Source organism: Cryptomeria japonica, chromosome 2 (genome assembly GCF_030272615.1).
Source record: "Cryptomeria japonica chromosome 2, Sugi_1.0, whole genome shotgun sequence".
Taxonomy (NCBI): Eukaryota; Viridiplantae; Streptophyta; class Pinopsida; order Cupressales; family Cupressaceae; genus Cryptomeria; species Cryptomeria japonica.
In genome coordinates, this window is record NC_081406.1 from 156,349,940 (window position 1) to 156,494,118 (window position 144,179).

Consider the following 144,179-nt stretch of genomic DNA (forward strand, 5'->3'; position numbering starts at 1 on the left):
CCACATCAAGGGATTTGTTATGGACCTCAATAGGTAATATAATAGAACCAATTGTAGGAGAGGAAAATGCATCAAATAGTTTCACAACCACATTTGTTTCGTCATAGATCACTTGATTCAATTGCAAAGTAAAAAGAAATTCTTCAGTAATGATATTAACCATACAAGAAGGATCAATAAGCACTCCACGGCAAGGTGTATTCTTGACTTTTGCAACTATATATAAAGGACCATCAGGTGCCCTGATAGTTTCACTAGAATCAAAGGTGATGGAAGGTTCTTTAGGGATTTTCTGCTGCTCTACAAAGTTAATCACATTCGGAGTCATAGACACAAGATCATCAGGTGAGACAGAGGAATCAGTAGTATCAATCGCATTAGAGGTATGAGAAGGTAATGGATCAGTAAAAATCTGAAGATTTTGGTGAGGAGCTACAGATGTATTGCCTTTATCATTCACTCCAGAAACAGAGATAGTATTATTATCAATCAAATCTTGAATTTTACCCTTTAAAGAAAAACATTTTTCAGTATCATGCCCAGGATGACGATGAAATTGACAAAAAGATTTGTTATCAAAATAGGGTGAATTAATCTTTGCAGGATCTATTTGCCTTATAGGAGGAAGAGTAAGCACATTTTGTTCCAATAACTTATTCATAATACTATGCAATGATTCATTCAAAGGAGTGAACTTTCTTTCTTTCTTGGAAAATTTAGAAATAGGGGGCACATCTGATGCCGCATTCACATTGTTGTTGATGATGTTTTCATTGAATTTAATGGACTCTCTGTTCGGTTTAAACTTCCCAAATGGTTGTTGACTACTATCACCCTTATCACTCGGAGCCATAGGATGTGATTGTTCCATTTGACTCACAGTCAGTTGATAATTGTGAAGAGTTGTGCACAACTGTTGGAAAGAAGTAAACTCAAAAAATAGGAGTTTTTCTCTAATATCTTTTTGTAAATTAGAAATAAAGATTCATTGAATATCATTGTCAGGCACTGGAAAAGAAATTTGAGCATACAGATGCTTATATCTACCAATGAAATCAGTCACTTTTTCTTTAACACCTTGTTTACAATGCATTAAATCAAAGTAAGTAACTTTAGGACTTATATTGTTTTGAAATTGTTGAATAAAAGCATTTGCAAGTTGTTCAAAAGAAGAAATAGAATAAGAAGGCAACGAGCAATACCATTGTAGGACTTTATCTCTTAATGTTCTAGTAAACAGTTTTGCAAGCAACCTTTGGTCATAAGCAAAATCGGTACATATTGTTTGAAAGGTCTTAACATGTGTTAGAGGATCACCCTTACCATTATAAAGCTCCAAATGCAGAATTTCAACATGTTTAGGGGGGATAGCTCAAACAATGTCAAGAGAAAGTGGGCTCGCAACATCAAATGTGGGCACACTAAACTTAGATTGATTCATAGAGGCAATTTGTTGCTGTAAAGAAGAGACAGTTTGTGCAAGATTGTTAATGGTCGCTTCAGTCGAAGAGTTCATATTAGACGTGTTAGATTGTGATGGAGGTGTTATGTTATTGAAAGAAGGTAGAGAGTAAGGTGGTGGGACACTATGATAGTTAGTCATAGGAGATGATTGGAAAGGAGGAACACTACAAGGAGGAATGGAATTATTAAATGAATTGCCCCCTTGCGTCATGTTCATTTGTGGTGATATAATAGGGACACTCATTGAAGGAATGAATGAAGAAGTCGGATTGAATGAAGGAAGAGGGTTGATTGAAGAAGAAGGATTGCCCCCATGACTAGTGATCATAGGTGGAATGTCTTGTATTGAAGTAGTCATTATGTTTGATATAAAAGTAGGTATACTAGCAATAGGAGTTGTCAAAGGAATAGAATGATTAACTTGAGTAGGAGGTTTTGTATAACCTAAAGTTTCGGCACAACTCTTCATAGGCATCACATTTGAATCCACAATGTGTGCAATACCACGCAAAATATCAATTCCATTCTTATCACTTTGAAGCATACGTTTTAGACCCTCAATTAATGAAAGAGCTTCACTATCAGGGTATTCTTGAGACATCCATTGTCGAAAATCATCAAATTGGTTATCCAATTTTGAAAGTTGTTCTACAGAAACCTCATGGAGAGCTTCTTCATCATTAAGAGGATTAGAGGAATTACCCATGTCTTCGTTAAAAAGGCCATTCAAATTAGGTTCCATCTCCTCAGTAATTACACCTTGGAAAGACTTAATTCTAAGGCTTCGTCTAACGGGAATAGTGTAAGTAGGACTTATTGTTGTAAAACTCATGCACTAAAGAAAGAGAGAAGATTTTGAATTTTAGAGGTAGCAAATTTCAATAAAACCAGCCAATCTCCTAGATTTAAGCTGTTAAATGCAATCAGGACAATCTCCCAAAATTTCGGAAAAAATGTCCGGGACCGTGGCAAACGGAGTGCACACGGTCCTTGCAACTTTTTTCGAAATTTTCAGGGATGAAAGTTATGATGATTTTAAAGCTAATCTGAAAAAATTGAGTGATTTTACAATCTGTCGATAGGCCAAATTAAAGTTGCAATCTCAAAATTGAACCCTACCAAGATTGTTGAAAAATGTAAAATTTGAATTTTGAAAAAGAGAGGGAAACTGAAATTTTGAATTTTATGATTTTAGAGGGAATGCTAAAAGCAATGCAAGTTTTGAAATTCAAAAATTGACTCGATTTCATGCAAAATTCGAATTTGAAAGTGGAAATCAAGGTTGTTGCAATTAAACACTTAATTTCAAAAGTCACAAATTGCAAAAATTTGAATAAAGCACTGAAATTTCGAATGAATGCTAACACACTTTTCAGATTTAGGACAGTAAGAAACACAATTTTGATACAAATTTCAATTTCAACAATTTTTGAATGATTAGAAGCCTCAATCCAAGCAATCGCTAGACCAACTTTGACTTTAATTTTGAAAGTGTTAGAATTGATAAAATCAACCAAAATTCTGGATTTTAGTAGAAAAATACAGTAAGATCTAGCTCCCAAAATTTTGGAAAAAATGTCGGGGATGATGGCGCTCGGGGTGCACACGGTCCTCGCAACTTTTTTCCAAATTTTCGGGGATGAAAGATATTGTGATTTTGTTGTGGACTCCAAAGTTACAGCCGATTTGGAGGTGTTTTGATTAGTGAAATTATCAGTCAAAGGTTGAATCAAGAAGGTCTTAAAAATTAGGGTTTTGACATTTAACCACTTAATTTTTAGAATTAAAGCACAAATATGAATTGACAATTTGCAATAGAAGGGTCGATCTGAAACAAGCATTAACAATTAAACATTTCACAAGTTTAATTACTAAAAAGAAAATTTTAGGGTTTTTATGCAATCAACCTCTAAAATTTGCAAAAGATCAAACATGGAGATGTAGTTAGGAAAGCAAAAATTTCAGATCTAACCATGAAAAATCAGAATGAGGATGTTCACATCGGGTTCACCAAAATGTAAAGCGGAAAAATTGAACCCTAGTTGTTCTCCCGTCCCCAACTCCAAGGAGAGAGAAAGGGAGAGTCACTAGGGTTGATGGTTTTCACTTGGGAGAGACTTTACATTCAAAAGAGGGGTTTGAAACCCATAAGATCCAATCCCACGCAATGCAAGATTGGATTCTAAATGAGTTTCAAGGGTTAAGACATCAAGGATACCCTCTTTCGTAAAGAAATGTGGAAAGAAAGATTGAACTAGGAATGCATGTAAAGCAAGAAAGATTCGCTTATAAACAGAGATAGGGATATGGGATGAAGCTGCGGACCTGGAATTAGTAGTAAAATGTCGAGACGGTGCTATTCTGCAAATTTGAGTGAAAGTTGACGGGACGATGGCACCCGGCGTGCACACGGTCCTTCGAAAAATCCGTGAAACGAAGGGGGATCTATTCGTCTCTGCACAAGGATTCTAGATCTTCAATTACAGCCGCGTACCTATAACCTACACATAGAAAAGAGAGGATGATTGGGGGATTAGGGATGAGGGGTTTGCCTTTAGGTCAAACCCCGGTTTTGGAATTAACCAAGAAATGAGAATGCTGTAAATGTAAATGTTTGTAATGTAAACAAGTGCTGATACCTTGTTGTAAGAATGTTTGTATTCTTACATGCAAAGGTGTAATGTATGTAGTATGTTGTATGTTGTATGTGATCTCCTCTTCAATGGTTGAATCCTTGTCTTGAATGCAACACTTAGCCTTGAATGGAGACTTAGAATGATTAATTGCTTGAAGGAATGCTTGAATGCTTGAATGCTTGAATGTCGTTTCCACGTCTTGTACACATATGTCCTTCCTCCTCAAATGGGAGAGAAAATGCAGTTTATATACTTGTCAATTAGGGTTGAAAGACTGATTTTCCTGACCTTAGGCTGACCAGGAAATATTATTTTCCAATTTGCAAACTTAAAGACCCGAAGCCCCAAAAGAGACCGGGCCCAAAATAGGGCCAGGGACCAGGGCGTTGGGTGCCATGGTCCTAGGGGACCAGGGCGTTGGATGCCCTAGTCCTGAAGGACCAAGGCACTGGGTGCCATGGTCCCACCTCCAGGGACAATAGGGTGCAAGGAGGATCAGGCCAGGGTGCTGAAAAATGCAGTTTTTGGTGTCATGAACAAGTTTTAGGGTCTCCATTCAGGTTCAGTGTTGCATCGCCATCGTGGAGACCCAAATGCGGTCGAAATTGCAAGTGTCACAATTTTAGGACGCTACAGTAATAAATATGGTCATAGGGCAAATGAATGTAGATCTAGGAATTATCAAAATATCAATCCTCCCACCGGTCAATGCTCCAAATGCAACAAAATTGGTCATAACTCTGAAAATTGCAGAATGAATGTAAGATGTTATGTTTGTGGAAGATTTGGACATTTATCAAATCAATGCAACATACAAACTGGCATAGGTTATGGTTAAGCTATTCAGAAAAATAATGTAACTTGTTATGCATGTAACAAGATTGGTCATATTGCTAAATTTTGTAGAAGTAAAGGTACACCGATAGACAACAAAAGTACTAGCTTGAAAGGTAAAGAAAAGGTTGAAGAGGTTAAGCAATAATTCTCAAAGCAATGGATTAGAAAAGGTGATCTAAATATTGGGAATACTCCTCCACCGGTAGAACCAACAAATGCTCCATCGGTAGGACAATGTGATGCTCCATCGACAAGACTGAGCAGTGCTCCACCGGCAGGAAGTTCTTCATCAAATTGAAGAAAATTATCTTGAAGGTTTGGCAATCTAATGACACATGTGCTATTATTCCCTCGGTTAGAGAAAAGAAGTTGAAAATCACTCATTACTGGCAAATAAAGATAAGCTAATTCATTATCAACAAGCAATTAATGTGGTAGGTAGTAGAAAAGACTTTATAAAATAAGGTTTTGGCTCCATTTCATTTCACCGTGATTTCAAACTTTTAGAGAGCACGCAAATTTCCGAGCTAAGGCATTTCGAGCAAAGAGGCAAAGCACTTCAGCAATCAATCCATCCAAAGGCAAAAAAAGGTATTTATCATCATGGCATCCTCCTTTGCACCTGAATTCATAGCAAACCCTACAGTAGTCGAGGTTATAAAATGCCCTAGGCCTATATTTCAGCTAGTTCCCGAGTTAGCTAAGAAAGATGACAATACAGGTGCTTTTTCCCAAATTGCAAAATGTGTTGTTTATGCAGAAGATCCTAGAATGTATATTCATTGCAACATAGAGGAATTAGCTGATGAAGAAATTAAAAACATGTATAGGACTATTATATGTGACAATTGCGGAAATGTGAAACCTGAACATAAAGTTGTTGAAACCCTAGGATTCACTGAAATCCTCTGCATTCCTGAATTTCCCAAGGAAGTGGCTAGGATAGGTTTAAGCAGGGTACATGGCTCATTCTTTTGGCTTGATTCAGTTCACAAAATCACTAAGGAAGCTGTGAAAGCAGTAACAGGGTTACCTTCCACCGGTAACAGACCCGACAAGACTAAGAAGGTCTCCAATGACCTAGTAATGAACTTAATTGGTGCAACATCAGACAGAAGGTCTCTAAGGGTTAATGGTGTGACCGATATAAATGTTAGATTTGTTAGCATGATTTTAGGGTATAAAGAAACTCATGCAAACAGACTTAACTCAGTTTCCAGTTTATGCATTAAGAGTGCTCATGATATGGTAAAAGAAAATGTGAAAATTGATGCATGTGAATGGTTAAAAGATGAGTTGATTGATAACTTAGCCAAAATCAAGAAGGATAAGAAAGGAACTTTTAGATTTGGAAATTTACTTGTATGCCTAATGCTACATATAACCAAACAGGTTCCTGGTATAGGCAACAAAGACTTTGGATTTGACATATCGGTAGGAAAACAATTATCAGACTTATTCAACAACATGGGTGAAAACAAAGAAAAGAATATCAATGAGTATTTTCAAGCACTAAAGGTCAAAATGAACAAAAGAATCAGACTATCATAGGAAATTGTTAACAAATACAAGGATATGATATATGTTTTGTAATAAAAAAGGATGAAATATGGATGGAAGTAGTCATCCCTAGGACAATCTGGGTAACAGAGATGGGGTATGAAATAGATGACCACATAGTGGAAACTTATGCCAAAGCAATTCTGGAAGCCCCCAATGAACCTAAAGAAGAAGTATTTGGTAGTGTTGAGACCATAGAAAGTCAAATTCAGTCAAAGAAAAGAGTGAAAAAGGTTGAGGCATTTGTGAGAAAAGGATCTAGACAAGCAAAAGCCATAAAGGAAGATGTATTAAAGAAAACCGACATAACTGAAGATGAGTTGGCAGCCCAACAACCTGAAGCTCATCTATCACCGGTAGGTACTTCCTTAGAAGGAGATATGCTAACAAATTTCAAAAGAGTTGTTAGGAAAAGAGACCCCTCACCGGCCACTCCTTCACCTAGAAGGACAAGGCAGAAGCAACAAGCTATGAGATCTCCGATCAGAAAAGTCACACCTAAAAAGAAGCTGACACCCAAAAAGAAGAAAAAGACAAACACAGACTTGGCCCCTCTTGACATACTACTGATGAGATCACAGAGGAAGGTAAATTGAAAAACACAAGGAAAATTTATGACACCCTATCAAATGATGAGAAAGGGCAAGTTGAGGAGAGTGTAATATTACACATGGACATGCATAAAAAGTTTTTGATGCAAGTCTTAAATGAAATTCCTGATGAACTATACAAAAGACTTGAGGCTAGAAGGCAAGGAATAATTGAATTGGATAAGAAAATTAAAATAGAAAAACTGCTTGCAGTATATCCAGTAAACTCACCTAAAGAAATTGATGATTTGATAGCTCAGGCCAACCGGACAATTTTTTCCACTACACATCGGCAAATTTCACTAATGGCAGGTAGAGTTACGGAGGTTTCAGAGGAAACAGAAAATGGTTGGGACATATTTTTGGTTGAAAAAGAAAAACAAGAAGAATATAGGAATCCTAAGCCCATTAAGGTATATTAGAAGGACAAAGGGAAAGGTAAAGTTGGTGGACCACCAAGTATCAAGATTAGAGACAACTTACCCCCACCTCCTTTAAATACTCCACTGATAAAAACAACAACTACTGAAGATCAATTGACAACTGAGAGTATGGATACAGAGGATAATAATCCTAATCCTGAAGTCCTATATACTGTGAATGTTAATACTCAGAAGATCAACATAGTGGTAGATAAGGATACAATAGATAAATCAGGTATACCCAAAGAGCCTCCGGTAACAAGGAATATAGAGCAATCGACAGCAAATACAGAGAAAAAGATGGAATCTGGAACACAAACAGAGGAACCAACAGAGCTAAAGTCTCTAGAACAGATGCCACCGATAAGAAATGAAGCAGGAAAACCAGTGCTTAAAGAAATGCAGACACAAACAGACCTACCGGAGGTCAATACAAGCTTGGTCACTTCCACCAGTACTCAATTTGTTGGGTCACCATCAAAGTCACCATCAAATGTGACTGAGGTATTACTTGAATCTATCAAGAAAATAACTGACTATAGCTCACAAGCTTACAAAGCAATAGATGATTCAATCCCATTTTTGAAATCAATAGCTCCTAATTGTAATATAGACAATAAAGATTCTTTAGGACAGTTGGATACACTTTGTAAATATATTTCTGGAAATTTTGAGCAAACAAGGGTAGAATCTGTAAAGGAAATTGTAGAAAAAGAAAAATAAAAATTCTTTGAGGAAGGAATAAAGAAGTGTAACAGGGAGTTCAACACACTTCTACCGGAACTGTGTAATTTGTTAAAAGAGTACACAAACCTATATAAAGATACATGTAAAACAAACTTTTTGACTGTAGATATTGACAAAAAGATAAGCAAGGCATAGGATGAGATAAACAAACTTGCAGACAATTTTGTCAACTCACCTGATTCATTATCAGTTTTTGAAGAGAAGATAGAAAATTTTGAGAAAGAGTTGCTCAAATTGGAAAGAGAGAAAGAGGCAATAATAAACAAGGCAAAACTTTTGAGATCTAAACTAAGTCCAAGATTGGACTATTTAGCATCTCTGCGGAAGGAAATCTCAGAGGCATTAACATAGGGAAGCAAAACACTGACAGAGCACTTACAGTATCTCACCGATACAGTAAACAGAACTGAGACAGCAATAAAAGATAGTAAGAAGTTTATGGATGATATAAACTTAATTTTGGGAGATCTTCTTCAGATAATAACTACCCAACTACAAGGTTGAGGTTATGGATTGTTACAACTACAAAATCTACTAACCTTTGTCATTGATGCCAAAGGGGGAGTAGTAGGATGAGAAAATTCAAAACACAGGCATCATATGCTCAAGGGGAGTTCTCACATTTTTTTGGTAACATTTTTGGCCTACACATTTTTGGATATCTTTTTGAAATTTCTCATGAGACCGGCAAGACATTATACTGACAAAGCATTACACAGACAACCTTGCAATCCTATGGCATCGACATGACACTATACCGACAAAGCATTACATAGGCACCCTTGCAATCCTATGGCACCGACAAGACATTCTACTGGCAAAGCATTATTCAAACAAGACAGTGCACTAGCATCAGCAAGATCACTCTACACCGGCATAGAAGAAAAAATGTATACCGACACAGAGGCCGACATGATTTTTGATATGTAATATTTTGTTTATTATTGTAAGCCAACTTGGCAAATTGTAAAATGACTCTTGTATATAAAAGAGATCATTGTAGACATTTGTAGGATATGGATAGGAAGCATAAAGAAAATTATTAGGTAGACCTAATGTGCGAATTATAGGTCAAGGTTAAATGTAAACAACAGAGCAAGAACCGGTACTAAATCTGGCATTGAAGATGCTATTGTAAAGTAGTATAGATCATTGGATTTGCATAATCCTCATTGTAAGTGAGTGTGACTTCTTATTGAGCAGTGTGCTCTAGGCAGTTGGCCTTCCTGCATGTGCAGGCCCCTATTGTAAGTAATATTCTCTTATTGGCCAGTGAGTGAATATTGTGGGGCACAAATCCCACCAAGGTTTTTCCCACATTAGGTTTCCTCGTTAAACATCTTGTGTTATGGTGTTCTTTTCATGTGGATGTTTTTGGTTCTGTTAATCACATTAATTCTTGCATACCGGTATACTGTTACTTTATGTTCTGCATGTTCTGTTTTAAGAAAATCACATTATCGGTCAGATACTGATTCACCCCCCCCTCTCAATATCTGTGGGAACCCTAATAGTCTGCAAGTCTTCACTGGTTGTATTTAGGTCAACCTTCTTCTGGGGAGCATTTCTCACTATAAAGTTTTGGCCTTTGTTTTCTCCATTTGAGGAGACAAATAGAATGTCATTGTGGGGGACATTCTTGCTGGTGGAACATTCACTGGCACCGCTACCCAAACCTTAAGTGTCCTTGGCATGCTTTTGCTTCTTCAAAATTTTGTTCAAGGTATCACTGTTGCCATCAAACTAGATTCTTACCTTGAGTTCATCCTGACATTTCTCAAGGTCATTTCAAAGAGTCTCCATTTCTCCAACCAACTACAGCTATTCTTTATGCTTACCTTCTAGCAAAAATGCTAGATCATTACACCGACACTTGTTGGTGCCTTCTTCTTGAGTACTTAACTCTAAGATGCATTTCTCAGATTCTTCAAGGCATTTTGTCAACTAGTTCTGCTGCACTATAGCAGCATTCTTGAATAGCTTGTATTCCTTTCTTACTCTATTGAGTTCTTCAAGTGCATTTACAATCTCTCCTTCAAGATCAAGTTTTGCTTCATCTTCTTCTTCACCTTAACTATCAAATAGATCTTGATGGCTACATCTATCTACCTTGTCTCCTTCTCCTTCATCATCACTGCCAAACACACCATATCAGTGGGATCCCTTTGTCTTATCACTTTCAGATGTGCACACCTCATATTCAAATTCTTATGCCATGAAGAGATGAGTTCCTTCTTCATCATTTCTATTGAAACAATCTGATCTACCTCAGTCATCAGTGTATGTGTATGCTGCATTGATCTTCTCACTCTCACAAATTGATCGAGTGGTGTAGGGCTCATCTCCATAAAGATTCTTTAGTCTATGCCATAGAATCTTTGCCGATCTGCACTTATCCACTTGTGAGGAGACATCACCGACGAGCCCACCAAATATAGCCTTCATGGATTCTTCATTACTCATGCATCTTCTTTCTTCTTCAGAACTGGTGGGAGGGCAACCATTCCTAGGGAGACCATTAACAATCAACATCCATACATCAAACCCTAGAGAGGATAAGTAGACTTCCATTCTACAACTCCAAATAGAATATTTTGATCTATCAAACACTGGAGCATGGATTGACACTAGGCAGACCATTGTGTCCTTAAGCCAAAATCTACCCAAGTGAGAGAAAGCTTGATAAACAAGGTACCTAGGCTCTGATACCAATTGTTAGACACAATGCACCACTGAGAGGGGTGAATTAGTGGTTCTCAAAATTTTTCCTTAAGCTATCCTAACTAAGCAGACCGGTTATCAAATCTAACTTAATGCAGACTTGCCGGTTAGTGGGGAGACCAACACAAATACAATCACACACAAAGGGACATCTCATAACACCATCATATATGAGGAAAATGCAAGATGGGAAATACCTCAGTGAGCAATGTTGCTGGAGTCTATTGATCCAATCCAGCCTCACAATGAATCTTTATTACAATGTTTAGAGTATGAACCCAAGGATCTACAACCCCTGACTTGTTTATGGTCTACAACCTAAAGGAGCTACAACCCCTGATTTAGGGCACCAACCCAAGGAGAACCAACACCTGACTGATTTATGGGCTATAGCCCCTGCACCGAGCTACAACTCAATTATCACAAAGATAACTTCAAATACAAAATTTGTCATACTGTTACAAGTGAATCTTGTAACCATTTCATATACCTCCCTCTATTGGTGACACACCTTCCTTGCTACACTGACTCACTCTTATGCTGCTTCCTTGTCGGTAAACTCTATCGGTTCACCTCTACTGAGTTATGCTCTAATGGATCTCCTCCTCACTTCTCTTCTCTTTACCGGTACTGTACTCTGCCGGTTCTATGTCTGCCTTCTCTGTAACTTCCTTCACTTTTGCTCTGCCGGTATGGGCACTACCGATTCTACACTACTACTAGTTGAACACTTCAACCTGGTTCTCCCTCACTCTTAGTCTCTTCTTATATACTTATTGAGCACTTGATTGATTTTCTCACATGTAGAAATAACACTCAATCACTTCATAGTAGCACTATCTTCTTCTATTGAGAAGCACTTAACAATCTTCGGCTTGTATATTTATAGCCTGGATTTCTTGCCAAAAGCCAATTCAAAATCATGAGTGGTTAGGTTTTCCTCATAATCCTTGAGGTAAACTAAATCCAATTAGATCTTGTCTGATCTAATCACCAAGACAACTATTTCCTCATCACTACCATTGTCTTGCCTTCTTGATAGCACCTTCTATCTTTGGCAATCTGCTTTTTACCTTGTCAGCTGATTTCTTGGTCAAACACCAAGATTGATCTTGTTGTTTCCTTCATCTGCGTTGATATGCTCAATCACTCTGATCTGGCTCTCAGTTGTCCTCCAGACCTCAAGCCGCAAACCTCTGCCATGACCTGCAACACATCCCATGATTTACGGGATCCAACATTAATGTCGACCAACTTTGCACCTACCTCATCGGTGTACATTCCATCTACCGCTGCATATAAGTTTGCCACCTTGAATTCCACATGGCATCGATGTCAACTATTGGTATTATGGATGTGCTACATTAGTTTTGTCATTGATGTAAACACTTGTTAACACTTGAGAACACTTTTCAACACCTGGAGATCTTTGGTTATGTTCATCGGTATGTTCAGTGACTTATACACAATCACCGATATCTGGTTCACCGATAGGTTATATTGTTCACTGACACTGAGGATGATCTATTATCATCTGGAGATTACTTGGTTATGTTGAAGACATTGTTTTTGGTGATTTGATTATTGGTACAATCGAGTTTGCATATTTGCTGTTACCAGAAAAAAGGTCTAGGTTATGGGCCGACAAACATTATCTATTCTAGCTCAGAATGACATATTATAGAGATGATTTGTTATTATTGTAAATGCATTGAGATGACATCATGCATCACATATTGATTCATTTTTAATTGATTTAATTGTAATATCTTAGTAAGCCAACCTACACATTTGGTCTTAGGTTTTTGTATATATGTAAGATCTCATTTATGAGCTTATGTAGAAGTAGAGGATTGTGAAAAGGATTGCAATAAGGTATATGTGAAGATAAGTAGAGCTATACATGCATACATCATTTGAAGATTCAAGGAAGCTATGAGGAAGACAATCAGAGCTTAACCGGTACTAAATCTAGCATATGAAGATGCTATTTTGAGCAGTACATTATCATTGGATTTAACCATCCAATTGTAGTCAGTGTGACTCCCATTTTGTGATTGAGCAGTGAGCTCTAGGTAGTTGGCCTTTCTGCATGTGCAGACCCCATTTGTACACACATACTATCTGTAGTAGTATCATCTGATTATGGGTAAGGTTTCCCACCATGGTTTTTCCCCTTACAAGGTTCCACGTACAAATAACTGTGTTATGTGTTGTGCATGTTATTTGTCTTTCTGTCTCACACATTAAACTTTACCGGTATTGTTATTAATTGCTAAACTATCTACTGACATTAAAGTTTGGTTTATCGGTATTATGCACTAAGTTTGGTTAAGTTATAATTGGGTTGAAATTAATTGACAACTGATTCACCCCCCCCTCTCAGTTACCTCTGGGTCCTAACAATTGGTATTAGAGCTAAGTCCTCTTTTTGTAGAAGTTTAACAACTTGAAGAGATCCTATGTCTACTAACTATTTCAGGAAGGACAGTCCGAAGCTTGATGGAACCAACTATGGTACATGGAAGATCAGAATGGAGACACATTTGAATTGCATTGGAAAGGACATATGGGATGTTACAAAGAATGGCTATGTTGCTCCTACTCAAGGTCAACCTAATCCACCAACCTTGGCTAAAGATGAAGAAAATGATTGCAAAGCAAGGGAAGCACTTTTGAGCACATTGTCAGATCAACAAATCATGGGATTATTAGACTGATCTACTGCTAAAGCTATTTGGGATAAATTGGAGACATTTAATGAAGGTGATACCACTATCAAAATTGCAAAACTAGAATGCTTCCGGGTCAAGTATGAAAATCTGAAAATGGAAGAAGATGAAAGGATTTCTGCTTTTATGGAAAGAGTTAATGAAATTGTTTTGGGTATACAATGTTGTGGAGGATCCTTAAGTGAAGATGAAATTGTTTCTAAAGTTTTAAGAGCTTTGTCACTAGCATACAAAATGAAAATAACTGCTATTAATGAATTGAGAACAATGCCTAATGCATCAATATCTAGAGATACTTTGGTTGGAAAACTTTTAGCTTTTGAACTTGAGGAATTTGGTCCTATTGCTACAATTAAGACAGATTTGTCTTTCAAAGCTTCATCATTTGCAACATCATCATCATCATCTAAAAAGTCTGACTGGAAAGTACTCTATGCTAGAGAACTTGAAGAAATCGGAAGAGAGAATGAAGAACTTGAAGAGCTTGAAGCATTATTTGCAAGGAAAATGCCTAAAGGTCCAGTTGGAAGTAAGTATGAAGGTAAAGCACCATTTAAATGTTTTAACTGCAATAAAATTGGTCATATGGCATCTAGGTGTCCTGATAGACATGCAAGATTGAAAGAAGAAGCTAAAAGAACATATAAGCCTAACCCTGAATATCAAAGGTACAAGTTTAAGAAGAATAGAGACAAATCATGTTACTATGCTGATGAAGGAGTTACTGATGATTCTGATGAGAAACCGACACACAATGGATGGGCTTTTGTTGCAATAACAGAAGATCATTTGACACCTACTGTTCAACCGATAGAGCAGGCCCTGGCAGCTAAAATTGAAGAAAAGGATGAATGGATCATTGATTCTGGATGTTCACATTATATGACTAGTGATAAGAGTAAATTCTTAACCTTTCAGGAATATAATGGAGGTCTAGTAATATTTGGAGATGACAAAGCTTGTTTGATCAGAGGAAAAGGCACTATATCTTTTGATGGTAAGCACAATACTGATAATGTTTACTATGTTGAAGGTTTGAAGCATAGTCTTTTGAGTGTTGATCAATTAGTTGAAAAGGGATTTCAATTACAATTCAAGAATGGTAAATGAAAAATCATGAATAGAACTGGCTTGGAAATTGCAACTAGTAATCAGACTAGAGGTAATATCTTTTATTTGATAACAATGAGAAGACATGCTTGATTGCACATATTGATGAAAGTTGGTTATGGAATAAAATACCGTGTCATGTAAATTTTGATTGCATTGTGAAAATCAGTACAACCAAGGGAGTAAGAGATTTACCTAAGATTGTTAAACCTCACAATCTGGTATGTAAGGAATGTGAATTTGGAAAGCAAGTTAGAGCAACTTTCAAGAGTATTCCAGAAAAATCCAATAATGTTCTTGACTGAATTCATACTGATTTATGTGGTCCAACAAGAACTAGAAGTTTACAAGGAGATAGATATTTTATGCTAATCATTGATGATTATTCTAGAATGTGTTGGGTTACTTTTCTCAGGGAGAAATCAAAAGATTTTGGGAAATTCAAACTATTCAAAGTAATGGTAGAGAATGAAATTGGTAAGAAAATCAAACGTTTGAGATCAGATCAAGGAGGTGAATTCACATCTAAGGAATTTAATACATTGTGTGTAGTGAATGGAATCAAAAGACAATTATCAGTACCTCGGACACCCCAGCAAAATGGAGTTGTGGAAAGGAAGAACAAAACTATTTTGGATGTAGCTAGAAGCATGATATCATAAGCAAACCTACCTCATGTGTATTGGAGAGAAGCAGTCAATACAACTGTTTACACATTCAACAAAGTTCACATCAAGGGTGAAATTGGTAAGACCCCTCATGAACTATTGTTTGGTAATACTCCTACTCTTAAATATTTCAGAATATTTGGAAGAAAATTTTATATTAGGAGAGATGATTATATTGGAAAATTTGATCCTAGAAGTGATGAAGGAATATTTATTGGTTATTCATCTAAGAGCAAGGCCTATAGATGTTTTAATAAGAGATTGTAGAAAATCATTGAAAGTGCAAATGTGAAGATTGACGAATAGTTTAGAAGGTCTATAGACTCTGAACTGACAGTTGAGATATTCACAAATGAACCTACTATGAGTACACCGGTACAAAATGTTGATCCACTCACATCGGCATCATTTGAGAATTCCACAGTGACTGAAGAACAAGAACAAGTGAATACACCTAGGTATGTAAGATTGAATCACTCTGAAAGTTAGATAATTGGGAACAAGTATCAAGGTGTTATGACTAGAGGAAGAATGACAAATAAAGAGGTATGTCTAATTTCTCAATTTGAACCAGCAACTATTAATGAGGCATGTGAAGATAAACATTGGATTAAAGCTATGGAAGATGAATTGGAACAAATTGAAAATAATAACACATGGACATTGGTTCCCTGGCCTAAAGACAAAAATGTAATTGGAACTAAATGGGTATTCAGAAATAAACTTAATGAAGATGGTAAGGTAATCAGAAACAAAGCAAGATTAGTGTGTAAGGGATATTCACAGAAAGAAGGAATTGATTATAATGAAACCTTTGCACCGGTAACTAGAATTGAGGCAGTCAGATTATTCTTAGCTTTTGCAACACACAAGAACTATAAAGTATATCAAATGGATGTTAAATGTGCATTTCTAAATGATCATCTAGAAGAGGAAGTTTACATTGACCAACTTGATGTTTTTTCTTTGATAGATGACAAATATATGGTTTGCAGGTTAAGGAAATCTTTATATGGATTGAAGCAAGCTCCTAGAGCTTGGTATGCTAGATTGGACAAATATATTTTGAAGCTTGGTTACACTAAAGGTAATGCTGACAACAACTTATATTACAAAGTGACTAATGATGACATCTTGGTTATTGAAGTTTTTGTTGATGATATCATTTTTGGAGGAGAAGATGGATTGTGTAAAGACTTTTCTAATAAGATGCAGGAAGAATTTGAAATGTCTATGATTGGAGAGATAAAATTCTTTTTAGGATTGTAAATTTCATAGACTGATAAAGGTATATTCATAAGTCAATCAAAGTACTTGAAGGAATTACTTAAGAAATTTGGCATGGAAAACTCTAAACTAGTAAGTACACCTATGACTACAACTGATAAACAATCATTGAAGGATGAATCAATACTTGTTAATCTGACAAGATACAAGTCTATGATAGGAGGTTTAGTGTATTTGACACAAAAAAGACCTGATATTATGAATGCAGTATGTACTGTTTCAAGATTTTAGAGTAATCCTAAGGAAAATCATGAATCAGCTATAAAAAGGATTTTCCGGTATCTACAAGGCACAACAAATCTTGGCTTATGGTATCCTAAAGATGAAAATTTTGATTTATGTGCATACATAGATGCCAATTGGATAGGAGATGTAGATGACAGAAAAAGCACCACCGACAGAGCATTTTTTCTTGGTAGTAGACTAATTTCATGGTTGAGCAAAAACAAAGTTGTACATCATTATCAACAACAGAATCAGAATATGTTGCAGCAACAACTAATTTTACACAAGTATTATGGATTAAGCAAATGTTGAAGGACATAAAGGTAAAATGCAAAGAACTTATAATCATTAACTATGCTAACATGGCAGCAATTGATATATCAAAGAATCGGGTATTTCACTCTAAAACTAAACATGTTTCTATCAAATTCAATTTTCTAAAAGAGAATGTTGAAGAAAAAGAAGTGAAATTGGTTTATGTGAATACTAAAGAGAAGATTGCAGATATCTTTACCAAGCCTTTACCTAAGGAAACTTTTGAATATCTAAGAGAACAACTTGGAGTTATACCCTCACCGGTACAAACTTAGACAGTTGGAGCATGGCATCAAACTGGCAAAATTAACAGAGAAATCTTTTTTCCAGATTTGATGAAGGAGACCTACTTCTCAGGGGGAGTAGATTGAATAAATGTGGTTATAACAATTGGTATTTGTAACAAGTTCTATGAACTGATTGTATTTGGTTTTGTATTGCTTTGGCATTTGATGTCAAATGGGGAGAGATGTTTATGGAAAAACACATTATCTTTTGGGGAGCGATTATTCATTGGGGGAGAGGTTGTTACTCTCTGTATCTGTATTTTAATGATCTCTTTGGGAGATTGTTGGTTTTTAGTTTTTGGCATTTGCTTTGGCACTTAGATGGTTTTTCCATCTTGTGTTTCCATCAATGCCAAAGGGAGAGATTGTTGGTATTATGGATGTGATGCATTGGTTTTGTCATTGATGTCAAAACTTGTCAACACTTGAGAACACTTGTCAACACTTGGAGATCTTTGGTTATGTTCACCGACATGTTCAGTGACATGCACAGTCACCGGTATTTGGTTCACTGATAGGTTATATTGTTCACCGGCACTAAGGATGATCTGTTATCATCTAGAGATTACTTGGTTATGTTGAATACATTGTTTTTGGTGATTTGATTATTGGTACAATTGAGTTTGCATATTTGTTGTTACCAACAAATAGGTCTAGGTTATGGACCGACAAGCATGATCTATTTCAGATCAGCATGACACATTATAGAGATGATTTGTTATTGTTGTAAATGCATTGAGCTGACATCATGCATCACATATTGATTCATTTGTAATTGATTTAATTGTAATATCTTAGTGATCCGACCTACACATTTGGTCTTAGGTTTTTGTATATATGTAAGATCTCATTTATGAGATTATGTAGAAGTAGAGGAGTGTGAAAAGGATTGTAATAAGGTATATGCAAATATAAAAAGAGCTATACACGTAAACATCATTTGAAGATTCAAGGAAGGTATGAGGAAGACAATCAGAGCTTAACCGGTACTGAATCCAACATATGAAGATGCTATTTTGAGCAGTACATTATCATTGGATTTAACCATCCAATTGTAGTTAGTGTGACTCCCATTTTGTGATTGAGCAGTGAGCTCTAGGCAGTTGGCCTTTCTGCATGTGCAGACCCCATTTGTACACACATACTATCTGCAGTAGTATACTCTAATAGTGGGTAAGATTTCCCACCATGGTTTTTCCCCTTACAGGGTTTCCACATACAAATAATTGTGTTATGTGTTGTGTATGTTATTTGTCTTTCTATCTCATGCATTAAACTTTACCAGTAGTTTTATTAACTGCAAAAATGTCTACTGGCATTAAAGTTTGGTTTACCGGTATTATGCACTAAGTTTGGTTAAGTTATAATTGGGTTGAAATTAATTGACAACTGATTCACCCCCCCCCCTCTCAGTTGTCTTCGGGTCCTAACATTGACCAACTACCATCTTGGATTGGTGTGTTGGTTTAGGGATCAGCGACCAAACACTCAACCGATTCCTCTTTTCTTTTAGTTTACTAACCCTGTCGATATCTCACACTGTACTGTTAACTCCTCATTATCTATAATATGTTGAAATGCCAGTGGAACTCCTTAACTGGATATCAAACATGTCTATCCAAAGCATTCTCATTTTCATCAGGTAGGGAGTCTTCTACATCCTGCAATGCACTTATGTGACTTCCCTATTTGTGCAGCAAACCTTCAAACAAGCACATGTGATCCGGTGTGGGCATATTTATTGTCAGTCATCTCTTCACATGGTGATTGCATCTTCATCCGGTGGGAGTCTTGCTATTCTGCAACCCCACATTAAACTGATGACCTATTCATCCTTCTCCTCCTATGTTGATGTGATTTAGGTAGCATTCCACCTCTTCATCACAAAAAACTACTCAAGCACCTTGCTCATCCTATTTGTTCACTGGTCATAATCTTGCCGGTTGACAACCACTAACTTGGTTGATCTCACTTCTCTTTGTCAACACATCACTTACCAATTGACATCCTTTCCTTACCTGTGATACACTATACCGATAATCTATCAGTCTCATCCTCACAAGAAGGCACTAACTTGTGTACCGGTGACCTTAGTGATCATTCCTTTGAATGACACTCTCTCCCTTACCTTACCAGTGTTCTACAACACAAGGTGATATAAGGGATATCTCATCTTGAACTCCTTCATGACAGTGTTGCACATACATCTCTCATACCGGTTGACATCAATCACAACACATTGCCAAGAATCTCCCCCTTTGGCATTGATGTCAACACATGTGGTATTCAACATACTATATAATCTCTCTCCCCCTTTGTGTGATCTATCACACATATGTAGTATGTGGTATACTACAAAATCTTTCTCCCCCTTTGTGTGATCTATCACACATATGTAGTATGTGGTATACTACAAAATCTTTCTCCCCCTTTGACAACAATGGAAAGGGCACTGTCAAAGTATCATTCATCCTTATATATACCGATCACTGACATAATTATTTCTCCTCCTTTGTCTTCATTGGATACATATCCTCATTTGATACCACTTGTTATAAATTGTTACATCTTCTCAAGTCACAACACTTGAGTATGCAAATCGGATACCATTTGTCAAAGCACTCAATTGCAAAAGAATGTGTCAGTGAATACTCCTCACTTGCCGGTAAAACTGCATCACCTCCTGTTTGATCCCAAAATTTCTTTAGAATTAAATGTGATTGTACTATGAATACAACCAACCAAATGGCAAGTGGATACAATCATGAAATTATCCTTTGTATTCCTACAACAATTCCATCATCTGCAGTTTGGGTAGTCAATATACTTACAAGTTCAAGCATGAAGGCTCAACATCATAACCACTTGAACTCCCCCTGAGTCATACATCTCAGGTCCTTAATGCCTGTCAGGTCCAATACCAAGGCTCCAATAATCTTCATATACTAGTTGAGCTATGCAACTATGATCATCTGATGATCTTTTAGCTCCATTACATCCACCACAACCTATGACATGATCCTGGATCTTCACAATGCCACACAATGACATCATCATGCCATAAATTAAACCGGTTAGCCCAAAGACATGCATGCCTGCTTGATCAATAAATGGACCATCAAATGTCATTCAGGTCTTTTCCAATACCACCTGATACATAAACACCTCATTCCATCTTCCTGGGGTTAATGCAATGATCTTCAACCTCATTGTCTTACATAGCCTGTAAGTACCTGTTAGACTTCATGTCGGTAACACCCTACACATACCAGTTTCCTGTATCGGTCCACTATCACTACCGCAACATCTTCCTATAACTCCTGATCTTTTGTGTCATTTTGTATCTGATTCCAATTTCTATCTCGACATACATTGACATAGAAGTAATGATCCAATATTAATCTATAGGTGTGTAGTCAAGGAAGCTTCTACACACACTGATCTTCTCAATTTATTCCTTTATACCGGTAGCAGTTTGTCCTTCCATGTCTCCTTCTTCACTGAGGGTGTGAATGATAAATTCAATGTATTACTCCCCCTGAGGTCCTTCATCTACTCTAAAACTCAGGAGATATCACTTGTGCATTGAATGCATAGTGCTGGTCCATGGTCTTCTTCCTTCATACCTGCTTTGTCTCATTCTTCTTCCCATTTTCAGTCTTGGGAGCAGGTCTTTCCTTTTTTTTTTTTTTTTTTTTTTTTTTTTGCTGATGGGACCTTCCTTTCTCAGACTCTACATCACACACAAAAGCAGTTCTATAATAGCACACAACATTCAACCCAACTTCATGATTGGGGAATCTCTTAACATACCGGTTTGACCATCTTCTCTTGGTCATCTTGCTGTGTCTAGCAACCCAAACCGGTGGACCTCTTGATCCTACAAGGACATTTCTCCTTTGGTTCCATGTAGGTATCTAACTTCCATATACTCTATATCAACCTTTTTGTAGAGCATAGTTGTTATATCAACCTCCATATGACTACAAGTTCCTCTTCCTACAATCAAACACTCTATGGCCAATTCCTTTGTAGTTATGGCAAACAATATTTGCATAACCAGGAGAGGGACATGCATGTATCTACTCCTGGATACATTTTTCTTATATGCATTATGTTACTTCTTCTAGATCTCTTTCTATAGTCTTCTACCCTATGGCCATAATTATTACATGCAAAGCAATAACCGGTAAAAGATGACATATGACTAAAAAATTTATTTTGTCATGCTTGGGAAGATCTTACTGGTCTAGCATCTCCATTTGTTCTACCTTGAGGATAGATCCTTGGTTGTCCATTCTAAGCAGCTCTTCCATCTGGTCTCTTCTTCTACCACACTTGCTTTGCCTTGTGTGTAGTAGCATTTCTTTGTCCTTTGCCAGTAGGAGGTCCTCTTTGTTGTCTTCTCATTTTCCTTCTTTCGGTGAAGCTGTCTTCTCCCATCTTCCCTTTTCCTATGGGATCACCATTGTTCCTTCTTCTTGCAGCATCGGTATTCATTCTTGTCTACAAGTCTTCACTGGTTGTATTTAGGTCAACCTTATTTCGGGGAGCATTTCCATTAGAACATTAATTGGCACTGCTACCTAAACCTTCAGTGTCCTTGGCATGCTTTTTCTTCTTCAACATTTTGTCAAAGGAATCGCTATTGCCATCAAACCAGATTCTTACCTTTAGTTCATCCTAACATTTCTCAAGGTCACTTCGAAGAGCCTCCATTTCTCTAACCAGCTGCAGATATTCTTTATCCTTAACTTCTAGCACAAATGCTAGATCATTACACAGGAACTCCTTGGTGCCTTCTTCTTGAGTCCTCAACTCTGAGATGCATTTCTCAAATTCCTCAAGGCATTTTGTCAGCCAGTTTCGCTACACTATAGCAACATTCTTGAATATCTTGTATTCCTTTCTTACTTTGATGAGTTCTTCAAGTGCATTTACAAGCTCTTCTTCAAGATCAACTTCTTCTTCATCTTCTTCTTCACCTTCAATATCAAATAGATCTTGATGGCTAGATCTATCTGCCTTGTCTCCTTCTTCTCTTCATCACTGTGAAATACATCATATCGGTGGGATCCCTTTGTCTTATCACTTTTAAATGTGTACACCTCATATTCAAATTCTTGTGCCATGAAGAGATGAGTTCCTTCTTCATCATTTCTATTGAAACAATCTAATCTACCTCAGTCATCAGTGTATGTGTATGCTGCATTGATCTTCTCACTCTCACAAATTGACCCAGTGGTGTAGGGCTCATCTCCATAAAGATTCTTTAGTCTATTCCATAGAATCTTTGCCGATCTGCACTTATCCACTTGTGAGGAGACATCACCGACGAGCCCACCAAATATAGCCTTCATGGATTCTTCATTACTCATGCATCTTCTTTCTTCTTCAGAACTGGTGGGAGGACAACCATTCCTAGGGAGACCATTAACAATCAACATCCATACATCAAACCCTAGAGAGGATAAGTAGACTTCCATTCTACAACTCCAAATAGAATATTTTGATCCATCAAACACTGGAGCATGGATTGACACTAGGCAGACCATTGTATCCTTAAGCCAAAATCTACCCAAGTGAGAGAAAGCTTGATAAATAGGGTACCTAGGCTCTGATACCAATTGTTAGACACAATGCACCACTGAGAGGGGTGAATTAGTGGTTCTCAAACTTTTTCCTTAAGCTATCGTAACTAAGCAAACCGGTTATCAAATCTAACTTAATGTAGACTTGCCGGTTAGTGGGGAGACCAACACAAATACAATCACACACAAAGGGACATCTCATAATGCCATCATATATGAGGAAAACCCAAGATGGGAAATACCTCGATGAGTAATGTTGTTGGATTCTACTGCTCCAATCTAGCCTCACAATGAATCTCTGTTACAATGTTTAGGGCACCAACCCAAGGAGATACAACCCCTGACTTGTTTATGGGCTACAACCCAAAGGAGCTACAACCCTCGATTTAGGGCACCAACCCAAGGAGCACCAACCCTTGACTGATTTATGGGCTACAACCCCTGCACCGAGCTACAAATAAATGATCACAAAGAAAACTTCAAATACAAAATTTTTCATACTATTACAAGTGAATCTTGTAACCATTTCATATACGTCATCCTATTGATGAGACACCTTCCCTGCTGCACCAGCTCACTCTTCTATTGCTTCCTTGCTGATAAACTCTATTGGTTCACCTCTACTTCATTCTTCTCTACTGGATCTCCTCCTTACTACTCTTCTCTTTACCGATACTATACTTTTCTGGTTCTATGTTTGCCTTCTCTATAGCTTCCTTCACTTCTGCTCTGCCGGTATGGGCACTACCAGTTCTGCACTGCTACTGGTTGAACACCTCAACCTGGTTCTCCCTCACTATCAATCTCTTCTCAAATACTCATTGAGAACTTGACTGATTTTCTCTCACATGCAAAAGTAACACTCAATCTCTACACAGTAGCACTATCTTCTTCTATTGAGCAACACTTAACAATAACTTTTGCTTGTATATTTATAGCCTAGTTTTCCCACCAAAAGCCAATTCAAAATCATCTATGGTTAGGGTTTCCTCATCATCCTTGAGGTAAACCAAATCTAGTTAGATATTATCTGATCTGATCACCCAGACAACGATTTCCTCATCATTGCCATTGTCTTGCCTTCTTGATCATGCCTTCTATATTTGGCAATCTCTTTTTTACCCTATCAGCTGATTTCTTGGTCAAACATCGAGATTGATCTTACGGTTTCCTTCATCTACCTCAATCTCCTCAATCACTCTAAGCTGGCTCTCAGTTGTCTTCCAGACCTTGAGTTGCAAACCTCTACCATGGTCTGCAACACATCCCATAATTTACAGGATCCAACATTAATGTCGACCAACTTTGCACCTACCTCGTCGGTGTACATTCTGTCTACCACTGCATGCAAGTTTGCCACCTTGACTTCCACATGGAATCTATGTTGAACAATTGCTAGCTTGGATTGGTGTATTGGTTCAGGGATCACTGACCAAACACTCAACCAGTTCCTCTTTTCTATCAGTTTACTAACCCTATCGGTATCTCACACTGTACTGGTTAACTCCTCATGTCTATACTATGCTAAACTGCCAGTGGAACTCCTTAACTAGACATCAGATATATCTATCCAAAGCATGCTCATCTTCATCAGGTAGGGAGTCTTTTGCATCTTGCAATGTACTTGTGTGACTTCCCTGTTTGTGCAACAAACCTTCAAACAAGCACATGTGATCCGGTGTGGGCACATTCACTATTAGTCATCTCTTCACATGGTGACTGCATCTTCATCTGGTGGGAGTCCTGCTATTATGCAACCCCATAATAAACCGATGAGTTGTTCATCCTTCTCCTCCTATGTTGATGTGATTTAGGTAGCATTCCACCTCTTCATCACAAACAATAGCTCAAGCACCTTGCTCATCTTGTTTGTTCACTGGTCATAATCTTGCCGGTTGACAACTACTCACTTGGTTGATTTGACTTCTCTTTGTCAACACATCACTTACCAGTTGACATCCTTTCCTTATCGGTGATACACTATACCGGTAATCTATCAGTCTCATCCACAAAATAAGGCACTAACTTATGTACCAGTGACCTTAGTGTTCATTCCTTTGGATGACACTCTCTCCCTTACCTTACCATTGTTCTGCAACACAAGGTGATATCAGGGATATCTCATCTTGAACTCCTTCATGACAGTGTTGCACATATATTTCTCATATTGGTAATCATCCCATATCTATTGACATCAATGACAACACAATGCCAACAAATTGTTGGTAGTTGAATGATTTCTTTGTATTGATTGTTTTTCACATTCATATGTTGCCATTAATGCCAAAGGGGGAGATTATTGAATAATGTTGAGAAATTTTCTATAATTATGTGTTGTCATTGATATCAACATATTCCTCTATGTGTTTGAGTGTTGCAGTCAGATTATGTGAGCTGGTTTGGCTAGTGTATTAAAGATGAGTTGTTGCAGATTAAAGGGTTTTGAGATAAGTATCTCTAGTTGATTCTGTTGGATATTGCTGCAACTAGGATATGTTGTTGTCATTGATGTCAATATATTCCTATGTTTTGGTGTTTCAGAGAATTGGTTTCAGTTATCTGGAAGTCTTCTTGATCACATCACTTAATCCGGTGATTGCATTTGAGGTTTCTGCCTCTTTGTTCAGTGGCTGGCAAAGTCTATTTTTTTATCTGGTGAGCTCTGGTATGATCATATCTTGTGTTATAGATTTGGGAAAATATTTTTGACATTCGTATGTATCTTAATTTAAAGTAGTTCATAATTGGGTGCTTTGGAAGCTATCTTTCTTATGTGAGTTTTTATTGTTGAGTGTTCTTGGATGTTAACGTCTTGATCGATGAAGATTTGCATAAGTGGTGTTGGTGTAGCTATTGCAGATGGTTCTAATGTTCTTTTTGGTGTTTCCTAATCATTTTCTATTTGTCTTGGTGGTCTGCATCAATTATTGTGCGAGTTTTTGATGATTTTCATTGTCTAGTGATATTCTTTGTATTATGCGGTATTCTGGTGGTGTAACATGTTGCGGTTGGTCTCGGTGTGATTTCCAGTGGTGATGACTATTTGGAGATTTGATTTAGGTCCATGTTATGCTATCTATAGCATTGTATTGGTCTAGTGGTTGATTTATGTATTGTGTGATTTAATTTTGTAATTAGGTGTTATGGGTCTGGCCGACCTTGTAGTCAAGGTTTATGATCTTTATAAATGGGTGTAATATTTATGTAATTAGGTATCATGGTGTTGAGTTTGTATTATCAGATAATGGTGTATGTGTTAATAAGCAAAATAATCCTTTTGTGTGGTGTGTTGAGCAAAGATTGGTGAAGGGCAGACATCTGAGCTTAACTCGAACTATTATTAGGCATTAGAAAATGCTCTTTTTGCAGTTCATTCTTTCCAGATTGAAGTCCAAATATTTTTGTAAGGTAGTGAAACTTCCCCGAGGGTTGGAGCCTTCTAAGTCATTATAATTCAAGCAGTGAGCTCTAAGCAATGTGTCTAAATGCATGTGCATTCCCCATTGTAATATTTTCACATACTACTGTAGAGTATCATCTTATTGTGGGTAGGTTCCCATTATGGTTTTTCCCTTAACCAGGTTTTCCACATAAAAAATATTGGTGTGATGTGTGTTGTTGTTATTGTTGTTATTCTTCTTTTTGTAGTAGTTGATTAGATCTGAGATTGTGCTTAATTGTCTTAATCCGCTGAAAACTGATTCACCCTGTCCCTCTCAGTTTTCCTTCTTGTTGCCAACAAGTGGTATCATAGATAGATCCTCCAGAAGAAGCTTAACTTCTTGAGGAGATTCGGGATGGAAACCTATGTGTTTAAGAAGGAGAGTCCTATATTTCATGGAAGTAATTATACTATCTGTAAAGACCAGATGGAAGTGCATTTGAAGAGTCTTAGGGAATATTATTGGAAGATTTGAATGGACTGGTTACTATAAGGAAGAATTGTTGAGTGCTTTGACTGATTTAGAGATGACTAATGTGATGGGACTTCAGACAACACATGAGATATGGAAGAAGCTTGAGGTCTTTTATGAAGGAGATGCACAAGTAAAAGTTGCTAAGCTGTAGAGTTTGAAGGGAAAATATGAAGCATTAAAAAGATGGGAGAAGATGAGAATGTAGCTACCTTTATGGCTAAGGTGAATGAGCTAGTTATGAACATTAGATGTGCAGGTGGAACTCCTGAGAAAGATGAGTTTGTTACTAAGGTATAGAGATATTTTCCTTCTTCTTAAGAAGCTAAAGTTGGTGCTATTAATGAGATCCAGAGTGCAACTACTTTGATAAGAGATATGTTGGTTGGTAAGTTGGCTGCATTTGATTTGAGCAAGTTTGGAGAATCACATGGTAAGACTAAGACTATATTTAAAGCCTCTGAATCCGGGAAGCAATTGTATGATCCGAGAGAGAGTTCATCTAGTGTTTCAAGATATGAAAGAGAGTTAAGAGATATGGAAGATTAGGAGAGAGAGTTGGATGAGATTGAAGCACTTATTGCTCAGAGATTACCCAAGGGAGCTGATAAGTATGATGGAAAGTTACCTTTGAAATGTTTCTCTTGTAATAAGATAGGACATTTTGCTTCTAGGTGTCCTGAAAGAATTTCTAGGTATGATAAGCATGAAAGACATGATAGATTTGATAAGCATGATAAGCCCTACAAGCCCTACCGAAAGTACAAAAATCAGAAGAGATGCTATCATGCTACTGATGAAGGTGTGATAGACAAAGAGTCAGATAATGGTAACTCAGGAGACAAGTTTGTGTTTATTGCTATCAAAGAAGATGATACGATACTAGTGAATCCTAAAAGCTGCATTGTTGAGGAGAAAGCTTTGGCTGCTAAGATTGAAGGGAGAGATGAATGGGTAATAGACACTAGTTGTTCACATCATATGACATGTGATAAAAGTAAATTTTTGAGTATGGAAAAGTATGATGGTGGCATAGTAATATTTGGAGATGATAAAGCTTGTGGGATTTTTGGTAGAGGTTCTATATCTTTTGATGGTAAGAATAACACTGATGATGTCTTATATGTTAAATAATTAATGCACAATCTTCTAAGTATTGGATAGATGGTTGAGAAAGGATATGATTTGAAATTCAAGAATGGTAAATGTAGGATTCTGATTGCCTCCAGTGTAGAGATTGCAATAGGGACTAAAACTAAAGGTAATATCTTTCACTTGATTACCAATGAGAAAAGTTGTTTGATTGCTCAGATAGCTAAAAGTTGGTTGTGGTCTAGGAGGATGTGTCATGTTAACTTTGACTGTATGATAAGGATAAGTATAAGTTCCACTCAAGCTGTTAGAGATCTACCTAAGATTGTGAATCCCTCTAATCTGGTATGTAAAGAATGTCAGTTGGGGAAGCAAAAAAGAACAACATTTAATAGGAAATTGTATACATTGAATGGACTATTAGATCTTGTGCATACTGACTTGTGTGGTCCTACTAGAGTAGGAAGCATGTAGGGTGATAGGTATTTCATGTTGCTGATTGATGATTTCTCTAGAATGATGTGTGTTTTTGGAATCAGGGATCACTAAGAGGGGGGGTGAATCAATGATCTACTGATTACTAGATTTTCAAACTTAACTTTAAACCACTGGAAGCATACAAATGAAACTGAAATACAAAAAGATAGAACAAACAACCATAAAATCATAACACTAAATTTTTACGTGGAAACCCAAATGGGAAAAGCCATAGTGGGAATTGAACCCACAATACTATTCCATTATGGCCGGTAGCAAAACAATATTACAATATGGGGAATGCACAAGCATTCAGGCACACTTCCTAGAGATCACTAGTCAAATACAATAAGGGATACAACCCTGGAAGGATCACTATCTTATTGATTAATTACAATGATGAATTATAGATAAATGAACTCTGAAATAGCATCTACAATGTTTGGATGAGTTTCGGTTGAGTGCCAAATATACTGACTAGGTCACCTCTACTAATCTACTCTGTTCTGCCTTGTTCACTATCTTAGTTAGCTACCAAATCAATAATGTGCACATGAAAGTATGCCAAAATTGATTCTCGATCACCCCTCACTCACATACAATCATACCGTCCACCAAAATTATTATCTACACCAAACTTATATACTAACAATCACAAAATAGATCATTTAGTATGTCAGCCTACTAGTGTAATGTGTAGTCTCATGTTGGCTTTACCGAATCACAAAAGATAAATGCGGATCACCAAAACAATAATAAAATGATGTTTCTATGTCAGCCCAATCTTCCCAAACATGATACAATGCACCACAATCACCAGAAAGCTTTCAGACCCAAAACTACATTGTTCTTCCTAAAACATCGGTTGACATCCACTTCCGGTTAAGAAGAATTATGGCTACCAGATTGAATCTACAATAAGATTTTTCATTAATGACAACCCTAAACCAATAATGAACCATTAGAAGCTACCAGATGAGTGTCAATTGCCAACAATCTCCACCTTTGGCATTGATGGAAACACTCGTGAAAAATGGCTAAGTGTTGAGCACTGTACACCAGATTAAAATAATATCTAAGGATCCCCCTTAGAGAAAGAATTCCACTCTTCTGTACCATACATTTTTCACCTTTTCTCTCCCCCTTTGACAACAATTCCAAAGATGGGGTGTTGTCCAAAAGTTATATATAGTGATACTTGTCGGATATATTATAAATACTTGAAGATGTCAGCAAAAATGGTCTTCAAAGATCCTAGGTGAGTATCCCACTCGCTCTTCAAGTTATCCATAATAGTAATAAATGCACTAAATACAATGGCATGAATCTCTACTTCCTTCAGATTAGGTGACACGCATTGTGCCATAGCCTTCATGCAATCTACCTTATTGCTTAACATGGTGTCCAACTGGAGGGCAATAAAGTTCTTGAGTTCACCAACTCTCCTCAAAATTATGTCCTCCTCATTAAGCCTTGAGATCTGAACATTTAGAACCAAAATTTGTCCTTCGACACTGCTGGTTGGAGCTACATTGGGATCAAAGGATTGAGAGATACTAGCAAGTTTTCCTTGGAAAACACTTATTTGTTTGTCTATATCTACAATGAATTTAGGAAAAATTAGACAAGACATACAATTTTCCACCTTCTATCAAGGCATCTGAAATAACTTGCAAACCTTTATTTAATCTCACTCTATCATCCTCAATCAACTTCCAGAATGTCGGCAACCTAACATCCTTAAATCTATCTAAAAATCTCTTAGTAGCAAACTTCTCTAAAGAATCAAAACTGGTATTTACACTTTTAATTATTTGCAACAATTTACCAAAGGGGCTGGCATTGAATTCTAATTGTACATTCAGAGCCACCTTCTGCAAAACATCAACTGACATCAAAATGAGCTTCTTATCTTCAGATTCAGACTTCACTATATCTTGGCTAGCTTGAGCTTGAACAACAACTACGAGCATGAGTTTTTCAACATGAGACATCTGTCCAAGGTTGATAGGACCATCAAGATTGATAGGGATCTGAGGTGGGGTCATAATAAATAGAGTAGTGACAATTGCTAGATCAACTACTCCTTTGCCCTTGTTTGACTCTACAACCTTTTCCTCTACACTCTCAACATCCTTTCTCTCTGCTCCACCCCCTTCATCTTTTGCACTAGTGTTGCCACTTGATGCAGTATCATCCTTTTGGATCTCGGGGGATATTGAACTATCCATCACCAGAGGGGTTTCATTGGTCTCAACCTCAAGTGTTGTGTTACCTTGATCTTCCAGATGTCCATCAGTTTGAGTTTCACCCTTTTGACCACCAAAAACACCTTGATTTTCTTTCGACTGAGAAGACTTGAATGCATCTTTATACAAAGGATCATTTACAATTATTTTTCTCCATATGACCTTTGTCTCCTTCCTTACCTCTTCCACCTTTCCAATAATTAACTTGTTTACCCTATTCTTGCTTCTAAATTCTTTCTTGTTAGCTTCTTCAATAAGTCTTTTGACTTCCTCTCGAGTGATATAGGTGCAAACATTTTCCAGTTCTCTTTCTTTCATTTCCTTATCAGTTCTGCTAGCAGTTAGTCTCCTTGCATTAATAAGATTGTATAGGTATTTAGGAATGCTCTTTTCTAGATCAATCAATGTTTTGCTAAAATTGTGAAAGTATGATACAACTTCTTCTTCCAGTTTTCTCTGATCAAATTCTTCTAGATTCTCATTATAAGCTCCAAGATTATTTAAGTTCCCATCAGCTATTATTTCATCTATTAGTTGGTCTGTTGACAATGGAGGAAAAATTGTGTACTTACCTTCCAGGTCACCAGACTCAAGGTCTTTGTCAAGTTGACTCTGACCTGTCTACCTCTTTTGGGTCTTTCGGTAGGAGCAAGATCAGATTTGGCTTTCTTTCTTTGTTGGGCTCCACCAAACTGCGACTTCCTCACCACTCTAGAAAATTCATCTTTCTTCTTTGCCTTACCTACTTCCTCCTCAGACTCTATCTCAGAGGCCATAAGAGACACAACATAAGTCATCTTGGGCTTCTCCTTTTGCTTCAATACACCTTTCCTGGATAAGCTAGGTCATGAAGATGACACCACTAGAGCAGGGGAAGACTTGGTTTCTTTTGGTTTGACCTTGGAGGGAACCGGATCAACCTTAGGCTTCTTAATTTCCTCTTTGGCCTCCTTTAGAGCATGTTTTTCTCTTGCCTGCTTTACTTCCTCTCGAGTAAACCCCATCTACACTACTACTTCCTCAACCATCTTTGTAACTTTCCTTTTCCTAGCAGGTTCAGTGAATTGTCTATGCAATTCAAGCTCTTTCTCCTTGAATGTTCCAAATCTCCCTTCTTTAGGATCAACCAGTTGATTCAATAAGTGCTGAGCATATGCTTCGAGAGTGATAGAGTCAAACTCATATCCCATGGGTATGATCCAAACTATTATGGGCTCTATGACTTCTATTTGACATTGATCTTTGTCAACCATGAAGCAAATGGTTTGCTCATACTTCTCAACAATCCCTTTAGGGATTCTCTCTCTGGTTTTCATTGCAGCTTAGAAGGATTTGAAGTATCCCCAAAGAGTAGATATTCTCATTATAGTATCACATATTCCCCTTAATCCCTCTTTGATTTTCATAGCCACTGGTCTATCATAGGCCCATTGGACCTCTCCTTTCACACTGGGTATCTCATTCAAGAAATATAAGGCCAAGCAAATAAGAAGAGTTCCATATTTGAAAGTGTGCTTCTTATCATCCTTGATCTTCTTCGAATTTATTATGAATTCATTTAGGAGGATTATGCATAGATCATACCTCATGTCATTCTTCAACATCTGATATGCAGAGTAAATGACAGTTCTAGAGATGGAGTTATGTCTACTAGACTAGTACACTTTGTATCTAACCACCATTGAAGCAAATTGCACATCATGCTTAGAATGTCATTTATGGTCATTTCCCTACTGTCAAACTTGGAACTAGTAGTAGATATTGTCGTGTTATTCAACACCTTCCTCAAACTAGGTACTTCACTGGTTTCATTGAGGCATGTCACGACTTGGATTGCCTGTTTGGTGATATTGTGGGGCCTATCAAGCCATATAAACTCATCATGAACTCGACTGAGAATGCACCGGATCCACTCCGCTTCATTGAACAACGAAAAATGGATGAACTATGAAAAACCCTTGTCCTGAAAAAACTTATATTTTGGTTTGAGATTTCCCAAATTATCTGCTAGGTGTTTGTTATACAAGTTCAACATATCTGCATTACCAAGCTCCTTGAGATCATAATGGATGTATTCCCTAATACCATCATTGTGAAGGATGTTGTAAGGTACCAGAGAAAATGCACCTTTTAGATCATCTTCAATCGACTTGAAAGGGTGTTTCTTGAATATAGGTCTGGCCCTATCCTTAATCTCAATGACCAATGGGGTAGAAATATCAAAAGCTGAAGCCATTTTGAATTTAGGGTTTGTAGAAACAGATAGTATGAACAGATAAATATCTTGATTTGTAACTGGGTGTTGGAATTCACTTTAGAGTCACTGAAATCACTATTGAAATTGCCAAACTGCTTCGCTCTCTTCTTTGCACAATTCTCTTGATCACATTGTGACAAATAAAGCTTTGAAATTCCTTTTTATCCTTCAAAAACCTAATTTTCCTTTGCAATAAATGTTGCAACTAGTTACCATGATTTGCATAGTCTCTTACCGAAGCACCAAATCTTCTCTGAAACTTACGGATAACATCTGCATATATGAACTAAGCCTTCTAAAACCTTCTAGAATCGATTGAAGATCATCGAAGAGGGGGTTCGTAGAATCTGCATGAAAAGTTCCCCCTAAGGCACAAAGCCCTAGTTACTAGATGAAGATCTGCACCAAATTCGGGTGTAGATCCATTTTTTTCTTTAGATTCATCTTTCCTGACCCACATCTTGTCATGTTTATCTCTGATCTCTTCTACCTTTGCTTTTCCCTTCTCATCTCATTTGTTCTTATCTATCAGAGCACTATTCTTTCTTTTGTAGTACTTAGCAATATGACCGGTTTTGTTGCATGCACAACAAACAACATTCCTCTACATAGGTTTGAAGTTCATCTAATTTGGCCTCATCCTGCACTAGTTAGAGATATGTCCAAACATCCCACAGGCATAGAACCTATTATTTTGGAAGTTATGAACATTACTACTCTACACATATTTGACTTGTGACCAAAATTATTACATATGAAACACTAACCGATCAAGGTAGAAACATTATTCATGTTGTTCATTCCATTTTTCATCCTACTTCTGCATTGATTTGCCATATGACCAAATTTATTGCAAATAAAGAATCTACCATTGAATTTATGAGCATAAGGTTGTCTTACCGGAGGATTCTTTTTCTTCTTCTGATCAGGTTTTGCATTGCCTTGTCTAGATACAGAGGATTCACCTTTCTCAAATCCAAGTCCTCACATGTCCTTTCTGTGTCTTTGTGTTTCTAGTATCTCATCAAACCTTGCTAAGATAGCTTTGAATTTGTCTTTGTAGTCATTGGGAGTATCAAGTTCATCCCTTGAGGCAACAATCTGTCTTTTAAGTTCTTGACCATTATTCCTTGATTGTGTCAACTCAATCTTCAACTAATCATTCTCATAGGTAAGACTGAAGCATTCATCAACTCTTTCCTTCAATGATTGTGCCATATTTTCTTCATTTTTCTTCCGGTCCTCAATCTCCTTAGTCAACCTCATCATAATGGATTGCATCTCATTCTTCAATGCAACATTGTCTCTTTCAAGTTTGTCAACTTCATCAGCTTTACCCTAATTTTCCATGATCTAAGCTTCTTTCTCCTTTAGCTTGTCCAACAATTGTTTCGTCTTGTCTCTTGATGTGCTCACTTGATCCTTCAAGTCATTAATGAAATCATCAACAACATTCAGTTTTCTCTTCAAGGAACTGATCTCATTTCTTGTTGCATCAAGATCCTCAAGTGCCACACTAAGCTGTCTCTGAAAAATAGAATCCTTTGAGACAATCTCTCGGACCTTCCTCAAGCGGTTAAGCTTCCTCAGAGGAACTAGGATCTGATACCTATTGTTGGAATCAGGGATCACTGAGAGAGGGGGGGGGGTCAATCAGTGATCTACCGTACTATATTTTTAAACTTAACTTTAAACCACCAGAAGCATACAAATGTAATTGAAATGTAGAAACATAGAACAAACAACCACAAAATCATAACACTGAGTTTTTACGTGGAAACCCAAATTCTAAAAAACCATGGTGGGATTTGAACCCACAATATAATTCCACTATGGTTAGTAGAAAAATAATATTATAATATGGGAAATACACGAGCGTTCAGGCTCACTGCTCAAATACAATAAGGGATACAACCCTGAAAGGCTCACTGCCTTATTGATTGATTGCAATGATGAATTCTAGAAAAATAAACTCTGAAATAGTATCTACAATGCTTGGATGAGTTCCGGTTGAGTGCCAAAGATACTGACTGAGTGACCTTTTCTTATCTGCTCTTGATGAATACTAAGAGAGGGGGGTGAATTAGAATGCCAAAAATTACTGTACTTAAACAATTTACTAGACTACCAGTAAACCGGTAAAACAATTTAGCAAACAAACCGGTTAGCACACATGCAAACCAAATAGAAAATAATGCATTCACCCACAGAAGCACAAACACCATAACACAAAATATTTTGACATGGAAACCCAAATGGGAAAAACCACGGTGAGATGAAACTCACAAGTAACTATCTGCAGAATAGGAACCAGACCGGTTAAGGTCATACAATGTTCTTTACCAGAACAGATCCTGTTAGGAATCTCAGTCTCTATTAGGAGATAAGTCCGATTAAAGACTACCTTGTTAGAGGATTTTAGATCCACAGATGTGAACCACCTTGTTAGAGGATTTACAAAAGGCTTTATGGGCCTACTAGGTTAAGGGCTTCAGACTTGTCAAAGATGTGAGTAATCAACAAGTGAGTGATCTAGCAAATAGCACAAATTGCTTGGTTAGATCCTTGATAGCTCATTCCTAATGCATTCCAGCATTACTTCAGTCTTCAACACATTCACACTCTTCCTCTTCTCGCAAACCTAAACTTCTCTTCTATATTCACACTCACAAAAACTCATCAACCACCTTAAACCCTAGCAACAACCTAAAACCCTAGACATGATGTCCTTATAAAGGAATCCAATTTCATGTTGGTCCAATAGGATTACAATACGATTTCCTACATTCAATGCATCTAGACATATTTGGTAACATGACACAAAAAGCATCACCAGAGTGTCGGCACCACCAAACAATCGGTGGATGGTAACTCATCACAAAGTATTACTGGTTCAAACAGAATACTGGTTTAAGAAAAATACCAATTGCCGGTTTGACAAAATGAAGACTAGGAAATATGAATTGTGCTACTTCGTTCCTTCGTACTGCTTGAGATCCTCAAACTGCTTGGGGTCTTCATGCCGCTTCAGATTGGTAAACACTTTCTGCAAAACACCAATAGTCTAAAGACTATAATACAACATATTGGTTGGAACAAATATCAGTTGAGCTTTAACTCATACATACAAAAAGTGATCTCAAATCAAGTGTGTGTCCATCAATGACAATCACAACATCAATCATCAAAAATGCCAACAATCTCCCCCTTTGGCGTTGATGGCAACACTTAGGGAAAATTTTTGACTTCTAAGTGTTTTACAACAAAAATATGCCATAATCAAAATTGCTCCCCCTAAGCATATACACTATCCCTTTTGCAGAAAATACAATATATACTACTCCTTAATAGAAATAACATGAAAGTATACATCAAAACATTCAAAATTTATATCAAATTTATACTTCTGCCCCTTTGCCAACAATGACAAAAGTATTGTAGACTAACCCTTATTTCATTAGTATTAAAATAATAAGTGTTTATGACTATAAAGAGTAAAACCTGTCAAAAACTGATTTAAATTCTTGCAAAAATTGCTTCATGGATAAGGACCATGAGTCAAGTAGGGAGGTAGCCACCTCTTTATCTGTCTGCATCTGGGACACATGTTCTTCCATGGCATCTATTGTGCTCATCTCTTGAGTGACCATTAGGGCATCAAGATTTATATAGCATTTCTAGAGAATTTGCAGTCTTGGTAGCAGGACCAGTTGAAGTTCCTACAAATTTTGTGTCCAGTTGCTTATCTCTGCCACTAGTCTTGTAGACTGAAGTTGAAGCCGATGAACAATTTGTCCATATGTGGAAAAGCAATCATATGGCATCTTGAAGGTGCTAATAAATGACTGCATATCAGATTGTAGTTTGTCCTTCTAAGTGAGTACATCATCACATAATAAATGAGGTTGGAAAATATCGTTGAGTAGTAGATTTCCCTCATTCATTGCATCTCTAATGTCTTTTTGTGCCTTTTGGAGATCAGACCGGAGCTCTATTAACTTTCTCACCAAGGCAGTGTCCAGAGCCTTTTGATGTTCCTTCTTGGCATTTGCTTCTGCAACCTCTTCCAGGCTTTGTACCTGGTCTTCTACAACTATGCACAGGAGCTTCAATTGTGCAAGTGAGGAATTGGTACTAGGAAGGTTCGTACCGGGTATCAAACTGGTAAGTGTTTCCACCGCAGTTTGGATAACATCTTCCTCCTTAGAGCATCCAATCACTCTTGAGAAAGCTTAATGCTCTGCAGCAGCTCCAATTCATTTGCAGACTGGAGGTTAATAGGAATGGTAATGTCAGTTGGTTTAGCCTAACTACCGGTTGCCATTGGGGTCTCCACCTATGTGCACTTTTCCGCTGCTTCCTTGTCCTTGGCTTTTTGCTGGTCTTCTTGAGCCTTCCTCTGCTCCTCTTCTTCTTTCTTTCTTTTCTCTTCTTCTTGTCTCTTATCTTCATCTTTTCTCTTCTTCTCTTCTTCATCCTTCTTCTTCTCCTCTTCCTTCTTCCTCTTTTCCTCTTCCTGTTTCTTCTCTTCCTCTTTTTGCTTCTCCTCTTCTTTCTTTTCCTCTTCCTTCTTCCTCTCTTCCTCTTGTTACTTATATTCATCTTCTTTTCTCTTCTTCTCCTCTTCTTTTCTTTTATCCTCTTCCTCTTTCTTCTTTTTCTCCTCTTTTCTCTTATCCTCTTCCTCTTTCTTCTTTTTCTCCTCTTTTCTCTTATCTGCTTCCTCTTTCCTCTTTTCCTCTTCTTTTCTCTTATCCTCTTCATCTGCCTATTTCTTCTTTTCTGCTTCCTGTTGCTTCTTTTCTTCTTCTGCCTTCTTTTCCTGTCCTGTTCCTTCTGATGGTGTATCCTGAGTAACATTTTCACCATCTATGGTGTCAACATCAATGGGGTCCATTTGTTCTGTACTGGTTCTTCTTCACTGTTATACACCTCATCCTGTTTGCCAGTTTCCGGTTCTTGCTCAGATTTTCTGTTGGCTTCAGCCACTTGATGCATCTTAAGAGCTTCTTGAGCATGAGTATGTGTATCTTTGATCACTTCATGAACCTTTCCTTCTACTAACAAGAGTCTTCTTCATCTCATGAAGAAGAGGCCTTTGTATTTATTCATAACTTCAAAATTTTTTGAATTTGATACATCAGGAAAATGTTGAGCAAATATTTCCTCCCTCATTTCTTGTTCCTTTTCTATGGCAATGCGCCATTTATTGTCTAGAGAATTATACAAAGAATCTGGTGTCTCAGATCTAATTTCTGAAGGCGATCGGTCATTAACACACAAATACTTAATGATTTCCTATTCAACTTCTTCCTTTTCATCATCATTGAAGTCATCAAAACAATCAATTAAATCATTCAGCACTTTTCACCTAATATTCTTTATAGTTCTTTGACAATGTGTCAAAGGTTTGTAAGAAGAAATATCAATATTTACCAATGCAGATGATGCCAGTTCATTCTTTGTCTTTTTCTTTGTTTGCCTGATCTTCTTAGGCAGTTCTTCTGACACATTTTATTTTGAGTCTGGTGTATTGCTTTTTGTCTTCCGCTTCCTCTCAAAGACTTTGGAAGGTGCAACTTCCGGTTTCTTCTTAGCTGGTGACTGCTTGGTGACTTTGGGACTGGCTACAGTAATCAGTACCGATGTTGAAGACACCGCCTTTCCTTTCTTTTTAGAGGGTTCTGCAATCGGTTTAACCCTTTCCAAATAGGTTCTAGTTCTCTTTGCCTTAGGATCAAGGGCTGAGGTGATTAGGGTAGAAGCATACCCATCCAACATATCATTCATTACCTCATAGCTCATAGGCTCTACTTCTTCATGCCTAGGCTCAATGGCCTTCATTATGCATTCATCCACTTTGATGGTGAAGCAGATGTCTTCCTCATACTTTTTGACTAAATCACTAGATATTCTTATCCTTTGGCTCATCTTGCATCTGAACTCATCAAAGTATTTGTTCAGTGCTTCTGGATAGCCGACTCCAACCGCTTGTAGGCTCTCCTTGATTTTTTTTGTTACCAATTGGTCGACAGACCACTAAATGTCACCTACTCCTGGAAAGTAGCCTTGGAAGTAAAAGAACAACCTAACTAGTAGTTGTCTGAACTTGAATCTTAGTGCATTGCCCTGTTTCATCGACTTAAGATTCAACAAAAGTTGTCTTTGCATACAAGTGCATAGATCAAATGATGCATCTTCCTTGATCATCCTGTAAGCAGTATTTACCATTGCAGAAGAGAGAATTAATTATGCTAGCAGAGAACATCTGGTAACCTATCACCATGCAGGCATACTTGACCAGATCATCCTTGATTGAGTTGATGGTCATACCACGTGAGTTTCTCACTAAACTGGTGAGCTTGGACATTACAGTCTTGCTGACCTTCCTTAGGGCTGGCACTTCTCTTGTGTTATAGAAACTAGTGACAACATGAATCACTTCAAGTGTGATATCATGCGTCCACTCTAGGTACATCTTATCACCATGTACCCTACTTAGAATAATGTGAATGTGATCATCCAAAAATTCTTCAAGAAAGTAAACTGCATTTTGAAGTTTGTTCTTTTCTAGAATGCTGAATTCTGGTTTAATCTTCTTATCCTTTCCACAGAACAGGCTCAGCTGGGAATGGATTACAAGAGACCCTAGGTCTTCAATTTTGTAGCCTATGTAGTTGGAAATGCCTTCTTCTACTATTACACCAAGAGGTACTTGAGACAGGGCATTGTATTTCAACTTTCATTGAATGAAGTCCATAGAATCAATAGTTGCACTAGAGCTATCATGAGATGCGGAAGCCATGATAAATGAAGAAATATGAAAAATACCTTTGCAGATTAAAATTTAGGGCTTCACAATTTGAACTTTGCTTCACACTCCTTTAGTTGCAGAGATATCACTTTGCATTCTACACTCCTCCAATAGATGTTTTCTTTAGGTTCTTCTTTAGGAATTTGATAAATTCTTTGATTCGCAGTGTAAATCGCTTTCTTTCGCTCTGCTCTTGAAAAACTTCTTCACTCGAAAAAATGATAAGTGAGAAATGATTTGAAAATTCCTTTTAAATAGGTTCTCCACCTACCATAATAAATGCTCCAATATTAGGGTGTAAACCCTAATTTGCCTTTTACCGTTTCCAATCTTTTGTCAACTGACAGGTATCTCATACCGGTTAAGGTCTTTTACCAGTGTAAACCGGGGGTTCGAAGTATTTCACCGTTTTCTCCCCCTAAGCTTTTCTGATGCTTAGTTTGTCGGTTCCATGATTTCCACACTAGGTGCAGAAATCGATTCTTCTTGCAACACCAATGGTTTCTTTTTCCAGGTTTTGTTCATATCCGCTTGAACCATTTCAATATCAATCTTTCCTTTTGGAGTGACCGGTATGTCATCCGACATGTTCTTTCTTGTTCTGTAGAATCTGGCAATGTGACCCAGTTTGTTGCAATAATAGCAGACCATTCCAGGTGCTCTCCAAGGTCCATTATTCATGTTACCATTCTTCCTCCTGCATGTTACAGTAGTGTGACCATGACAATGATAGATCAAATAGTTTTCTCTCCATCCGGTTGCTGCTTGATAGCCACTGCTTTCTGACTGATGATTAAAGGTATTAAACCGGTTGTGATTCCAGTTCACAAAAGGTTCCAGACCAACTCCTTGAGTCCTCTGAGGATATCTTCTAGTATTGTTCATAATAGACTTGCATTCAAATGCTCTATGCCCAAACTTGTTGCATGCATAACAATTACCATTGAACTTATTGGATCTAGGTACATTGTTTATAAAGTAGGGAAAATTATTGTAGGCTTTGCTCCTACACACATTGGTAGTATGTCCTTCATTAAGATAGTTAAAGCAAATAGGTTTAAACTTTTGCTTTCCTTTATCCTTTGATGCTGGTTGTTTCTTCGATGCTTGAGCATTTGCACCAGAGGTCTCACCTTCCTCATGACTGAAGTAACCAAGTCCATCAGTATTCTTGACAGGTTTGGCCAATTCAAGCTTTTGCTCTAGCTTAACAGTACTCTTGTTGAACTTAGAAAGTATTTCCTTTGACCCAGAGAGTTCTTTGGAAATAGCAACATTTTTTTTATCAAGTTTGCATTCTTGGAGATGGCTATGTTCAGTTCTCCTTGCATGTCTTCCTTTTCCACTTTGCTCACATGGAGTTGAGGAGTTAGGGCACTGATCTCTTGCTTCAGCTTGGATATTTCATGATGTTTGTCTTTTACCATATCTTTAGCTTTCCTCCAGTTCTCAAGCTCTTGGCACATTTGAATAGTCAGTCCTTCCAACTCTTTTCTCAGGTTGGAATTGGATTCATTAAGCTTTTCTACTTCTTGAATTAGGGCTTCCATGTCTGCTTCATTAGAAGAACTATTTTCAGATAGCTCCATCAGTTTTTTAGCATGCTCTCTCCTTTTTGCCCGAGAGGCCTTATATTTGACCATAAGATCATCATAGGCTTGCTCAAACTGAGTGAGTCGATGAGTAAGTTCCCTCACAATGTATTCCCCCATATCTCTTTCCAAGTGGCTAGACTTATAGAAAGGTTGGCTCTGATACCAATTGATGAATACTAAGAGGGGGGGTGAATTAGTATGCCAAAAATTACTATACTTAAACACTTTACTAGACTACCAGTAAACCGGTAAAACAATTTAGCAAACAAACCGGTTAGCACACATTCAAACCAAATAGAAAATAATGCATTCACCCTCAAGAACAAACACCATAACACAAGAGATTTTGACGTGGAAACCCAAATGGGAAAAACCACACTGAGATGAAACTCACAAGTAACTATCTGTAGAATAGGAACCAAACCGGTTAAGGTTAGACCAATTAAGGTCATACAATATTTTTTACCTGAACAGATCCTGTTAGGAATCTCAATCTCTGTTAGGAGATAAGTCCAATTAAAGACTACCTTTCTAGAGGATTTTAGATCCACAAATGTGAACCACCTTGTTAGAGGATTTACAAAAGTCTATTTGGGCCTACCCAGTTAAGGGCTTCAGACTTGTTGAAGATGTGAGTAATCAACAAGTGAGTGATCTAGCAAATAGAATAGATTGCTTGGTTAGATCCTTGATAGCTCGTTCCTAATGCATTCCAACATTACTTCAGTCTTCAACACATTCACACTCTTCCTCTTCTCGCAAACCTGAACTTCTCTTCTATATTCACACTCACAAAAACTCATCAACCACCTTAAACCCTTGACATGATGTCCTTATAAAGGAATCTGATTTCATGTCGGTCCAATAGGATTACAATACGATTTCCTAGGTTCAATGCATCTAGACATATTTGGTAACACGACACAAAAAGCACCGCCAGAGTGTCGGCACCGCCAAACAATCGGTGGATGGTAACTCATCACAAAGTATTACCGGTTCAAACAGAATACTGGTTTAAGCAAAATACCATTTGCCGGTTTGACAAAATGAAGACTGGGAAATATTAGTTGTGCCGCTTCATTCCTTCGTAACGCTTGGGGTCTTCATATCGCTTCAGATCGATAAACACTTTCTACAAAACACCGATAGTCTAAAGACTATAATACATCATACCGATTGGAATAAATACCGGTTGAGCTTTAACTCATACATACAAATAGTGATCTTAAATCAAGCGTGTGTCCATCAATGACAATCACAACATCAATCATAAAAAATGCCAACAACTCTATTATGCCATGTTCATTATCTCAGTTAGCTACCAAATCAAGAATACGCACGTGAAATTGCACCAAAATTGATTCTCGATCACCACTCACTCACATACAATCATGACATTCACTAAAAAGATCATCTACACCAAACTTATATATTGACAATCATAAAATAGATCATTTACCATGTCGGACTGCTAGTGTAATGTGTAGTCTCACGTCGGCTTGACCGGATCACAAAAGATAAATGCGCATCACCAAAACAATAAAAAAATGATGTTTCTATGTCAGCCCAATCTTCCCAAACATGATACAATGCACCGCAATCACCAAAAAGCTTTTAAACCCAAAACTACTCCGTTCTTCCTAAAACACCGATTGGCATCCGATTCTAGTTAAGAAGAATTATGGCTACCAGATCGAATCTCCAAGAAGAGTTTCCATCAATGACAACCCTAATCCAATAATGAACCATCAGAAGCCACCAGATGAGTGTCAATTGCCAACAATGGTTGAGTTTTCTAAGGGAGAAATTAGAAGCATTGGAGAAATTCAAGATATTCAAAGCAAAGGTGGAGACTGAGATAGGATTGAAGCTGAAGTATCTAAGATCTCAGATAGGATGAGAATTAATGTCTGATGAGTTTGATACATTCTATGAGAAGAATGGAATTAGAAGACAATTTTTTGCTCCTAGAACCCCTTAGCAGAATGGAGTTGTTGAAAGGAAGAACAAAGCAATCTTGGATGCTGCTAGAATGATGCCGATTGAAGGAAATGTTGCACAAACCTTTTGGAAGGAAGTTTTTAGCACTGTTGTTTACACATTCAACCAAGTGAATATAAAAGGTGATTCCAGTAAGACTCCTTATGAGAAATTCTTTGGTCATGTTCCTATAGTTAAATAATGTTATGTAAAAAGAGATGAAGATATTGGAAAGTTTGATGCAAGATGTGATGAAAGAATTTTCTTGGGATATTATAGTAAGAGAAAGGCCTGCTGGTGTTTCAATAAGAGGTTGAAAAAGGTAGTGGAAAGTGCAAATGTAAAAGTTGATGAATGTTTTGGCAAGAAGATCAGAGCATGCAGATATGAAATTGATAAACATGATATTGTTTCTAAGCCTGCACAGACTAAGATCTTGAAGAAGATTAATTTGATAGAGACAATTCATCTGGATATTGCCGCAGCTGGTGAAGGACTTCAAGAGCCTGTGAATCAGAATAGTTTAAAGACTTTGAGGTATGTAAAATTGAATCTCTGAGAATTAGATTATTTTTGATAAGAACAAAGGTGTAATGACTAGGAGAAGACTTGTTGCTGAAGGGATATGTCTAATTTCTAAGATTGAGCCTAAAGATGTTGTTGAAGCATGTAAGGATGAGAATTGGATAAAAGATATGGAGGAGGAGTTGAATCAGATTGAAAAGAATAACACTTGGGAGCTTGTTCTGAGACCTAAAGACAAAAATGTGATTGGCACTAAATGGGTGTTCCAAAATAAAATGAATGAAGCTGGTGAAGTGGTAAGAAACAAAGCAATATTGGTATGTAAGGGATGCTCTTAGATGGAAGGTATTTATTATGAAGAAACTTTTACTCCTGTAGCTAGAATTGAAGCTGTTAGATTGTTGCTTGCATATACTACTTATAAAAATTTAAAAGTTTATTAGATGGATGTCAAGTCACTCTTTTTGAATGGTGATCTTGAGGAGGAAGTCTACATTGAGAAACGAGAAGGATTTGCTTTATCAGATGAAGGAGACATGGTATGCAGATTGAAGAAAGCATTGTATGGACTAAAGCAAGCCTCTAGAGCCTGGTATGAAAGATTAGATAAGTATTTGATGAAGTTGGGATTTTTTAAAGGTACTGCTGATAGTAACTTATAATTTAAGGTTGAGAATGATAACATTTTCATTGTTAAAGTATTCGTGGATGATATTATTTTTGGAGGAGATGATGACTTGAGCATAAAGTTTGCTGATGATATGCAAAAGGAATTTGAGATGTTTATGATAGGTGAGATGAAATTCTTCTTAGGATTGCAAATTACTCAGACCTATAAATGTATTTTCATTTCTCAACCTAAGTATGTGAAGGAATTGTTGAAGAAATTTGTGTTAGATGATTCTAAACCTATTGGAACTCCTATGGTGATTGGATGCAAATTGTCTAAGAAAGATAAATCTAAGAAAGTGAATCAGACCTTGTATAGATCTATGGTTGGTGGACTATTGTACCTAACTCAGACTAGACCAGATATTATGCATGGTATGTGTCTTTGTGCCAAATTTCAAGCTGATCCTAAAGAAACTCATGTTACTATTGTTAAAAGAAATTCTAGATACTTGAAGGGAATTGTTGACTATAGGCTATGGTATCCAAAGAATGATGATTTTATGTTGCATGCCTATACTAATGCTAATTGGGAAGGTGTTGTAGATGATCGAAAGAACACTACCAATGGAGATTTCTTTTTGGGGAAGAAGCTGGTGTCATGGGCAAGCAAGCAACAAGATGCTATATCTCTATCTACCGCTGAAGCTAAATATATTGTCGTTGTTACAAATTGTACTCAGGTAGTTTGGATGAAACATATGCTAAAAGACATTAGAGTTGTGTATGAAAAACCTATAGTTATTTATTGTGAAAATTCAAGTGCTATTAATATTTCCAAGAATCTGATACTACATTCTAAAATTAAGCATATATCAATCAAGTATCATTTCTTGAGGGAGAAAGTTAGTGATGAAGAAGTAAAGTTGGAGTATGTATCTACAAAAGATCAGATTGCAGATATTTTCACTAAGTCTTTGAATGAAGATACATTTTTGTATTTGAGGGACAAATTAGGGGTCTTTGCCCCTCCTGATGAGAACTAGGTGCATTGAGATGCATCAATCCAGTGGACTTCATAGTCTTATCTCTTTATTTGGGTTGATGAGTTGTTGTTGCTACTCTACTAGAGTAGTTAGTGAGTTGTTTCAGAGCTGTGAAATTATTCTAAGAGGGAGATATTGTTCCTTCTTGTGGGGAGAGAAATTGATCAGTGTATTTCTTTGGCATTGTTGTCAAAGGGGGAGAGAAGCATGTGAAAAACTGCTTTGTCTTTGGAGCTTTGTGTGCATGATCTTAGGGGGAGCCTATTGGATTTTGTTGATGTTGATTCATTCCTTTACAATGATTATTTTTCACATTTATATGTTTCCATCAATGTCAAAGGGGGAGATTGTTGGATATTACTATTGCTAGGATATGTTGGTGTCATTGATGTCAACATATTCTTGTGTTTTGGTTTTTAAAGGAATTTGTTTTAGTTATCTAGAAGTCTTCTTGATTGCATCACTTGATTCGGTGATTGTATTTGAGCTTTCCATCTCTTTGTTTAATGGCTGGAAGAGTTTGGTTTTTGATCCGATGAGATTCGGTAGATCATATCTTGTGTTGTGGATTTGGGAGAATGGTTTTGACATTCGTATGTATCTTCATTTCAAGTGGTTCATGAGTTGGTGCTTCGGAAGCTATCTTTCTTATTCGAGTTGTTGTTGTTGAGTGTTCTTAGATGTTAACGTGTTGATCGATAAAGTTTTGCATGTGGTGCTGGTGCAACTATTATGGATGGTTTTAGTGTTCTTTTTGGTGTTTCCTAATCATGTTCTATTTGTCTTGGTGGTCTGCATCGATTATTGTGTGAGTTTTTGATGATTTTCATGTTCCGGTGATATTCTTCATGTTATGCAGTATTTTAGTGGTGTAATGTGTTGTGGTTGGTCTTGGCATGATTTCTGGTGGTGATGAGTGTTTCGAGATTTGATTTAGGTACATTATCTGCTATCTATGTTAATGTATTGGCCAATGGCTAATTTATTTTATCATTTGATGTAATTTTATAATTAGGAGCTATGGGTTTGGCCAACCTTGTAGTCAAGGTTGATGATCTGTATAAATGGGTGTAATATTCATGTAATTAGGTATCATGGTGTTGATTCTACATTATTAGAGAGTGGTGTATGTGTGAACAAGTGAAATCATCCTTTGATGTGGTGTGTTGAGTAGAGATTGGTGAAGGGCAGACATTTGAGCTTAACTAGAACTGTTATCAGGCATTAACAAATGCTATTTTTGCAGTTCATTCTTTTTGGATTGAAATCAAATGTTTTTATAAGGTAGTGAAACTTCCTTGAGGGTTGGAGCTTTCTGGGTCATTATAATTTGAGCAGTGAGCTCTAGGCACCGTGCCTGAATGCATGTGCATTCCCCATTGTTATATTTTTACATACTATTGCAAAGTATCATCTTATTGTGTGTAGGTTGCCATCGTGGTTTTTCCCTTAACTAGGTTTTCCATGTCAAAAATGTTGGTGTTATGTGTGTTGTTGTTATTGTTGTTATCTTTCTTTTTGCTGCAATTGATCAAATCTAAGATTGTGCTTAATTGTCTTAATCTAGTGAAAACTGATTCGCACCCCCTCTTAGTTTTCCTTCTTGTTGTTGCCAACAGATTCAACTAAAGTTTTAGTAGTCCGCATGGTGATTTGATCAAGTTATGAGATCCAGTATTGCGTTTGGTTTTTTAGTTGTTTGTGTTGAACAATGTTCTAGATTTTTCTCCACATTGCAATATCTTGGGTTGCGGATTTGGAAGATTGTTTGGGATGTTTATGTTAAAATAACTGGTGGACAACTGAGAGGGGGGGGGGAATCAGTTGTCAACAGATTATATTAATCAAACCACTTTACAACCTTTAACCCAAGCACATAAACATTGAATACCGAAATAGCAGAAACAAATATCAGTAAGCAATAAAACTTAAGACTGAAACAAAGAATTAGGGTATGTGCACAAAGATGGTGGTCAGAAAAGTCGACACCACCCAAAAAAAACATGAAAAAACAAGCAGCATGTACGCAATTATAAAATTTGAAATCATCGCGTACATGCTCAAGTCCATTGTTCCTGAGCCTAGAAAAGGTAGCACGTACGTGCTGCTTTTAGGAAAAGCGGCGAGTACATGGTACCTTTAGGAAAATGAGCATGTACGCACTACTAATAGGAAAATGAGCATGTACGCGCTAATAAACCCTAAAGAACCGCGTACGCGCTGCCTATTAAAAAAAGTTTTTAAAAAAAACTGGGTCTTATTTTCCCGTGACAGTCACATTTTTTCCCCATTTTCTCTGTCAAACTACAAACGGGGTGCCTCATTTCTCCTCCAGACAATATGGATCAAGGTTAGTTTTTGTTAATTTTTGTATTTCTTTCCTGTTTGTTCAATTTGTTTTACGTTTTGAATTTAATTTCATTAATTTTGATTGTGTTTTTACATTTTTGGTTTCAAAAACTAGATTTTGATAACCCACAACCAGAACAACCAAATGCACCTCTTGAAAACCCACAAGATACACCCCCAATTCCTCCTTTTGACTACACACCTAAAACACAAGAGCAATTAATTAATCAATTAGGGCAAAATACATCTAAAATCAATAGACCGATTGATAAATTGAAAACATCTGAACTTGAGCATCATAAATCCCTCACCACTAGCCTAGAAACATTAGCTAGTGGTGCCATAGCTGTTTCCACACAAATTACAAAATGGGGAAACTTTAGGGATAGGTGTCGTCAATACTATGCTGATGGGTTATCATACGAGGGAGTCAAAAACAAAAATATTAGTAAACAACAAATATGCGCCCTTTTTGTTGATCCTAAAACTGGTTTGTCATTACCTCTTAATGCAAAGAGGTTTCCCAAACATTGGTTTACCAATGTGCACATGAAGAATCTTTTTTGGCAGAGGTGGTGGATGGTTTTTGATGATCCACCTTGTAATAATTATGAGGTGCCATTGTATTTTTTTGAGAAAAGTATACTATGAGTTTGTGCTCAATGTGCAGCCAAACTATTTTGACATGAGAGAGTTCCATGGTAGAGGTGGCAGCTCTACCCAAGATAGACCTGGAGCCCATAGGCAAGTAACCCTGGAGAGTCATCACCCCCTAGCAACCAAACCCAAGGTGCATCAGGTTGTCCCAGTAGAGGTGAAAGAGTCGATGGAGCTACAGACTCTTCAAGTGGCCACAACATTGACTGGTGCCATCATCCAACATGGGACATCATTAGCACACCCTATTGTACTAGATGATGAGCCATTAGTTGCTCCAGGTGGCGACAGAGAGCCCATTTAGCATATGTGTGTTAGTTACTCAGGGATAGATGATGCGACTGGTGCAGATGGATCCACATTTCATCTGTGCATGATTTGCAGGAGTAGATGTCATGGCCGCACGACTGAGGATTTTGCGCTGACAGATGAGTTGATGGACATGGTGTTTTCCCATCAGCGATAGACACAGGCATGTTGATTTGAATTCATGGCATTTTATTTATCAGTCACTTTAAATTTGTAATTAAATAAATGAATTTTCATTTATACATCGATTTAAATTGAGACAAATAATATGCATTTCAGGATACAACAATGATATCCCATACTCCTCCCCCAGTTACTACAGCTGCAACTTCGATGCCTGAGGTATTAATTTTGTAATTTGTTAAAATAGAATAATACACTTTGAATTCAAAAATATTACAAGATATACTAACTATCTTTAATGCTTGGTCCAATTTTTGGTTTGTAGGTTTTGAGAGGGGACCAAATGTCCTAGATTGATGACATCATGCTCTCAACAATCAATTTTGGCCTACAAGGCTATACGATATCATATTTTGTACAACCCTTTTTATGTATTGTTTTGATGGAATATGCAAGTCATTTCATTTTAGATTTTTTAAATTATGTTTAATATATTATCTGTACTAATATCTCATGTTAATTTTGTTTTTTTATGGTACCCCCTCTGCGTCTAGGCCTCGTCCTAAGAAAAAGAATTCCTCGAAGACGCCAAAATGTGGGAAGAAGGTAATTGAACAAATTTTTAGTTGTTCAATTGTTCAAGTATTAGTTGGGGTTTGTAGATTGATTAGTGTTTTTTTGTCTATTTTACATGTACATCAGTCTTTGAGCTATGTGGATTTGTTGAATGCACCTGATTCACTTATGGATCAAGAGAGGGCGGAGGTATGTATCTCTACTTTATTTTCTTGATTTCATGATTATATGCATGCGTACATGTGAACTTGTGATATATTATAATCTTATAATTTTTTCATACAGGAAATATCCATAGTTGTTTCATCAATGGCGAGCCCTCCTCTGTGCAATGGAGAAGCATCTCAGGATCCGGTACACTTTTGTTTGATATATTACATTAATTGTTTTTAACCTACAATACTTATCATTATATTAATTGTATTTAATCTTTGATCATTTTTTGTATAGGTAATAGCGATAGTTTCTCCATCGATGGTGAGCCATCCTTAGTCCATTGGAGTAGCATCTTAGGCACGAGTATGTCATTGTTCTCTATATTATAGGTTTTAAGTGTTTTTGATATATTTATGTTAGCACATTGTATTAATTGTACATTTAATCTACAATAGACCTCTTCGCGGTACGACCATAACGTGGATCCTTTTAAGTATGTCTTCAAAAAAACTCCTAAGAGTCACAAGGAGAGGAGAGCGAAGACATTAGCTCCTAGATCAGCTGATGAGGTAATCTACATTTCAATTGCAAAGGAATTATAGTTAAATGCAAAGTTATGTTGTTAATTGTGAACTATTCTCTACAAAAGAATTCTAACTTGGCTTTTGAATCGTGGTTTTGCAACCATCTACAAAGCCACGTACTTCATCGAAGAGGCTTGATTTTGATGATCCACCACAAGTTTAGGATCATATATGATAGTTTTGATACTTAATGTAAAGTACAGATACCAATAGCTAACAAGATGAGAGGGGGGGAGTGAATCATACAAACTTAATCTTCCATAAAAACAACAGATTCAACCTCGGTAACTTATACTTCAACAATATAACCAAAATTGCTAAACATGCAAACTCAAAAACACATAATCATTATAACACAGACTATGCGACACATCTTTTTTTATTGCATTTTTGCCAGAGAGGTCTGGCTGATGTTTGGAATTTCCATTACTGAACATGTTTGTACTCTTGATATTATTGTTGGATTCGTTCATGGCCTCAAGAAGGATGCTAACCTATTTTGGCAAATTCTCTCTTCTTTCATACTTTGGTTTATTTGGAAGCTTAGAAATGAGGAAAAATTCCAAGGTACTGATAGGACTCTTATTGGGTTTTTTAAGAAACTCACAAGTTATAAAATTGCTATGCAGGTATGTTTTTTGATGAATGTTGAGAGGGAGAAGCTGTTGCATTTCCTCAGGGATGGTCAGGCAACCATGTTCATATATGAGATGAAGGATGGCTTTGAATGAGCTACAATTGCGGAGAACCAGACTGCATTCGATGAGGCTCTAAAGAAACTGATCAAGGAACTCAGGGACAATAGAGGTCACTGCTTTGATAAGTTCAAAATGTTTACCCAGGTCCTGGAGCAGAAGAAGGTGTGGATGGAAGGGCCACAAGGATGGACAACATGGATGGAAAACCAGGATGAGATTCTGCAATAGGTGTCCAGTAGCCTCTAGTTGATGTATATGGTTCACTATATATACTCTCTCTCATAACTCTTTTTTTTTTTTTGCAGCAGGTTGTCTTTGTTCAGTGGGATAATCCCACTGCCTAATGGCTGAGGCTTTGCCTCCCATCCTCATTTTTGTATAAACTCTCCTTATTTTGGTCTCTCGATATTTAATATAAAAAAAAAATGATATGGATTTATAAAATAGTTTGTAAGGATAGGGTAAAGGATGAATCCATCTAAAATATGTTTGGAATCCATATTTTTGGGTCTTATAGTTCTATCTATCCAAATTAATTGTAGAAATATGACATTTGATACTCATTATTAACTCTTCTAATTTAGACACATAATAGATCAATTGAGATACTCAATCTAATAAAACATAAGATTTTCCCCCAACTCGTATTAGAAAAATCACGATACCCCCTAACAATATATGATATTGACACTTTATACTTTTTTATTATATTTTCCACTTTCTAGTTAGTGAAGTACTCTTGATCTTAATAAATATAGATATTTATTTTTTTCATAGAATTAAAGTATAATTGCACTAAAATTTTTTATCATACAATCCTAAATTGTGCCCAAAAGTTTTCAAAATGAGAACCACTCAACAACACTTGTGCAAATTTTCTATTTTTACAAAATACAATAAATAAAATTAAAAATCATACACATAATTGTAAATCTCTTAAATTTTCATTCCATATAAAAAAATGATTACAAAACTTAGCATGTATGACTAAGAAAATGACTCACAAAGTTTAGCTACCAATCATAGGATGCAAATAGACATGGCATAAGATTGGGGCAAAAGATTGTTGATTGCAATAGAAAATAGATGTAAAATTCTTTGAATGGAAAAAATATTTTTTCCAATGAAAAAAAACTTTAATTGAAAAATCAAAAGCATTATATATCGTGTAGAACAACCTATATTTTAGAGAAAATAGTTTAGTAGACATTACAGGTGGTTTCATGACCTTGAGGGCAGCTTCTAGTTGTTGCCAATAGTTTTTGGTGTACTAGATAGGGTTGTAGGGCCCATGGACGGTCTAAGTTGGTACTATTGGTTTATACTATATGGTAGTTTCAAGTGATGTCACATGACTCCACCATAGTAGTCTAATAGTACCTTATGAATGATCTACATGTGTTGTACCTACACAATTTTTAATTAGACTCTAAAGAATTACAAATCTAGAATGGTCTAGCTTTGGTAATTTGACAATTGATCTTTAGTTTCTTGGGCCTTCAGGTATAAAAAAATGATCATATTTGATCCAAAATATTTTAATAAAATGTTTCTAATGGATATGTCATGCACCTTCCAATTTTAAATCCTTGAAAACATGTCATCTAATATGTAATTTGGATAATTAAAAGACTAAATTTCATTTTTTCAACACTTTGTATTTGATGGTGAGTTAATATTTACTCAAATGAGTTTGATGTTTTCATCAAACATATTTTTTTTCAAAAGTTGTTTTTTAGAAAATATAAAATCTACAACCTTAACTTCTCAAAAATAGTAAAAAAGAAGTCTTACTTGAGCTTTGATAACATGTAAGATTCAATGTAGAATAATCTATGTCATACAACATTTGGTTATGGGAGTAGTCAAATATGATCTAGGAGCTTCGATGAAAGAACAAGAGAGAATAATTATATTATTTTAAATAATAAAACTATACAATATGTTTACATTATTAACCTACAATGAAAAATTCTAACCTGTATATTAATCTTATGACTTCAAACAAAGTAAAAACGACCTAAGAATATCCTTAATAAATTTAAATAAATTAGCGTGAGTGGGATCTAATAAGAAAATTGATTATGTAATATATCCTATTCGCACATATAATTGCAAATAGAATTGTTTCTCTTTATTAAATTTTATATCAAATAATCAATTATATACTATATTTTTTTATAACCAAAATTTTAATTTATCTCCACTACTATAAACATGAACAATATAAATTTCCTACATGGTGCTATTGACTAAAAAATTCAATATTTTATTACAAATTTGATAAAAAAAAAAAAAAAAAAATTTTATGAAACTCCTATTGTGGCAAATATTATCATACTATGAATTAAACTATGTTTATTTTCCTAAGCATAGTAATATTATGAATTTGAGACCAATGTGGTGACATTGAACTCAAGTCACTTTCACTTTACAGACATTTAGATGCAAAATAAATAATGACAATATTTATAAAAAAACTACTAAACAACCCCAACTTTTTATTCCATATAAGTTAAATTTAATCCTCTCCAATAGACATGCTCTAATCTTGGAGTGAATGTAGTCATCATGCATACAACTATATGTCTGCTACTATATTTATAGAGTATCTTGAAATCTTATATTTGAAAGCAACTTAACGACCAATTTGAAAGTAACTAAGTAGCATCAATTGTAAACAATTTAAGTTAATGCATAGGATTTTTCCTATGTTAAATCATGGAAAATTTGAATTATCATGTAGTAAGATGAGAACATTTTATTTTATTTAAATTATTTATATAGTTTTATTTAGATAGTTAATCTTATTTATTTAAAAATTATTTTATTCTATTTTAATAGAATTATTTATTTTTTAAATTTTATTTACTTACAAACTATTTTATATAAATAACATGTTTTTTGAATTATTTTGTCTTACTTGTATTGTTTGTTGTGTTTATATTTAATTAAGAGTTTTTAATTATATTTTTAAATATATAATATAGTAAATTTTTATTTCACATTTAAAAAAAATATAAATAGTTATTTTTTTTTATTTTGTAAAAATAATAAATCATATATAATTATATTTATCAAATTATATTAATTTAAAATGGATATAATATTTTAAATATTCTATCAATTAATTTTAATCTTCATTGATATGATAAGATTATCATTTGATTTTAACACATTCAAATAACATAGATCTATTTTGAGATAGCTTAAACAATGCCATGTGAATATTTGAATTCATTTAAAGAATAAAACTTGATGCTTACATCTATTCATCAATGATTTGGATATTATGAATTAACCTTATCCGCTCTAGTTAATTAACTTGCATACAATTTATGCATTTTGCACACTTATCCCATAGCACAATACATCAAGACATGTTATTAAAGCCTAAATTTATGCATATAAGATAGTTTAACTCAACATTATTACTATTGGTATGAAACAACTAGAAGAGTTACTTTCAATAGATCCTAGTTACTCTAATCATTGTTTTAGTATTTGAAATGTTATAACTTATAGGGAGTAACTTCTATTTTTTTTGGCTAAACATATTGTAGTGTTGTAAATTGTATCTTTGTTCAATTTCACATTCATTTTTTACTCACTTTGGTGGTTTACCCTCTTTCCCTTGTTTCATGATTGACTATGTTTAATCCATGGCCAAATTCGGTAGCCTATCATAATCAAGAGCTCACTAACCTTAATTGTAGCTCAAAATTCTAGGACTATGGTTCCTAGTTCCTTAGTTCTCCTAGTCTGTAGTGCCATAATATAGTCAAAATGATCCCAAATTTTAAGCCTTAATGGCCAAGAAATTTTAGAATGGGAAAGTATTTTTCAATGGTAGCCTTGTCTGAAATTTCACCACAAAACATGCTAAGTTGGATTTTAAGTCAAGCATTCAAGAATTAAAGTCAGAAACCATGATCAAGTTTATATGTTCCTCCATGAATGAATGCATGCATTAACTCCTATTAAAAGACAACAACCTTTCATAAGGCTTCATGGGAAGAATATTTAGGAAAACGATATCATTTGTCAATTCAAAAATTTCTTAAGGTTTTTACCCTTTGTCCTACCATGGGTAAGAGCTCTCTTTTCTAATCATCATAGTTATAGTGGAGGTTCATTCCTACCCGAGGTTTGACTTAGGAAAGCCCCTATATAAACAACACTTTTCTCCTCTTTTCTATCTATAGGTTATAGATCTAACAACCAAGAGTTGTAGAGTTGGAGAGTGTAGACTAAGACATATAGTTCTAGACTTTGAATAGGTGAAAAAGTTTGGTCTATATCTATTTACATATGTGACCAACACTTTGTTGGCATTTGATGAACCGGTATGACGATATGATGATAATGTATGTTGTCATTGATGTCAATAATTGCAAGTGAACCGGTATGAAGAGTTGTAGTAAACCAGTGTCTGGGTTTCATTAAGCGTGACTACCGGTTGGTAGTCTCAGCTCTAGGGTTTCTTGTTTGGCAATCTAGCTTGTGCGATGCAACCAGTGACATTCTATGATGAGTTAGCTAAGAGATGAAGATGAGATCGAGATGCCACGTCAGTTTTGTACACGTGAAGGATTTCCTTGAGGATCTTGCATGTGAAGATCCACTGTATTAAATGTCTACCTCAGGAATGAACATTCTTCTTAGCGGTATGAGAAGAAAGCGTGATGAGTTACTGATTTCTATGTGCGGTAAAGAATGGATGATGCATAATAACTTGTGATTTCTTTGAGATTGCTTCGCTTTATGGAAAGTGTTTGGATGGTCAGGATTTGACCACCTCTAATGGTAAACCTAAATGCTTAGGGTTTAGGGTTTATGCTACCGACCTAATTGTACCGACCTAATTGTTGTCTATAAGGTCGATGATGTTTGTTATTGTAAGTTGTTGGCAAAAGTGTTGTGTGTATCTGAGTGATGAGATACTTTCTAGACTAATGAGAGAAAATTGTAGAGTATAGGAACTGAAAAGGATCTATCTTAGCATATAGTATTGTTATCAGATAAGAGTTTTACCTATTGTCTTCTAACCATTTCAACAAAAGGAAAATCCCTTTGTCGGGTAGCTTTAACAGGCTTACTGTAAATCCTCTAACTAGGTGACTCAAGTTCATTGAGTTCTTTAAATCCTCTAGCAAGGTAGCCTTTGACAGGGTTTCAACCTTTAACAGGGTATATAGCCATCCCTTAACTAGGTGATTTTTAACAGGATTGGTTCCTAGCAGAACCTTATTGTAAAGTCTTTAACCGGACTAGGCTCCTAACAGAGCGAGCTTCAAAAGAGTTCAAAACAAGCTTGTGGGTACTCATCCCCACTATGGTTTTGCCCATTTGGGTTTCCACGTGAAAAATCTATGTCATGAGTTGTGCATTTTTCATGTGATGATAAAGTAATCTTTGTTTGAGTAATTATGCATGCAGAGCTAATGGTTATGGTATTGCTGATATACCACATCCATATGTTTATGGGTGAAGTAGTTATCAAGTATTGAATGTATTTGAAGGGTTCAATTTTATTGGTTTATGTTGTCTGAAGTCTTACTATTTTTAACCGGTATTGCCATGGTTAAGTTCAATAATGGAGACAACCGGTTAGTATTGTTTTAACTTGATAAGTTGAAAAGAAGTTTTTGTATGTACTAATTCACCTCTGCCCCCTCTTAGTACCAGTTAAGGTGTCTATTGTTCATCATTATTCATCAATTGGTATCAGAGAAACTCCAGGTCCTTGATGATATAAGCTTAACCGCTTGAGGAAAAAGATCCTTCCTTAATGATGAAGAGGGAAGGTCCTAAGTTCAATAGAGATAACTTTAAAATATGGAAGGATGAAATGAAGATATATGTCAAGAGTTTGGGTGCTCAACACTGGAGCTATGTTGAGAATGTCTATGTAATCCGCATTGGCACTCTAACCAATAACCAGAAAAGAGAGATTCAAGAAAATGGGCAAGTCATGGAAGCCCTTATTAGCAGTTTGTTTGATATTGAGTTCATTGATGTACAAGATAAGGACACTGCTAAAGATGTATGGGACACATTGGAAACTATTTATGGTGGTGATGAGCATGTAAAGAAAGCTAATGAAGAGAGCCTTAGAGGAAAATTAGAAGACATGAGGATGGTTGAAGGTGAGACCATTCAACAATATGGCATAAGAATTAAGACTATTGCTAGAGATATCAAGAGCATTGGTGGAACAATTAGTGATGCCACCATTGTCAGTAAAGTCTTGAGATCATTGTTACCGGTCTATGTAATCAGAGTTGCTACTATTCAGGAACTAAGGTCTATTGACAAAACCAAGGTATCCTTAGACTCTATATCATTGCAAATTTAACTGCATATGAGTTGAATAGCTATGATGGCAATGTTCAAAAGACTAAGTCAGCTTTTAGAGCATCTGTTGCACCATCCAGAAAAGGAAAAGAAGTAAGTACCAGTTATGAATCCATGCAAAGTAGAGGTATGGATGATGAAAAGATTATGATGGAGTTTGAAGCTCTTCTTGCCAAGAGACTTCCAAAAGCTACTCGAAAATACAGAGGTAAGCTTCCTTTAAAATGTTTTTCTTGTAATAAGATAGGACATATAGCTGTTAACTATCCTAACAATGACAATAAGAATAAACCGAAGAGGTTTAGAAAGTATAAAGGAGGAAATAGAAGAAATTGTCTTGTTGCAGTGGATGAAGGTGTTACTGATGAAGAATCTGAGGATGAAGAGAATGAGGACATAGTGTTTGTAGTTGTAAAGGAAGAAGTGTCTGACAAGAAAGTACTTGTCTCTCACATTGACAACTCTAATGAGTGGATTATTGATAGTGGTTGTTCTCACCACATGACTGGTGATCAGAGAAAGTTTTTGTCTCTAGAAGAATATGATGGAGGTGTTGTTAGAATTGGGAATGATGCACCATGCTTGGTAAAAGGAAAAGGATCCATCTCACTGAATGGAAAGAGCAGTGCGGATGATGTCTACTAGGTAGAAGGTCTTAAGCATAACTTATTGAGTGTTGCCTAGATAAATGATAAAGTACTTGTTCTAGAGTTCAAAGGTGGAATCTGTAGTATATTTGGAAAAAGTGGTGAACTTATTGCCACTGGTAAGCAGACTAGAGGTAACTTGTTTCATTTGAATGTTGAGATAAGTCAGTGTTTGATTGCGAAGTTTGATGATAGTTGGATATGGCATAGGAGACTTTGAAATATGGACTTTGATAATATTGTAAAGGCTAGTAAGATCAAGGCAGTAAGAGGATTGTCTTTGTTGAACAAACAGGAGAATTCTTTGTGCAGAGAATGTCAACTTGGGAAGATGTCTTCCTCAACTTTCAAAGGCAAGTCTTTTTCAGTAGAAAATTTACTTGATCTTGTGCATACTGATTTGTGTGGTCCTATGAAAACTAAAAGTATTCAGGGAGATAGGTATTTCATGATTCTTACTGATTACTACTCAAGAATGTTGTGGGTCACATTCTTGAAAGACAAATCTGAGGCGTTTGGAAAGTTCAAAGCCTTTAGAGCATTAGTAGAGAAGGAAAGTGGTCAAAAGATAAAATTCCTAAGAACTAATCAAGGAGGTGAATTCACTTCTAATGAATTCAACAAGTACTATGAAGATAACGGTGTCAAGAGGCAGTTGTCTGCCCCAAGGACACCACAACAGAATGGCATAGCAGAAAGGAATAACAGGACTGTAGTTGAAGCAGCCAGAACAATGCTGATCCAAGGAAAGGTTGCTCACACTTTTTGGAGAGAAGAGGTGAGCACTGCAGTCTATACTATGAACCAGGTACTCATCAAGAAAGGTAGAGTTAAAACCCCTTATGAGTATTGGACTGGGAAAACTCCCACTGTGAGTTATTTTAAAGTATTTGGTAGTAAGTGTTACATTAAGAGAGGTGAGTATTTGAGAAAGTTTGATGCTAAATGTGATGAAGGAATATTTCTGGGATAGTCTACTAAGAGAAAAGATCTCAAGTGCCACAACAATAGAACACAAAAAAATGTTGAGAGTATCAATGTCAGGGTTGATGAATCCTCTGAGGAACCTAAGGAAACCTGTAGTGAGGAAGTGGAAGATGAACCGGGTATAGCCTTTTGGGAACTAGTTAAGAAATAAACAAGTAAAGATCTTGATGTTCCAGTACCAGTAGTAGCTGCAGTAGGTGAAGAAGAAGAATTAAGTGAAGAAGAAGAGGAAAAGCTAGTAGAACTAGCTAGAGTCATTCCTAGGTATGGGAAATTACATCATGATCCAAAGCAGATCATAGGAGATAAAGATGTAGGGATACTCACAAGAAAAAAGGTGAAAGAAAACTCTTGCATGATTTCTAAATTGGAGCCCAAGACTTCCAAAGAAGCACTTACAAATGAAGATTGGATTAAGGCAATGGAAGAGGAGCTAGACCAGATAGAAAAGAATGCAACATGGTCCCTGGTACCCAGACTAGAACATAAGAATGTTATAGGTACAAAATGGGTTTTTAGGAATAAGCTAAATGAAGAAGGCACAATTGTGAGGAATAAGGCAAGACTTGTATGCAAAGGATATGCTAAAGAAGAGGGAGAATACTATGGAGAAACCTTTGCTCCTATATCTAGACTAGAAGGTGTCTGAATGCTACTTGCATTTGCATCATTCAAAGGATTTAAGGTTTATCATATGGATGTGAAGTCTGCATTCTTGAATGGAATCCTAGAAGAGGAAGTGTATATTGAGCAATCAGATGGGTTTGCCTTAACAGAAGATAGTAACATGGTGTGTAGATTACACAAAGCCTTGTATGGATTGAAATAAGCACCTAGGGAATGGTATGAATGGTTACACTCTCATCTTGTGAAGATAGGATTTTAGAGAACATGTGAGGATAGAAAAATCTACCTAAAATTTGAAGGTGATCAGATTCTAATCTGTGAAGTATTTGTAGATGACATAATCTCTGGAGGAGATGATGAAATGAGTCATGCTTTTGTAGATGAAATGAAGAAAGAGTTTGAGATGTCGCTGATTGGAGAGAAGTTCTTCATTGCTTTACAGATTAAACAAATGAAAGAGGGTATCTTTATTACCCAGTCTAAGTATGTTAAAGAGGTATTGAAGACCTTTGGCATGGAGGAGAGCAAACTGGTTGGTACATCGATGGTGACTAGCTGTAAACTGACTAAGGAAGATGATTCATCGTTGGTGAATGAGAAGGAGTACCGGTCAATGATTGGTAAGCTACACTATGTGGTGTACAAAAGACCTGATATTGCTCATGCAGTGGGCATAGTAGCTCATTTTCAGAAAAGTCCAAGAGAATCCCGCTTGGTAGTAGTCAAGAGGATTCTTAGCTACCTGAAAGGAACTGTTGACTATGGATTGTGGTATCCATACAATGGTGATTTTAATCTCAAGATATTTACCAATGCAGATTGGGGAGGTAATGTGGATGACCGAAAGAGCACAACCAGTGGAGCGTTATTTCTTGGTGGAAGATTAGTCTCCTAGACAAGGAAGAAGCAGAGCTGTACTTCTTAGTCTACAGCTGAAGTAGAGTATGTGATAGCATTTATGAATTGCACTCAGGCAATCTAGATGAAACATGTATTGGACGGTTTCAAAGTACCTATATCAAAACTAGTGAGTATATTTTGTGACAATACTGGTGCAATCAATATTTCCAAGAATTCAGTATTGCATGCTAGAACTAAGAACATTGAGCTCAAGTATCATTTATTGAGAGAGAAGGTTCAAAACATAGAAGTTATATTACAACATGTTTCTAGTAAGGAGTAGCTAGTAGACATATTCACTAAGACCTTACTGAAGACTACATTTACCTATTTGACAGGTGAATTACGGGTTTTGCCCCTTCATGAAGTAAACTAATGATGTGTGCTCCACATCAGTCAGGTATTATAGTGTCAAATCTTTCAGGATTGATGTGTTGAAGGATGCTACTCCATAGGGGGAGCAACATAGTGGACTATGAAAGATTGTGCCTCCACTTTGGCATTGTTGTCAAAGGGGGAGAAGATATTTTAGATGCATTGGTCTATGATGTTTTTAGTTGCAATGCTACACTGAGTATTGCCATCAATTCCAAAGGGGGAGATTATTGGCATTTGATGAACCGGTATGATGATAATGTATGTTTTCATTGATGTCAATAAGTGAAAGTGAACTAGCATGAAGAGTTGTAGTTAACCGGTATCTAGGTTTCACTAAGCGTGACTACAGGTTGGTAGTCTTAGCTCTAGGGTTTCTGGTTTGGCAATCCAGCTTGTGCGATGCAACCAGTGACATTTTGTGATGAGCTAGCTAAGAGATGAAGATGAGACCGAGATGTCATGTCAGTTTTGTGCACGTGAAGCATTTCCTTGAGGATCTTGCATGTGAAGATTGACTGCATTAAATGTCTACCTCAGGAATGAGCATTCTTCTTAGTGGTATGAGAAGAAAGCGTGATGAGTTACTGATTTCTATGTGCAGTAAAGAATGGATGATGTAGATTGACGTGTGATCTATTTGAGATTGCCTTTCTCTATGGAAAGTGTTTAGACTATCAGGATTTGACCGCTTGTAATGGTAAACCTAAATGCTTATGGTTTAGGGTTTATGCTACTGACCTAATTCTTGTCTATAAGGTTGACGATGTTTGTTATTGTAAGTTTTTGGAAAAAGTTGTGTGTGTATCCGAGTGATGAGATACTTGCTAGACCACTGAGAGAAAACTACAGAGTGTGATTGTAGAGTAGAGGAAATGAAAAGGATTTGCTTTAGCATATAGTGTTGTTATCAGATCAAAGTTTTACCTGTTGTCTTCTAAACATTTCAACAAAAGGAAAATCCCTTTGTCGGGTCGCTTTAACATGCTTATTGTAAATCCTCTAACAAGGTGACTCAAGTTCATTGAGTTCTTTAAATCCTCTAGCAAGGTAACCTTTGACAGGGTATATAGCCATCCCTTAACTGGGTGATCTTTAACAGGATCGATTCCTAGCATAACCTTATTGTAAAGTCTTTAAACAAACTAGGCTCCTAACAGAGCAAGCTTCAAAATATTTCAAAACAATCTTGTCGGTATTCATCCCCATCGTAGTTTTTCCCATTTGGGTTTCCACATGAAATTTTTTTGTCATGATTTGTGCATTTTTTATGTGATGATTAAGTATTATTTGTTTGAGTAATTATGCATGCAGAGCTTATGGTTATGATATTACTGATATACCACATGCATATGTTTATGGGTAAAGTAATTATCAAGTATTGAAGGGTTTAGTTTTACTAGTTTATGTTGTCTGAAGTCTTACTATGTTTAACCGGTATTGCCATGGTTAAGTTGAGTAATGGAGACAATCAGTTAGTATTGTTTTAACTTGATAAGTTGAAAAGAAGTTTTTGTATGTACTAATTCACCCCCCCCCTCTCAGTACCAATTAGGGTATCTGTTATTCATCATTATTCATCACACTTTTGGTTAAATTTTTGAGGGAGTTGGGCATCTTGATCCATAATCCAAAGTTTTAATTTGTAGAAACACTGTCAAGTATAAGGCACCTAGCACAGTTGACCAACACTTTCATCTCTAGATTTCAGTGATAGTTTCACCTTTATATCTCATTTCCAAATCTATTCTTCTGAGTTTTCTTTTTATTCTATATATTTATGTTTATGTTAAATCTTGGTAATTTCCTTGCATTTGACCTAGTTCTTGAATCATTTCACATCTAATCATATCAATCGAAAAGATAAAAATTAATCAGATGTACTCAACTCTCCTAATGGATTAAATTTCAACCTAGTTGATTGTTCTCCAATGAATGTGAGAATTGGGAATGATTCTTAGTTTGTATTTTTAAGCTAGTGAATCTATTTCCCCATATGCTTATGTTCCAACCTCAACCAATATTCCTTTTTTTTCAAAACATGCATCAACCATCTCCTTCACCCACCCACCATAATGTTCTACCTACTTATCACACTATACCTTCAAATCCTCTATCATAATCCAACCTTTCTCAATCCAATTCATCCATCAAAGCTACCATATACTACTTGTTGCAAAATGTCTCATCCCTACAACACCAAATGTCCCATATAACCCATTTAAATCCACCATACCTATATACACCATGTGTATCCCACTTTTCATAGATATAATTCACACTCCAATTCTAGAATATGGCGAGGTCTCTCATTTGGAAAAGTATTATCCAAAAGGTGACCCCCACACTCATGTGAAAGTTTTATTCTTTTTATGTAGTGATTTATTTTATGACGAAAACCTCCTTGCAAAAATATTCCCTCCTTCCTTAAAAAATAGTACATTGGAATGTTTTTTCTCCTTTTCCTAGTTATTAAATTATTAAATTTTAACAATTTGTAGATAAATTAATTCAATTTTTTCAAAACAATATTGGTCTGTAAATCACACTGACTGATTTCTTGCATTACAAACAAGGTGCTAGGGAAAAAATGACTGATTTAATTGGAAGATATCAACATTTGTATTGTAAATTTTCTTATCATATTTGTGATGCTAATATTCAAAGTATTTTTATTGATAATTGATAAAATTATATTAGAGAAAATATTTTATTTTGTCAATATTCATCTTTCACACAATTGTGCACAACACCTTTCAATGGTCAACTTTAGATAAAGTCAATATGAAGCCTCTTCATCTTTGAATCCAGTTAATAAGAATGAATATGCTCATAAAACATTTAGAAACTTTATAATTTTTTTTTATTATGATCAATAGAAACAATTCTTCCAACCATATTGATACTCAAGTTGTAGCCACAACTCTTCTTGTTGTAGCTCACTATTCTTCTAAACCATTCAAATATCATAAATTCACACCTCTTTCTAAGAACTTGCATAACATTATGCTTAAATTGATTAACAATAATTTGATGTAGCTTCCCCCTATCGATTCCATAGAACAATCCAAACCTTTACCTATTTACTATAATTGAAAAGCATTTTATTAATATCGTCGTCAACTCGAGCATGACAATAAGAAATTTATACATCTGAAGCATGAAATTAAAGACCTCATTGGTTCTAATGCTACAATTGTGAATGGTGTGAGTAATAAAAGGAATAAATTTTTATTGCCACCTAATCAAAACTTGCAAATATTTAACAATCATTTTCCTTCCCATTCTACCAGTATTCTTGATCATAAAGATAATGGCTATATAGTTATTGATGGTATATCTAATGAAGTCAACAATGTTGTAAACTTGATAGACCAAGAGAAACCTAAGCTTACACAAGAACTTAACATTAGGGTATGTGCAACAAGATGGTGAACAAAAAGTGGCCACTAGCCTAAAAAAACAAAATATGTAGCTAATGCATTTGGGTTAGTTGAAAATTCAAATAACCCAAATGTGTTATATCTCAAAAAATCAAAACCTTAATGCATATGAGGTTTTTAAATTAGAATACCATACATGTTAAACTTATAACAATAACATGATTGGGTTATTTAAAGAAAAACAAATTGATCACATTTTTTTTATTATGCTTTTTAAAAAAAGGACTGACTAGGAAATTTTAACTCATTACCCTCACAAAATAGCAAAAAACCCTCCAAAAATAGAAAACAAGACTAGATCATGTTTTCTCTGTTTTCAACCAAATTCAACATGCTACAATGTTGAAGTGGTACATCTTTATTTGTTTGTGCTTTTCGATTGTTTTTAATTTAAACTTGACTATTTTATTAATTTTTTTTTTGAATGTTTAATTTTTCTAAAATTGATATTAGATGCTCAAAACCTTGGGTCTAAATAAATTTTTCCTCCTAAAAACCCTTACAAAAACCCCCAAGATAAACCTAAGATGGCCAACCCTCTGAATCCTCCAAGAAACCCACTAGAAAACACACAAGATGATTTATTAGGTCATTTAAAAAGAAACAAAGTCACTATTTCTTAGTTAGTTTCTAGACTGAAGACTTCAAAACACTAGCATCAAGCATGCCTTTACACAACATTGGAATCGATGGTCACAAGTATTGATAAAGTTACCAAACAAAGAAATAATTAAAAAAATTATAGGGATTCATATCTTGATTATTATGCAAATGAATTGTCATGTGATGCAGTAAAATATAAAGAAATAAGAAGAGCACAAATATGTGCTCTTTTCACTGATCCTAGAACCAATGAGCATCTTGCTCTTAATTCAAAGATATCCAATATATTAGTTTAAATATAAGGGCATCAAAAATTATTTTTGGGATGTGTTGTGGACTGTCTTCAGTGAACCTGTTAACACAAAAGTTTGCGCCCTTGGTGATCAAGCTTGACCACCAACCTTGTGAAATATTGAATCAACTTTGCAAGTGTGGGACCTTGCACTATTGTGAAGTTGAATCTCCAGAGAAGGAAAAATTCCTCTTCAATTTGAATGCATAGTGTTGGACCAACCCAACACTAATAAAACTAATCTATGGTTTGACAAGATAAAAGGGAGAAAGAGAAGGGTTGCATGAAAGAAGGGAATTAAAATAGGGTTTGAACCCAGATTGAAATGATGATCTCCCCTACCTATAGCTGCATAGAACATCAATAAAATTGCCCAGAAGATACACAAGTTTGTATCCAACTCTATATTTCTAATACTGAGTCAAGGTTAGAATTCTTAACAATGGTAGAGGAATGAACAATGTTCTTAGATGTCACTCTAAGAGGAGTGAACACAATCGCACATGCTTCGAAAATGAGAAAAAGATGTATTCATACAAACAGGTAAGAGAATACACACATTTTCATAAATTGAAACTAGGTAAGACAAGTAGATTCTATTAATGCAAAGGCGAGGCAAATTTACAGATGTAGGGAGGCATAAGAATTTTGCATGAGAAAAGAAGGGAGAGATCCTAACCAAATGTTACAAAATTGGCTTTATAATTCAGGCATAACTCAGATGGTTACATTTTAGAAAATCCTAACCCGACCTAGGTTAGGTTGCAAATATATCAGAGGAGAGGAAGAGATCAGATCCGAGATCATATGGCATGCTACAACTAGCTCTGGAGTGTCCTCTTCCTTTGGAGGCATAAAAAAAAACCCCTTAGTGAAGTAATCTCTACCAACAAGCATGTCTGAGCACACTTGCAGGGACAAAAAGTCTCTATTTTGCAGTAAAGAGGGAATAGTGGCGTCTAAATATGGAATGCAGGGTCGCATTTGAAGTAGTGATGAGAAAATCAGGTGGTTGGTGGGAAATCAGATTAGATATGAGGTGTCGAATTGAGCAGGAAGAACATCTCGACAGTCGGGTCGACAACAACCTGACTTCAAAATTTCAAATTCCAATGACCTCCATGAATTTAAATGTTGATCGTTGATTTGAGAGATTCGTGCGAAGATGGGCGTGCAAGATCTCTCCATCTAGGCCTCTTGCAGGCTCAATCGATGATTAAAACATGGCTATCAGATCGGGCCTTTATGAAGATCCGATGACCACAATTGGTCGATGTGGCACCCCGGGTCCATGTATCCTTGTCTATGTTGACCGCTGACTGCACTATATTCCTACCCCACAATATCTCTACGGGTCCCCTTTTAGCCTCACAGGATAAGAATTTTGCTTTGATTCTGCTCTTCTTTGTTATCTCATGGGACCACTTGTATCTTTGTTTCCTCCCACAAGATAAGAGTCTCTTTGATTTACTCCCATTTCCTTATCCCACGGGACTTTTGATACCTTTTCTCAACCTTGTGGGATAAGGCCTTAAGGTCTTTGCTTGCTTTATTCTTATCCTGCGAGCCATTTGTGTCCTTGAATTTACCCCACGCGATAAGGAGGAATACTTCCTCACCTTTAAAAATTCTTATCCCATGCCCTCTACTTGCTGCGTTCAAAAATATTACGACATGTAAGAGGAATGGGGAAAACAGCCCGCTGACAACCAGGAGCCCCTCCAGCCGGTTGAACCTACGCAAGTTGACCGACTGGCTTGATCAACTCAAAAAGAACTAGGGCCCACTTTGCACTTTTCTTTGTTACTTTTCTTATCCCACGCGGTCACAATTGTCTTCAGTTATCTCTATGGGATAAGTGGTCCAAGCTTTATCTTTTCTCTTACCCTGCGGGACCTTACCCCGCGAGATCAAAACCTTGCGAAACACTTAACCGACTGGATCCCACTTCGGCGGTCAATAACACAACCTGTTATTGACACATCATATAACTCTCATGTTATATGACTTTTAAAAACTATGAAAAAGTAGCTAACTCTATTGAGATTGATAAAACGACATGTTATTGGTATTGACTAACACGAAATGTTAGTCACACTGAAATCCTGAATCTGAGCCCTGCAAGGTTTGGCACAAAAAATGCCAACAATTCTGGTGACTCGGAGGGGGTGACAAGTCTTCTTGGCACATTGATCAGTAGCCTTATGAAGTTAATTGGGCATAGAGTCAAAACAGGAAGCAAAATGATAATCTCTGCCCCTGTAAAAGGTCAAAACTTCACCATTTTGGAGAATATCTTGTGCATGCGCATTTCTTGGAAAGAAGAAGAACATAAATTAAAGATATATACAAACTAAATTCACCTTAAGCACATGATTTAAGGTGAATACCATTCACTGCAATAAGAAGGTCTTCCCTAATTAGTCTAGCAAAATTGAAAGCATTAGCCTCCTTGCGACATGTGATCACATAGGGACCACTCCATATTGCATCAAATTTTGAATGTTTCTTATGTAGAGCATCTATCACAAACCATAAAACCTTCAAGGGTATTACTAACCCAAAACTAATACAAGACCTTAAATGTGAATCAAGAGGCATATAAAAAGATCAACCACTCTTCTCAACTCTAAAACTCACAATCTGATCATTAAGTGACAATAAAAATGATATTCATCCATTCTACAAGGAAATCACAACATAATCTTTACACAAGGAATGTCTATCAAGTACTTCCACCATACGCCACCAATCAACCCAAAGCCACTTTCAAAGGTTAGATTCCATCCCTATAGACCTTCATTCAAGATTTCAGATCATAACATTCACTACAACATGAGAGAACAAATTCTTTATTGCCATGGAATACCTTAGTTCATGGTTTCATCCTTTAAAAACCGTTTTCACAAAAACAATCACAAATTATTCAATTCTTAACCAAATTAAGTCAAACAAAATTCACAGGAAAGAGGATTCAGAGAAATTTCCAAAAAATATAACCTTTTTTCATTATGATTCCTCATATGACCATACCAAATGGTGCAACATGACTGTTGTTGCCTTCACCAATTTGCTTTCCACCATGAACTGTAGAAAACAATCATTAAAAACTTTTTAAATACTGATAATAAATAAAATCTCTCCATTTAGACTTTAGATTACCTAGTTGAAAAATGTCTCTCAAATTTATAGCCAAATCTAATAGTTAAATCAAAAGTTATGAGGATTTTTCCAAAATGGGTAACCCTTGGCAGGGTTTTGATAGTTTATGAAAAAACAAACATATCTTACCAAATACTCCACAAAAAATGCATAAGCAAGGATTCATCTGAAATCTATTTCATTAATCTATCATTAAAAAACATCTACATATAAAAATTACACAAAATGTGATCCTCCATGGATCTATGACAGTCACAAGATTCCTTAAAACCTTATGACAGTTTGAGGGTTTGATGGATAATCTTTGTCAAATACCCTCCAAACTGCTCAACCACCTTGATATAGACCAAACATGGTTTTATAAACCATTTCCAACTCCTCATAACTACTCTAACCACCTCATGACCAATGGATTGCATTCTTAAACTTTTGTTGCACTTTTTGGCATTTTTGTAACTTTGCAATTTTTACAATTTTTGACAAATAAACACTATACTTCACCCTAGCCTTCATGTACACCCCTAACATGTTATAATGCATAAATTTTGACCAATTAAAACATTTCAAACCTTTTTGGATGTTCTTCACACTTTGACCACAGGTGACCCTATCAGGACCTATTAGGTCTCTTGATACAAAAATGGCTCATCAAGCCTTACAACATGAATTGTTTTCATACAAATAGCCTTTTGTGACCTTACAATCATTAATGAAACATTTAAAATAAATAAAAATGCGGTTTGTATTCATGACACATCTCCATGGCTAGGTGCTCCTCCACCATACAATTGGTATATAAAATTTTCCAAGTCACTTGGAAACATTGAACAACAATTTGCAATAAATATTTTGCCTTGGAGTAGTCCTCTCTCTTAAACTTTCCTTATCCTTGCCTTGGTGTCGTTCTCTGCCTTCAAAATTTCCTTACAATTCCTCTTTCTCTTGTCATTAGGTTCACCTCCAAAAGGAAATAGGATTGTCCTTTCATATACCTTCTCCATTACTCTCATTAGTGGAGTACTTCAATGGCTGAGAATTCAAGTACTTTACTAGTCAGATGTCCATCTCTCTCACTACATCACTACACCAACTCTCCAAACCATCCATATTACCCAATAGAAGATCCTGGAAGATGCCTCTCTCTCTTTGCCTTGCACCTTCTACCCACCTTAATCTCTATTGGAGGATGGTAATGATAGACCTCCTCTTTTCTGCCCACACACACTTCCTAGAAACCTTCTTCCTATAGCTTAGATGGAACAAGCACCTACAACCAAATCAACAACTAACAACACAAATCCCAGATCTTTTATCTTTGATACCAATTTGATGCAGAGCATCTATCACAAACCATAAAACCTTCAAGGGTATTACTGACTCAAAACTAATACAAGACCTTAAACTTGAATCAAGAGGCATATAAAAAGATCAACCACTCTTCTCAACTCCAAAACTCACAATCTGATCATTAAGTTACAATACAAATGATATTCATCCATTCTACAAGGCAATCACAACATAATCTTTACACAATGACTTTCTATCAAGTACTTCCACCATACGCCTAATGAATACTAAGAGGGGGGGTGAATTAGTATACCAAAAAATACTGAACTCAAACACTTAAATAGTTTAGCAGTTAACCGGTATAACAGATTTACTAACAAATCGATTAAGACAAATGCAAACCAAACAGCAAATAAAGCATTCACCCACAAGAGCACAATCACCATGTCATAAGAGATTTTGATGTGGAAACCCAAATGGGAGAAACCATGGTGAGATGAAACTCACAAGTAACTATCTGTAGAATAGTAACCAGACCAATTAAGTCCGATTAAACACTACCTTATGAGAGGATTTCAGATCCACAGTCGTGAACATCCTTGTTAGAGGATTTACAAAGACTTTTCCAGGCCTACCTAGTTAAGGGTTTCAAACTTGTCAAAGGTGTGAGTAATCAACAAGTGAGTGATCTAGATACTAGCATAGTATGCTTGGTTAGATCCTTGATAGCTCATTGTTAATGCATTTCAGCATTACATCAGTCTTTAGTATCTCCACACTCTATTTCTTCACACAGACCTAATATTCTCTTCTATAATCGCACATACAAAAAAAAACTCATACACTTCTAAAAACCCTAACAACCACTAAAACCCTAGACATGATGTCCTTATAAAGGAATCTGATTTCATGTCAGTCCAATAGGATTACATTGCAAATTCCTAGGTTCAGTGCATCTAGACACATTTGGTAACATGACATAGAATCACCGCCAAAGTGTCGGTGGATGATAACTCATCACAGAGTAATACTGGTTCATACATTTACCAATTATTGGTTCACACATTTTACCAATTATCGGTTTGTCAAAATGAAGATTGCGAAAAATGATAACAACCACTTTGTTCCTTCATACCGCTTGAGATTGGGAAACACTTTCTGTAGAACACCGATAGTCTAAAGACTATAATACATAATACTGGTTGGAACAAATACCAGTTGATCATAACTCATACATACAAAAAGTGATCTCAAAGCAAGTGTGTGTCCATCAATGACAATCACAACATCATCATCAAAAATGCCAACAATCTCCCCCTTTGGCATTGACGGCAACACTTAGGAAAATTTTGACATCTAAGTGTTTTACAACAAAAAATATGCCATAATCAAAATTACTCCCCCTAAGGATATACACTATCCCTTTTTGTAGAAAATACAATGTATACTACTCCCTTAAAGAGATAACATGAAAGTATACATTCATCAAAATTTTAAAATACAAAATACTACTCCCCCTTTGCCAACAATGACAAAGTACTGCAGAATAACCCCTGTTTCTCATTATCATTAATATAATAAATGTTTATGATAGTAATGAGTGAAACTTATCAAAAACCAATTTAGAATCCTACATAAAAGTCTTCATGGATAAAGACCATGATTCAAGTAATGAGGTAGCCACCTCACTTTTTGTTTGCCTCTGGGATACCTATTCTTCCATGGCATCAATTGTGCTCATCTCTTGAGTGACCGTTAAGGCATCCAGATTGAGATAGAATTTCTAAAGTATTTGCAGTCTGGATAGTAGAACCAGTTGAAGTTGCTACAAATCTCTGGTCCGGTTGCTAATCTCCAACTCTATTCTAGCAGGCTAGAGCTAAAACCGGTGAACAATTTGCCCATATGTAGTGAAGGAATCATAAGGCATCTTAAAGGTGCTTATATATGCCTAAAAATTAGATTGGAGTTTTTCCTTCTATGTAAGCACATCATCACAAAATAGATGGGGTTGGCTTATCTTACTGAGTAGTAGTTTTCCCTCATCCATAGCATTTATTATGTCCATCTATTCTTTCTGATGTTCAGACCAAAGCTCATTTAGTTTCTTCACTAAGGCAGTGTTTAGTACCTTTTGATGCTTCTTCTGTGCATTAGCTTCAACAACCTCTTCTAGGCATTGTACTTGGTCCTCCACAACTGTACATAGAAGTTTTAGTTGGGCTAGAGATGAATCGGTACTGGGGAGGTTAGTACCAAGAGTCAAACTAGTAAGAGTTTCAACCGCAGTTTGAATAACATATTGCTCCTTTTTCCTCCTTAATGTTTCCAGTCACTCTTGTGCAAGCTTAATGCTTTGGAGCAGCACTGATTCATTTGCAGATTGGAGGTCAATAGGACTGGTGATGTCAGTCGGTTTGGTTTGACCACCGGTTGCCTTTGGGGTCTCCATGTGTGTGCTGTTTGCTACTTCCTTCTTCTCTTCGGCTCTTTGCTTTTCTTTTTCTGCCTTCTTTTGCTCTTCTACTTCTTTTTTTCTCTTCTCTTCTTCCTTCTTCTGCTCTTCCTATTTCCTCTTCTCCTCTTCCTATTTCTTCTTCTCTTCTTGTTGTTTCTTCTTCTCCTCTTCCTGTTTCTTATTTTCCTCTTCCTGTTTTTTCTTCTCTTCTTCTTGTTTCTTCCACTCCTCTTCTTTCTTCTTCTCCTCTTCTACTTGTTTCCTCTTCTCTTCTTCCTATTTCTTTTTCTCTTCATCTTGTTTCCTCTTCTCTTCATCTTTCTTTTTCTTTTCCTCTTTCTCTACTTGCTCGTTGTCAGCCTTTTCTTTGTCCTGTTTCTTCTTCTCTACCTTTTCTTTATCCTATTTTTCCTTTTCCACTCTCTCTTTATTAGCCTTTTCCTTTGCTGCATCTAGAGTGACATCTTCACCATCCAAATCATCAACGTCAATAGTGTCCATCTATTCAGTAACCGGTTCTCCTTCACTATCATATACCTCATCCGGTTTAGTGGTTTCTGGTTCTTATTCAGCCTTCTTGTTGGCTTCAGACACTTGGTGCAACCTCAAAGCGGCTCTGGCATGGGAGTGTGTATCTTTCACCACTTCAGAAACTTTGTCTTCCAATAACAAGAGTCTTCTTCTTCTCATGAAGAAGAGGCCTCTGTACTTATCCATGATTTCATATAGCTCAGAATTTGACACATCAGGAAAATATTGTGCAAAGATTTCCTCTCTTATTTCCTGTTCTTTTTCAATGGCAATGTGCCATTTATTATCTAAAGAATTGTATAAAGAATTTGGTGTCACAGATCTAATTTCTAATGGCGACCAGTCATTAATACATAGATATTGAATAACTTCCTATTCAACTTCCTCCTTTTCATTATCATTAAAATCATCAAAATGGCCTATTAAATAACTTAGCACTTTTCTCCTAACATTTTTGATAGTCCTTTGACAATGTGTCAATGGTTTGTAAGAGGAAATATCTATATTTACCAGTGCTAATGATGTCGGTTCATTGCTGGTTGACTTTGCCTTCTTCCTTGTTTGCCTAGTCTTTTTAGGCTACACTTCAGGTTCTGTATCCTCAAAATCTGGTGAGTTGCTTTTAGTCTTCTGCTTTCTTTCAAAAATCTTGGCGGGTGCAACTTCCTGTTTCATCTTGGCTGGTGACCACTTGGTCACTTTAGGACTTGCAGAGGTAACCAATGTCGATACCGATGGCACTTCCTTTCCCTTCTTCACTAAAGGCTCTTCAACTGGTGTTACCCTTTCTAAGTAGGTGTTGGCTCTCTTCTTCATTGGATCAAGAGGCGAGGCAAGTAGGGTAGAGGCATAGCCATCTAGCATGTCATACATCACCTCATATCCCATGGGTTCAACTTTTTCCTTTCTGGGCTCCACTGCCTCCATTATGCACTCATCTACTCTGATGATAAAGCAGATGTCCTCTTCATACTTCTTAACAATATCACCGGATATTCTCTTCCGCTGGCTCATCTTCTGCTTGAATTCATCAAAATATTTATTCAAGAATTCAGGATACCCGGTTCCCACTGCTTGAAGACTTTCTCTGATTTGTTTGGTAACCGATTGGTTAGCAGACCATTGAATATCACCGACTCCTTGAAAATAGCCTTGAAAGTAGAAAAACAGACCTACCAAGAGTTGTCCAAAATTAAATCTTAAGGCATTGTCCTGTTTGATAGACTTTAGGTTTACCAGAAGTTGCCTCTGCATACAGGTGCATAGATCAAATGAGGCATCTTCCATGATCATTCTGTAGGCGGCATTCATCGCAGCTGTAGAGACAGTGTTTATTCTACTAGCATAGAACGTCTAGTATCCGATCACCGTGCAGGCATACTTGACCAAATCATCCTTGATGGTGTTGACGGTCATTCCTCGTTGGTCGCTCATAGAACCAGTGAGCTTGGTCATTTCAGTCTTGATGACTTTTCTTAGGGCTGGCACCTCACCAGTGTTGCAGAAACTAGTGACGACATGAATAGCTTCAAGTGTAATGTTGTGTGTCCTTTCGAGATACATCTTGTTGCCATGCACTCTACTTAGGATGATGCGGATGTGATCTTCCATAAATTCTTCAAGAAAGTACACTGCATTGTGAAGTTTCTTCCTCTCCAGGATGTTGTATTCTGGTTTGATCTTTTTGTCATCCCCGCAGAACAGACCTAGCTAGGAATGGATCACTAGAGATCCTAGGTCTTCCAATTTACAATCAATGTACCCTGAAATATCATCTTCAACTATGACTCCAGTGGGTATCTGGGATAGGGCATTGTATTTCATCTTCCGTTGGATAAAATCCACTAAATCAACAAGTGCACTGGGACTAGAGTGTGATGCAGAATCCATGATTAACTAATAAACAAGAATTTTGATAAATACCTTCAGAATTTTGAAATTTAGGGTTTGTCAATTTAGTGCACACTTCACCACTTTGATTGTTTGAATGCCGCTTAGTGTTCTTCACTAATAGGTTGCTAGTACCTCAGAATTCTTTTGCAAGATTTCAATTCACTCTGAATCGCAAGTCGAATCACCTTTGGTTGCTCTGCACTTGAAAATTTCTTTGCTTGCAAATTGATAAGTGAAAATGACTTGAAAATCCCTTTTAAACAAATTCTTCACCTACCATAATAAATGCTCCACCATTAGGTTATAAACCCTAATTTTGCCTTTTACCATTTTCGATCTTCTGCCAATTGATAGGTAACACATACCGGTTAAGGTCTTTTATTGGTGTAAACTGGGGGTTCGAAACATTTCACCGATTTGTTCCCCCTAAGCTTTTTTGAAGCTTAGTTTGCCAGTTCAATGACTTCCACACTAGGTTCAGAAACTGGTTCTTCTTGTGACACTTCTTCAGGTTTCTTCTTCCATGTTGTCTTCATATCTGCTTGAACAGTTTCAACATCAATCTTTCCTTCTGGAGTGACTGATATATCATCTAATATGTTCTTTCTCATTCTGCAGGTTCTGGCAAGGTGTCCTAGTTTGTTGCAATGATAGCATACCATACCAGGTGTTCTCCATGGTCCATTGTTCATTCTACCATTCTTCCTCCTGCATGTTGCAGCAGTGTGACTGCTACCATGGCAAATCAAATAGGTTGCTCTCCAACCAGTTGCCGCTTGATAGCCACCACCACTTGATTGATGGTCATAGGCATTATACCGGTTTGGATTCTAGTTCACAGAGGATTTAGGAAAAACTCCTTGACTCCTTTGAGGATATCTTCTAGTGTTGTGTATAATAGACCTACATTAAAATGCTCTATGCCCAAACTTGTTGCATGCATAATAGTTACCATTGAATCTATTGGATCTAGGCTTATTGTTTAGAAAGTAAGGAAAATTATTGTAAGCCTTATTTCTACATACATTAGCAGTATGTCCTTCCTTGAGACAATTAATGCATACAGGTTTAAAATTTTGCTTACCTTTATCCTTTGGTGTCAGTTTCTTCTTTGATGCTCCATCTTTTGTTCCAAAGGTCTCACCTTCCTCATAACCAGAAAAACCAAGTCTAGTGGTATTCTTTACCGGTTTTGCTGATTCAAGCTTTTGTTCTAGCTTAACAGTACTCTTATTGAATTTGGCAAGTATTTCCTTTGATTCAATGAGTTCCTTGGAAATAGTAGCATTGGATTCCTTCAAGGTTGCATTCTCAGAAATAGCCATGTTTAGTTCACCTTGCATTTCTTCTTTTTCCACTTTACTCTCTTGGAGATGAGCGGTAAGTGCACTGATTTCTTGCTTCAGCTTGGAGATCTCATGATCTTTGTCTTTTACCAGGTCTTCAGCTTTCCTCCGGTTCTCAAGCTCTTGACACATTCTGATAGTTAGACCTTCCAATTCCCTTCTCAGATTGGCATTAGACTCATTCAGTTTTTTAACTTCTTCAACTAGGGCTTCCATGTCTGCTTCATCAAAAGAACTATTTTCAGTAAGGTCCATCAGTTTCTCAGCATGCTCTCTTCTCTTTTCTAGAGAGCCTTTATATTTGACTTTAAGTTCATCAAAGGCTTTCTCAGTCTAAGTGAGAAGATGAGTAAGCTCCCTCACAGTGTATTCCCCAATATCTCCTTTCAAGTGGTTAAACTTATAGAAAGGTTGGCTCTGATACCAATTGATGAATACTAAGAGGAGGGTGAATTAGTATACCAAAAAATACTGAACTCAAACACTTAAACAGTTTAGCAGTTAACTGGTATAATAGATTTACTAACAAACCGGTTAAGACAAATGCAAACCAAACAGAAAATAAAGCATTCACCCACAAGAGAACAATCACCATAAAACAAGATATTTTGACATGGAAACCCAAATGGGAAAAACCACAGTGAGATGAAACTCACAAGTAACTATCTATAGAATAGTAACCAGACCGATTAAGGTCATACCATGTTCTTCACCAGAACACATCCTGATAGGAATCTCGATCTCTGTTAGGAGATAAGTATGATTAAAGACTACCTTGTGAGAGGATTTCAGATCCACAATCGTGAACCACCTTGTTAGAGGATTTACAAAGGCTTTGCCAGGCCTACTCGGTTAAGGGCTTTAGACTTGTCGAAGATGTGAGTAATAAACAAGTGAGTGATCTAGATACTAGCACAGTATGCTTGGTTAGATCCTTGATATCTCATTGTTAATGTATTTCAGCATTACATCAGTCTTCAGTATCTCCACACTTTGTTTCTTCACACAGACCTAATATTCTCTTCTATAATCGCACATACAAAAAAAACTCATACACTTCTAAAAACCCTAACAATCACTAAAACCCTAGACATGATGTCCTTATAAAGGAATCTGATTTCATGTCGGTCCAATAGGATTACATTGCAAATTCCTAGGTTCAGTGCATCTAGACACATTTGGTAACACGACACAAAATCACTGCCAAAGTGTCAGTGGATGATAACTCATCACACAAATACTAGTTGGTAACTCATCATAGAGTAATACCAGTTCATACAATTATCGATTACCGGTTCACATATTTTACCAATTACTGGTTTGTCAAAATGAAGACTAGGAAAAATGATAACAACTGCTTTGTTCCTTCATACCGCTTTGGGATCCTCAAACCGCTTGAGGTCTTCATACCGCTTGAGATTGGTAAGCACTTTCTGTAAAACACCGATATTCTAAAGACTATAATACATAATATCGGTTGAGCATAACTCATACATACAAAAAGTGATCTCAAAGCAAGTGTGTGTCCATCAATGACAATCACAACATCATCATAAAAAATGCCAACAACACAACCAATCAACCCAAAAACACTTTCAAAGGTTAGATTCCATCCCTCAAGACCTTTTTTCAATATTTCAGATCATAACATTCACCACAACATGAGAGAACAAATTCTTTATTGCCATGGAATACCCTAGTTCAGGGTTTCATCCTTTAAAAACTGTTTTCACAAAAACAATCACCAATTCTTCAATTATTAACCAAATTAAGTCAGACAAAATTCACGAGAAAGAGGATTCAGAGACCTTTCCAAAATATATAACCTTTCTTCACTATGATTCCTCATGTGACCATACCAAACTCTGCAATGGGACTGTTGTTGCCTTCACCAATTTGCTTTTCGCCATGAACTGTAGTGAACAATCATTAATAACTTTTTAAATACTGATAATAAATAAAATCTCTCCATTCAGACTTTATATTGCCTAGTTAAAAAATTTCTCTCAAATTTATAGCTAGATCTAACGGTTAAATCAAAAGTTATGAGGATTTTTCCAAAATGGGTAACCCTTGGCATGGTTTTGATAGTTTTTGAAAAAACAAACATATCTTACCAAATACTCCACAAAAAATGCATAAGAAAGGATTCATCTGAAATATATTTCATTAATTTATCATTAAAAAACATCTACATATAAAAATTACACAAAATGTGATCCTCCATGGATCTATGATAGTCACAGATTCCTTAAAACCTTATGACAGTTTGAGGGTTTGATGGATAATCTTTGTCAAATCCCCTCCAAACTGCTCAACCCACTTGATCTCAACCAAAAATGGTTTTATAAACCATTTCCAACTCCTCATAACTACTCTAACCACCTCATGACCAATGGTTTGCATTCTTACACTTTTGTTGCACTTTTTGGCATTGTTGCAACTTTGCAATTTTTACAATTTTTGACAAATAACCACTACACTTCACCCTAGCCTTCACGGAAACCCATAACATGTTATAATGGATTAAATTTGACTAATTAAAATATTTCAAACTTTTTTGGATTTTCTTCACACTTTGACCACAGATGACCCTATCAAGACCTATTAGGTCTCTTGATACAAAATGGCTCATCAAGCCTTACAACATGAATTGTTTTGATACAAATGGTCTTTTGTGACCTTACAATCATTAATGAAACATTTAAAATAAAGAAAAATGTGGTTTGTATTCATGATACATCTCCATGGCTAGGTGCCCCTACACCATACAACTGGTATAGAAAATTTTCCAAGTCCCTTGGAAACATAGAACAACAATTTGCAATAAATATTTTGCCTTGGAGTGGTCCTCTCTCTTAAACTTTCCTTATCCTTGCCTTGGTGTCATTCTCTGCCTTCAACTTTTCCTCTTACAATTCCTCTTTCTCTTGTCATCAGGTTCACCTCCAAAAGGACATAGGACAGTCCTTGCATCTACCTTGTCCATTACTCCCATCAGTGGAGTACATCAATGGCTGAAAAATTCAAGTGCTTTACTAGTCATATGTCCATCTCTCTCACTGCATCACTACACCAACTCTCCAAACCATCCATCTTACCAAATAGCAGATCCTGGAAGATGCCTCTCTCTCTCTTTGCCTTACACCTTCTGCCCAGCTTAATCTCTATTGGAGGATGGTAATGATAGACCTCCTCTTGTTTGCTCACACACACTTCTTAGAAACCTTCTTCCTGGAGCTTAGATGGAACAAGCACCTACAACCAAATCAAGAACTAGCAACACAAATCTCAGATCTTTTATCTCTGATACCAATTTGATGCAGAGCATCTATCACAAACCATAAAACCTTCAAGGGTATTACTGATCCAAAACTAATACAAGACCTTAAACTTGAATCAAGAGGCATATAAAAAGATCAACCACTCTTCTCAACTCCAAAACTCACAATCTGATCATTAAGCTACAATACAAATGATATTCATCCATTCTACAAGGCAATCACAACATAATCTTTACACAATGACTGTCTATCAAGTACTTCCACCATATACCACCAATCAGCCCAAAACCACTCTCAAAGGTTAGATTCCATCCCTAAAGACCTTCATTCAATATTTCAGATCATAACATTCACCACAACATGAGAGAACAAATTCTTTATTGCCATGGAATACCTTAGTTCAGGGTTTCATCCTTCAAAAACTGTTTTGACAAAAATAATCACAAATTCTTCAATTCTTAACCAAATTAGGCCAGACAAAATTCACTGGAAAGAGAATTTAGAGACCTTTACAAAAAATATAACCTGTCTTGATTATGATTCCTCATGTGACCATACCAAACACTGCAACAGGACTGTTGTTGCCTTCACCAATTTGATTTTCACCATGAACTGTAGCAAACAATCATTAATAACTTTTTAAATATTGATTATAAATAAAATCTCTCTGATCGGACTTTAGGTTTCCTAGTTAAAAATTGTCTCTCAAATTTATAGCTAGATATAACAATTAAATCAAAAGTTATGAGGATTTTTCCAAAATGGGTAACCTTTCGTAGGGTTTTGGTAGTTTATAAAAAAACAAACATATCTTGCCAAACACTCCACAAAAAATACATAAGAAAGGATTAATCTGAAATATATTTCATTAATCTATCAATGAAAAACATCTACATATAAAAATTACACAAAATGTGATCCTCCATGGATCTATGACTGTCACAAATTCCTTAAACCTTATGACAGTTTGAGGGTTTGATGGATAATCTTTGTCAAATCCCCTCCAAACTGCTCAACCCCCTTAATCTTGACCAAACATGGTTTATACAACTCCTCATAACTACTCTAACCACCTCATTACCAATGGATTGTATTTTTACACTTTTGTTGCACTTTTTGTCAATGTTGCAACTTTGCAATTTTTACAATTTTTGACAAATAACCATTACACTTCACCCTGGCCTTCATAGACACCCCTAACATGTTATAATGTATTAAATTTGACCAATTAAAACATTTCAAACTTTTTTGGATGTTTTTCACACTTTGACCACAGTTGACCCTATCAAGACCTATTAGGTCTCTTGATACAAAATGGCTCATCAAGCCTTACAACATGAATTATTTTGATACAAATGGTCTTTTGTGACCTTACAATCATTAATGCAACATTGAAAACAAAGAAAAATGTGTTTTTTCTTCATGATACATCTCCATGGCTAGGTGCCCCTGCACCAATTTCCTAGGCTTTGCCTTGTTAGCATCTCGCTTTAGGACAAGGTCTCCAATCCTAAAGGTCCTGGCCTTCATGTCAAAACACTTGTTTACTTACCCCTGATTGACATTTAAAGCCTGCTTGGCTTTCTCCCTGACCTGTTCAAGCTCTACAAGTTCAACATACCTCACTGATATTGCATCATTTTCTAGGAGCTCCAACTAATGTGCCTAGTCCAAGGATGGTAACTCAAGCAATAAGGAAAGCCTTTCTTCCCTTCCATACACTAGCATGAAAGGTGAGTTGCTCAAAGCTTTCTTGGGAGTAATCCTATTATCCCACAAGGCTATTCCCAATTTGAGGTGCCATGACCTCTGATTGTATTCAAGAGTCCTCTTGATGATTCTAATGAGATTTTTGTTAGAGAACTCAGCCAAGCCATTGCCTTGGGGATAGTAATTTGATGATGTTTTCATAAACACATCATGCTGGACTGCCCATAGACTGATATGAGATCCCACAAAGGCCTTGGGATTGTCTGATATGATGGTGGAAGGGACTCCAAATCTGGTAGCAATCCCCTTAAGGAATTGAACCGTTGAATTCTCAGTTGCATCCTTCAAAGCAACAACCTCTATCCACCTTGTGAAATAGTTTGTGGCTGTTAGGTCCCAGAGACAACTGAGAGGGGGGGGTGAATCATTTGTCTATTAATTTCAAACCAAAACTAACTTAAATAAACTTAGTGCATAATACCGGTAAACCAAACTTTAATTCTGGTAGACAGTTTAACAGTTAATTGCAATACCGGTAAAGTTTAATGCATGAAATAGAAAGACAAATAACATACACAACACATGACATAGTTATTTGTATGCGGAAACCTTGTAAGGGGAAAAACCACAGTGGGAAACCTTACCCACAATCAAATGATACTACTGCAGATAGTATGTGTGTACAAATGGGGTCTACACATGCAAAAAGGCCAATTGCCTAGAACTCACTGCTCAATCACAAAATGGGAGTCACACTGACTACAATTGGATGGTTAAATCCAATGATAATGTACTACTCAAAATAGCATCTTCATATGCTAGATTCAGTACCAGTTAAGCTCTGATTGCCTTCTTCAAACCTTCCTTGAATCTTCAAATGATGTCTACATGTATTGCTCTTCTTATATTTGCATATACCTTATTACAATCCTTTTCCACTTCTATCACTTCTTCATAATCTTACAAATGAGATCTTACATATATATCAAAACTTAAGACCAAATGTGTAGGTTGGCTCACTAAGATATTACAATTAAATCAATTACAAATGAATCAATATGTGATGCATGATGTCAGCTCAATGCATTTACAACAATAACAAATCATCTCTATAACGTGTCGTGTTGATCTGGAATAGATAATGCTTGTCGGTCCATAACCTACACAAATTTGCCGGTAACAACAAATATGCAAACTCGATTAGATCAATGACCAAATCACCAAAACCAAGTGTCCAAACAATGTCTTCAACATAACCAAGTAATCTCCAGATGATAACAGATCATCCTCAATGCCGGTAAATAATATAATCTTGTCGGTGAACCAGATACTGATGACTGTGCATAAGTCACTGAACATGCCGGTGAACATAACCAAAGATCTCCAAGTGTTCTCAAGTGTTGACAAGTGTTGACATCAATGACAAAACCAATGCAACACATCCATAATACCAATAATCTCCCCCTTTGGCATTGATGGCAACACAAGATGGAAAAACCATCTAAGTGCCAAAGCAAAAATGCCAAAAACCAAAAACCAACAATCTCCCAAAGAAATCATAAAAATACAGATACAGAGAGTAACAATCTTTCCCCAATGAATAATCTCTCCCCAAAAAGATAAAGTGTTTTTCCATAGATATATCTCCCCCTTTGACATCAAATGCCAAAGCAATACAAAACCAAATAGAATCAGTTCATAGAACTTATTACAAATACCAATTATTATAACCAAATTTATCCAATCTACTCCCCCTGAGAAGTAGCTCTCCTTCATCAAAGCTAGAAAAAAGATTTCTCTGTTAATTCTGTCAGTCTGATGCCATGCTCCAATTATCTGAGTTTCTACCGGTGAGGGTATAACTCCAAGATGCTCTCTTAGATATTCAAAAGTTTCCTTAGGCAATGGTTTAGTAAAGATATCTACAATCTGCTCTTTAGTATTCACATAAACCAATTTCACTTCTTTTGCTTCAACATTCTCTTTCAGAAAATTGAATTTGATAGAAACATGTTTAGTTTTAGAGTGAAATACCAGATTCTTTGATATATCAATTGCTTCCATATTATCACAGTAAATGATTATGGGTTACTTGCATTTTACCTTTATGTCCTTCAACATTTGCTTGATCCATAATACCTGTGTACAATTAGTTGTTGCTGCAACGTATTCTGATTTTGTTGTTGATAGTGATGTAAAACTTTGTTTCTTGCTCAACCATGAAATTAGTCTTCTACCAAGAAAAAATGCTCGGTCGGTGGTGCTTTTTTTGTCATCTACATCTCCTGCCCAATTTGCATCTGTGTATGCACATAAATCAAAATTTTCATGTTTAGGATACCGTAAACCAAGATTTGTTGTGCCTTGTAGTAACCAAAAAATCTTTTTCACCATTGATTCATTATTTTCCTTAGGATTACTCTAAAATCTTGAAACAATACATACTAATATCAGGTCTTGTTTGTGTCAAATATAGTAAATCTCCTATCATAGACTTGTATATTGTCGGATTAACAAGTGTTGATTCATCCTTCAAAGATAGTTTATCAGTTGTAGTCATAGGTGTACTTACCGGTTTAGAGATTTCCATGCCAAATTTCTTTAGTAATTCCTTCAATTACTTTGATTGATTTATGAATATACCTTTATCAGTCTATGAAATCTGCAATCCTAAAAATAATTTTCTCTCTCCAATCATAGACATTTCAAATTCTTCCTGCATCTTATTAGAAAAGTCTTTACACAATCCATCTTCTCCTCCAAAGATTATATCATCAACAAAAACTTCAATAACCAAGATGTCATCATTAGTCACTTTGTAATATAAGTTACTATTGTAGACACTCAAAATTGTCCACTCTAATTAAATAAATATTTTATTTATTTAATTATTTAAGCCTAATTCTTCTATTAATTAAATAAATCTTTATTTATTTAATTAATTCATTTATCCTCTTCTAGCCTTATTTCTCATTTAAATAAATACATTTATTTATTTAAATTATCCTTTTCTTAAATTAAATAAATATTTTATTTATTTAATTGATCCCATTTCTTCCATTAATTAAATAAATCTTTATTTATTTAATTAATTCATTATCTTTTTCTACACATGACACATGTCATTCATCTCTTAATTCATACACTACCTACTTCTTTCATTATTTTATTATTTCTTCTACCTACCCTCTAATCCTAGCCGACCTCCTTTTTACACCTCTCAATTTTATCCCTCCATTTCATATTGTGTCTTCTATTTAAGGAGATGCTTCCTTCATTATCAATCATCCTAATCATTCTATGCATCCTAATCACTGATCTTAAGGACTTGACTACACTACGATCCTACTTACAACCACATTCCGTTCTTTGTTGAGCTCTTGTGCACATAAAATCTGAGAGCAAATATATCAAGCAAGATCAATGGAGATCAAAACCCTATTGGACATGTGATGGTATAATCTTTGTGATTTTGTTTTATTTACATTGTCTTAGGTAATCTTCATATGTTATGGTGGATCTTTATTGTTGTTAGGCTAGGGTTTGGTGGTTGAATTCATTTAGCCTTTCAATATTGTTATTATTGTTATCCATTTTCACCATACACATTTTGGCACGCCTGGTGGGACTCTTGTTCTTTTTGCATCTAACCTCCTTGTTGCAGATTTTGTGTTTTTGAAGTTGTAGATCAGACATTTTTCGACAGCATTTTAGTTTTTTTTCCGCATCTGTGAACTTTCGGATCGCGTCTTTTATTTTCTGGCGCATTTGTGGGATCTGGAATCGCGTCTATGTTTTCGACAAATTTTATTTTGCAGGTTTCAAAAAGGAGCGTCTGTGTTTCAGAAACACATCTGTGTTATTTCTACCCGCGTCTGTGTCGGAAAGGAGCGTTTGTGCATCATAGAACCGCATCTGTGTTATCCAGACGTGTCTGTGTTGAGGGTAACAACGTTTGTGTATTTACTGTTTCAAAATTTTGAAGTTTTCATTGATTCAATTTTCAGATTTTGTACTTAGGGTTTCAGATCTGGTTTATTTTTGGACTAACACTTTCAGTTCTAGCTAACTAAATTGGTCTTGTCTTGGAAGAAAAATGTTTTGTTGAAGGCCCCTATGTCACAAAGTCTTTTGGGTTTTTAAAATGTACCTAACTTGTGTGTTTGCAGGAAGGGGTGATTATGTCAAACAACCCAAACTACTAACAACTTTTGTTGCAGGTCCTTGGCTAGGGTTTTGAATTTTTGTTGTGTGCTTTGTTTTCATAGAATAGCAAACACTTCCATTGGTGCACTAAAATTGAATCATTGTCTTTTGTGTCTTGAGCAATAGGCTCTTTTTGTTTAATCTTTAGAGGGCCTGTCTTCCCGTGTGGTCATTAGGACTACTAGTGAGAAGAGAACGACCCAAGTGGTAGTGAGGAAAACCCGCCTCTTCCGAACCACTATAATCAAATGTATTCATGGTGAAAACTATGAATAACATGTGCTGATTAGTTCATACCGACACTATGTCTCCCCATAAACCCGTTTGATCAAATTTATTTGATCATTTGTAGGGCGTAACCCCTACTGGCTGGGAGCCTTCTGTATTTACAGAGCTAAAAGTGCCACATGTATGGCCACACGAGCGGATGCCCTTACTAGCACCTTTTTGTTTTAGAAGCCCAAATCCTTCTAGCTGTTGGGGCAGGAAGTCGGACCTCTGGTAGCGACCCACACACATACGGTTCTTAGTAGAGATACAAAGTTTTCCATGGGGAGTTTTCATGGGGACTGATGCTTGGTTGACCCGAGAAGTGAGTGCCGAGGGTGGAGCCAGTGAGGTCAAGCATCTAAGTATCCACTCTGAATAGCGTAGCCTCGGGGGTAAAACCCTATGTGGGATCAACAACTATTGTCTTGGCCAACCATAAGAATTGTGCTTGACTTATGTTAAACATTCAAACAATCAAGACCAAACAACAAAACATTGTGTCTTTTGTGTCTTCAAGTGTATGAAAAACAATTTTACATCAAACAACACACTTTTCTTAGAGTCATTTTGAGTCTAGACACTGGCAAACATTGAGTTCTCATCAACATTGTGTCCTCTTGTCATGACAAACAGTCAAACAGTCAGATTTGGTCACAACAAAACGACTTCACATATTGGAAAAATTGCACAAAGTTTACAGAAACGCGTCTGTGTCTGTTTTAACTGCGTCTGGGTCATCTAAACACGTCTATGAAGGGCATAATAGCGTCTGTGTGTCTAGCAGCATCTGTGTCGAAAAGAGACATGTATGTGTCTGGGAATCGCGTCTGTGAAGTATACAAAAGCATCTGTGTCCAGAATTAAAAAATTTCACAGTCCAGCAAACAAAAGAAATCAGTTTCGGAATTCTTGAGCTTCCTAGGTTGTTTCTTCAAGTTTCATCTATCATTCAACCTGTCTTTGGGTCTCACATAGTCCATCATTGCTTCACATCTCATTTTACATTCATACTTGTCTAAACTTGAGTCAAAAGGTCACTTGCTTGTCCTCATCATACTTTGTCAACATACTACATACAACAACACTTTGCTAAGTGGTCCCTCATCAAGGTTTCTTACCTTTGGGTCTCATTTGGTCTTACTTAGAGTCAAGGTCAACTTACCTCACTAAGAGAAACTATCCTCTCTTTGAAAGTCACACCTACTCTACTACATACATACTTGGTCTTACACTTTGGACATTGCAAGTACACCTCAGATTCATTTACATTTCATCCAACTCTTGGTCTTCCATACTTTTTGCATTTTCATCTAGTCTCACACATCTTGGTTAATACCTAGTTCATGGTTGAAACCCGTCTTCAAAAATATAGGAGAGAAACTAAAGAGGCTCAAGAGTCCGCAAACACGAGTTCTTATGAGTATGACAACGATTTATTTTTCAATCCTGAGCACACTACATTGCTTGACATGGATGTTTATAGAAACATTCCAAATGTGGAAAACGCAGACACTACAAACAACAATGCTACACACAATGACAATGTGGACAACTTTTCAATACATTCAACAGATGTAGAAGAATCCATTATGAATCCCCATTTCAATCGATTGGTTGAGGAAATAATGAGGAGAGATAGACAATACTTCTTACACATGATGGCACAAAGTGGAGCCAAGATACCTCATGATTTTGACATGTCTCAAATAATGGAAAACCAACCTTTGCAACAAAATCACTCCAATATGGATCAAAGGAGACCTAATAGTGGAGGAAATAGAGGACCACACATGGTACCTGAATCACCATTAGCTTTGCTTCAAAAACCAGAGGTCCCACATACACATGGTCAAACATATGATACTCACCTTCGCAGACCATTATGGAAGTCTTATGGAGAAAAATATGCTCAATCACATATCAATGCGAAGGATCAACCACCAAAGCAATGGGATATTTCAAGGCATGCTCAAAATTTGGACATAAGGAAACCTCATGTCAAATTTGGGGGCAATACAATAGCACATGACATGTCTGTAGAGTATGGTATACATGCACAAAATAGATATGGTGTTCCTCAACATGAATATATACCAAGTGATCCATATACGCAGCATCATTATAGACCTCCTCCATATGAACATGTGTATGATCAATATCATCCATATATGCAACATGCTCCTCCTCCAATTGGTGCCTCAAGCATGGGGTATGGTCCAAGAAGTCGATCTCCACCTAAGAGCAATTTGGAGCAACAAATTAGGGACTTACAAAAGAAAATGGAGGACATAAATACACCGAAGCCAACATACACAATGAGAGACATATGTCCTTATCCATTTGACAAGAGCATTCCAATGCGTCCTTTTCCTACACACTTTGTGATGCCTAAATTTGATAAGTATAGAGGAAAAGGGGATCCTAAGGCACACATAAGACAATTTTTCACAGCTTGCATTGAGGTAGCAGTAGAAGAGACATATTTGATGAGATTATTCCCACAAAGCTTAGGTGATCAAGCTATGGAATGGTTCTCCCAACTTCCACCTGGTATTAAGTCATGGGGTGACCTAGCAGAAGCATTTATTCAACATTTCTCCTACAACATAGAGACAGACATATCAGTCACTACTTTGTGCAATACTAAGCAAAAAGAGGGAGAATCTTTTGCATCATTTTTACAAAGATGGAGAAATCTAGCCAGCAGATGCTCTTGTGAAATTCCACAAAAACAAATGGTAGAGATGTTCACCCAAAATGTTAACAAAGAGATTGGTTATGACTTAAGGAAAGCTTGTTTGTCTACCTTCAAGGACGTTATCGAAAAAGGCTTAGCAACAGAAAAGGTCCTAATTGAACAAGGAGTCATTAAGATATTTAAGGAAAACAAAGATGACTTTAAAGGAAAAGACAAGCCAAGATTTTGGAATAAAAACAAGAACACAGTCAATGATGGTGTTGTTGATGCCAACACAGTGCGACCTAAATTCATCTTTTCAGGATCAAGTTCTACAAACAATCAAGTAAATACTCAAACAACTTCCAGATCACAAAGGAAGTACACTCCATTGGGAGAACCACTTGAGTCAGTTTTCAAGAAGCTTGTGGCAAACAAGGTAATCACAGTTCCAGATTTTCCTCCATATGAACCAAAGGTTAAGCTGAATTGGTGGAATGATGATGAGTATTGTGAATTTCATAAGAGCAAGGGTCATAAGATGGGAAATTGTCATCGACTGAAGAACATTGTGCAAGATCTCATTGATAGAGGTGATATTGAGATTGAGGGACACTCATCCAATCAAGAACATGAGATGTTTAAGGAACCATTCCCAAAGCATGACAAGGGAAAAGCCAAAGTCACAGATGATCAGGCCAACTATACTAGAGCACCTTACAACTATGATTCAACTATCAATCATATCTCGATGGACAATCATATCTCTACTATTACCATCAAGAAAAAAAACCCTGAGAATCCTCCTCAGAGACCCAAGATTGTCCTAAGAGGTGTTGGATCTTCTTTCGGACCTACCTCTGAATGTCATGTTACAACTCGTCGAGGTAAAATTACGTTGCTAGGTGCCTCCACTAAAAATACTGCTTCTTCATCAACCAAGCCTGAGTATGACCTTGTAGAACAGTTAGGGAAGACACCCGCGCTCATCTCCATCCTTGAGCTTTTACGCATATCCCCCGCTCATAAAGCTATTCTTGACAAAATCTTGAGAGACACCACCATTCCTACTAATCTGAACGTGGACCAGTTTCAAGCCATGGTGGGATACCTTTCCATTCCACACTCCCTTACATTCACAGAAGCCAATGATGCCTCCGTAAGTCAGCCACATAATGCACCATTACACATTGAAGCCTTCATACACAAACATAGAATAAAACGAGTCCTGATAGATGGAGGAGCAGGTCTAAACATTTGTACATTGAGCACAATTAAACAATTGGGATATTCTGATAAAGCTGTGAATTCTACAAACAAAATCACCATCAAGGCATATGATGATGAAGAGCGTTCATCCAAGGGCACAGTCACCTTACCTCTCAGAGTTGGGCCAGTTACAAAGGATGTGGTTTGTCAAATCCTTGATCTAGATCTCACATACAACATACTCTTGGGACGTCCATGGATTCATGAGATGAGCATAGTCCCATCTACATATCATCGATGTATCAAGTTTCCACACAATGGAGTTGAAGTGACCATCAAAGCAGATCCAAATCCATTCATATATTGCAACAATCTGCAACCTCAATCAGAAATAACAATCCCAGCCAATCGCAAAGCTGTTCCTTCATCAGCATATGTGGATCCTGAATCCTTAAAAGCTTCTACATCCAAACAAGCAAAGCTCAAAGACAAGTTCAAGATTAAAGACATGGGATGTGATGAGTATATCTTTCATGTTGATCAACTCCCACTATCTCCTAAGACATTCAGTCTACAAGAACAATCTATAAACAATTTGCAAGGAATTGGGTGTGAACCACCTAGTGTTGTGGCTACTAAATCTAAATGCAAATCTCCTCTAGTGGTGCAAGCATCTCTTGATATCAACAATCCTAAGAGTGGTTCCAACAAAGAATCTATTGAGCGTATCGCCAACCCTCTTGAGAACTCACATAGCCTTACCATTTCATCCACTCCTTCCATTTCCACTCCACTTCCAGACTTGGATCAACAAGAATCACAAAAGCCCTTACTCATTGGGGATCAAAAATCAAGATTTGAAAAGAAAAATCTAAAAGTCAAAAATAAAGAAAAGTCCTTCAGTCCAAATCAAAATCAAAAGCTATTGGACTCTGCAAAAATAAAAGTCAAGGATAAAAATCCCATGAAGAAAAAAGAACAAGAGATGATCTCCCCTAATATCAAAATAACTGGGGGCAAAAGTTCTACAATTTTAAATCAAAAAGCATACTTGTTGATCCTAAGTCTCCATCATGCCATCCTACTTTCACTTCTTTTCACAACCATAAGCCTTCATAACTCATCCACTTGTTCCACACATCCTTTACCTTCTGGCGATACATCATGGACCTTTAATGGAGCTTACTCAAAGGACTTTGTTATCAGGGATGCCCAAACTTCTTCAGGTGACACGCATACGGGCCTGTGTAGTCCACACACTAGTAATCCTATCTCAGTTCCTTTATCAAGGAAGACAGACACTCAAGCTACACATCATTCAGTCAAGGAACAATGCAACTACAATCACAAGGTCAAGCCTTGCATATTTGAGGTAGGTGACTTAGTTCTCAGAGAAAACCCTAAAAATCAACAAGACAGACAGAAGAAGGGCAAGTTCAAACCAAAATGGCTTGGTCCCTACATTATTAGAGCAGCATATGGATCTGGTGCATATCAGCTCTCAACTACAGAAGGTGAACCTTTGGAGGATCCTATCAATAGCATGCACCTTCGCAGGTTCTACACATAGCTCTTTGGAATATCCTAATTCAAAAAATACAAAAAAAATTATAAAACAAAAAAATTGTTACTTGGTGAAAACCTGGCAAACAGGCGCCTTATGACACAAAAAACATTGAAAAATCGAAAAAAGTAAAGAGAAATAATTTCGTCCAATGGTGAAAACCACTTTGGTGGTGCCCTGGGCAAGTACCGTGGTGAAAACTGGGTCACCAGCGCCATGCATAGAGACATTGCTCCTCCCTCCTTCAGGATTCTCTTTCATCCCTTCACTTTATACACACTCACAACCTATTCATCCATAATAAACTTACCCAGTCCCATCATGGCTTGTTATTGATCTACCTAAGATTGGTTAGCCATTCATAATAAACCTCCCTTTTCACATCCCTTTCCATCCATAACAAATCAGACCCTATCTGTGGCTAAGGCAAATCCTACGTCTAGTGATGGGTGTGGAACTGAGAACATCACATGTTTCAAGGAGAAAAGTTTCTTCCAGCTTTCTTCAGTCTATCTGCGCACAATCCGCAATAAAGCAACATCTGCATCACCAAATCCACAATAAAGTTTCGTCTTCTCCGCAATAAAGTATCAGTTTCATGGATTCAGTCAGTTTTAGATGAGACACAGCAGCAACAATGGGCTTCAACAAATCAAATATTTCAACAGACTCAGACAACATTATGGTTCAGTGCTATCTATCGTTTTCTGTGAAAGTGAACATTGTGACCACAATCAAATAAGACTTATACAAGTGACAAGAGACACTAAACTTGAAGACTACAGTGGATGTTGGTGTCGAGTCTTGGTTTTCTTTTGATTTCATCTTTTTTGGTGACATGTCTTTTAGCTTTTCCGGGATGTCTCTGACTAGAGATTCTATCTCCAGGATGTCTTTGACTAGAAAGGCGAGGATGGGGTATCATCACCTATTTGTATTTGCTGTATGTGGATTGTCTCTTAGTAATGCTATGACTTGTCCAAGGATATGAGGACACTGTGAGTCTAGTGTGAACTGGGGCATTCCTTGTTTGTGACTGTCTTATCTCCATGCAAACAGGTACAATGACTTTCTGGGTCGAATATATGCTTCGATTGTCATAACCTATTTTGCCATAATAAAGCTCAATGATGATAACGCACAAGAAGCTCTTTCACGTTCATATCTTATGTCTTCCATCCCCCTTTCTTGATTGACTTCCATCATCCTTCTCAAGTCCGCGTAGCCTACTATCACATGACTGAGTATAATGACACACCAAAAACATTTGCATTTCATGTAGTTACACCTGCATTTCCACATATAAGCATTTCATACATACATATAGATATCACAACTGCATCACATCCTGCACACAACACCTGTTAGCACAATTTACATTTGCATTATTATATTCATCTATGTTACTTACATTATTATATTCATTTACATTACATACATTCACATTTGCATCATGCATACACATATAAAACAAAAAAGAACAAAAATATATTGCATTACACCATGTACATATTTGCATCCATATCATAAACATACATCATGAAACATCTCATCACATAGGTACACATGCATATAGCTGCCGCAAAAAATGAATCATCTCATATATATAATCAAAAGTGTCATGATACAATGATGTCAAAAAATCATATGGCTACAAAATCACCCGCAGGTGTCTACAATACAAAAATGGTACAATACTGATACATAGGGAGTCCTCTAAGGTTATGATGAACTCCCTCCCTCAGAGTTGCCTGGCCTCGACAGAATCTGAGCCCTCGAAGGACCCGCCCCAGGATCATCCCTCCTGTCCCCTCTATCTGGTGGTGGTCGAGGACCCATAACCCCACCACTCGATGCCTGTCTCCTCTGGCTCCCTCCCGTAGCTGTCGCTGTATGCGATGGTCTATGGAAGCTCCTCACTCGCTGATCTACTGGAACTACACCATAATAAAGGTCCCTCCAGTAGGCAATCTCCTCTCCTGCCCGCAGGACATATGCATAGCCTGCCCCTGTGTCCTCCGCCGCCTGCCTCCCTGCCCTCAGTGCTGTCTCAGCCTCTGTGTAGCACTGAATCGCCTGATCTCTCTCTCGCTCAGTATCCCTGAGCCTCATCCTGAGTCAGTCTCTCTTCCTCTCCAGATCCTGTATCTCATCTGCCTGGCCCTGGCAGATCTCCCTGAGCTCAATCAGCTCATCCTCCTCTAGATCCCCACCCTCTGCCTCTGCCTGTGGCTCTCCCTCAGCGGGTGCCTGCCCCTGTCCCTGTACCTATACTGGTGCCTGAACGGGTACCTGTCTTTGTACATGCCTAGGTCCCTGTACCTATCTCCGTCCCTGCTCCTGTGCTGCTGGCACCTGTCCCTATACCTGTCCCTGTCTCTGTCCCTATACTCTGGGACCCTGTGCTGCTGGTACCTGTAGGGGCAATCCACTGCGACCCCTCACCACCTGAGCCTGTCCCTCCTGTCCACCCTCTCTCCAAGGTGCAACTCTCCTCTCCCCAACTACCCCCCTCCACCTCCGTCGGCCTCTGCCCCCATCACCCCCACCATCATCATCATCATCTCCTCCTCCATCTCCCTCCAATAGCTCTCCTGGATCTGTCAATCAGGGGAATGGATGCACTGCCCAATATGCTGCATACTTTGCATCCATCCTGGCGTCCTCGATCTCTGGCCACATATCCCAGGGTACGGGAACCATCTCTGCCAGCTGTGTTAGCGCCTGATCATATGACAATAAAGGCCCAAACTGTGCCTGATCCCTAACTGTACGGGCATACATACCAGAGCCTCGTGGCATCCTCTGGATCCTGCCATACTGCCTGCATACGCTGTCCACCAGCTGTCTCTCTAATATATAGGGCGTCCGCCCAATTAGATACCTACTCCGGAAGGTGTAGGGTAGCTCCACTGCGTCATCCTCCCTCTCCTCGCATCCTAGATATGGTCTCCAGATGACTACATCAATGTCATCTATCACTCGCTGCCAATGCTCTAACCTGCCAATCCGTGGCTGTGAGGTGATCATGTCATATAAATGAACAAAGCTGCGTCCAAGACCTCTACCCCTGAAGTGTATCGTTCGGGTAATCGGCAGATGCTCATAGTCCCAAACCTGTAGTAGTGTCACCCCGTAGCCCAATCCCACTGACCCATGGTATACAAACTGGTGAAGCTCATAATATAAGTGGGCCAACACACATGGTCCCCAAGCATATCTGGTGTGCTGCATCACCAATGTCTCCAGTGCTCCGCCCCAGCCCACTGCCAATCCCTGTGTCGCCCTATCCAGACACAAGAACCCACTGATAGCTCCTCCGATCACAGCTGGCAATGCTAACCCTGTAGCTGTCATGGTGTCCCATGCCACATGCCCTGCCCTCATCTCTAGGCCGGGATCCTGAAACACCCATCTCAATGCCTCCCTGTCTCCATCACGATCATATGGAATCAAATCTCCATCAATCGGTATATGCAAAATCCTGTAGACATCCTCAAGGGTGACTGTCATCTCACCCATCGGCAAATGGAAAGTGCATGTCTCAGAATGATTCAACCTTACATACTGGGGTGTCTTTTTTTGTTGTTGTTCTTCAGTTATTATGGAATCCTCAGATAGTACCAGGGTAACTAGATCTTCATTCTATACCAGTGGATTTTGTGTAGGTTCATTTGTCACAATTTCTATTGCCGGTTCAGAGTCTATATACCTTGAAGTTCGTATGAATTGTTCATTGATCTTTACATTTATACTCTCAACAATTTTCTGCAATCTCTTATTAAAACATCTATATGCCTTGCTCTTAGATGAATAACCAAGAAATATTCCTTCATCACTTCTAAGATCAAATTTTCCAATATAATAATCTCTCCTAATATAACATTTGCTACAAAATATTCTGAAATACTTAAGAGTAGGAGTATTACCAAACCATAGTTCATGAGGGGTCTTACCAGTTTCACCTTTGATGTGAACTCTGTTGAATGTATAAACAATTGTATTGACTACTTCTGATATCATGCTTCGAGCTACATCCAAAATAGTTATGTTCTTCCTTTCCACAACTCCATTCTGCTAGGGTGTCTGAGGTGCTAATAATTGTCTTTTGATTCCATTCACTTCACAGAATGTATTAAATTCCTTAGATGTGAATTCACCTCCTTGATCTAATCTCAAACATTTGATTTTCTTACCAATTTCATTTTCTACCATCACTTTGAATAGTTTGAATTTCCCAAAAAGCTTCTGATTTCTCCCCGAGAAAAGTAACCCAACACATTCTAGAATAATCATCAATGATTAGCATGAAATATCTATCTCCTTGTAAACTTATATTTCTTTCTACACCACATAAATCAATATGAATTAAGTAAAGGACATTATTGGATTTTTCTAGAATACTCTTAAAAGTTGCTCTAACTTGCTTTCCAAATTGGCATTCCTTACATACTAGATTGTGAGGTTTAATAATCTTAGGTAAATCTCTTACTGCCTTAGTTGTACTGATTTTCACAATGCAATCAAAATTTGCATGACATAGTCTCTTATGCCATAACCAACTTTCTTCAATATGTGCAATCAAGAATGTCTTTTCATTGTTATTCAAATGAAAGATATTACCTCTAGTCTGATTACCAGTTGCAATTTCCAAACCAGTTCTATTCATGATTTTGCATTTATCATTCTTGAATTGTAATTGAAATCCCTTTTCAACTAATTGAGCAACACTCAAAAGATTATGCTTAAAACCTTCAACATAGTAAACATTATCAGTATTGTCATCTCCAAATCTTACTAGACCTCCATTGTATTCCTAAAAGGTTAAGAATTTACTCTTATCACTAGTCATATGATGTGAACATCCAGAATCAATAATCCATTCATCCCTTTCTTCAATTTTAGCTTCCAGGGCATGCTCTACCAGTTGAACAGTAGGTGTCGGTTGATATTTTGTTATAGCAACAAAATCCCATTCATTGGCTGTCGGTTCCTCATCAAAATCAAAATCATAATATCATGATTTGTCTCAATTGATTTGTACCTTTGATATTCAAGGTTAGGCTTGTATGTTCTTTTTTCTTCTTCTTTCAATCTTGCGTGTCTATCAAGACACCTCAATGCCATATGACCAATTTTATTGTAGTTAAAAGATTTAAATGATGCTTTACCTTCATACTTACTTCCAACTGGACCTTTAGGCATTTTCCTTGCAAATAGTGCTTCAAGTTCTTCCAGTTCTTCATTCTCCTTTCTAATTTCTTCAAGTTCTCTTGCATAAAAGGATTTCCAATCAGATTTCTCAGATGATGATCATGATGTTGCAGATGATGATGATGCCTTGAAAGCTAAATCTGTCTTAATAGTAGCAATAGGACCAAATTCCTCATGTTCAAAAGCTGAAAGTTTTCCAACCAAAGTGTCTCTAGATACTGATGCATTAGGCATTGTTCTCAATTCATTAATAGCAGTTACTTTCATTTTGTATGCCGGTGGCAAAACTTTTAAAACTTTAGAAACAATTTCATCTTCACTTAAGGATCCTCCACAACATTTTATACCCAAAATAATTTCATTAACTCTTTCCATAAAAGCAGAAATCCTTTCATCTTCTTCCATTTTCAGATTTTCATAGCTGACCCGGAAGCATTCTAGTTTTGTAATTTTTACTATGGTATCACCTTCATTCAATGTCTCCAATTTATCCCAAATAGCTTTAGCAGTAGATCTATCTGATAATCCCAAGGATTTGTTGATCTGACAATGCGCTCAAAAGTGCTTCTCTTACTTTGCAATTATTTTCCTCATCTTTAGCCAAGGTTGATGGATTAGGTTGACCTTGAGTAGGAATAGCATAGCCATTCTTTATAACATCCCATATGTGCTTTCTAATGCAATTCAGATGAGTCTCCATTCTGATCTTCCATATACCATAGTTGGTTCCATCAAGCTTTAGACTGTCCTTCCTGAAATAGTTAGTAGACATAGGATCTCCTCAAGTTGTTAGATTTATACAAAAAGAGGACTAGGCTCTAATACCAATTGTTAGGTCCCGGAGCCAACTGAGAGGGGGAGGGTGAAATAGTTGTCTATTAATTTCAAACCAAAACTAACTTAACCAAACTTAGTGCATAATACTGGTAAACCAAACTTTAATGCCGGTAGACATTTTAAGAGTTAATTGCAATATCGGTAAAGTTTAATCCATGAAACAGAAAGAAAAATAACATACACTCCAATGAGACATTGTATGTGATTGAAGTTTTTGTCATTGATGGCAACCTTGCAATCCTATGGCACCAGCAAAGGCATTACACCGGCATCAGCAGATCACACTCTACATCGGTACTCAGGACACCGGCACCAGCACAAAGAAAAGAAGTATACCAACACAGAGGCCGACAGGATTTTGTTATATTATATTTTGTTTATTATTGTAAAAAATTGTAAGCTAACTTGGTAAATTGTAAAATGACTTATATATAAAACAAATCATTATAGACATTTGAGGAAGTGAAGTAAGTGATAAGAAAAATATTAGGCAGACCTATTATGTGAAATATAGATTAAGGGTTTATGTAAGAAGCAGAGCAACAACCGGTACTAGATCAGGCATTATAGATGCTATTGTAAAGAAGTACAAGATATTGGATTTGTATAATCCTTATTGTAAGTCAGTGTGACATCCCATTGAATAGTGAGCTTTAGGCAGTTGGCCTTCCTGCATGTGCAGGCCCCTATTGTAAGTAATATTCTCTTATTGGCTAGTAAGTGAATATTGTGGATCACAAATCCCATCGAGGTTTTTCCCACACTGGGTTTCCTCATTAAATCCTTGTGTTATGGTGTGATTTTCATGTGGATGTTCTTAATTTTGTTTATTACATTATTTCTTGCATACCGGTATACCGTTATAATATGTTTTGCATGTTTTAAGTTAAGAAATTCTATAAACCAATTAGATATTGATTCAACCCCCCCTCTCAGTATCTGTGGGATTCCTAACAATTGGTATCAGAGCTTGGTCCTCTATTTTTAGAAGCCTAACAGCTTGAGGAAGATCTTGACACCAGTAAAGATGGAAAATATGATGAAGCAATTGGAAGGAGCTCTTTCAGACTATGATACAGAGAAATTGAAAAATATCAAACTAGAAGATGATTTAAGGGCAGCTCAGGATATCATTCAAGCACTTCAAAAAAATCTTACTGTTGCAAGAAATAAGAGAAGAGAACTTTGTGAAAAATTGCAAAATGAGAATGATGAAAAGGAATCACTTAATGATATGATAAGCAAGCTTAAACAAGAGAACATGACAACAAAGAATGAGATGCAGGATATGACTATGAGATATTGCAAAGAGATTGAGGATAGGAAGAAGAATGAAGAAGAATTGACCAGAAGACTAAGTGATGCAGCAAATGAGAACACAAGACTTAGCTATGAAAATGACATGTTGAAGACAGATCTAATGCATACTCAGAATGACTCAAATGAACTGATGAGACAAAAAGAAGTCTTAGAAAGAGAACTAGAAACTGCAAATCAACACAAAGAAAAATTCAAGAAAAGCTCAAAGGAACTTGGCACCTTGCTGAAGAATCAAAAACCTAAAGGTGACACTTCTGGAATTGGCTTTGAAGTTGTGAAAGCTCTGGTAAAGCAAATAATTAGGATCACCGCAAGCTTGTAAGACATCCTAATGCTTATAAATTCAATGGAAAATGCTTTAACTTTAACAAGTATGGTCATAGAGCAAATGAATGTAGATATAGAAATTACCATAATATCAACACACCCACTAGTCAATGTTCTAAATGCAACAAAGTTGGTCACAACTTTGAAAACTGCAGAATGAATGTGAGATGTTATGTTTGTGGAAGATTTGGACATTTATCTAATCAATGCAGAACATAAACCGGCATAGGTTATGGGAAAGCTATTCAGAAGAATAATGTAACTTGTTATGCATGTAACAAGATTGGGCATATTGCTAAATTCTATAGAAGTAAAGGAACACTGGTAGACAATAGAAGTTCTAGCTTGAAAGCTAAAGAAAAGGTTGAAGAGGTTAAGCAAGAATTCTCAAAACAATGGATTAGAAAAGATGATCTAAATATTGGGAATACCCCTCCACTGGTAGAACCAGTCAATACTCCACCAACAGGACAGAATGATGCTTCACTGGCAAGACAGAGCAGTGCTCCACCGACAGGAAGTTCTTCATCTAATTAAAGAAAGTTTCCTTGAGGGTCTGGCAATCTAATGACACATATGCTATTATTCCCTCGATTAGAGATAAGAAGTTGGGAATTACCTCTTACCGGCAAACAATGTTAAGTGAACACTTAACCGGCATGCATTTAATGTGGTAGATGGTGAAAAGACACTATATAATTGAGCTTTTGGCTCCATTTCATTTCACTGATATTTCAAACCTACAAAGAGCGCAAAGATTCTGAGCTAAGGCATTTCAAGCAAGAAGAAAGAACACTCCAAGCAATCATCCATCCTAAAGGCAGTAAAAGGTATTTAATCATGGCATTCACCTCTGCAATTGAATATATAGCAAATCCTACTGTTGTTGAAGTGATAAAAAGACCTAGGCCCGTATTTCAATTAGTTTCTGAGGTAGCTAAGAAAGATGATACCTTAGGTGCTTTTTCTCAAATTCCCAAGGGAGTTGTTTATGCTGAAGACCCCAGAATGTACATCCACTGCAACATTGAGGAACTAGGAGATGAAGAAATTAAGACTATGTTTAAAACTGTGATATGTGATAAAACCGGCAATGTAAAAGATGAACACAAGATTATTGAAACCTTAGGATTTACAAAGATCCTTAGCATTCCTGAATTCCCCAAGGATGTGATTAGGATAGTCTTAAGCAAGGTACATGGTGAATTTTTCTGGTTAGATGCAATCCACAAAATCACTAAGGAAGCTGTGAAAGCTATCACAGGGTTACCGACCACCGGTAAAAGGCCAGATAAAAGTAAGAAGGTATCCAATGACCTAGTTACAAACCTAACTGGTGCGACATTCGACAAGAGGTCCCTAAGAGTTAATGATGTAACAGACATTAATGTAAGATTTATCAGCATGATATTAGGATATAAAACTACTCATGCAAATAGACTCAATTCAGTTTCAAGTTTATGCATTAAGAGTGCTTATGATATGGTCACAGACAATGCAAAGATTGATATATGTGAGTGGTTAAAAGATGAATTAATTGACAACCTTGGAAAGATTAAGAAGGACAAGAAAGGAACTTTCAGGTTTAGAAATCTGTTAGTATGTCTGATGCTACACATAACCAAACAGGTTCCTAGTATAGGCTACAAAGAACTTGGATATGATATACCGGTAGGCAAACAGTTAACAGAACTATTCAATAACATGGGAGAAAACAAGGAAAACAATATTCATGAATTCTTTCAAGCATTAAAGGCCAAAATGAAGAAAAGAATCAGGTTATCACAAAAGATTGTCGACAAATACAAAGATGACATATGCTTTGTAATCAAGAAGGATGAAATATGGATGGAAGCAATCATCCCTAGGACAATTTGGGTAACCGAGATGGGCTATGAAATAGATGATCATATAATTTAAACATATGCTAAAGCACTTCTAGAAGCCCCAAGTGAACCTAAGGAAGAAGTATTTGGTAGTGCTGAGACTATAGAAAAATAAATACAATCAAAGAAAAGAGTGAAAAAGGTTGAGGCATTTGTAAGGAAATGTTCCAGACAAGCACATCAAAGAAGATGTGTTAAAGAAAACCGGTATAACAGAGGATGAGTTAGTAGCTCCACAACCTGAAACTCACCTATCACTGGTAGGTACTTCTTTGGAGAGTGACATGCCTGCAACTTTCAAAAGAGTTGTAAGGGAAAGAGATCCCTCACTGGCAACCACACCCTCACCTAGGAGGACAAGACAAAAACAACAAGCAGTGAGATCTCCGGTAAGAAAGGCTACACCCAAGAAGAAGAAACTTACACCCAAAAAGAAGAAGAGAACAAACATAGACTTAGCCCCTCTTGATATACTGCTGAATGAAATTACAGAGGAAGGTAAACTAAAGAATATAGAGAAATTGTATGACACTCTGACTGCAGATGAAAAAGAACAAGTAGAAAATAGTGTTATATTGCATATGGACATGTATAAGAAATTTTTGATGGAAGTAATAGATGATGTATCAGATGAACTATTCAAAAGACTAGAGGTAAGGAGACAAGCAGTAATAGAACTTGATAAGAAAATCAAAATAGAAAAGTTACTAGTTGTTTATCCAATGAACTCACCTAAAGAGATTGATGATTTAATGGCCGAAGCCAACTGGTTAGTATTCTCTACTGCACACCAACACATTGTATTAATGGTACGAAGAGTTAATGAGGTGACTGAGGAAACAGAAAATGGATGGGATATATTCCTAGTTGAAAAAGAAAAACAAGAAGAATACAGGAACCCCAAACCCATAAAAGTTTATCAGAAAGACAGAGATAAAGGTAAAGGTAAAGTTGGTGGACCACCTTGTATCAAAGTTAGAGACAACTTACCCCCACCTCCTTTGATTACTCCACCGGTAAAAAAAATAGAAGATCAACCGACAACTGAGAGTATGGATGTAGAGGATGGCAATCCTAATTTTGAAGTCTTATATACTGTAGATGTTGATACTCAAAAGATCAACATAGTGGTATACAAAGATACAGCTAATAAGACTGATATGGCTATTGAGCCTCTAGTAGTTGAGGAAATTGATAACACACAGGAGAAACCGGTAGAAGATAAAGAGAAAAAGGTAGAGATTCAGACTGAGACAGAGAAACAAATAGAGCAAAAGGCTCTGGAATAGCAACAACAGCAACAAGAACATGTACATCAGGAAACAGTGCCACTGGCAACTAGTGAAATAGAAAAACCATCGCTTAAAGAAATAGAGACACAAACAGACCTACCAGAGGTCAATACAAGCTTGGTTATTTTCATCGGTACTTAGAATGTTGGTTCATCATCAGGTTACAAATCAACAAATGTGACTGAGGTACTATTAGACTCAATCAAGAAGATAACCAACTATAGCTCACAAGCTTACAAGGCAATTGATGATACCATACCAATTTTGAAGGTAATTGCTCCTAAATGTAATATAGACAATAAAGATTCTTTAGGAAAACTTGATACACTATGTAAATATATCACAAAAAACATTGAGAAAATAAAGGAAGAGTCATTGAAGGATAAAGTAGAAATTGAAAAACAGAAATTCTTTGAGTAGCAAATAAAGAAGTGTAATAGAGATTTTGACACACTTCTACCGGAATTATGTAATTTATTGAAAGAGTACAAAACTTTGTACAAAGACACCTGTAAGACAAACTTTTTGACTATAGATATAGACAAAAAGATGAGCAAGGTACAAGAAGAGATCAATAAACTTGTAGATAATTTTGTTAACTCACCTGATACACTATCAGTTTTTGAGGAAAAGATAACAAATTTTGAAGAAGAATTACTTAAATTGGAAAGAGAGAGAGAGAGAGAGAGAAAGAATAGTGAATAAGGAAAAACATTTGAGATCAAAACTAAGTCCAAGATTGGAATATCTAGCATCACTACGGAAGGAAGTATCTGAGGCACTAATACAGGGAAAGAAAACACCGGTAGAGCATTTGCAGCATCTCACCGGTATAGTGAAGAGAATAGAGACATCAATAAAGGATAGCAAGAAGTTTATGGATAGTATAAACTTGATTTTGGGAGATCTTTTTCAAATTGTAACCGCCCAATTACAAGGTTGAAACTACAAACTCTACTGACATCTTGACAACCTTTGTCATTGATGCCAAAGGGGGAGTAGTGGGATGAGAAAATTCAATATCACAGGAATCATATGCTCAAGGGGAGCACACACATTTTTGGTAATGTTTTTGGACTTCACATTTTTGGATACATTTTTGAAATTTCTCATGAGTGTTGCCATCAATGCCAAAGGAGGAGATTGTTGGTATATGCACACTCCAATGAGACATTGTATGTGATTGAAGGTTTTGTCATTGATGGCAACCTTGCAATCCTATGGCACTAGCAAAGGCATTATACCGGCACTCAGGACACTGGCACTGGCACAAAGAAAAGAAGTATACCGGCACAGAGGCCGACAGGATTTTGTTATATTATTTTTTGTTTATTATTGTAAAAACTTGTAAGCCGACTTGGCAAATTGTAAAATGACTCTTATATATAAAAGAGATCATTATAGACATTTGAGGAAGTGAAGTAAGTGATAAGAAAAATATTAGGCAGACCTATTATGCGAAATATAGGTTAAGGGTTTATGTAAGAAGCAAAGCAACAACCGGTACTAGATTAGGCATTATAGATGCTATTGTAAAGCAGTACAAGATATTGGATTTGTATAATCCTCATTGTAAGTCAGTGTGGCTTCCCATTCAGCAGTGAGCTCTAGGAGGTTGGCCTTCTTGTATGTGCAGGCCCCTATTGTAAGTAATATTCTCTTATTGGCTAGTGAGTGAATATTGTGGGTCACAAATCCCACCAAGGTTTTTCCCACACCGGGTTTCCTCGTTAAATCCTTGTGTTATGGTGTGCTTTTCATGTGGATGTTCTTGATTCTGTTTATTACATTATTTCTTGCATACCGGTATACTGTTATAATATGTTCTGCATGTTTTAAGTTAAGAAATTCTATAAACCGGTTAGATAGTGATTCACCCCCCCCTCTTAGTATCTGTGGGATTCCTAACACACAACACTTGACACACTTATTTGTACAGGGAAACCCTATAAGGGGAAAAACCATGGTGGGAAACCTTACCCACAATCAAATGATACTACGACAAATAGTATGTGTGTACAAATGGGGTCTGCACATGCAGAAAGGCCAACTGCCTAGAGCTCATTGCTCAATGACAAAATGGGAGTCCCATTGACTACAATTGGATGGTTAAATCCAATAATTAATGTACTACTCAAAATAACATCTTCATATGCTGGATTCAGCACCGGTTAAGCTTTGATTGCCTTCTTCAAACCTTTCTTGAATCTTCAAATGATGTTTGCATGTATAGCTCTACTTATATTTGCATATACCTTATTACAATCATTTTCCACGTCTACCACTTCTTCATAATCTCATAAATGAGATCTTACATTTATATCAAAACTTAAGACCAAATGTGTAGGTCGGCTCACTAAGATATTACAATTAAATCAATTACAAATGAATCAATATGTGATGCATGATGTCGGCTCAATGCATTTACAATAATAACAAATCATCTCCATAACATGTCATGTTGATCTAGAATAGATAATGCTTGCCGGTCCATAACCTAGACCTATTTGCCGGTAACAACAAATATGCAAACTCAATTAGATCAATGACCAAATCACCAAAACCAAGTGTCCAAATAATGTCTTCGACACAACCAAGTAATCTCTAGATGATAATAGATCATCCTCAGTGTTGGTGAACAATATAATCCTGTTGATGAACTAGATACCGGTGACTGTGCATAAGTCACTGAACATGCCGGTGAACATAACCAAAGATCTCCAAGTGTTCTCAAGTGTTGACAAGTGTTGACATCAATGAAAAAACCAATGTAACACATCCATAATACCAACAGTGGCAGCCAAAATCCACTTGTGGCCTGCAGTTGACATTGGGTTGATGGGGCCAATGAAATCAAGCCCCTATTGTGCAAAGGGATGATCAATTGAAATGGGATGAAGGGGCAGGGCTGCTAATCTTTGTTTTCCTACAAAAATTGCACATTCCTTGTACCTCTTGACCCACTTGTGAGCATAATCGAATAGAGAAGGCGAATAATAGCCTACTCTCATGATCTTCATAGCTATAGCTCTTGTTGAGAAATGGCCAGTAGAGGGCCCATTATGAAATTCTTCTAATAGCCTATTGGTTTGATCTCCTTGGATGCATCTCAAGAAGACACCATCTAGGCCTCTTTTGAATAATATACCATCCACTAAGGCATAAGGGATGGAGTGAAATATGAGATGCCTTCTCTTGATTCTATCAAAGGGATAAGGATAGCTACCATCCCTTAAGAAGGCAGACATATCTTCCAACCAACAGATTTGTGCATCTCTCTGGTTATCAACCAGTTCTTCTTCTTGCAGCAAGAGGGAGGTCTCTAACTCTTTCCAAAAAGATGAATTGAACTTCTCATACAGTCCTCTTCCTCTCACTACCCTAGTGATTTTTATGTCAAGGTCATACTCCATGACCTTAGTGATCCACCCAAATCTATTCTCACCTATATCCTTGTTGAGAAGGAAGTCCTTAACGCTGGCATGTGGGACTAGGAGCTAGACTCTATTGTTTGAGAGCATGTGTTTAAATTTTTTTGATTCTCTCACAACTGTGATGACTTTTTTTTCCACATAGCTATACCTGAGTTTATAGTCCTTTAGGCCTTCATTTAAAAAGGATATGGGCTGCTCTAAGTCATCTTGACTTAACTGTGTTAGGACAACATATATACTTGCATCTTCTCCTAATGTATAAAGGATGAAATCTTTCCCATACCTAGAATGTACTAAGGTAGGAGCCTGAGCAGTGGCCTTCTTGATCTGATCAAAGCCCTCCTTCCCTTCACTAGTTCATTTCAAGCAAAAATCCTTCTTTAGCATGGTTTTGAGAGGCTTAACCAAAGCTACAAGGTTTGGGATAAACATTCTAAAAAAGTAGATTCTTCCAAGGAAGCTTTGAAGTCCTTTCTTATGATGTGGAAGTGGAAGAGACACAATGGCTTCCACTCTCTCTGGGTATATGACCAAACCATCTTTGGATACAATATGTCCAAGTAATTTTCCTTGATGAGTGGAAAATACATAGTTGTTGGGATTTAAGGACATGCCATATTCCCTGCACCTTTTGAGTACTTTCTCAAGGTGAGCAAACTGATCTACTGCATGCTTGGAGTATACAGTAATATCATCAAGATGTATTAGAACAAATTATGCCAATAATCCCTTAAAAGCCATATCCATGGCCCTTTGAAAAGTTGCACCTACATTGGTTAGTCCAAAAGGCATCTTACAATAGGCATAAGTACCCCATTTAGTAGTGAATGCAGTATTTGATTGATCGAATTCTTGGACTAAAATTTGGTTATACTCCCTCACCTTTGAAAATTCTTATCATGCGCCCTCTTCTTATTGTGCTTGAGAATACTGTGATTGGTAAGAGGAAGGGGGAAAATGACTTGCTGATGACTAGGAGCCCCTCCAGCCGATTGAATCTAAGCGAGTTGATTGACTGAATCATTCAACTCAAAAAGAACTGGGGCCCAAGCTTTATTTTGCTCTCTTACCCTGCGGTACCTTATACCGCAAGATCAAAACCTTGCCAAAAACTTAGCCGACTCAATCCCACCTTGGTGGTCAATAACATGACCCAGTCAATAACACGACTTGTTATTGGAACATCATATAACCCTCATGTTATATTTTATAAAACTATGAAGAAGCAACTAAATCTACTAAGATCAATTACACGACATGTTATTGGTATTGACTAACATGAAATGTTAGTCACACTGAAATCCTGGATTTGAGCCCTGCAAGGTTTGGCACAAAAAATGCCAACAAAACCTCTTTGTAATAATTTTGAGGTGCCTCTATACTTTTTGAGAAAAACATATTGTGAGTTTATCTTTAATGAAATTACCAATTATTTTGATATTAAGGAGTTCTAAAGTAGAGGTGGACACTCTGCTCAAGATAGATTAGGAGCTCAGTGGGTAGATAACTGCCAAAATTAAAGACCACTAGCAACCAAACCCATTGTTCATGTCATGGTCCCAATATCCCTAATGGAGTTTATGGAGGTACAAATTCTTTAGTTACTTTCCACATTGACTAATACCATCATCCAACACAGCACATAGTTGTCCTAGCCTCTTGGCTTAAATGATGGTGCAACGACTCAAACATCTAACTCTAGTGTGCCTAGCTCTCACACATTCTCCAACTATTACCATATATTCTTTGAGAGAGATATTATTGCACATGAAAATGGTTCGATCTCCTATGTGTCTTCACATTGTCATTCTAGATGTCAGGTTGGCAATCATATGATGTGATGTTCACAGATGACTTGATGGATCAAGCAATGGCATTGAGATTTAGGTATGTTGAATTGAATTTATAATGTTTTAATTATTAAATACTTAAAATTTCCAAATGTAAATAGATTTGAATATAGATCAAATTAAACTGGTGAAAAAATTATGCATTTCAAGATGTAGCAATTGAGGGTGGTACGCCATCAACCATTCCTGCCACAACTTGTGTACCTGCATCTTCATCAGAGGTAAAAAAATTATGAAATCTTAAAATAGGATAATACCTTGTATTCAAATAGTATTTTATTATACATATCAACTTACTAATGTGTATTTATGTGGGGTTTAATAGGTGTTGACAATGGACAATATTTTTGTTGGTTCCCAAATCAAACAGATCCTCAAACCCTAGAGCTTTAGCCACTTTCCCATCCATAGGTTCAAGGTTGGATTTGGCCAAAAAATGAGATTTAGTCACAAGACTAAAATCTCCTACACTTTTGTCTCTACAATACCAAGGTGGGTAGACCTAAGGAATGCCTAAATGACTTACAACTTCCAACACCCAAGGCATCACTGATTTCAGTAGATATCCCAATGTTTTTGTGCCAAGGAAAGTGTATGAAAGTGGGATTTTCGCTACTATCCTAGCTTGTCAACTATTACTCACCACTTGGGATAAGTTTTCTACTCTACACCTACTCCTAAAAAACTAAAAATAAAAGAGATTTTGAAATGAAATGATTCTGAAACTAAAAATAAACACATAATCAGTGCCTTCATCTATAGGGTAACAAAGTCTACTTTTAGAATGAAGCTTTACACCCAAATAGTTTAAACTGTAATAAGTAAAATCTAAGTATTAATTCCTTATATAAACACTCATTATTTTTGTTTCTCTTGAAATCATACTTAATGATCCTTCATGCAAAAGACATCATTCATCATCCTATTGAAGCATTTTAATCTCTTCCTTGAAGAGAAGCAAAAACAAGTGAACACCAGACTTGCTAGGACAAAGTAAACAACCCTTGATCATTCATTTCATAAATAAACCTATTATAGGATGGAGACAATAACAAGGAAAAAAATGATCATTATGTATATTGTTGATTACAAATATCTAGAGTATAAAGTATTACAAATTGAAAAATAGCTCTAGCTTTCATTGAACCCTGCACTATATATAGCTCTCTCATGGAGCAGAAAATCTGAAGCCTCTATTTCCTAAGAATGACTTCGAAAACTACTACTTCAAAAACTACTACTAACTCTTGAGAATGAGAAGAGAACACAACAAAAATATGCAAGACAAAACCCTAAGGAAAACCCTAGAATGCATTTCAATGGTCAACACATTTTCTGGAATTTTAAAATTCCTCTCCTCGAGATCCGCACCTGATCTTCTTAGACTTTGTAAATTAATAAAAAAATTTCACTTATTCCCATCCTCTATCCTCACTTTATCTTGAGCATGCTAAAGATCTTTGAAAATATGAAGAAAAAAATCTCCTACAAGCATCCTATCAAAATCACCTTTTTGCACCTCTGCCAAAGCTTGCTATTCAGCTGCTATCCTTTTCGATTGTTCCTAAAAAGGTGCCTTATCATACACCCTTTTCATATTTTCCCTCATGAAAGACACTTTACTTCGAAGAAAACAAAGCTCAAAAACATTATTTCATGAGTAACTAATCACCTGTGAGAAAATCTCCTTTGGGTGAAAATAACCCCTAAAAATACATTTTCACCTTCTTTTTGTGGCTGCATATTTGCATTTGAAAAAATTCCCTACTTGTTGTATTTTTCCTACGAGTAAGAGATAGGCATATTTAGGTAAAAATAATTTTTCCCTCTTTTTGTGAGAATAATCATTTTGTACTGGTTGACATAGTTTGTACCCATTATATCCTTTCATATACCAATGCTTCTCATTTGTGCAAGAACATATTTAATTTATTCCTTTGTAATATCTCCCCCAAAGGGTTTCACCTTTCGAATAAGCACCCACTATAAGAAAAAATCACTTCACTCCCCTTATCTTTGACTATTCATATTTTCCTAAGTGAAACATTTTCGCCTGTTAGTGAAACCCTTTGATACCATTCAACAAATATTAACTATAGATTTTCACTCTTCCTTTTATAATGGCCTATTACTTCTTATTCCTGTGCAAAAGATGCAGATAACCCCTTTTTCTCCATATTTATTTTCATTCATTGCCATATGCATACCATGCATTATTTTCCATAGTACCCCCCTATACCCACATGATTCTCATGTCATTTGGATAAAACCTCATAACCACAGTAGATTTTACCAGAACATTCAATGGAATGACCTTAAGTATTTTGTGAAGGAAAATGATATCTTCTACTTGGCATCTTTAACTATTTGCATGATGAGGTCATTCACAACTCTCAAGATGTTTAATTTTGGCATGAAATGCCTTCCCCATTTGTAGCATACTGTCTTCAATCATAGCTACTCCTAAAATTTGATTTATATCTGATAAAATATTCTATAGCATAAAGTCTGTGACCAAATATTCTGCTTCTACGAAAATTGATTATTATAGCTACTCCTTTTAAATAGTCAACAAATGCAAAACAAAACTCAAGACTTCACCCTCCTATGTAGATAATCATGAGTAACCTAATCAATTCTCATCATGGAGTCACACTGCATTGAGTAAAACTTTGCATCCAATCTAAAGCAAATATGTTGCATTTTCAACTATCAAACCACAAAACATATCACTGAAAGGAGAATACACTTGATGTTATGATAAATCAATAAGGATTTGGTCAACTACTGAGAGGGGGGTGAATTAGTAGATAGAAAACTGACTAGACTTTCACCAAACTAAAAAACAACCTCTCAAGTCAAACTCAGAATTGACTCGTTCAAACACTGAACTACAAATTGCAATATCACTGCCAGGTATACTGGTTGACTGTCATAACAGAATAATAGTAAAACAACTCTGAAACTCTCAAAACCTTTTAACCAAAACATCCAAATACTTTATTGACAAAAGTAAAAGAACATTTCAAATTGTTGTCGGCCATCATATCATATCTAAGTGGATTTAGCAGTTAAACAAATTAACCATAGCAAGCATAACCACAAAAACATTCACCACTTGACACAATGATTTTGATGTGGAAACCCAAATGGGAAAACCACGGTGGGGATGAATACCCACAAGTATTCTGAAATCTTCTAAAGTTTTCCCTGTTAATTAGGAGCCAAGCTCGTTAAAACTTTAGAATAAGTCATGTTAAGAACAGATCCTGTTAGGGACCACCCAGTTAAGGGATTGACTATAATGCCCTATTAGAAGCAATACCCTATTAGGAGTAGCCTTGGTAGAGGATTTGAAATCAAAGCTAATGGATCACTTGGTTAGAGGATTTAGATAACACTAATCTTGTTAGAGCTTACCCGGTTAAGGGATTTGAGTGTTCTAATTGTTAGAAAACAACAGGGGATTGTTGATCTGGTGAATAGAAATACTCTACTTGATCATATCCTTTTCATACTTGTATCTGCCTTTACACATATTGCAAATACATCTCCTGGTTCGGTAACCAATCACTCTTACATTCAACCAAAATTGCCAACACTACAACAAAACAACTCATCGACCTTATAAGAAAAAAAATAGGTTGGTAACACATCACAAACCTAAGATCTCATAGAGATTACAAACGAATCAGTTCAAGTATGACCATTGGATTACATAGCAATCATTTCACATTAATCAAGACAACCTCGACCACTCCTTGATCATCGCTTCATCGATCCATGTAACTCATCACACGGTTTCCATTACATGCAATGTACTTGCTCATTCCCAAGATAAAACTGTTACCTCTGCGCGCTAAAAACTATTTGAAACACTTCACATACAACATCCATACATGGCATAATCATTACTGCTCACCATTTCATCATAAACCAATACAACCGATTCACCAAGCTCCATCAGTTAGGGTTTGGCACATCAACAGGTAGGGTTTACTGGTTGATATCACTTCTTCTCTAGTACATCGGTTTCCTTCACAAGCTCACCTACCGGTTGCAAAACAACATTATTACAACATCATTACCGGTTATAATTGACATCAATGACAACATAAAAGTTCATCAATGTAGTCTTCATGCAAATGCCAACAATCTCCCCCTTTGGCATTGATGGAAATACAAGTATCAATACCCTTGATTTTTATGATTGTGAAAAGGAATCTTGGTTTACATTTACCATGTACTCTATTTCAACTGAGTCTACATGTCTTCAGCTAGTAACTAGCTATAGATATTCTCTCTATCAATCATATGGTTCTTCTCCCCATAATAATATAGTTCTTCTCTCCCTTTGACAACAATGCCAAAGTGAAAGTAAAACATGCAGTGTCATACTTCATTGTTCTACATCAACAATCCGCAACTTGATGCTCCCCCTGTGGAATAACTCCACTCTACACCAATCCTACTTCAAGATTCTTCAATTAGCTCTCAGACTAATGTATTCCACATCTTTCTCAGTTGACCTCATGCAGGGGCACAACCCCTATCTGACCTTTAAGATACTCAAAAGGAGTCTTAGGCAAAGGTTTAGTAAAGATATCTACCAGCTACTCCTTAGTAGATACATGCTCCAATAAAAAATCTTTACTCTACACTTTCTCTCTCAAGAAATAATATTTCAGTTCAATATGCTTGGTTCTAGCATGCAAAACTGGGTTCTTTGAAATATTTGCCGCACTAGTGTTGTCACATTAAATATTTACTAATTCTGAAATCTTCAGCTTGAATCCTTCCAGAATGTGTTTCATCAAGATTGCCTGGGTACAATTCAAATATGATGCAACATATTCAACTTTAGTAGTGGACTGTGATATACAGCTTTGGTTTTTGTTTCTCTATGATACAAGTCTTCCTCCAAGAAATAATGCACCACTGGTTGTGCTCTTCCTATCATCAACATTATGTGTCTAGTCTGCATCTGTATAAACCTTCAAATCAAAGTTACCTGCATATGGATACCATAATCCATAGTCAATAGTACCTTTCAAATATCTTAATATCTTTTTGGTTGCTATCAAGTGTGTCTCCTTTGGATTCTTCTGAAATCTGGTGACTAAACCAACTGCATGAGCAATATCTGGTCTTCTGTGAACAAAATAATGCAATTTCCCTATCATTGACTTGTACTTTTTTTCATCAACAGATACGGCTTCATCCTCCTTAGACAGTTTACAACCTGTAACCATTGGTGTCCCAACTAGTTTACAGTCACTCATTCCAAATATCTTCAATACCTCTTTCACATACTTAGACTGTGTGATAAAAATACCTCTTCATCTGCTGAATTTGCAAACCTATGAAGAATTTTATCTCTCCCACTAGAGACATTTCAAATTCACTTTTCATCTCATTTGCAAAGTCATCACTCATGTCATCATTGCCTCCAAATATGATATCATCCACAAACACTTCACTAACCAATATCTTATCTCCTTCAGATTTGAGATATATATTGTTGTCTTTATTGGTTCTCTGAAAACCTATTTTCATCAGGTGTGAATGTAGTCTTTCATACCATGCTCTCGGTGCTTTCTTCAAACCATATAGTTCATTGTGCAGTTTACACATCATATCCTTTGCATCAGTCAAAGCATAACCATCTAGCTGCTCAATGTATACTTCTGTAGCGTCCTAAAATTGTGACACTTGCAATTTTGACTGCATTTCAGTCTTCACGATGGCGACGCAACACGCAACCTGAATGGAGACCCCGAAACCTGATTATGACACCAAAAACTGCATTTTCTTGCACCCTGGCCTGAACCTCCTTTGCACCCTGCTATCCCAGGAGGTGGGACCAGAGCGCCCAGCGCCCTGGTCCTTCAGGACCAGGGCGCCCAGTGCCCTGGTCCCCCACGACCATGGCGCCCAACGCCCTGGTCCCTGGGTCCTATTTTGGGCCCGGTCTCTTTTGGACTTCGGGTCTTTATGTTTGCAAATTGGAAATTATCTTTCCTGGTCAGCCTAAGGTCGGGAAAATCAGTCTATCAGCCCTAATTGACAAGTATATAAACTACATTTTCCTCTCTCATTTGGATATATACATACATGGGGGAAAAAGCGTGGAAACTATACTCAAGCATTCAAGCATTCAAGCATTCCTTCAAGCAATTGATCATTTCAAGTCTCTATTCAAGGCTAAGTGTTGCATTCAAGACAAGGATACAACCATTGAAGAGGAGATCACTCACTACATACTACTACAACATACAACATACAACATCTATACCTTCGCACATAAGGATACAAACATCCTTACAACAAGGTATTAGTACTTGTTTTACATTACAGACATTTACATTTATAGCATTGCTCATTTCTTGGTTAATTCCAAAACCGGGGTTTGACCTAAAGGCAAACCCCTAATCCCTAACCCCCCAATCGTCTTCGCTTTTCTATGTGTAGGTTGCAGGTACGCAGCTGAAATTGAAGATCTGGAATCCTTGTGCAGAGACGAACAGATCCCCCTTCGTTTCGCGGATTTTTCGGAGGACCGTGGTGCTCGGGCCCCATCGTCCCGACAACTTTTGCTCAAATTTGCAGGACAGCGCCGTATCGACATTTTACTGCTAATTCCAAGTCCATAGCTTCATACTGTATCCCTATCTCAGTTTATAAGCGAATCTTTGTCACTTTCTATGCATTCCTAGCTTAATTCTTCTATGCACATTCTTTACAAAAGAGGGTAGCCTTGCTTTCTTAACCCTTGAAACACATTTAGCATCCAATCTTGCATTGTGTGGGATTGGATCTTGTGGGTTTCAACCCCTCTTTTGAATGTAAAGTCTCTCCCCTAAGTGAAAACCATCAACCCTAGTGAATCTCCCTTCTCTCTCCTTGGAGTTGGAAGAGGGGAGAGCAACTAGGGTTCGATCGCGATTTTCCGCTTTACATTTTGGTGAACCCGACGTGAACATCCTTTCTGATTATTCATAGTTAGATCTGAAAATTGGATTCCTTAATTACATTTCCATGTTTGATCTTTTGCAAAATTTTAGAGGTTAATTGCATAAAAAACCTAAATTTTCTTTTTAGTAATTAAGCTTGTGAAATGTCTAAATGTTAATGTTTGTTTCAGATCTGCCCTTCTATTACAAATTATCAATTCATATTTGTGCTTTAATTTTGAAAATTAAGTGGTTAAGTGTCAAAACCCTAATTTTTGAAACCCTCTTGATTCAACCTTTGTCCGACAATTTCACTGATCAAAACATCTCCAAATCAGCTGTAACTTTGGATTCCGCAATAAAATCACAATATCTTTCATCCCTGAAAATTTGGAAAAAAGTTGCGAGGACCGTGTGCACTCCGAGCGCCATCGTCCCCGACATTTTTTCCGAAATTTCGGGAGCTAGATCTTACTGTATTTTCTTGCTAAAGTCCAGAATTTTGGCTGATTTTATCAATTTTAACACCTTCAAAATTAAAGTCAAAGTTGGTCTAGGGATTGCTTGGATTAACGCTTCTAATCATTCAAAAATCATTGAAATTGAAATTTTGTGTCAAAATTGTGTTCTTACAGTCCTAAATCTAAAAAGGGTGTTATCATTCATTCGAAATTTCAGTGATTTATTCAAATTCTTACAATTTGTGACTTTTGAAATTAAGTGCTTAATTACAACAACTTTAATTTCCGCTTTCAAAATTGAATTTTGCGTGAAATTGAGTAAACTTTTGAATTTCAAAACTTGCATTGCTTTTGGTATTCCCTCTAAAATCATAAAATACAAAATTTCAGTTTCCCTCTCTTTTTCAAAATTCAAATTTTTGCATTTTTCGACAATCTTGGTAGGGTTCAATTTCGAAATTGCAACTTTAATTTGGCCTATCTACAGATCGTAAAACCACTCAATTTTTTCAGATTAGCTCCAAAATCATCATAACTTTCATCCCTGCAAATTTCGAAAAAAGTTGCCAGGACCATGTGCACTCCGAAGCGCCACGGTCCCTGACATTTTTTCTGAAATTTCGGGAGATTGTCCTGATTGTATTTAACAGCTTAAATCTGGAAGATTGGCTGATTTTACTGAAAATTGCTACCTCTAAATTCAAAACTTTCTCTCTCTCTCTAGTGCATGAGTTTTACAACAATAAGCCCTACTTACACTATTCCCGTTAGACGAAGCCATAGAATTAAGTCTTTTCGAGGTTTAACTACTGAGGAGATGGAACCTAATTTGAATAGCCTTTTTAACGAGGACATGGGTAATTCCTCTAATCCTCCTAATGATGAAGAAGCTCTCCATGAGGTTTCTGAAGAACAACTTTCGAAATTAGATAACCAATTTGATGATTTTCGACAATGGATGTCTCAAGAATACCCCGATAGTCAAGCTCTTCCTTTAATTGAGGGTCTAAAACGTATGCTTCAAAGTGATAAGAATGGAATTGATATTTTGCGTGGTATTTCACACATTGTGGATTCGAATGTGATGCCTATGAAGAGTTGTGCTGAAAATTTGGGTTATACACAACCTCCTACTCAAGTCAATCATTCTATTCCTTTGATGACTTCTATTGCTAGCGTACCTACCTTTACATCAAACATAATGGCTACTTCTACACAAGACATTCCTCCTGTGATCACTAGTCATGGGGGCAATCCTTCTTCTTCAGTTAACCCTCTTCCTTCATTCAATCCAATTTCTTCATTCACTCCTTCAATGAGTGTTCCTATTACATCTCCACAAATGAACATAATGCAAGGGGGCAATTCATTCAATCATTCCATTCCTCCTTGTAATGTTCCTCCTGTCCAATCATCTCCTATGACTAATTATCATAGAGTCCCACCACCTTACTCTTTACCTTCTTTCAATAACATAACACCTCCATCTCAATCTAACACATCTAATATGAATTCTTCGACTGAAGCGACCATTAACAATCTTGCACAAACTGTCTCTTCTTTACAGCAACAAATTGCCTCTATGAATCAATCTAAGTTTAGTGTGCCCACATTTGATGTTGCGAGCCCACTTTCTCTTGACATTGTTTGAGCTATCCCTCCTAAACATGTTGAAATCCCGCATTTGGAGCTTTATAATGGTAAAGGAGATCCTCTAACACATGTTAAGACTTTTCAAACAATATGTACTGATTTTGCTTATGACCAAAGGTTGCTTGCAAAATTGTTTACTAGAACATTAAGAGACAAAGCCCTACAATGGTATTGCTCGTTGCCTTCTTATTCTATTACTTCTATCGAACAACTTGCAAATGCTTTCATTCAACAATTTCAAAACAATATAAGTCCTAAAGTTACTTTGATTGATTTAATGCATTGTAAACAAGGTGTTAAAGAAAAAGTGACTGATTTCATTGGTAGATATAAGCATTTGTATGCTCAAATTTCTTTTCCAGTGTCTGACAATGATATTCAAAGAATCTTTATTTCTAATTTACAAAAAGATATTCGAGACAAACTTCTATTTTCTGAGTTTACTTCTTTCCAACAGTTGTGTGCAACTCTTCACAATTATCAACTGACTATGAGTCAAATGGAACAATCACATCCTATGGCTCCGAGTGATAAGGATGATAGCAGTCAACAACCATTTGGGAAGTTTAAACCGAATAGAGATTCCATCAAATTCAATGAAAACATCATCAACAACAATGTGAATGCAACATCAGGTGTGCCTCCTATTTCTATATTTTTCAAGAAAGAAAGAAAGTATACTCCTTTGAATAAATCATTGCATAGTATTATGAATAAGTTATTGGAACAAAATGTGCTTACTCTTCCTCCTATAAGACAAATTGATCCTGCAAAAGTTTACTTCACCTTATTTTGATAACAAAGCTTTTTGTCAATTTCATCGTCAGCCTGGGCATGATACTGAAAAATGTTTTTCTTTAAAGGGTAAAATTCAAGATTTGATTGATAATAATACTATTTCTGTTTCTGGAGTGAATAATAAAGGCAATACATTTGTAGCTCCTCCTAATCAAAATCTTCAGATTTTCACTGATCCATTACCTTCTCATACCTCTAATGCAATTGAGACTAATGATTCCTCTCTTTCATCTGATGGTCTTGTGTCTATAACTCCGAATGTGATTAACTTTGTAGAGCATCAAGAAAACCCTAAAGAACCTTCCATCACATTTGATTCCAGTGAAACCATTAGGGCACCTGATGGTCCTTTATACATAGTTGCAAAAGTCAAGAATACACCTTGCCGTGGAGTGCTTATTGATCCTTCGTGCATGGTTAATGTTATTACTGAAGAATTTCTTTTTACTTTGCAATTGAATCAAGTGATCTATGACAAAAGAGATGTGGTTGTGAAATTATTTGATGCATTTTCTTCTCCTGCAATTGGTTCTATTACATTGCCTATTGAGGTCCATAACAAATCTCTTGATGTGAACTTTGCTATTATTCCTTCTTCCGAACAATTTCGTGTGAAGCTTGGCTATCCTTGGCTATCTTCCATGAAAGCTATTGCTTCTCCTATTCACAAGTGTTTAAAATTTCCCCATAATGGTGAAGTTGTTACTGTCAATCATAGTCTCTTTAAACCAGCTGAAAGAACTTCTAACATTCCTCTTGATTACTTTTGGCCTAAACAATTCCAATCTCTTCCTCCGTGAAGTGATCATCTTTTTAAATCTTATCAAAAGTGGAAAACAGATATGATCCTATCTCTAAGTGAACCTAGAACACCCAAACTTGATATTCCTATCATTCTTGAGAAGGAAGTTCTTCCTTTGAAAGATAAAACTAATGTCTTTCCTCAAGAAGATTCCCAACCCATCCCTATGGATGTGACTATGTCTATATCTAATAAACTTCCTAAAAGTAGACCTATCCCTCCTCATCATGATGGACTTGGTCTCCTTCCTAAACCAAAAATTCCTCCTTTATATGGAGCAGTTCCTCCTCCTTCCTTTTATAGAGAGAAGAGACCTTCTTCTTCTCCTATTATCCAGCCTAAGAGACCACAACCTAAACACCCAAGTGCTAAGGATGAGAACATTCCTCCTCCTCAATCTTCTCCACTTCCTACTAAGACTAGACGAAATCGTTCTGCACGTGAACACCGACGAAAGCATCGTCTTAGAGCTCAAGTAGCTGCTTCTCAAACTTTGCAATCTCCAAAAACACCTTCAACAAGCATTATTCCATTTTCTCCAAAATCTCCAAAACATAAGATGCATGATGGTCTTGATCCTGTGCGAATTAAAGACCCTATTTTTATAAATCTTGATGATGCTATAGATGAAAATGTTATTCATGATGAAAATGTTACTCCTCTTGCTTCTGATAGTGAATATGAACTTGTTGATATTGATAACCATTTATCTAATGAATTTTCTAAAGCACTTATCCTAGCTCCTAGACAAGAACACCGTGGCTTGGGATATGAACATAGCCCTTGTTTGGATCTTGTGATAGCTCCATCTACTATGTTGGATGTTCCTCCTCTAGCGTGTTCCCTACCTTCCCGAAACATTGATCAGCAAGATCGGGGGGTAGATGACGTGCTAGAATAGTTTCATTAGCATAGCAGATTCTCTCCCCCTCTCTTTTGTTACTTCTTCTATGTGTTATTCTCATTCTTCTATTTGTTGTCCCTAGTGTTGTCTACTTGAGGACGATGCAAAGCATTGAGATCTCTCGATCTCTCTCATGTTGACTCAAAAGATACATGTGTTCCCTTCTTCTAGGTGACCTTCCTTGATTGGGGAATGAAGAACAATTATGCATACATACATATGATATACATGAATTATCATATAGCATACTGACCCCGAGGAAAGCGAAGTCACCTTGTGCTTTGTGTTTTGTGTCTATTATCCTTGGGCTTATCTCACACTTGGGGGCTAAATCCTTGTGATAACGTGCTCCTTTCTCATTTCTTATATGTATCACTACCTTAAAGCAATCACCCCCAGTGAGGCGTGTGCGATCGCTTTAACGTAGGGGGCATACATCCCGTTCATATCTTTTCAAGATACTTGAAAATTTCTTGGCAAATTTAACCTTGCCTTGAAAATTTTTGATATCTTTCTTGCATGACTCATAGTGAGGGAACCTTACTACTGACAGTCATGGTTCTCCCTCGTGATCTTCCCTTTTACTTTGTCAATCGAAGTTGTAAGATCCTTAGTCCACTGGGGGCTTGGTGTATCTTGCCTCCTTGACGTGGTGAAAGTTTTTCAATGTTGTTTCCTTGTACTTTACCGGAAGTATGAGCATATGCTCATACCCCCGCTAAAGTGGGGGCTAAATGTAGCGTCCTAAAATTGTGACACTTGCAATTTCGACTGCATTTCGGTCTTCACGATGGCGACGCAACACGCAACCTGAATGGAGACCCCGACACCTGATTATGACACCAAAAACTGCATTTTCTTGCACCCTAGCCTGAACCTCCTTTGCACCCTGCTGTCCCGGGAGGTGGGACCAGAGCGCCCAGCGCCCTGGTCCCTGGGTCCTATTTTGGGCCCGGTCTCTTTTGGACTTCGGGTCTTTATGTTTGCAAATTGGAAATTATCTTTCCTGGTCGGCCTAAGGTCGGGAAAATCAGTCTATCAGCCCTAATTGACAAGTATATAAACTACATTTTCCTCTCTCATTTGGATATATACATACATGGGGGAAAAAGTGTGGAAACTATACTCAAGCATTCAAGCATTCAAGCATTCCTTCAAGCAATTGATCATTTCAAGTCTCTATTCAAGGCTAAGTGTTGCATTCAAGACAAGGATTCAACCATTGAAGAGGAGATCACTCACTACATACTACTACAACATACAACATACAACATCTATACCTTCGCACATAAGGATACAAACATCCTTACAACAAGGTATTAGTACTTGTTTTACATTACAGACATTTACATTTACAGCATTGCTCATTTCTTGGTTAATTCCAAAACCGGGGTTTGACCTAAAGGCAAACCCCTAATCCCTAACCCCCCAATCGTCTTCGCTTTTCTGTGTGTAGGTTGCAGGTACGTGGCTGAAATTGAAGATTTAGAATCCTTGTGCAGAGACGAACAGATCCCCCTTCGTTTCGCGGATTTTTCGGAGGACCGTGGCGCTCGGGCGCCATCGTCCCGACAACTTTTGTTCAAATTTGCAGGACAGCGCCGTATCGACATTTTACTGCTAATTCCAGGTCCGCAGCTTCATACTGTATCCCTATCTCAGTTTATAAGCGAATCTTTGTCACTTTCTATGCATTCCTAGCTTAATTCTTCTATGCACATTCTTTACAAAAGAGGGTAGCCTTGCTTTCTTAACCCTTGAAACACATTTAGCATCCAATCTTGCATTGTGTGGGATTGGATCTTGTGGGTTTCAACCCCTCTTTTGAATGTAAAGTCTCTCCCCTAAGTGAAAACCATCAACCTTAGTGAATCTCCCTTCTCTCTCCTTGGAGTGGGAAGAGGGGAGAGCAACTAGGGTTCGATCGCGATTTTCCGCTTTACAACTTCTTCTTCCAATATCCTATTTAGAAATACCGACTACACATCCATTTGATATACTTTGAATCCCTTATATGTTGCAAATGTAAGTAGAGTCCTAACACCTTCCAATCTAGCAACTAGTGTAAATGTCTCACCATAGTCTTCTCCTTCTTCCTATACATAGCCTTTGCATACCAATCTAACTTTGTTTCTGACTACTACTCCATCTTCATTTAGTTTGTTCCTGAATACCCATTTAGTACCTATCACATTTTCATTCACCAGTCTAGAAACTAGGGTCCATGTATTGTTCTTCTCAATCCGGTCAAGCTCCTCCTCCATAGCTTTAATCCAGTTATCATCTCCAAATGCTTCCTTAGTAGTTCTAGGCTCAATAGTGGAGATCATGCAAGAATTCTCTCTAATTCTTCTTCTAGTTAACACTCCAACATCTTTATCTCCAATAATCTAGTCAGGATTATGATTGAGTCTCACATACCTTGGAATGACATGATCATTATCCTCAAGTTCTTCTTCCTCACTTTCATCATCTTCTTCTAAATCTACCTGTAGACATATAAAAATGACCATATTCCTAAATGAATATTTTATGTTCATTTCTCTATTTAATTAAATCTAATTTAATTAAATTACCCGCATTCCTCTATTTAATTAAGTAAATTACTCAATTAAATTCACTATACCATTTAATAGAATAAATTCATTTTATTCAATTAAAGCCCCTATCCACTTTTTAATTAAATTCAAAATTAATTAAAATAGTTATCCTAAATTAAATAAATCTAATTTATTTAATTGCAACCAAATTGAAATAAAGCAATTTATTTTAAATTAATTCTATTTTCCCTCACCCACTTGCAAAATCCTACACCTCCCACTTGCATCCTAACCCTCTTCCTAATTTCTTCTAGAATCCATCTAATCCTAATTAATTAACCCAACCCATCCATTATCCCTTTTCCCTAAATTTGAGGAGGTCACTTCTCAAATTTGGAGTAAAGTCTTCTTAAAGCATTAAAACTTTTATCCATTCAACAAGCTAACTTGTTGAATACCCCCAAATTTGGAAGGACTCTTACAAATTTATCCCCAAAGTCTTCATAACCATTAATGGTTAACCCAAGGGTCTCATCAAGCATTTATTGCTTTGACCATGGTTATCCTTAATCCTTTGCACAAGAGTTTATCCTTTCGGTAAAATCTTTATCCAATGGATAACCCTAACTTAACCTTAACCCTTACCCCCTAAGGTAACCATGAGGGCTTCTCAAGCATTTAATGCTTCTTACATCTCCTCTCAACCAACCTTATGTTGACAGTTGTCACCATTTCATTGGTGCCAATTGCAAACATGGATTTCCAACTTTCAAACTCAACCCTTGATTGTCTCTTTCAATCCTGACCATCCATTGCCCTATTTTTGCTATAAATAGAGCTCCCATTCCTCCATTTTTAGATCATCCAAGTCTTTAGCATCATACTTATACTAAAATCCATCCAAGCTTTGAATATCATTTTATGCTCATCATTTAGCCTCTCTTTTAAATAGGAATTAATCTAAATATGCATGTTTAGAGTATTTTCCTTATCATTTAGCTTAATCCTAGACTAACATAGCATGCTAGGATAGTCTTGTTACTAATCTTGTCATCTTATAACTAGTTTATTGCATTTATTGGATCATGCATAGCTTAGGATGCATTTCATCTTAAAATCAACCACAACATCCCTCGTTCTTGCATTTGTCATCCCTAAACCATTTTGCTCAGTGATCTGAGAGCAAAAACACTGGTTTAAGGGACCTTGTGAGATAGAGAACCATGGAACCATCCTTGGGAAGATGAGCCATAATTCATGATTCCATAGCTTGCACCAAGAAGTCTTGTGGGTGTGTGAGAAAGGCTCCCTAGAACTCCATTTTTCACATTTTAAGTTCTATCGACCCGCTTTTACCGCATACACTACCTATTCTGATTGAACTGGTACTACAACATTCACTTCATCAGCTTATGTTTTCACTAGTTCTGGTTCCAAAATTAGAATGCAAGGTTCATCTTCCTTCTTTTCATTACTGGTTTCTCCTGAAACTTCAAGATACTCATCCAATCAAACATAAACACTTTCAATGATTCTCTGTATCCGGTTGTTGTAACATTTGTAGGCCTTACTCTTGGTGGAGTAAACAAGAAATATGCCTTCATCACTTTTAGCTGCAAACTTACTAACCTAGTCACCTCTTTTGATAAAACATATACTGCCAAAAATCTTAAAATAACTGACATTAGGTGATCTGCCATACCAGTATTCATAAAGAGTTTTATCCTTACCTCTCTTTACCAATATCTGGTTCATAGTGTAGATAGCTGTGTTGATAGCTTCTCTCCAGAAATTTTTTCTACTCCTCCTTTTATAAGCATTGTTCTAGCAGCTTCAACAACTGACCAATTGTTCCTCTTTGCAATACCATTCTGTTGTGTTTTCCTTGATGTAGAAATCTTCCTCTTTATTCCATTGTCTTCACAATATCTAGTGAATTCTTCTGAATTAAATTCACCTCCTTGATTAGTCCTTAGACACTTTTTCTTCTTACCACTTTCCTTTTCAGCTAAGGCCCTGAATGCCTTGAATTTACTAAAGGCTTTTGTTTTATCCTTCAAGAATGTGACCCACATCATTCTTGAGTAATCATTAGTGAAAATCATAAAATATCTATGACCTTGAATACTCTTATTCCTTATTGGTCCATAGAGATCTGTATGAACCAAATTTAATAAATGTTCTACTGAAAAAGATTTGCTCTTAAAAGTTAAGGATGGCATCTTTCCTTACTGGCATTCCTTACACAGAGCATTCACCAGTTTGTCCAACTGAGGAAAACCTCTTACCAACTTGGACTTACCAATCTTAACAATGTTATCAAAATTTATATGACAAAATCTTCGATGCCAAAGCCAACTATCATCTACTTTAGAAATTAAATAGTTGTTGACTTTAGGATATAGGTGCAATAGGTTACCTTTTGTCTGCTTGCCGATTGCAATTAGTTCACCTTTTCTCCCATAGATTTTGCACATTCCATTCTTAAATTCCAATGGATAACCTTTGTCATTGAGTTGAGATACACTTAAAAGATTGTGCTTTAATCCTTCAACTCAGTAAACATCATCTGCACTGCTCTTTCAATTAAGAGAAATGTTTCCCTTTCCTTTACCATGCAGGGTGAGTCATTTCCAAATCTCACAACTCCTCCATCAAATTCCTTCTATTTAAGAAATTTACTCCAATCACTGGTCATGTGGTGTGAACAACCACTATCTATGATCCAATCATCAGAATTATCCATGTGAGAAACTAATACAGATGCCTCCTCTTTAATGGCTACAAAGACAATGTCTTCATTAGCATCACCCTCAGATTCCTCATCAGCGATACCACCATCAACTGCAATGAGACAATCCATTTTGCCTTTTCCTTTGTACTTCTTGTACTTCTCACACTTATGCTCATTGTCACCATTAGGATAGTTAGTTGTAATATGTCCAATCTTGTTACATGCAAAAAATTTCAAAGGTAATTTGCCTCTGTACTTACCGGTACCTCTGGGAAACCGCTTGGCCAACAATGCTTCAAGTTCAATCAGACTGTCTTGGTCATCAACTTCTCTGCTGGATCTAGATTCATAACTATAACTGAGATCTCTACTTTTTCTCATAGGAGGGTTAGAAACTGAAGCTCTAAATACAGATTTAGATTTCTGAGCACTACCATCATAACCATTTAATTCAAATGCAGTAAGCTTACCAATGATGGAGTCAAGAGTTACCTTAGTTTTATCAATAGACTTTAGCTCCTGAATGGCTGCAACTCAGATAGTGTAGACCGATAGAAGGGTTCTCAACACCTTACTAACCACTATGGCATCCTCCAGTTTACCACCAGCACTATTGATCTCACCAACTAGCTCTTTGATCCTCTAACCATACTGTTGTATATTCTCACCTTCAACCATCCACATATCATCAAATTTACCTCTTAGACTCTCTTCTTTGGCAATCTTCACATGCTCACCACCATTATAGATTTCCTCAAGTTTCTTCCACACCTCATAAGTAGTCTCTAGACCATGGACATCAACATAATCTAAATTACACAAAGAACTGATAATGACCTCCAATGCTTGATTATTTTCTTGTTGCTCTTTCTTTTGATCATCAGACATAGTCCCACTAGGTGCAACATATTGAGTACCAACCTGTTAGCAATATTGACATCCTAGACTCTTGATATAGATTTTCATTCTATCACTCCCTATTCTATATTTTTCCCTATTAAACTTTGGACCTTCTTTATTCATCATGTTCTTCAATATCTTTACCTCAAGATTTGAGGCTTAGACACTAGAGGACCTGAAATGCTCTGATACCAATTAATGGTATGATAAATCAATAAAGATTTGGTCAACTACTAAGAGGGGGGATGAATCATTCGATAGAAAACTGACTAGACTTTCACAAAACTCAAAAATAACATCTCAAGTCAAACTCAAAACTGACTGGTTCAAACACTAAACTACAAATTACAATATGACTGTCAAGTATACCGGTTGACTATCATAACAGAATAACAATAAAACAACTCTGAAACTCTCAAAACCTTTTAACCAAAACATCCAAATACTTTATTGACAAAAGTAAAAGCGCATTTCAGATTGCTTCTAGTCATCATATCATATCTAAGTGGATTTAGTAGTTAAGCAAATTAACCATAGAAAACATAACCACAAAAACATTCACCACTTGACACAATGATTTTGACGTGGAAACCCAAATGGGAAAAACCATGGTGGGGATGAATACCCACAAGTAGAGGATTTCAAATCCAAACTAATGGATCACTTGGTTAGAGCATTTAGATAACACTAAGCTTGTTAGAGCTTACCTAGTTAAGGGATTTGACTGTTGTAATTATTAGAGAACAACAGGGGTTTGCTAATCTAGTGAATAGTACTACTCTGCTTGATCAAATCCTTTTCATGCTCCTATCTACCTTTACACATACTGTAGATACATCTCTTGGTTTGACAACCAGTCACTCTTAGATTCAACCAAAATTGCCAACAATAAAACAAAACAACTCATCAACCTTATATGCAAAACAATAGGTCGGTAACACATCACAAACCTAAGATCTCATGGAGATTATAAAAAAATTGGTTCAAGTATGACCTTTGGATTACATAGAAATCATTGCACATCATTCAAGACAACCTTGACCGCTCTTGGATCACCACTTCGTCAATCCTTGTAACTCATCATGCAGTTTCCATTACATGCAATGTACTTGCTCATTCCCAAGATAAAATTGTTATCTTTGTGCACCAAAAACTATTTGAAACTCTTCACATACAACATGCATATGCAGCATAATCATTACCGCTCACCATTTGATTATAAACCAATACAACCGATTCACCAAGCTCCATCGGTTAGGGTTTGGCACATCAACAGGTAGGGTTTACTGGTTGATCTCACTTCTTTTACAGTAATACTAGTTTCCTTTAGAAACTCACCTACCGGTTGCAAAACATCATTATTACAATATCATTACAAGTTATAATTGACATCAATGACAACATAAAAGTTCATTAATGCGGTCTTCATGCAAAAGCCAACAACGCTAACAAGCACAACTCTGCCAATGCCCCTCATAGGTAATCATCCATCATTTGTGCCTATCTCCAAAAGATCCATCTTCCACTATTACCACACTCGATGTCACAAAAATAGTCCCACATCTTGGCTTTGTGGCCTCTATTAAATATTATGATACATAAACCTCCACAAACAGTGCATCGATAGTGGGTAGATTAAATACATCAAAAGATCTTGCAAGTCATACTTGCAGCCCATGATCCAACACTGGGTGAAAACCATAAAACATTTTGTTGCTTTTGCAGAGAATGCCTCATCCCTTGGTTATTACCATTGCAACATTTAAAAACATGGGGAATGCCTGAGTGATTTAATGAAACTCTGCATATGCTGCTTGAAGCTTATACAAGAATGTGACGGGAAATTTTTACAAAATAAATCGATGCTCTCCATTCAATATTTCCATCGACCCCTTTTCTTATTTTAATCCCATGCTCATGTTGGCATTATGTGAACCGGTATGAGGACATAATGACATTGTATGTTGTCATTGATGTCAATATGCTGAAGAGGTGAGAACCAGCATATGAGAGAACTGGTATAACATTGTGAACTAACATTTGTGCCAAAGTGAAGCAGTGTGCTTGTTCAAGGTGAACCGGCATATGGTTATGGGAACTGGCACATGGAAGTGTTGTATGACTACTGGTTGGTAGTCTCAACTTTAGGGTTTCCTATTGAATTGCTTCAAGCCTGTGTGGCTCAACCAGTGACTTTGTGTGATGAGTTAGCATGATAACAAAGAATAGATCATGTTGCCACGTAAGCCTTGTGTACGTGAAGGATCTTGCATTAAGAAGATTGTTCCTATCTACCTTGGGAATGTGTGAAGTCTTTAAACAGTGATAACATGTGATGGGTTATCAGCTGCCATGAAATCGGTGGAAAATGAATGATGGAGATTAATGCAGTATGCTCAACGATCAGGATTGAACCATTTGAATTCCTGAACCTAATAGGTTTAGGGCTTAGGGTTTATGCTACTAACCTAACTGTTTTCCTATAAGGTCGATGTTGTGACTCTTTCTAGGGTTGTTGGCAAAAGTTGTGTGTGAGTATCCAAGAGAAGGGATATGTGATTCTTGCTAGACCAAAAGGAGAGAAGTGATACCTGCAGAGTGTAAGTGCAGAAGGTGAAGAGGAGCTTAAGAAGATCTGCATTGGCATTGACTGCTATTACCAAATCATTGTAATACCTATTGATCTCTAACCACCTCAACAGTTGGAAAATCCCTTAATAGGGTAGCCTTAACCAGTTTGCTGTAAATCCTTTAATAGGGTAATTCAAAGCTATTGAGTTCGAAATCCTTTAGCTATTGAGTTCTTGAAATCCTCTAACAAGGTAACCTTTTACAGGGTTTAATCCTTAACTGAGTGATCTCTAATAGAATCGGTTCCTAGAAAAACCTATTGTAATGTCTCTAACCGAACAAGGCTCCTAATAGAGCAAACTTCTAAAGAGCTCAAAAATAGCTTGTGGGTATTCATCCCCACCATGGTTTTTCCCAGTTGGGTTTGCACGTGAAAAAATATGTGTGTCATGTGTGATGCTTTTATCTTATGATTCTTTGCTATTGTCTGTCAAGCATATGATGGTTCCTGTGTTTTATGCCTGTCAATAAAACATGTTGAACTAGGTGTTATTATGATCCGATGATAGATTACTTGTTTATGCATAAGGGAGAAATGGTAGGGTAGTCTTGAGTTGAGTGAAAAGCTAAGTGAGCAACTAGATAATTCTTGTCTCAGTCAGTCTTAGCTTTACCGGCTGCACTCTGTTTCAAACCGGTGTCACTGTTTGCTAGTCAGTTGAAGTGTCTGTTGTCAGACTGGTTTAGGACTATATTTTTGTTTATACTGATTCACCTCCCCCTCTTAGTACCAGGTTAGTACTATCAGTTCATCATTGAGTTATCAATTGGTATCAGAGCGTCCTCCAGGTCCTCTATGTTATAAGCTTAACCGCTTGAGGTAAAGATCCCAGTCTAATGATGAAGAGGGAAGGTTCAAAGTTTAATAGAGAAAATTTTAGTATATGGAAAGACAGAATGAAGATATTCATCAGAAGCATGGGTGCTCAACACTGGAGCTATGTTGAGAATGCCTATGTTGCCCCTACCGGTACTCTCACCAATGACTAGAAGAGAGAGATGCAGAAGAATGGGCAAGTCATGGAAGCCCTAATTAGTAGTTTATCTGACATTGAGTTTATTGATGTCCAGGATAAGGTAAATCCAAAGAGGTATGGGATACTCTTGAAAATATCTATGGTAGTGATGAGCATGTAAAATAAGCTAAGGAAGAAATCCTTAGAGGGAAGTTTGAAGATATGCGGATGGTTGAAGGTGAGACCATTCAACAGTATAGAATAAGAATCAAAATCATTGTTGGAGATATCAAGAGTGTAGGTGGTAAAATAGAAGATTCCACTGTGGTAAGCAAAGTCCTGAGATCCCTATTGCTAGTCTATGCAATAAGGGTTGCTGCTATTTAGGAGCTAAGATCAGTAGACAAGACTAAGGTATCCCTAGAGTCCATCATTGCAAAGTTGACAGCCTATGAGCTAAATAGTTTCGATGGCAGTGTTCAAAAGACTGAATCAACTTTTAAAGCTTTTGTAGTACCATCTAGAAAAGGAAAAGAAGCTAGCACTAGTGGTGAACCAAGACAGGGTAGAGAAATGGATTATGAGGAGATTCTTATGGAATTTGAAGCTCTCCTTTCCAGGAAACTTCCTAAAGGAATTGACAAATACAGAGGTAAACTTCCTTTGAAATGCTTTTCTTGTAGCCAAATAGGACATATTTCTGTAAATTGTCCTAATGGTGACAACAAGGACAAACTGGAAAGGTTCAAGAAGTTCAAAGGAGGAAACTGAAGAAACTGTTTTGTGGTAGTTGATGAAGGTGTCACAGATGAGGAATCAGAGGATGAAGAAAATGAAGATATTGTGTTTGTTGTTGTCAAAGAAGATGTGTCAGACAAAAAGGCTCTTGTCTCTCGGTTTGATAATTTCAATGAGTGGATCATTGACAGTGGCTGTTCTCACCATATGATTGGTGACCAGAGCAAGTTTCTATCCTTGGAGGAGTATGATGGTGGTGTGGTTTGCTCTGGAAATGATGCACCATGCATGGTCAAAGGTAGAGGGTCCATCTCTCTGAATGGGAAGAGTAGTGCTGACAATGTGTAATGGGTTGATGGTCTCAGACACAACCTTCTAAGTGTTGCCTAACTGAATGATAGTGGCCTCACTCTAGAATTCAAGAATGGAGTTTGCAGAATCAAAGTAAAGAATGGTGAATTGGTGGCCACTGGCATGTAGACCAAAGGTAACCTATTTCATCTGAATGCAAATATAAGTACATGTCTTATGGCTAAATTTGATGATAGCTGGATATGGCATAGGAGACTCTACCATGTAAACTTTGATAACATTGTGAAGGCTAGTAAGATCAAGGCAGTTAGAGGGTTGCTGGTGCTAAGCAAACCGGATAATACCTTGTGTAGAGAGTGTCAATTGGGGAAAATGTCTTCCTCAACCTTTAAAGGTAAATCTTTCACTGTTGACAACTTGCTTGATCTTGTGCATACTGATTTGTGTGGTCCTAGGAAAACTAGAAGTGTGCAGGGTGATGGGTACTTCATGATTCTCACTGATGACTGCTCAAGAATGATGTGGGTCACATTCTTGAAAGACAAGTCTGAAGCCTTTGTAAAGTTCAAAGCTTTTAGAGCATTAGTGGAGAAGGAAAGTGGTAAAAGGATCAAGTGCTTGAGAACTGATCAAGGAGGGGAATTCACTTCTGGTGAATTCAACAAGTACTATGAAGAACATGGCATCAAGAGGCAATTGTCTGCCCCCCAGACTCCATAGTAGAATGGCCTAGTAGAGAGGAATAATCAGATTATGGTTGAAGCAGCTAGAACCATGTTGATTCAAGCAAAGGTAGCTCACACCTTTTGGAGAGAAGCGGTGAGCACTGGAGTCTACATAATGAACTGGGTACTCATCAAGAAAGGTAAGGATAAAACTCCTTATGAGTATTAGACCGGTAAGACACCTGTGGTCAGCTACTTTAGATTGTTTGGTAGAAAATGTTACATCAAGAGGAGTGAACACCAGAGCAAATTTGATGCGAAATGTGATGAGGGAATATTCCTAGGATATTCCACCAAGAGCAAAGCTCTCAAGTGTTTCAACAATAGGACTCAGAGAATTATGGAAAGCATCAATGTAAGAGTTGATGAAACCTTTGAGAAAACTGAGAAAACTAACAGTGAGCAAGCGATAAACAAACCGGTTGCAACCTTCTGGGAACCGGTTGACAGCCAACCAAGTACCAGTAACAATGTTCCTACATCGGAAAATGTAGAGGTTGATACTAATGGAGATGAGGATGAAGAAGAAAAGCAAGAGGAATCTATCAAGACCATTCGTCAGTATGTCAAGCTAAATCATGATCCTAAGCAGATCATAGGAGATAAGGATGTAGGAATCCTTACAAGAAGAAAGGTCAGAGAAAACTCATGTATGATCTCTGAATTTGAGCATAAAACATTCAAAGAGGCACATAAAGATGAAGACTGAATCAAGGAAATGGAAGAGGAACTTGACCAGATAGAGAAAAATGGTGCATGGTCTTTGGTACCTAGACCGGAGCATAAAAATATCATTGGTACCAAATGGGTCTTTAGAAATAAGCTGAATGAGGATGGCACAGTGATTAGAAACAAAGCCAAATTGGTATGCAAAGGATATGCTCAAGAAGAAGGAGAAGACTATGGAGAAACCTTTGCTCCTATACCGAGATTGGAAGGAGTTCGTATGCTTCTTGCATATGCAGTTTTTAAAGGCTTCAAGGTATATCAAATGGATGTAAAATCTGCATTCCTAAATGGTGTACTTGAAGAGGAGGTGTATATAGATCAACCAGATGGTTTTTCCCTATCCAAAGATAGTGACATGGTATGTAGGCTACGTAAAACCTTATATGGCCTAAAGAAAGCACCTAGAGCATGGTATGAACGTCTACATTCCCATCTTGTGAAGATTGGATTTGAGAGAACAAGTGAAGATAGTAATATCTACTTGATGTCTAAAGGAGATCAGATCCTGATCTGTGAGGTATTTTTTGATGACATTATCTTTGGTGGAGATGACAAGATGAGTCATGAGTTTGTAGATGAGATGAAGAAAGAGTTTGAAATGTCACTCATAGGGGAGATTAAATTCTTCATTGGATTGCAGATCCAAAAAATGAAGGATGGAATCTTTATCACTCAATTCAAGTATGTCAAAGAGGTGTTGAAGACCTTTGGCATGGAAGATAGCAAACCGGTTGGTACTCCGATGGTGATCGATTGTAAACTATCTAAAGAAGATGACTCAGAATTGGTTGATGAGAAGGAATACTGATCAATGATTGGTAAGTTGCATTATGTAGTGCATGGCAGACCGGATATTGCACATGTAGTTGGCATTATTGCAAGACTCCATAAAAGCCCAAGAGAATCTCACTTGGTTGCAATCAAGCAGATTCTTAGGTATTTGAAGGGAACTATTGACTATGGATTGTGGTATCCTTATAGCAAGGATTTCAACTTGAAAGTATACACAGATGCTGATTGGGTAGGCAATATAGATGACCAGAAAAGCACAACTGGTGGTGCATTCTTTCTTAGTGGTAAACTGGTCTCATGGATGAGTAAGAAGCAGAGTTGTATCTCTCAGTCTATAGTGGAAGCAGAGTATGTTGCAGCTTTCATGAACTATACTCAGACAATTTGGATGAAGCACGTATTAAATGGCTTCAAGGTTCCTATATCTGAACCGGTAAGTATATTTTGTGACAATACTAGTGCAATTAATATCTCCAAGAATCTGGTTTTACATTCTAGAACCAAGCACTTTGAGCTTAAGTATCATTTCTTAAGGGAAAAGGCTCAGAACAAAGAGATTGCACTAGAACATGTTTCCAGTAAGGAGCAGTTAACAGACATATTCACCAAGCCTCTCCCAAAGAGTACATTTATGTACTTAAGAGGTGAATTAGGGGTGTTGACCCTTCAGGAGGTAAACTAAAAGCATATGCTCCACATCAGTCAAGTATTGCATAGTCAAATTTTTTTTGGATTCATGTGTTGAAGGATGCTACTCCTCAAGGGGAGCAGCATAATGGAATAGGGAAGCTTGTGCCCCCACATTGGCATTGTTGTCAAAGGGGGAGAAGATGTGAAGTGGAGAAGATATCTGCAGAAATTGGGGGAGAAGATGTGAAGTGGAGAGATATTTTTGTATATTGCCATCAATGCCAAAGGGGGAGATTGTTGGCATTATGTGAACCGGTATGAGGACACAATGACATTGTATGTTGTCATTGATGTCAATATGTTGAAGAGGTGAGAACCGGCATTTGTGCCAAAGTGAAGCAGTGTGCTTGTTCAAGGTGAACTGGCATATGGTTATGGGAACTGACACATGGAAGCATTGTATGACTACCGGTTGGTAGTCTCAACTTTAGGGTTTCCGGTTGAAGTGCTTCAAGCCTATGTGGCTCAACTGGTGACCTTGTGTGATGAGTTAGCATGATAATAAAGAACAGATTGTGTTGCCACATAAGCCTTGAGTGTGTGAAGGATCTTGCATGAAGAAGATTGTTCCTATCTACCTAGGGAATGTGAGAAGTCTGTAAATAGTGATAATGTGTGATGGGTTATCAGCCGCCATGAAATCGGTGGAAAACAAATGATGGATATTAATGCAATGTGCTCAACGGTCAGGATTGAACCATTTGAATTCCTTAACCTAATAGGTTTAGGGTTTAGGGTTTATGCTACCGACCTAATTGTTTTCCTATAAGGTCGATGTTGTGACTCTTTCTAGGGTTGTTGGCAAAAGTTGTGTGTGAGTATCCAAGAGAAGGGATACATGATTCTTGCCAAACCAAAAGGAGAGAAGTGATACCTGCAGAGTGTAAGTGTAGAAAGTGAAGAGGAGCTTAAGAAGATCTGCATTGGCATTGAGTGTTGTTACTAGATCATTGTAATACCTATTGATCTCTAACCACCTCAATAGTTGGAAAATCCCTTAACAGGGTAGCCTTAACCGACTTGTTGTAAATCCTTTAACAGGGTAATTCAAAGCTATTGAGTTCGAAATCCTTTAGCTATTGAGTTCTTGAAATCCTCTAACAAGGTAACCTTTAACATGGTTTAACCCTTAACCAAGTATTGTAGCCATCCCTTAACTGGGTGATCTCTAGCAGGATCGGTACAGAGATCACCCGGTTAAGGGATGGCTACAATACCTAGTTAAGGGTTAAGGGATTGTATTTTTGTCTATATTGATTCACCTCCCCCTCTCAATACCAGGTTAGTACTATCAGTTCATCATTGAGTTATCAGCTCGTACCTATTAGGGCAATCACAATTATAGCATTCTAGTAAAATATCCATTTTTGTGCTGTGATATGCACATATCCAAGTCCACGCATTCTGCAAAATTTGAGCTCTGAGAAAGGGACCATTGTGCCAATTCATTGCACCAAATAAAGCCATGAATGCTCTTCACAAGGCAATATCTATCTCATCTATTTGCATCACCCCTAAAGCTTTTCTTGCCAAACTTATTGAGTTCCTATCTTGTAGTTATGTATTTGTGAGATTACATCCCTATGAGGTGCCACTAGTAAACAGTTCATGCCTCTGCTCGAGAAAACCCTAACTTGTCTGAAAATTGTTACATAAAATTCTCCTTAATTCTTTCCCCTTCTTGTGAGCTTCATTCATATCATATCAAGCTCAAAAATATCACGCAACATATTTTTGTCTAGGCTTTATGCTACATGGGGTAACTTGAGGGTCCACCTGGGTTACTTCCCTATCCCACACAATGTTGATGTGTGCCTTGAACCCCATGCGGGGTGGCAGTGTCTTCTGGGCTCCCCACCTTTTATTACCCCATGCAATGTTTGTGCTGCCCCCAAAACCCATGTGAGACAGTGGGCCACATCCTTTCCTCATGAATCCTTTCCCTACATAGCTCATGTACACCTCAGCAGTCCCGTGTGGGATATTGTAGTGCATTGTTGTGTTTAGACCCCTTACCCCACATGGTTCCTGCATGGCCTCCCTCTATCATGTGGGGTATGGGATTGCTCCCCACCCCTACAGCTTACCTTTATCCTACATACCTTCATTCAGGATTTCCCTTCCCCCATGGGATAACTTGGAACCCTCCTCCCCACCTTAGTTCTTCCTCTGCATGGTGTGCACGTGCACTCTAGGAATCACGCAAGATCTAATGACTTAGCAAAGTCCTTCCCGTTCTTCATATAGTAAAATATTATTTTGGCAGCTCCTCTTCATTTAGAAAGAATTTTTAAAATGACATGGGCCCCATCATTTTGGAGGAAAAACAAATCAAAATCATTATGAAATGATTTTGGATGGACTTTCCTTTTATTTTATTATTTTTTTGGCAAATGATATATCTATGTAGGCACCTTAGCATAAGAATATTTAAATCAACAAAACTTTTTAAAATTTTTTATTTAAAATTAACATCCCCCTCCTTCCATCCAAATAAATTTGGATTTACTATTTCAAATCAAGCAAGTGATTTTCATCTCAAGTGACCCCAAATGCAATATTATTTAAGTCAATCGATTTAAATAATATATTTTTCTCTAATGTGCCTCGATTCCTGGCTAATTTTTTTTTCATTTCCTAGTGTTACCCTTCGTATTTTTGCTTGCACTATGTCTCCCAAGTCCTCAAATAAGGAGTGTTCATTTAGTCTTATCTTGTATAACTCTCTTGGCCTTATAAAGTTGTTTCCCATTTGTTGAACCTGTCGTTTGAACCTGTCGGTTGAACCTCATCAAAGTTCAAAGTTCAAGTTCAACCAGATTGGTTTGTATCACGAATTTAGTTTTATAAGTTTAAGGTCTTTGTATTGTTTTGTCATTGAACTTGAACTTTTGAACCTTTTCATAGTTCAAAGTATCATAATGTTGGATCCTGGCTATCTTCAATCTAGTTCATGTAGTGAATAAGCCGCAGTATCCTTGTGTCTTTGTCTTGCTTTAATCTTGTTATCCTTTTGAACTTGAACCATTGAACCACTTCTTAGAGTGTTCAAAGTTCAAAGTTCAATGATTGAAAGCCTTGGAGATAGAAGTGGTGAAGCATTAGCAACAATTATATAGAGAATATTCCCAATTTAAAAGGAAAACCTTGAAGAAAGGGAACATGATGTAAGGCCATACATGGGAAGATAATAATTTAAAAGAAATATATGAAAGCCGGAGATTTGAAATTAATGAGTTATCAAAATTCTGTCTTTTCGAAGTAAGTTGGCAGGAATACACCTGCGGTTGCAAATCATGGCAAAATGTGTGACTGATTTTCAGGCCAGTCCTGTAGATTTTTAAATAGCTATTTTGCCTGATTCATTTGCCCAATTTGGTAAGTAAACAATTTGCGTAGGAGATATTTTCTATTCTCAGTCCTTTTAATCCAGAGCTCTCCATGAAAGATGAGTCAAACTTATCTCTCACTTATGTGATTTGGTGAATAGAAAGCTTTAATTTGTAGTTCAATTTGTTAAACTCTTTCTTGCTCCATCTCTTGTTTTTGAAATTCAAAATGAGACCCACATTGCCCAAGATAGAACAAAGTTCTAGGTTAGTTTGTTCTCTGCTTGAGCTAGGGGATACCTTTCTGCCTTCAGTAGATTTAGAGGAATTCCATTAAAGAGTGCGAAACTCCACCAATTCTCCCTTAATGCAAAATCTTTTAGATAGTGGGTTAGTAGAAGCGACATATTTCCCTCCAGTTGTGTTATGCCTCGAATTGGTTTTGGAGTGCATGAATAAATATGACCATGCCCAAAGGTCTATAAAAGGTTCAAGTGGTGAAGTTTTCCCAAGATTAACTGGCAACCTATTTCTGCGGTAATGGAGATTCCAGAGAAAGAGTAGTATGAAGATTGGACATTGTGTAAGTCTCAAGGGCTCTTCTCTGAGAAGAAATCCACCTATACAAGTGCCATTACTAGAAATTGGTTTGCTAAAGTTTCAAAGGGGAGGTTCTTAGTTGCCAAGCCCATTAACGTGAGAACATATAATTAGAGAAGTGAGGGATATAGTTATCATGTTAAATAGAATAAGGGGAAATCAAATCACCTTTTATTAGGAGGAATGGATGTAATTTTTCATTCAGGTCATTCTTGTTGATAACAGATACATTGATCGGGCTGATTTGGTAGCAGATGGATTACATGAGGGTTTGAGTTGCTTCAGTAATAATTTTTTTTTATATGTGCTCATATCTTTTATATTGTTTGGCATGTGTCCATCCATGGGCCGGTTTGTATCATGAAGCATGGGTAGATGGTATGAAGATATATGAATATTACCCACATTTACAGCAATAGAGGTCATGTGAAAATTATTGCAAGTTGCATGATGTGTTCTTAGGTAGATTGGTATACGAGTTGAGGGGAAATTTTCATAAAATGTTATTTGATGAAGGCATGCAATTGATAAATACCTATGGTAGTTCTTTCATATACTTCCCAAGGTTTACCTATCTAAGGGTAGGAGGTTTCGAAGGAGATCTTTATAAGTTGCCAAGGTATTCATTTAATTGGCAGATTTTGATAGAGATATGTCGACAACTCGTCTGCATTGACAAGAAATACAGAGCTAAACAACACTCAGGTGTCTCATTTCCCATTGAATTGACATATTTCATTTGTAATATTGTTTCTGATGTCCTGAATTCTGAGTTGGAATTTAAGAAATTGAATTTACAATTGTATGTACCTCAAGCAAATTTTGATTCCAAAGGTTTTTCTACTTCTCATTTAACATTGAGAAAGGATTTCACACATGTGCCAAATATTGAAGACTTCTGGGCTGATTGTTGTGATGAATTTTAAGTTAGGAAAAGAGCACATCTAAGATTCACCATACAGAAAATCAAAGATTATAATTTGAAGATGAATCTCTCTAATATTAAGGAATATGATGGTGAATTGAATGACCCTCAGTTTGTGGACAGTAGAGAAGAGGGCATGATTTTAGAGATAGACTAGGATAAATATGAAGAGGATTAGATTCAATTCTGAACTTTTCCAGTCATCAAAAGAACAAAGAAATGGCGAAGAGAGTGAAGAATAGGAGAGAGTTCCCAAAAAAGTTCAACTTCATCTACTGAAGTCCCTTTGGCTAACTCTCATGTTATACCTTGTGTTGCAGGACCATCCAGAGCACATGCTAAAGTCAATCTGATTGCTAGGCCAGTGAAAATAAAAAAGGAACCAGGTTCTACTAGGACCACCAAGGCTAGAACCAGAAGTAGAGTTAAGGAATCTCCTGTGGACATAGATGTGGTGGATTTAGACGTCTTGCCTAAAATGGATAACACTATGACTCATTCAAATTCAGAAGTATAGGATATTGATAATGCAAGTGGTAATCAATAGGTGGATGATGTAGTAAACACTGTCACCGCATTAGTGCTAAGGAAGGGGAAGGAAGCAAAATCTAGCTCTAACAAAACCCCTACGTGCACTAGTCCACTGTGGTTAGAAAATACTCTGAGCATCAAGAAAGGGAATTTGGTTCTTGTCATAGTTCTGTTGGAAGACATTGTGGGAAAGTGCCTCGAAAAAACTCCCAAGGTGAAGAAGCTAAAAAGTATTGCAAAAATTGATTTTGATGCTGATAGTAGGAATTGGACTGTGGAGATAGGACACCCATCGATGAATGAGAAAGCAAATAATCCTATAGCCAAGGATTTTACCATTGAAAAAGTAAATATTGCAACTGCTTCTCGAGCCATGGATGTTTTTCATCTTGAAGCTTCAGTGAAAAATATCATAACCAAGAATTGGAAAGATGAAAAAGATAAAAGGGAACTAAAAGAAGCTTTAAACCAAATGGTGGAATACATTGATGCAATCCAGGGACCGGATCCCCAACCAATGTCTAAACAACCAACACTCTTCGACCCCAAGTCCCTAGGTAATCATAAGTTGCTTGTAGAAGTGCAGAGGAATAAAATGGTGCATGGGGTGTTCCTTGAGTGGTTGGACATGGTCATGAAAGAAGGGACATAATACATTTGGAATCTAAGCAAGGTGTATGATGATATTGCTGGAGTCATCCAAGAATTGGAAAAAGAAGTCACAACCTAGAAAAATAAAGAAGCCAAATGGGCCCAAACTGTAGGCCAAATGAAGGAATTTCAAGAGCATGGTGTAATGAAGTTCCTTGTAGGGAAGCCTTTAAAGGGATTTGATGATAATGTTTTGTACGTCTTCAGAAAGAACATTGAATGGAGAAATTTGGTGATAAAACAGGGGTATGAGGATTTTGTAAAGCTTATTCGATAATTGTCTAAACTAGTGCAAAGCATGCTTAATGACCTGAAATGCATAGGGGTGAAATACATGAAGGAGGATGGACAATTTATGGACATTACTGACACCATAAGAAAATCCTTTGGAGCACAAATTGATATGGTTAAGAGTGCAAAGGTCATCACCAAGAATGATTTCTCTACTATTGCCAAAATAGAATCCTAGTTATTTTTATGCATCGACCAATTGAACAATCATGCAAATAAAGTAATATAGGTGCATCATGATAAGGAGGTTTGGAATCAATGGATTATACACGTATCCATTCTAAATGTACCTATCATCCATCAATTCATGAAAGTATTTGTGGAGTGGAAGAAAGATCAAGTTGACCATTCGTTGTTGTGAAACTAAAAGCCATTTTTACGTTAAGTCCATGCGACTTTGTTCTCTGCTATGTTTAGTAAAGAAACTATTTATGAATTAGTTTTTAAAACTATTTAGTCACCCTCAAGCAGAGCAGTGTAACTCTTTGGTTATCGAGTGGTTGAGGTAGGAAGATTTGACTATATATTTCTGGTAAAAAGACTTTGTAAAGGTCCAAGAAATTTTGTTAGTGTACTAAAGTAAGCTCTAGATACTTTATTTGTTTTGAAGATATGATGAAAGTTATTCATCTATGATTGAATATATGAAATCAATTTTGGCAGTTTGAATCTATGTGTTTAAATCTGTGTGAATGAATTCTTGTCCAAATTGATCTCATTCCTCATATTGAAAATACTTACAAAGTTAAGAGTTGCAAATTCTTTTTTCATTTATGTGCATTAAGTTGGATCAGTTAAGATAGTCAGTGGGCTATTTTCTTAAATCGGTATATGAGTATTTTGTATCTTCATAGCATATTGATGTATGGAGGTGAGTGCCTTTAATGCTTTCAAGTTAAAAGTGTACATGAACTCATAGATTAAGTTAATTCATTGAAGATCTTTGAAGGGAGTTGAACCTTAATTCAGAGGAGAATGAATTGTTTTCATTTAACTAACTATGCGGTTGCAAATTTGTCTTTAAAGGGTAATAAAGGTTAAGTAAATAATAGAGATTTTAAAACAAGACAAATTTGTTAACCAACTGATTTTTGGCGACTCTACTGGGGAGTTGAATAATTAGAATGGATGTGTAATCATAAGATAAATAGGGATGTCTTATGAATGGCTTAATTTCCTTCTTGTTTGAAGTGTCTAGTACATTATAAACAGGCTGGATTCAAGAAGATATACTAAGTCCCAGAGACGTGAGGGGGTGATTGATTATGTTTTTTAGGAACTCCAAGACTTAAACTTTTCAACTTCCTTTACAACTAGAAGAAGAGCCAAGAGTAGATCTCCAACTACCTCTTTTGTATCCCATGTATCTCCTATATGTTAAGCCCTAACATTACATGGTGTTTCTTTTGCTAGTGTAATCAACCCTACACCTTTAAATATCATTCTACCCATGGCTGTTAACAATCTCTGGGGCCCTGTCATAGGACCACTCGCTCTTGGTGCAAATCTTAACCCTTTACCCAAAGAAGCAAGGGATCATTTGCCTAAATTTAGTGGTGATGAAAAAGTCTCAACAGAGGAGCATTTGAATGCATTTAATGTTGCTTGTGGTATTTTGGTTGTTCAACATGAAGATGTGGCTATGAGATTGTTTTTACAAACATTGACCAAGGTAGCAGTAGATTGGTTTTATCTGTAATACCCTAAAAATGGTCATTTAAACCATGCGCCCCTAATCTCGACAACAACACCAAGGTCCTAACCAAAGGCAATTAAATAAATCTTGACCACACAATTAATTCTTTAATCATCAAATGTCACATGACAAATTAATCAATCAATATTAATTAAATATTTATTTAATTAATTAAATCATTCCAGGTAAATCAATTTAAATAATTATCTTATTTATTTTAATTAAATATCTTTTGCATATTTAATTAAATAAATCAATTTTCCATTAAATCATCAAAAAGAGGAATTTAATAAATCAATTGAGCACAAATCTTCAAAAATGGAAATAAATCAAAAAAGGAATTAATTGACCAAGAAAGAATTAAAATTTTGAGAAAAGAATCAATTGGAGGTAATCTTAAAAAACAAATTAAAAATTGATAAATAATCTTAGAAAAAGCAATTAAAACAATTAAATATTAAAATTGAATGAAATAGAGAATAAATCAGTTTTTCCTGATTTTATCTTAATTTTAGTTCAATTTCCTTTAAAGCTGAGAAAAGCATCCAATCACATCAATTCACCTAGATTGTGCTTCCTCTTGGAAAATCTTGACCGCTCATCATCATTTGATCTCAGCCATTGGTTTCTTTCTGAATTTTCTATAAATTTAGGCTCTTATCTGTCATTCAAAGATTCTGGAGGCTGGAGAATATATTGTTATTATACTATTTTTTTCTCTAGGTTTATTGAGAATATTGCATACATATTTAGATCATTTATCTCATTTATTGCTTAAATCTTGTTAGATTAATATTGCATCCATCTAGCACTCATCATGCTCATATAGATTAAAATCCTTCATCTTAATGTTGTCTAGTCACTGGTATTGCTAAATAATCTGAGAGCAATCTTATACTCGCATCTTTTAGAAGGCAATGGGTCGATTTGTTATGGTTTTCATATTCATATTTATATATGTCTAACTATAGACATCTAAAAATGGTCAATGCTTGTGGAGTCATACTTTAACATTTGCGCATTGCCTTATTTTAGGGTTCTTGCGTCGCATTAACATTTCTTCTATGTTGTGCACTTAGTCTTTATCATTTGCGAGCATCGAGTCCTTCTTCTGCATTCCTCATTTTTATCACTTTCGAATTACGTCTTGTCGATAGCAATCTTCAGTCATGATTTTGGTCGATCTTATCCTATCGCACCATGGTGCATGCTCATTTATCATCATTTTGGACATCGTCAATCCTAATCAATGATAGAATTAGGGTTTTGTCCTTGTCAATCTTGTCATTTTGTGATCGATTCGTCATCGATCCTTGTCCTTGTCAATCTTGTCATTTTACAATTGATTCGTCATCGATCCTTGTCCTTGTCAATCTTGTCATTTTGTGATCGATTCGTCATCGATCCTTGTCCTTGTCAATCTTGTCATTTTGTGATCAATTCATCATCAATCCTTGTCCTTGTCAATCTTGTCATTTTGCGATCGATTCATCATCGATCCTTGTCCTTGTCAATCTTGTCATTTTGTGATCAATTCGTCATCGATCCTTGTCCTTGTCAATCTTGTCATTTTGTGATCAATTCATCATCGATCCTTGTCCTTTTCAATCATGTCAATTTAGATCGATTAGTCAATGTTCCTCGTCAATTGGCGCCTATCAATTTGATCTCCTTGTCAATCTTGGTCAATTTGTCATTGATTTTTGTCAACCAATCTCAATCATTTATCAACATTGGTCCTTTGTCAATCAGAATCATGATCGAACCTACATTAATTTCTTGTTGTCTTGACCTAATTCCTTGTCCTCTTATTTCTAGGGTTTTATGATTTGGTAATTCAATCCTTTTCTTCTTCTTTGTGGGTTAAATAAATCTATTTATTTAGTCCTAGGTTTCTTTCATGAATTAATTAATGGATGAAAACCTATTAATTAATCCTCATTTCTATTTCATCTTTTTCCTCAATTTTCTAATTTTCTAATTTCTCCTAATTTCTAATCTCTATTTCTACTTCAATTTTGTCATAGTTTGTCATGCATCTTGCACAGCAACTTGCCATAATTTGTGCATAATTTGTCATATCCTAAGTCATTTGTCATAAATTTGCCATTCTTGATTTGAATTTCCTTTCAAATCTCTTCATGCTAATCTTGTCCTCTCTCCAATTTGTCTATAAATTGGATGAGTTTCATCAATCAATAGATCAATCAATCAACCACGCTTCTAGTATCCTTGTGCTGCAATTTTCATCTTGTCATCTTGCTTGCTTTCATACTTTTCTCTTGCACTTGTAGGTGAGATCCACAAACAAGATAATTTGAAGGAGAAAGAAGGACAATGGAGGTCAATTGAAAGAGACATTGGTGATGATTTTTCATTTATTTTGAATGTCTTATTTTCAATTCTTCTATTGATTGTAATAGGATTTTATTTCATTGCAATTTAGCTTTGTGGTTAGCTAATATTTATTGCTTTGATGCATTCCATTTTCCTAGTTACATTTTCTAGTGAACTCGACATGAACTAACCCCTTAACCATGTTTTGAGTGCTTTTGAGTTGTTTGCAAGTGAAAAAAACTCAAGAAACAGGGTGACTCATAGCTTTCTGGACACTTTTGTGCCTATGTTGAGTCTGTGCCTGTGTTGAGGCATTCTACGCTCGTGTTGATGCATTCTGTGCCTGTCTTGATGGGTTCTGCGCCTTTGTAGGTGGGTTTTGCACCTGTGTTGAGGCATTTTGCACCTATGTTGAGGCATTCTGCAACTGTGCAAGGCTAGAAACAAAGGTGAAATTAGTTGTTTTTACTTGCAAATTTGTTTGTTTTCATTCTGCTTCTTGCATTCTGGTTTTTCTTTGGTACTAATTCTCTATGCAGCATCTTGGCGTTATGTGTGACGAAGACTAAAAATGCAACTACTAACGAATCTTATGCAGGACGTGGTCAAAGACTCTCATTAAAACATATTGCTTGCGATTTTTAATGTAGTTGCACATTTCATTTCTTAAAGGATAATGAACACCATGCATGCTTTGTCTATTTTTAATTTGATTGCATGTTTTAACCCTTAGAACTGGTTCTGCCTCCCGATTTTCCTGGCACTTCGCACAGGCATTGGTGAGAGGGAACGACCCAAAGTGGTGATAGGCTAAAGCCAAGCTCTTCCGAACCACTCTAAATAACTATGGATGCAACAAAAGTTGTAGACAATGGGTGTTGGAATGGTATTGCGATGATTTATTCACCGGATCAATACCCACCCCAATGGATGCCCTTACTAGAATCTCTTTATTTTAGATGCCAAAATACTTCTACCTGTTGGCTCAGGCATTGTGATACGCACATGTCGAAGACACCTCTCATGTACTCCTCAGTTAGAGATAGCAAGTTCTTGGGAAGTGATGCCCATTGAACTCAAAGCTTGGTATGCCTGAGAAGTGAGTGCACTGTAAGGGGGAGCTAGTGCTACCAAGCGTCTAGCTATCTGACTGAGTGTTGTATTTTATGGCTAGAGGATTCAACAGATATTGCCCTTGCCAGCCACAGGATTTGTTGTGAATGTGCTTGATTGTCTTGAGTCAAAATCAAACAAACATTTTTGTCTTTCGTGATTGTCAAAAGTTAAATCAAAAACAAACTTTCAAAAGTG